Genomic DNA, 121896 nt, shown 5'->3' on the forward strand with positions numbered 1-121896 from the left:
TTTTACCTAATCTGAAACAATTTCAGTTTGCAACAGACTCCTGTAAGTGTTCAAATGGTTTAATTTGCCATACTGACTTCAGAAAATGCGTGATTTCATAAAAAAACCATGAACATGCCAAAATGTCAGTTTACAAATCAATAGCATGTGTGTCCACCTCTGGCTGCAATGCAAGCAACACATCTTAGTCACATGGAATGGACCAGGCGTCGCACATAGTCCTGTGGGATATCTGTCCATAACTGCTGGAGCATGTTTCGAGTTCCTGGAGTGTCTGTGAAACACGTGGTTGACGTCGAATGCGCCGATCCATCTCATCCCACATGTGCTCGATTGGTGAGAGATCAGGGGAGCGAGCCGGCCAGGGGATGACATTCACGTTGTTTTAAATCCTGAACAAGCCGAGCAATATGAGGCCGGGCGTTGTCATGTTGAAAGGTAATCCCTGGACCATGATGACGCAAAAACGGTAGAACAAGAGGGCCGATGATCTCGTCGAGGTAGCGTTTTCCATTGAGATTTCCCTCTACCACTATCAAACGGGTCCTCTGTCTTGCTGTCATCCCCACCCATACCACAACGCTGCCGTTCCCGAACCGATCTTCTTCCATGACACAATGATTGACGTAACGTTCACCTCGACGTCCGTCAATCGCTTAGGCTGAGGTGAAAACGAGACTCTTGAATGAATATAAATTGTCCCCACTGCATGGCCGTACAGCATAGACGCTGTCTGCACCACTGTAGACATGCTTGACGGTGGATACCTGTCAATATTGGACGCCAGGCGGGTCTTCTGGCGACAATCCCTGCACATCCAGTTGCCATGTCGATTATTAGTTACGCGTGGCTGCCACTCCGAGGACGGTCTCTGACTGCATTCGTCTGTTGGCAACGTTGCCATAAACACCAAATGGTGTTTCTGTGGACGTTAAATTGTCTTGCAACATCACGTTGACTCGATCCTGCTTCAAGCATACCAATGGCTCGCAGACGCTCATTTTCGGGCAGGCGTGGCATTTCGTAATGTTGAATAATTGCGTAATTTTGTTGTTTTTCTGAGTGGTTGTTGTCAGCACGATGCTAAACAATGCATATGGAATCCCGTTAACGCACGTGTTTTTATACCTATTCTTCGGAAGTGAAATGCATGGGACTTGCATAAAAGTCATCTTTTCCTTGGAATGCATGCTTTTCTGGAGCAGTTGCGTTTTTGTGACTTGATTCCATACATGTACTACAATAGTGAAACCAAACTTTACTTGTTTGAAAAATACACTAAAATATTGGTGTCACAGGAACTTTTGTTGTTGAGTATAGTAACAAGTTGATTGGATTGCTTTTTCACATCAATAACACTATGATATTTATCACATATTACCTCAATAAAGAGAAAGGTGTCACGTTTAGCTTTCTCAATCGTTCTCAATGCTGTTCTTTGCTACCACCAAAGCAGTCTATTCAGATTAAGGCGTGTTGGTTGACTTATTCTGCCCTTGGTACACAGTAAGGTAGACTCGAGATGATTATCGTGGTCCCTCATAGCTGTAGATATCTTTTACATCAGAAACATGTACAGAAATGAGATCATACATAGCATATATATCTTCAAGAACATTCTATGGAGAGCGCAATCCTACAATTACAACACATTCCTGCTGAACTTGATATCAGTCATCAACGCTCCAGTTCCCAAGTGACAGTATGTCCACATGACCCTGTGTTAAACTGTGTAACCTGGCAGATTGTATGTTATCATGCCCCGACGGTGTGGATATTTAGACCAGGTGTTCCTGACTTAGACTATTTGAGGCTACCACGATATTGACGCATAAGATATCATCATCATCACCCACTCTTTCCATCATGGCAGCCGAGCGTTTTAGCATGTCTGAAGAAACTTATATTAGAAACAAAGGTCATTATCGACTACCCTAATTTGCATAAAAGGCTGAAAGACAATAATCGACTGAAGGGGTTGTGTTGTACATGTGTATATCTCTCCACCTTGGCAGCTGATCGTCTTCGAAACATCCGAGTCGAGGTGTACAATAACGACCCAACACTCGGAGGAACGCCTCAAGTCTGCACCACAATCGGCAGCACCGCCCCTGCCGCCAGTTCCAACACCACGTTCACCTGTTCGGCCATGGCATTCGGAAGGTACATCCGTTTTAACAAGTTCAGCATGGTCGACGCAAATGACATCCTTCAGTTTGTAGAGGTGGTCCTTGATGGCGTTCCGCTAAGTAAGTATATAACTGTATATATATATGATGGTAAGATGAGGCTAACAAAAATAGTATCACAAAAATAGTGTCACATTTACCTACTTTATCGGTGATATTTTCCATTCTGTTTAACTGTGAATGTTTCTAATGAATGAATAATTAGTTCTCATAAAAAGAATGCCGATGCATTGTTAAATGGCCACTCAATAGAAACATTGAAAGTATTCGTGTGTTCTAGTGGAAGCAAGCGCCATGCGATTATAAATACACTTGACGACACGGATGGCTCAGTGACTTCCAGTTTCCAGATCGATGTTCATGATGACAATCACTGGATTGTCTGGTCCAGACCCAATCATTTATAGACCACGGTCATATAACTTTTATGTTTCTGAGTGTTACATTAAACAACAAACAAACATAGCCTTGGATTCGAGCGAACGTTCAGAGGATCAGCTGGGGGTCGCAACTATCCACGGCGAACTCGGAGTTTGGAACATTGGGCCACCCAAGCGCTGTGTTTGGAGGAAAAGAGGAAACTATAGGTTTATATGTTTTGAGATGAGATTTACCTACAGCTATGATTGTTTGTCCCCCAGGTGCTGTGATCCCCGTCGGCGGGTCACAGGTCTCTTCCTCCTCAGTCTTCACCTTCGGCTCCACGAACTTCGGCCCACAGCTTGCCGTTGACGGCGGATTTGGCCCCGACTTCGTCGTTGACAACACTACATTTGGAACAGCTGTCGAAGACACTATGCCTTATATGGACATCGACTTGGGCAGCAACTTCCTTCTCCGCTCAGTCACCATCACCAACAGGGCTGACTGCTGTTGTAAGTAGAGTGAGATGGGTAGGTGGGTTTAACGCCGATTTGAACAGTGTCTTAAAAAGTATGTTAAAGACGGCGTTTCAGTTCAATGCAGGAGGAAAGACAATAGAGATCAAGCTTGCTTTTGCCACTTGAATGGATCCAAAAATAACAAACAAGGCGAATCTGTGATTCCAAGTCACGATCAGCAGATCGAGGTACGCCGAAGGTATGCAATTCTTGACGGATTGCAGGAAGCAGAAGTCCCCATGGTCCCTAGTATGGTGGCCTAACTTTAGTTGCTGGTGATCTGTAGCCCATTTTTATTATGTATTGTTTAGAATAGTCACATTGTTATGGTAACATACTAGTTTTAAATCTGTATCTGTGATATTCTAGTGCTTTTACTGTCCTTTGTCGACAGATTTTAATGTCTATATGAATGTAATATTACTGTATAACTTGATTTAGTCACTGTATGTCCGAAATATTGCCGACGTGACTAAAAATATTAACTCACTCACTCACTTATCACTTGATAGTAGTTCCTGCTAGATAACCTCATTTGAATATTTATCGTATCATGACAGGTTTGTCCGATTTCGCAAGTCACAATATGACTCCAGGACCCCGTGTTATACTGAATTGACTGGTAGATTGTTTCCCTGGCCCAGACTATTTGAGACTACCTCGTTGTTTTTGTTCAGTAAGACATTATCACTCAATCATCCGAAAATTCACAGCCGAGCGTCTTCGAAACATCATCATCGAGGTACATGACAACAACCCAACTCTTGGAGGAACGCCTCAAGTGTGCACCACAATCGGCAGCACCGCCCCCGCCGCCGGGTCGACCACGACCTTCAACTGCACAGGGACGCCAATCGGAAGGTACATCCGTCTTAAAAAGAGCTCCAAGGTCGACGCTTCTGATATCCTTCAGTTAGTAGAGGTGGTCCTAGAAGGCGTCCAGCTACGTAAGTATATGACTGTATTTATCTGATGGTAAGACAAATGAGGATAAAATAGCATCACATGGTAGTTTCATTTATCTACTTGTAATCCCTGGTTTTCCCGGTGTGTGATCCGATTTGGTTTCACCAAAGTGTACGCACCTACTAAGTGCAGTCATTGTTATAAAGAAGTTGTATATCCATTGAGTGAAATACTTGTTAAGACGGCGTTAAACCCATCTCACTCACTCCTCCACAGAATGTCCTTGCAACCACTTCCAGCTGGACGAGAACTGTTTCTACTTCTCTGGATTCCAAGCAAGCTATGCCGACGCCAAGGTAAACAACGACACCGCTTTCCTCCCACATTAAGCTGACACGCCGAGATATAACTGGAATACTGTTAAAAGCGGCCTTAAACCAAACTCACTCACTCACTCACTCACTCACTTAAGGGTGGTCGGAGGATACGTTTGGCCAAATGGGTAAGGGACCTTTATTCAAAGAAAGTTGCGTCCCATGGCCCAGCCAGAATTATGTAGTTTGGACTGAAATCTCAGATACCGAACCTTTCTCGTGGGTTGAACAAAATATGTCAACGACTAAACCCTGCGTCTGTCCTGGCTTGCCTCTCACGACCTGAACCAAACTCGCACAATCAGTCACTCAATCACTCACTCACACACTCACTCACTCACTCACCCACTTTCTCTCAATAACTGAGATAATGTTAAACAATGCGTTAAACCAGATTCACTCAATAACCTTTAGTGTATTCAGTACTGTAGGATTATACTTTGCGTGTTTGAAGTCTGAATGAATACTGAAGTACAGAGATTCTTGTTACAGGAATACTGTGACATCATCGGAAGCAATCTGGCCATGATCCGAACCCAGGCTCAGAGCGACTTTGTCAACGGTGTTCTCGCTGCAAATGCTAAAAAAGGTAATTCATAGCTCGCTTATACTGTTTCCTGGCTTTTCTATATCACGATCAACAGATCAACAAAGGTTTCCACTTGGACCTGTGGCAGTGTTAGATAACAGTATGAGTTCCACCCAAGAAAGCGTTTTTGTCAACGGGGTCTATGATAAAAGTTTATGTTAAAGACCAAATCAATTTCAATTTCAATTTCAGCAGTTCACACATGGTACAGGTAAGGCTCGTCTTTACCTGGACGAGACATTGGCCAAGACATCAGCTCCCTGTTTAGGCTAAGCTATGCATCATCTAACTGCATCTTTTTCTCTTGTCCTCATCTGCAGGACTTCACGAAATAAACATTAGCGACGATTAATTGGATCTGGAGGTCAGTCTCGGAGAACTTGTTGGTTGTCAATGTACCCTGACGGCGCGAGATGTTGCCGATAACATCAACCACTCGTTGGTCTGGCTACGAGTGGATTATTTACCGCCCACCATGTAATGGCTTAAGAGTTACACACTTCATATTTTCTGTCACTCAGGTCAAGAATACTGGATTGGGGTGACCAATCTTTTGGACCGGTTCCAGTGGCGATATCTGCTTGGTGACATTGTTCCCCTGAATGGCTTCACCTCCCCACTCGTGAACGGCACGGGCACTTGCAGCACCTCTACCTCTGAGACGCACCCACATAACTGTGCCGTCCTGGAGAAGAACGACGCCGGCCAATTGGAGTGGGAGGAAGAACGGTGTTACAGGAAGGAGAACTTCATCTGTCTGGCAACCCTGCCAATACCTGCGCCCTAGGTTCTTTAATGATACACGTATTGGTAATTTAGTTTACAGTCGTCATGATTAAGGTATCTTGTCTAAAATAGGTTGTAATAAATTCATCTGTCTACAAAAGTAGTGTCCAACCTAAGATGATTTGAAAAGTAATCAAATCAATCGTACAAAGGCACCTCTAAATACAATCGTTGTGTTAAACACACCTACTATTATACCAATGTACTCGTAAATAAAGAATTAGCAATATCATTGTGTTGTGTTATGGTCGAACACTGGTTGTATTATGATATATTTTAGTGAAATAACAAATTGACATGTGTTACTTAAAAGAAAGTTAAAGAACACCCGATTCTTTCATCATAGTTAATCGTGTTTCCTTTAACTTCTTTTGAGAAGGATATAATACCAATACAACACACAGAAGCTTTGTTAGCGTGTGACGTAAACTCTCAACAAAACTGAATGATGAAAGGGATGAACTTTCATTTTGTGCCGAGCAATATTCCAGCAGCTCCATTGTTTGGTGTCTACATTTCACTTTAGTTGTTTGATCAAGATTACAACATTCAAATCTTAAGCAACGCTTTCAAAATGGTTTATGGAAGAAATGTGGAGGATATTTCCATATTTGATGTATCAGTGACAAAAATATGACAGGTTTCCTGTTGTGACTTGTGTCATATGTTTCCGTGTTTTTAGGAACCAATTGACTTGCCTTTGCGTGTGTTGTGATTGGTGGAGCAGGAAACGCTCACTTTTTCGCAAACACCTAATGTCATCACTAATTGATATTGATTCATCAACATAAACATGCTGATGATACAATCTGAATCGTAAAATCTATTCCACATTTGGCCGAGATTGGAGTGTATCTGTGTCGGAAGGTCGATCCCGATCCCAGGCCTCATCATACCAAAAGATATGTCTGGTTAAGATAAGTATGTGTTGTTACCTTGCCTGGCGCTCGGCATTAATTTATATCGGGCGAAAACAAGGACGGTTTGGCTACTCTGTCTGAGTTGGGTATTCATGTTAAATTGCGGCATGATATTTCAGTGGGCTGGCATTATATAGTCGTCAATGATCCGGATTCACACACACACACACACAAACACACACACACACACACACACACAGCCACACACACAACCACACACACAGAGTCTCACACACACACACACACACACACACACACACACACACACACACACACACACACACACACACACACACACACAAACAGAGTCTCACACACACACACACACACACACACACACACACGCTCACACAAACAGAGTCTCTCACACACACACACAAAAACAACAACACATAAACACAAACACTCACTCATTCACTCACTCACTCTCACACATTGCGTACATACGCAAAGTCAAATTTCCTTTTGTGCCTTTGGCGTCTACATTTCACTTTTGAGGTACACTCTAAGAAGATTTCAAAGAGCGACATACGACTCTCCCTCCTTTACTTGTTTCATCAAGGTTACAACATTGAAAATGGTTTACACATGGAGGACATTCCCTAAACTGATATATCAGATGCAAATGAGAAGTAATTCCCTATTTTGACTTGTACCGTATGTTCCCGAGGTTTTAGCTGAAAAAAATTGACTTGCCTTTGTTTGTGTTTGATATGGGTGGAGCAGGATATCTAATCTTTTCGCTAACACCTTGTGTCATCACTTATTAATAATGATTTATAACTAATGCTTTTTATATATTCGGAATCGCACAATCGAGTCTGCTTTTGGCTGAGATTTCTTATGAATACGGAAAGCGTTTTGTCGCATATATAAAGGATATAAACATATTACGTTTTCGATGAACAGCTAGGTTACCTGTAGATTTAACCGCGCTAAATTGAATTTCGAGCCGAACGCACAGCGGTTAAATCTAAACGTAACCTAGCTCTACATTGAAAACACGGTGTGTTTATCTCCATTTTACCATGACTAAATAAAACGCAATCTGTTTGGTGGTAGCAATTATATTGAGTAAAGTGTCATGGGTTAGTTTATTGTCTTGAGTGTGTTGTTGATCTGAATTACGGAATCACAGACAACAGCCTATAAACAAAATATAGCCCTGTTTATTCTCAAGCAGTTTATTCACTCCGTAATAAGTCACTCGAACATATGATAGGCAGTGAAAGCGTATAAGCACAGCAACTTGGTCAACTTACATGAGGTGGGCACGCCTAAAGAAAATTAAGCAAGCTTTCCAAAGTTTCCGTTCTACACTGCACGTCACCATTATGACGTCATGTCGCTCATTGTGACGCAAACGATATGATGTGACAGTTGTATATAGAGAAACGCCAAATTCCAAGTTCTCTGTTGTCCCCAAAACTTAAAATATATTCTCTTTGAAGATTTCTGTCGTGTTTTCTGCTCGAAATGTATTGCCACACATCCTTTGAATATTGTTATTACCTCAACTTTGCAATTTGTAAAATAATTATTTAAATATGCCTACCGACAATAACTGAAAAAAGGACTATTCTATGAATATTAGCTTCTGCAGTTTTGCGGCCGTCAAACCAGCTTTTTCGATCAGAGTGGGCTTATTGTAATTTAATAGCCTCTGATTGACCAGACAAAATCGAGTAATTTCAATATGCATGTTAGAATTATCATTATGAATATGGACAGTTTTTTGTCCCTTTTATATCAATATTCAAGACGGTATAGATAAATACAGCTAATCTGTCAATACCAACGTGTTAAGAAAGACCTTGCTTACCGCCTATTAGTAACTTTAGTTTGTTTGTTTGTTGTTTAACGCCGCACTCTGTAATTATCCAGTTATGTGACGGCAGTCTGTAAATAATAGTGTCTGGACCAGACAATATAGTGATTGACATCATAAGCATCGATCCACGCAATCGGGATACGATGACAAGCATCAACAAAGTAAGCGAGCCTGACCACCCGATCCCGTTAGTCGCCTCTTCCGACAAACATTGTCGCCTTTTACGGCAAGGCCTCTTCTACCTCGGATCTTCACTGATCTGAAAATCACGGTACAAGGGCAATAACTCTGTAAAAAAATTACGGTAACAATTTTGACAAGTCTTGACAAGAATCTTTTAGATAAGCATGTACACTTTCATGTAGTTTCTGAGAAAACATGTTACCATTTCACACAGCATGCACTAAGTTCAAAAGCACGAAGCAAGGGCAATAATACCATTTACCAAACTCTTTTAAGATCATGACAAGTAAGGTGAGTGTGTTAAATTTCATTTGTCCAACTTCAATAGTCTATAAGAAAAATGTCCCCATTGTGAAGTGGGCATACATACAAATGACACATATATTGTTCTTCGTGGCGGGGATAAAACATTATTAGTTTGTTGTAACTGAACCTTAGGGAACCTGCATTTAGGTATAAAACGTCATTGCCAGAGAATAACCAGTCATACGAAAGAGAAAGGCAAAATAGTGTTGAAAATATTTGACTGCATCGCTGAAAATCAGTGATGACGCCAGGCATTTGCGAAATGGGTTAGCATGTTCTACCCAAGACTTGTTAAGACGGAGGTGTAAGCCTCTCTTGACTACCGAAATAATGGCCATTCCGAAACATCCTCAGTAATATCAACCTATCCTAATCTTTGCCTGATTCGGGCTTTAGGGCTGCTTTGAAAACAACAGGAGAGCTGCAATAGCACACCCATAATGAACTGAGGACCCTCCAAACTATAAGTCGATCAGGGTTGCTTGGTCGTTTGTTGTTTAACGCAGCCCTCAATAATATGCCACCTATAAATTGAGTTCGGACAAGACAATCCAGTGAGTGACATTAACACCAATCCATAGTTTGGAATATGACACTGGATCAACCATGGCCGCGATCATATCAATAAATATGATATATTCTACTCAAGGGGAGTTAAAAGGGGATGTTTTTCATTTGACAGATTAAACAGATTTAACAACTTTTTGTGGGAGGTTTTGCACATAAAAGGCTGGAGTAGAGACACACCATTGGTCATATCCAACTTATCGGTAACTCATCTTGGACAAATGGTTATTTAAACTCACTAGCTTTGGCGAAAAAACAAAAAGCCAGACTACATTTTCACTAGCTTCGGACTCACGGACAACTGGCCGTGCCTGTCCCTTAAAGGGTGGAATATGATTAAGTTGAAGTCAGTTCTCATTGGCACAACTCAAATTGATTGTTCGATTTTGATAGGAAAGCGACATTTTGTCACTGGAGAAGAGGCCAATTAAATTGTTGCACCCTCAGTTAATTGTAGAGATAGGAGAGCAAAGTGATAGCAAATTAACTTAGTTGATGCATGTCATTATATCCCATTTGCGTGGATCGATGCCCATGATTCAATCACTGGATTGTCTGGTCCAGACTCTATTATTCACAGACCGCAGTCATTAATTTAGCTGGACTATTGCTGAGTGCGGCGTTAAAAAAACAGCAACAATGGAATAGTGCTGACTGCTGTGTTAAGCAACAAACACACATTCGAAACCCATACCTGTCGAATTGATCATACCAATGAGACCCGTGAAGATCCGGGGTAGAATAGGTCTTCACCATGCTAGCTGTAAAAGGCGACTATGCTTGTCGTAAAAGGCGACTAACGGGATCGGGGGGTCAGGCTCGCTGACTTGGTTGATGCATGTCATCGATCCCAATTGCGTGGATCGATGCTCATGATATCAATCACTGGAGTGTCTGATGCAGACTCGATTATTTACAGACCGACGTCATATAGCTGTAATATTGTTGAGTGCGGCGTTAAACAACAAACCACCACCAAACCACCACACCTATGGTTGAAACAAATGATACCATGGAAACGAGACTGGAGGTGGGATGACACTGTTCGTTGAAGCTTTGTATCAGATATTAATCCTTTTCCAGGTTGACACTTTTTTTCTTTTCTTTTGTGAAAGGATCGGGGGAAAAGCTTGCCACAAATAAATAAATAATTTAAACTGATATTTATTTTCAAGTAAATAGAATTAGCAAAATGAAACTGATATGAAATAATAATTGGCCAAATACATTGTATATAGTCCCTGACCACTACAAAAACTTCATAATGAGTAAATAGCCTTCTCTAGCAGAAGTAAACATACATGTATATACATGTTACGGTTTAAATATCCGTAGGAGTTCCGGATTGAATTGGTCCCTTGGGCCGCTGGCTAAATATCTAACATCATCATAAACCCTATAGCAACCTATAGCAGCTAAACAGATCGGGTGGTCAGACTCAGTGACTTGGTCAGTGTCGTGTCTTTGTCATGCTGAGAAGGCTTTAGGCAACAGACACAACAATAATTACGTTGAAATATCAAACACCCTGCATCTGTTTCCACTAAATCGAGCGACTACATTACTTAATGTGTGCAACATCTTACAAGGCAATAAGTGAACACAGCTCATTATAATACTCCCACATTGAACATATTTCTAAGTTCGTGAACCGTAAAATTAAACAAGATTGATATAATCCTATGACGAGTTTGCATTTAGATTGCTTGTGTAGAACAACATGGTGCCACAGTCATTGAATTGATTAAAAAGATAAAGGATATTTGGCTAATGTCGACAAATAAGATGTTGATCTCATCAGCGCCATAAGGGATGAGGTTATTTCATCAAAAGTCTTAATTTCCTGGTAAAAAGGGGCCGCGCGGTGTCAAAACTGTCTAGAAGACTTAAATACTTTTTTATGAATTAAACTGTGTTTCATACTTATGTTGAAGTACGCAATAGCTCAAAATAAAGTGACAGGTAAATAAATATGAACAAGGGATATAAATATAAAACATCCCTGTATGATTAATTAGCAGGGGTACAGATAGGTTGATGTTTTGGGACATTTATTGATTGTTATTTAAAATGTTCTGAAGATATATCTTTTTTTAATTTGAAAGGATATATATATGGCTGAAAAAACAGTGACAGGTAAATAAATATGTACAACGGACATAATTATATAACGTCCCTGTATCGATATAGCTTATAAAAGCGAAAGACACTTAACATATTATTAATTACGACTATATCGTGAGGATGTGAGGAATCTCTAATAAATATCTTAATACCATTAGTCTGTAGAAAAAAATAGTGCTCTATTCTCCTTCACAAAAACGCACAAACAAACATTCAAGAAATATTCATTCGCTTATGATAAATACCCTGAGTATTCGTCCTCAAAGCAATGTTAGCGCATATATAGTTACGGCCTTTGATCCATGTAATGTTTTAAATATTAGTGCATATTGTCAGCAATGGGGAAAGTAAAATCAGATAATCTCATTACACAAAGCCACCCGAATGCCTGTCTCTTCTAAGGGATATTTATTTGCTTGTTGCTTATCGCTGCTCTCAGCACTGTTCCCTCTGTAATGTAGGATGGGTATACAGCCATATAGTACTTTGTATCTGAAGTCCGTTCAGCATCATTCGAACAATGTGAACTTTATTATCAAATTGCATCACATATGTCATGTGACCGAAACTAATCAGAATGAACACCTGTTTAATTAAACTTTATTAAACGTAGTTAATAGCTTAATCTCTGCACCGTAAAGCATATCAAACTGTTAGGTAAATAGAAATTACACATGGTCCACTATTGTTAATTCTGCCCCGTCGAGAAGATTACAATATTTAGTATAAATATAGAGACACCAACCCTATCTGACAAATCATCCCGATTTTCTACAATGCTGCTCATCTCTCTGTTCGTGGTTGTGTTGGGGGTTGCTGAGACACATGGTAAGTATTTCAACCGAATTTTCGGCCATACTTTTCCAAATCTTTTTAGGAAAGGTTCGGTGTGGACATGATGCTGCAGGTTAAGTCATAATTGTGTATCCCAGTTATACTTATATTATATACAGGTAGAGACGGATGATGCTAAAAGTTGCTTTGCTCGGACATAATACACAATGTTTATGTTTCATGATCATGTATGAAAGGTGACTTTAGAAGTATATTCTCGTCAACAGGCATATAACCATACATATACATACGTATGTATCAGTTTTACTGTGTAGCTGGAGTGTGTAAACTGTCGGGCACAAGACTTGTTTGATGGTTTGATGGTGACTAAACACGCTGTATTTGATATGGGTATCATAGTTGTGTTTCGGATCTCAAGTTATTTTTCGGATCTACATATATAATTTTAAGGTATGACTAAGATACCACAAGCATGGTATAAGAACACTGTATACGTTTCCCCAGAATCCAGGGTCGCAGATAATGCAGGGTTTTGCAACATTGGCGCTAATGGAGTTTTAACCATTGAGGCCACCCTTGCTCTGTGTTTGAAGGTATAGAGGAAAATATAGGTTTTTAGCTTTGGGATTTAATTTACCTACAGCTGTGATTGTTTGTCCCCCAGGTGCTGTGATCCCCGTCGTCGGGTCACAGGTCTCTTCCTCCTCAGTCTTCACCTTCGGCTCCACGAACTTCGTTCCACAGCTTGCTGTTGACGGCGGATTTGGCACCGACTTCATCGCTGACAACACTACGTTTGCAACGGCTGTTGGAGACACAACGCCCTACATGGACATTGATCTGGGCAGCAACTTCCTCCTCGTCTCCGTCACCATCACCAACAGGGGTGACTGCTGTTGTAAGTAGAGTGAGATGGTTAGGTGTATTTATCACCGATTTGAACACTATTTCTGTTAAAAGACAGATTACATACTGTCAAATGATCTGATTGTCTACAGATTCGTCCTCATATCATGAAACCCCTATCGTCACTTATTGGGCATTACGATATATAGAGCTTGAAATTAGTTCCTGCTCGATGACCTTATTTGAATGTTTATCGGATTGTGAAAACAAGTTGATCGGATTTCTTTTTCACATCAATAACACTATGAAATATATGAAAACTTAGTTGTAGACTGAACATTACTATATGCTTTTATATTTATCACATATTACCTTAATAAATAGAAAAAAATCGTCCGGTGTCACGTTTAGCTTTGTCTGTCGTTCTCAACGCTGGTCTTTGTTACCACGAAAGCAGTCCATTCCGATTTAGGCATGTTGGTTGACTAATTCTGCGCTTGGTACGCGAAGTTATCTTTGCTCTGACACAGCGAGGTAGACTTGAGTTGATTATCGTGGTCCCTCATAGCTGTAGATATCTTTTACATCAGAAACATGTACAGAATCGAAATCATATATGGCGTATATATCTTCAAAAACATTCTATGGAGAGCGTAGACATTGAATTACAACACATTCCTGCTAAACTTGATATCAGTCATCAACGCTCCAGTTCCCAAGTCACAGTATGTCCACAGGACCCTGTGTTAAACTGTGTAACCTGGCAGATTGTATGTTATCATCCCCCGACGGCGTGGATATTTGCTTGTGCAGTCGACCACAAGAGTATCTGACTTAGACTATTTGAGCCTACCTCGATATATCCGAAACAGATATCATCATCATCACCCACTCTTTTCATTTTGGCAGCCGAGCGTCTTATCAGGTCTGAAGAATCTTATATTAGGAACAAGGGTCATTTTCGACATCCCAAATTTACATTTAAGTCTGAAAGATAATAATCGACTGAAGGGGTGATGTTGTACATGTGTATATCTCTATACCTTGGCAGCCGAGCGTCTTCGAAACATCCGAGTCGAGGTGTACAATAACGATCCAACACTCGGAGGAACGCCTCAAGTCTGCACCACAATCGGCAGCACCGCCCCTGCCGCCAGTTCCAACACCACGTTCACCTGTTCGGCCATGGCGTTCGGAAGGTACATCCGTTTTAACAAGTTCAGCATGGTCGACGCAAATGACATCCTTCAGTTTGTAGAGGTGGTCCTTGATGGCGTTCCGCTAAGTAAGAATATAACTGTATAATTATATATATATATATGATGATGATAGTTTCATTTACCTACTTTATATATGATATTTTCCATTCTGTTTAACTGTGAATGCTTCTAATGAATGTATAATAAGTTCTCGTAATAAGAATGCTGATGCAACGTTAAATGGCCACTCAATCGAAACATTGAAAGTATTAGTGTGTTCTTGAGGAAGCAAGCGCCATGCGATTATAAATACACTTGACGACACGAATGGCTCAGTGACTTCCAGTTTCCAGATCGATGTTTATGATGTCAATCACTGGATTGTCTGGTCCAGACCCAGTCATGTATAGACCACCGTCATATAACTTTGATATTGCTGAGTGTTACATTAAACAACAAACAAACATGTCCATGGGTTCGAGCGAACGTTCAGACGATCAGCAAAGGGTCGCAACTCTCGACGGCGAACTCGGAGTTTGGACCATTGGGGCCACCCAAGCGCTGTGTTTGGAGGATAAGAGAAAACTATAGGTTTATATGTTTTGAGATGAGATTTACCTACAGCTGTGATTGTTTGTCCCCAGGTGCTGTGATCCCCGTCGTCGGGTCCCAGGTCTCTTCCTCCTCAGTCTTCACCTTCGGCTCCACGAACTTCGTTCCACAGCTTGCCGTTGACGGCGGATTTGGCCCCGACTTCGTCGTTGACAACACTACGTTTGGAACAGCTGTCGAAGACACTATGCCTTATATGGACATCGACTTGGGCAGCAACTTCCTTCTCCGCTCAGTCACCATCACCAACAGAGCTGACTGCTGTTGTAAGTAGAGTGAGATGGTTAGGTGTATTTATCACCGATTTGAACACTATTTCTGTTAAAAGACAGATTACATACTGTCAAATGATCTGATTGTCTACAGATTCGTCCTCACATCATGAAAACCCTATCGTCACTTATTGGGCATTACGATATATAGAGCTTGAAATTAGTTCCTGCTCGATGACGAATTGTGGCATTCATTTGAAGTAACCCTATAATGTAGTGTTGGCCCTGTTAGATAGTCATCAATGTAAAGCAAATATTCACCAATGGGCTTCAACGATTCTTAGTCGAAGAACCAGAAGCATATATTTGGGAAGAGCTTGAAATCAGACATAAATAAAGGCAAACATACACAATTGATTACTTTTGGCCAGGGTTGATACCCATGTAGTGTGTAAAATATCACGGTGGGAGATGTAAACTGCGCATGAATACAATTATTGAGTGAACCGCCTCATTAATCATATGGTGCCAAGTGATCAAACAGACATAATGACACTCCCATCGTAACTTAATGGCCATTATATCGGTGTATAGCACTTAATAGTAGTTCCTGCTAGATAACCTCATTTGAATATTTATCGTATCATGACAAGTTTGTCCGATTTCGCAAGTCACAATATGACTCCAGGACCCCGTGTTATACTGAATTGACTGGTAGATTGTTTCCCTGGCCCAGACTATTTGAGACTACCTCGTTGTTTTTGTTCAGTAAGACATTATCACTCAATCATCCGAAAATTCACAGCCGAGCGTCTTCGAAACATCATCATCGAGGTATATGACAACAACCCAACTCTTGGAGGAACGCCTCAAGTGTGCACCACAATCGGCAGCACCGCCCCCGCCGCCGGGTCGACCACGACCTTCAACTGCACAGGGACGCCAATCGGAAGGTACATCCGTCTTAAAAAGAGCTCCAAGGTCGACGCTTCTGATATCCTTCAGTTAGTAGAGGTGGTCCTAGAAGGCGTCCAGCTACGTAAGTATATGACTGTATTTATCTGATGGTAAGACAAATGAGGATAAAATAGCATCACATGGTAGTTTTATTTATCTTCTTGTAATCCCTGGTTTTTCCCGGTGTGTGATCCGATTTGGTTTCACCAAAGTGTACGCACCTACTAAGTGCAGTCATTGTTATAAAGAAGTTGTATATCCATTGAGTGAAATACTTGTTAAGACGGCGTTAAACCCATCTCACTCACTCCTCCACAGAATGTCCTTGCAACCACTTCCAGCTGGACGAGAACTGTTTCTACTTCTCTGGATTCCAAGCAAGCTATGCCGACGCGAAGGTAAACAACGACACCGCTTTCCTCCCACATTAAGCTGACACGCCGAGATATAACTGGAATACTGTTAAAAGCGGCGTAAACCAAACTCACTCACTCACTCACTTAAGGGTGGTCGGAGGATACATTCAAAGGAAGTCGTGTCCAATGGCCAAGCCCGCATTATGTATTTTGGACTGAAATCTCAGATACCGAACCTTTCTCGTGGGTTGAACAAAATATGTCCACGACTACACCCTGCGTCTGTCCTGGCTTGCCTCTCACGACCTAAACCAAACTCACACAATCAGTTACTCAATCACTCACTCACACACTCAGTCATTCACTCACTCACTCTCCCTCAATAACTGAGATAATGTTAAACTATGTGTTAAACCAGATTCACTCAATAACCTTTAGTGTATTCAGTACTGTAGGATGATACTTTGCGTGTTTGAAGTCTGAATGAATACTGAAGTACAGAGATTCTTGTTACAGGAATACTGTGACATCATCGGAAGCAATCTGGCCATGATCCGAACCCAGGCTCAGAGCGACTTTGTCAACGGTGTTCTCGCTGCAAATGCTAAAAAAGGTAATTCATAGCTCGTCTGTTTCGTGGCAATTCTATATCAACAAAGGTTTCCACTTGGACCTGTGGCAGTGTTAGATAACAGTATGAGTTCCACCCAAGAAAGCGTTTACGTCAACGGGGTCTATGATAAAAGTTTATGTTTAAGATCAAATCAATTTCAATTTCAATTTCAGCAGTTCACACATGGTACAGGTAAGGCTCGTCTTTACCTGGACGAGACATAGGCCCAGACATCAGCTCCCTGTTTAGGCTAAGCTATGCATCATCTAACTGCATCTTTTTCTCTTGTCCTCATTTGCAGGACTTCACGAAATAAACATTAGCGACGATTAATTGGATCTGGAGGTCAGTCTCGGAGAACTTGTTGCTTGTCAATGTACCCTGACGGCGCGAGATGTTACTGATAACATCAACCACTCGTTGGTCTGGCTACGAGTGGATTATTTACCGCCCACCATGTAATGGCTTAAGAGTTACACACTTCATATTTTCTGTCACTCAGGTCAAGAATACTGGATTGGGGTGACCAATCTTTTGGACCGGTTCCAATGGCGATATCTGCTTGGCGACATTGTTCCCCTGAATGGCTTCACCTCCCCACTCGTGAACGGCACGGGCACTTGCAGCACCTCTACCCCTGGGACGCACCCACAAAACTGTGCCGTCCTGGAGAATAACGACGCCGGCCAATGGGAGTGGGAGGAAGAACGGTGTTACAGGAAGGAGAACTTTATCTGTCTGGCAACCCTGCCCATACCTGCGCCCTAGGTTCTTTAATTATGCACGTATTGGTAATTTAGTTTACAGTCGTCATGATTAAGGTATCTTGTCTAAAATAGGTTGTAATAAATGCATCTGTCTACAAAAGTAGTGTCCAGCCTACGATGATTTGAAAAGTAATCAAATCAATCGTACAAAGGCACCTCTAAATACAATCGTTGTGTTAAACACACCTACTATTATACCAATGTACTCGTAAATAAAGAATTAGCAATATCATTGTGTTGTGTTATGGTCGAACACTGGTTGTATTATGATATATTTTAGTGAAATAATAAATGACGTGTTATTTTAGTCAAAAGAAAGTTAAAGAACGCCCGATTCTTTCATCATAGTTAATCGTGTTTTCTTTAACTTCTTTTGAGAAGGATATAATACCAATACAACACACATAAGCTTTGTTAGCGTGCGACGTAAACTCTATACAAGACTGAATTATGAAAGGGATGAACTTTCATTTTGTGCCGAACAATATTCCAGCAGCTCCAGCGTTTGGTGTCTACATTTCACTTTAGTTGTTTGATCAAGATTACAAAATTCAAATCTTAAGCAACGGTTTCAAAATGGTTTATGGAAGAAATGTGGAGGATATTTCCATATTTGATGTATCAGTGACAAAAATATGACAGGTTTCCTATTGTGACTTGTGTCATATGTTTCCGTGTTTTTAGGGACCAATTGACTTGCCTTTGCGTGTGTTGTGACTGGTGGAGCAGGAAACGCTCACTTTTTCGCAAACACCTAATGTCGTCACTCATTAATAGTGATTCATCAACATAAACATGCTGATGATACAATCTGAATCGTAAAATCTATTCAGCATTTGGTCGAGATTGGAGTGTTTCTGTGTCAGGAGTTCGATCCCGAACCCAGGCCGCATCATACCAAAAGATATGTATTGTTAAGATAAGTATGTATTGTTACCTTGCCTGGCGCTCGGCATTAACGGGCGAAAACAAGGACGGTTTGGCTACTCTGTCTGAGTTGGGTATTCATGTTAAATTGCGGCACACCCACACCCACACACACACACACACACACACAGAGTCTCACACTCACACACACACACACACACACACACACACACACACACACACACACACACAAACAGAGTCTCTCACACACACACACACAAACACACACACACACAAAAACAACAACACACAAACACAAACACACTCACTCACTCACTCACTCACTCTCACACATTGCGTACATACGCGTACGTGTGATAAAAGTCTCCACAAGACTGTATGATACAAGGGATGACTTCAACTTTCTAAAAGTCAAATTTCCTTTTTTTCAAGTTACGTTCCAGCATCTCCAGCCTTTGGTGTCTACATTTCACTTTTGAGGTACACTCTAAGAAGATTTCAAAGAGCGACATACGACTCTCCCTCCTTTACTTGTTTCATCAAGGTTACAACATTGAAAATGGTTTACAAATGGGGGACATTTCCTAAACTAATGTATCAGATGCAAATAAGAAGCAATTCCCTATTTTGACTTGTACCGTATGTTCCCGAGCTGAAAAATTGACTTGCCTTTGTGACGAGTGGAGCAGGATACCTCATCTTTTCGCTAACACCTTGTGTCATCACTAATTGATAATGATTCATAACCCATGCTTTTGATATATTCGGAATCGCACAATCGAGTCTCCTTTTGGCTGAGATTTCTTATGAATATGGAAAGCGTTTTGTCGCATATGTAAAGGAGATAAACATACTACGTTTTCGATGAAGAGCTAGGTTTCCTGTAGATTTAACTGCGCTAAATTGAATTTGGAACCGAACGCACAGCGGTTAAATCTAAAGGTAACCTAGCTCTACATTGAAAACACGGTATGTTTATCTCCATTTTACCATGACTAAATAAAACGCGAACTCTTTGGTGTTAGCAATTATATTGAGTAAAGTGGCGTGGGTTCATTTCATTGTCATTGTCTTGAGTGTGTTGTTGATCTGAATTACGGAATCACAGACAACAGCCTATAAACAAAATATAGCCCTGTTTATTCTCAAGCAGGTTATACACTCCGTAATAAGTCACTCGAACATATGATAGGCAGTGAAAGCGTATAAGCACGGCAACTTTGTCAACTAACATGAGGTGGGCACGCCTAAAGAAAATTAAGCAAGTTTTCAAAAGTTTCCGTTCTACACTGCACGTCACCATTATGACGTCATGTCGCTCATTGTGACGCAAACGATATGATGTGACAGTTGTATATAGAGAAACGCCAAATTCCAAGTTCTCTGTTGTCCCCAAAACTTAAAATATATTCTCTTTGAAGATTTTTATCGTGTTTTCTGCACGAAATGTATTGCCACACATCCTTTGAATATTGTAATTACTGCAACTTTGCATTTTGTAAAATAATTATTTAAATATGCCTACCGACAATGACTGAAAAAAGGACTATTCTATGAATATTAGCTTCTGCAGTTATGCGGCCGTCAAACCAGCTGTTTCGATCAGAGGGGGTTTATTGTAATTTAATAGCCTCTGATTGACCAGTCAATTTCCATATGCATGTTAGAATTATCATTATGAATATAGAAAGATTTTTGTCACTTTTATATTCAAGACAGTATAGATAAAAACAGCTAATCTGTCAATACCAACGTGTTAAAAAAAGACCTTGCAAACCGCCTATTAGTAACTTTGGTTTGTTTGTTGTTTAACGCCGCTCTCAGTAATTTTCCAGTTATGTGACGGTGGTCTGTATATAATCAAGTCTGGACCAGACAATACAGTGATTGACATCATAAGTATCGATCCACGCAATTGGGATACCATGACTAGCATCAACCAAGTAAGCAGCCTGGCCACCCGATCCCGTTAGTCGCCTCTTCCGACAAGCATTGTCGCCTTTTACGGCAAGTGTGCGTTGCAGAAGACCTATTCTACCTCGGATCTTCACTGGTCTGAAAATCACGGAACAAGGGCAATAACTCTGTAAAACAATTACGGTACCCATTTTCGAACTCAGTCTTGATAAGAATCTCTTAGATAAGCATGAACACTTTCATTCATGTAACTGTAGTAGTTTCGGAGAAAACTTGTTACCACTTGTTATGCACTAAGTTTAAAAGCACTGAGCAAGGACAATAACAACATTATCAAACTCTTTAAAGATCATGACCAATAAGGTGAGTGTGTTTAATTTCATTTGTCCAACTTCAATAGTCAGTAAGAACATATGCTGTTCTTCGTGGCGGGGATAAAACATTATTAGTTTGTTGTAACTGAACCCCAGGGAACCTGCATTTAGGTATAGAACGTCAATGCCAGAGAATAACCAGTCCTACGAAAGAGAAAGGCAAAATAGTGGTGAAAATATTTGACTGCATCACTGAAAATCGGTAATGTCGCCAGGCATTTGCGAAATTGGTTAGCATGTACTACCCAAGACTTGCTAAGATGAAGTATGAGCCTCTCTTGACTACTGAAATAATGGCCATTCCGAAACGTCCTCAGTAATATCAACCTATCCTAATCTTTGCCTGATTCGGGCTTTACGGCTGCTTTTTGTATAAGAAAATCTCACACCTCCAGTAGCCTTTCAGTGGGCTGTTTGAAAACAGCAGGAAAGCTGAAATAGAACACCAATAATGAACTGAGGACCCTCCAAACCACAAGTCGATCAGGGTTGCTTGGTCGTTTATTGTTTAACACAGCACTCAATAATATGCCAACTATAAATAGGGGTCTGTCAAATGATTGAGCTCAGACAAGTCAATCCAGTCAATTCATAGTTTGGAATATGACATTGGATCAACCATGTCCCCGATCATATGAATAAATAGGATATATACTACTCAAAGGGAGTTAAAGAACACACATTGTTTTCATATGACAGATTAAACAGATTTATTATTTTTTTTGGGAGGTTTTGTACATAAAGGCTGGGGTAGAGACACACCATTGGTCATATCCAACTTATCGGTAACTCATTTTGGAAAATGGTTATTTTTTAACTCACTAACTTTGGCGAAAAAACAAAAAGCCAGACTACATTTTCACTTGTCTCGGACTAACGGACTTCTGACCGTGCCTGTCCCTTAAAGGGTGGAATATGATTAAGTTGAAGTCAGTTCTCATTGGCACAACTCAAAGCGATGGTTTGATTTTGATAGGAAAGCGACATCTTGCCACTGAAGAAGAGGCCAATTAAATTGTTCAACCCTAAGTTAATTGTAGTGATAGGAGGGCAAAGTGATAACAAACTTACTCAGTTGATGCATGTCATTTAATCCCAGTTGCTTGGATCGATGCCCATGATGTCAATCACTGGCTTGTCTCCAGACTCTATTATTCACAGACCGCCGTCATAAAGCTGTGCGGCGTTAAACAACAAAAAACACAAACATACAATGGAATAGTGCTGACTGCTGTGTTAAGCAACAAACACACATTCAAAACCCATACCTGTCGAGTTGTTCATACCCATGATACACACCTATGGTTGAAACAAATGATACCATGGAAACGAGACCGGAGGTGGGATGACACCATTCCACTTACGATGTGTGAAGCTTTGTATCAGAAATTAATCCTTTGCCAGGTTGACACTTTTTTCTTTTCATTTGTGAACGGATCGGGGCAAAAGCTTGCCACAAATAAATAAATAATTTAAACTGATATTTATTATCAAGTAAATATAATTAGCAAAATGAAACTGATATGTAATATTAATTGGCCAAATGCATTGTATAAAGTCTCTGACCACTAAAAAACTTCATAATGAGAAAATAGCCTTCTCTGGCAGAAGTGAACATATATGATCCTATGACGAGTTTGCATTTAGATTGCTTCTGAAGAACAACATGGTGCCACAGTCATTGAATCGATTAAAAAGATAAAGGATACTGGGATAATGTTTCCAAATAAGATGTTGATCTCATCAGCGCCATAATGGATGAGGTAATTTCACCTAACGTCTAAATTTCCTGTCCAAAGGGGTCAGGTGGTGTCGTAACGGACAAGAAAACTTAATTACCTTTTTTTGTAAATTAAACAGAAAGTGTTATATGTTACTTATGTTGAAGTACGCAATGGCTGATAATACAGTGACAGGTAAATAACTATATACAAGGGACATAATTATATAACATCCCTGTATGGATATAGGTTATAAAAGCGAAACACACTTAACATATATCAGTAAGACATGTCCACTGTACGATAACGACTATATCGTGAGGATATGAAGAATCTCCAAAAAACATCTTAATACCATTAGTCGTTTGAAAAAGGAGTGCCTTATTCTCCTTCACAAAAACGGTTTATAAAATGAATAAACAAACATTCAAGAAATATTCATTCGGTTATGATAAAAACCCTGAGTATTCGTCCTCAAAGCAATGTTAGCGCATATATAGTTACGTCCTTTGATCCATGTAATGTTTTAAATATTAGTGCATATTGTCAGCAATGGGGAAAGTAAAATCAGATATTCTCATTATACAAAGCCAACTGGTGCCTATCTATTCTAAGGAATATTTATTTGTTTGTTGCTTAACGATGCTCTCAGCACTTTTCCCACTGTAATGGTGGGTAGGTATACAGCCATATAATACTGTGTACCTGAAATCCGTTCAGCATCCTAAGAACAATGTGGACTTAGTTATCAAACTGCATTCTCATATGTCATATCACTGAATCTAATCAGAATGAACACCTGTTTAATTAAACCTTATTAAACTTAGTTAATAGCTTGATTTCTGCACCGAATGGTATATCAAACTGTTAGGTAAATAGAAATTACACCCGGTCCACTGTGGTTAATTCTGCCCCGTCGAGAAGATTACAATATTTGGTATAAATATAGAGACACCAACCCTATCTCTTAGAATCATCCCGACTGTCTACAATGCTGCTCATCTCTCTGTTCGTGGTTGTGTTGGGGGTTGCTGAGACACATGGTAAGTAATTCAACCGAATTTTCGGCCATACTTTTCGAAATCTTATTAGCAAAGGTTCGGTGTAGACATGATACTGCAGGTAAAGTCTTAATTGTGTATCCCAGTTATACAGATATTATATACAGGTAGAGACGGATGATGCTAAAAGTTGCTTTGCTCAGACATAATACACAATGTTTATGTTTCATGATCATGTATGAAAGGTGACTTTAGAAGTATATTCTCGCCAACAGGCATATAACCATACATATAGATACATGTACTTATGTATCAGTTTTACTGTGTAGCTGGAATGTGTATAAACTGTCGGGGACAAGACTTGTTCGGTGGTTTGATGGTGACTAAACACGCTGTATTTGATATGGGTATCATAGTTGTGTTTAGGATCTCAAGTTATTTTTCGGATCTACATATATAATTTTATGGTATGACTAAGATACCACAAGCATGGTATAGGGAACACTGTATACGTTTCCCCAGAATCCAGGGTCGCAGATAATGCAGGGTTTTTGCAACATTGGCGCTAATGGAGTTTTAACCATTGAGGCCACCCTTGCTCTGTGTTTGAAGGTATAGAGGAAAATATAGGTTTTAGCTTTGGGATTTAATTTACCAACAGCTGTGATTGTTTGTCCCCAGGTGCTATGATCCCTGTCCTTGGGTCACAGGTCTCTTCCTCCTCAGTCTTCACCTTCGGCTCCACGAACTTCGTTCCACAGCTTGCCGTTGACGGCGGATTTGGCACCGACTTCATCGCTGACAACACTACGTTTGCAACGGCTGTTGGAGACACAATGCCCTACATGGACATTGATCTGGGCAGCAACTTCCTCCTCGTCTCCGTCACCATCACCAACAGGGGTGACTGCTGTGGTAAGTAGAGTGAGATGGTTAGGTGTATTTATCACCGATTTGAACACTATTTCTGTTAAAGACAGTAAATAGAATTACATACTGTCAAATGATCTGATTGTCCACAGATCCGTCCTCACATCATGAAACCCATATCGTCACTTTTGGGGGCATTTCATCGATGTTTTCAGCTTGAAAGTAGTTCTTGCTCGATGACCTCATATGAATATTTATTGGGTCAAATACTGAACAACAAAAGTTCCTTTGACATTGAAAAAGATTTAATCCAAAGTTATATTTTTACACCAAATGGTGTTTCTGTGGACGTTAAATTGTCTTGCAACATCACGTTGACTCGATCCTGCTTCAAGTATACCAATGGTTCGCAGACGCTCATTTTCGGGCAGGCGTGGCATTTCGTAATGTTGAATAATTGCGTAATTTTGTTGTTTTTCTGAGTGGTTGTTGTCAGCACGATGCTAAACAATGCATATGGAATCCCGTTAACGCACGTGTTTTTATACCTATTCTTCGGAAGTGAAATGCATGGGACTTGCATAAAAGTCATCTTTTGCTTGGAATGCATGCTTTTCTGGAGCAGTTGCGTTTTTGTGACTTGATTCCATACATGTACTACAATAGTGAAACAAAACTTTACTTGTTTGAAAAATACACTAAAATATTGGTGTCACAGGAACTTTTGTTGTTGAGTATAGTAACAAGTTGATTGGATTGCTTTTTCACATCAATAACACTATGATATTTATCACATATTACCTCAATAAAGAGAAAGGTGTCACGTTTAGCTTTCTCTATCGTTCTCAATGCTGCTCTTTGCTACCACCAAAGCAGTCTATTCAGATTAAGGCGTGTTGGTTGACTTATTCTGCGCTTGGTACACAGTAAGGTAGACTCGAGATGATTATCGTGGTCCCTCATAGCTGTAGATATCTTTTACATCAGAAACATGTACAGAAATGAGATCATACATAGCATATATATCTTCAAGAACATTCTATGGTGAGCGTTATCCTAGAATTACAACACATTCCTGCTGAACTTGATATCAGTCATCAACGCTCCAGTTCCAAAGTCACAGTATGTCCACAGGACCCTGTGTTAAACTGTGTAACCTTGCAGATTGTATGTTATCATGCCCCGACGGCGTGGATATTTGGACCAGGTGTTCATGACTTAGACTATTTGAGGCTACCACGATATTGCCGCAGAAGATATCATCATCATCAACCACTCTTTCTACTTCGCAGCCGAGCGTTTTAGCATGTCTGAAGAAACTTATATTAGAAACAAAGGTCATTATCGACTACCCAAATTTGCATAAAAGGCTGAAAGACAATAATCGACTGAAGGGGTTGTGTTGTACATGTGTATATCTCTCCACCTTGGCAGCTGATCGTCTTCGAAACATCCGAGTCGAGGTGTACAATAACGATCCAACACTCGGAGGAACGCCTCAAGTCTGCACCACAATCGGCAGCACCGCCCCCGCCGCCAGTTCCAACACCACGTTCACCTGTTCGGCCATGGCGTTCGGAAGGTACATCCGTTTTAACAAGTTCAGCATGGTCGACGCAAATGACATCCTTCAGTTTGTAGAGGTGGTCCTTGATGGCGTTCCGCTAAGTAAGTATATAACTGTATATATATGATGGTAAGATGAGGCTAACAAAAATAGTATCACAAAAATAGTGTCACATTTACCTACTTTATCGGTGATATTTTCCATTCTGTTTAACTGTGAATGCTTCTAATGAATGAATAATTAGTTCTCGTAAAAAGAATGCCGATGCAATGTTAAATGGCCACTCAATAGAAACATTGAAAGTATTTGTGTGTTCTAGTGGAAGCAAGCGCCATGCGATTATAAATACACTTGACGACACGGATGGCTCAATGACTTCCAGTTTCCAGATCGATGTTCATGATGTCAATCACTGGATTGTCTGGTCCAGACCCAATCATTTATAGACCACGGTCATATAACTTGGATATTTCTGAGTGTTACATTAAACAACAAACAAACATAGCCTTGGATTCGAGCGAACGTTCAGAGGATCAGCAAGGGGTCGCAACTATCCACGGCGAACTTGGAGTTTGGACCATTGGGCCATCCCAGCGCTGTGTTTGGAGGAAAAGAGGAAACTATAGGTTTATATGTTTTGAGATGAGATTTACCTACAGCTGTGATTGTTTGTCCCCCAGGTGCTGTGATCCCCGTCGTCGGGTCACAGGTCTCTTCGTCCTCAGTCTTCACCTTCGGCTCCACGAACTTCGGTCCACAGCTTGCCGTTGACGGCGGATTTGGCCCCGACTTCGTCGTTGACAACACTACGTTTGGAACAGCTGTCGAAGACACTATGCCTTATATGGACATCGACTTGGGCAGCAACTTCCTTCTCCGCTCAGTCACCATCACCAACAGGGCTGACTGCTGTTGTAAGTAGAGTGAGATGGGGAGATGGGTTTAACGCCGATTTGAACAGTGTCTTAAAAAGTATGTTAAAGACGGCGTTTCAGTTCAATGCAGGAGGAAAGCCAATAGAGATCAAGCTTGGTTTTGCCACATGAATGGATCAAAAATAACAAACAAGGCGAATCTGTGATTCCAAGTCAAGATCAGCAGATCGAGGTACGCCGAAGGTATGCAATTCTTGACGGATTGCAGGAAGCAGAAGTCCCCATGGTCCCTAGTATGGTGGCCTAACTTTAGTTGCTGGTGATCTGTAGCCCATTTTTATTATGTATTGTTTAGAATAGTCACATTTTTATGGTAACATACTAGTTTTAAATCTATATCTGTGATATTCTAGTGCTTTTACTGTCCTTTGTCGACCGATTTTAGTGTCTATGTGAATGTATTATTACTTTATAACTTCATTTAGTCACTATATGGCCGAAATATTGCCGACGTCACTATAAATGTTAACTCACTCACTCACTTATCACTTGATAGTAGTTCCTCCTAGATAACCTCATTTGAATATTTATCGTATCATGACAAGTTTGTCCGATTCAAGAGAAGAATTCAAGACCCCGTGTTATACTGAATTGACTGGTAGATTGTTTCCCTGGCCCAGACTATTTGAGACTACCTCGTTGTTTTTGTTTAGTAAGACATTATCACTAAATCATCCGAAAATTCACAGCCGAGCGTCTTCGAAACATCATCATCGAGGTACATGACAACAACCCAACTCTTGGAGGAACGCCTCAAGTGTGCACCACAATCGGCAGCACCGCCCCCGCCGCCGGGTCGACCACGACCTTCAACTGCACAGGGACGCCAATCGGAAGGTACATCCGTCTTAAAAAGAGCTCCAAGGTCGACGCTTCTGATATCCTTCAGTTAGTAGAGGTGGTCCTAGAAGGCGTCCAGCTACGTAAGTATATGACTGTATTTATCGGATGGTAAGACAAATGAAGATAAAATAGCATCACATGGTAGTTTCATTTATCTACTTGTAATCCCTGGTTTTTCCCGGTGTGTGATCCGACTTGGTTGCACCAAAGTGTACGCACCTACTAAGTGCAGTCATTGTTATAAAGAAGTTGTATATCCATTGAGTGAAATACTTGTTAAGACGGCGTTAAACCCATCTCACTCACTCCTCCATAGAATGTCCTTGCAACCACTTCCAGTTGGACGAGAACTGTTTCTACTTCTCTGGATTCCAAGCAAGCTATGCCGACGCGAAGGTAAACAACGACACCGCTTTCCTCCCATATTAAGCTGACAGGCCGAGATATAACTGGAATACTGTTAAAAGCGGCCTTAAACCAAACTCACTCACTCACTCACTTAAGGGTGGTCGGAGGATACGTTTGGCCCAATGGGTAAGGGACCTTTATTCAAAGAAAGTTGCGTCCCATGGCCCAGCCAGCATTATGTAGTTTGGACTGAAATCTCAGATACCGAACCTTTCTCGTGGGTTAAACAAAATGTGTCAACGACTAAACCCTGCGTCTGTACTGGCTTGCCTCTCACGACCTGAACCAAACTCACACAATCACTCACTCACACACTCACTCACTCACTCACTCACTCACTCACTCACTCACTCACTCACTCACTCACTCACTCACTCACTCACTCACTCACTTTCTCTCAATAACTGAGATAATGTTAAACTATGCGTTAAACCAGATTCACTCAATAACCTTTAGTGTATTCAGTGGTCTAGGATGATACTTTGCGTGTTTGAAGTCGGAATGAATACTGAAGTACAGAGATTCTTGTTACAGGAATACTGTGACATCATCGGAAGCAATCTGGCCATGATCCGAACCCAGGCTCAGAGCGACTTTGTCAACGGTGTTCTCGCTGCAAATGCTAAAAAAGGTAATTCATAGCTCGCTTTTACTGTTTCGTGGCTATTCTATATCACGATTAACAGATCAACAAAGGTTTCCACTTGGACCTGTGGCAGTGTTAGATAACAGTATGAGTTCCACCCAAGAAAGCGTTTTTGTCAACGGGGTCTATGATAAAAGTTTATGTTTAAGACCAAATCAATTTCAATTTCAATTTCAGCAGTTCACACATGGTACAGGTAAGGCTCGTCTTTACCTGGACGAGACATAGGCCCAGACATCAGCTCCCTGTTTAGGCTAAGCTATGCATCATCCAACTGCATCTTTTTCTCTTGTCCTCATCTGCAGGACTTCACGAAATAAACATTAGCGACGATTAATTGGATCTGGAGGTCAGTCTCGGAGAACTTGTTGCTTGTCAATGTACCCTGACGGCGCGAGATGTTGCCGATAACATCAACCACTCGTTGGTCTGGCTACGAGTGGATTATTTACCGCCCACCATGTAATGGCTTAAGAGTTACACACTTCATATTTTCTGTCACTCAGGTCAAGAATACTGGATTGGGGTGACCAATCTTTTGGACCGGTTCCAGTGGCGATATCTGCTTGGTGACATTGTTCCCCTAAATGGCTTCACCTCCCCACTCGTGAACGGCACGGGCACTTGCAGCACCTCTACCTCTGAGAAGCACCCACATAACTGTGCCGTCCTGGAGAAGAACGACGCCGGCCAATGGGAGTGGGAGGAAGAACGGTGTTACAGGAAGGAGAACTTCATCTGTCTGGCAACCCTGCCAATACCTGCGCCCTAGGTTCTTTAAGGATACACGTATTGGTAATTTAGTTTACAGTCGTCATGATTAAGGTATCTTGTCTAAAATAGGTTGTAATAAATTCATCTGTCTACAAAAGTAGTGTCCAACCTGAGTGTCAAGTGTCATTTGAAAAGTAATCAAATCAATCGTACAAAGGCACCTCTAAATACAATCATTGTGTTAAACACACCTACTATTATACCAATGTACTCGTAAATAAAGAATTAGCAATATCATTGTGTTGTGTTATGGTCGAACACTGGTTGTATTATGATATATTTTAGTGAAATAACAAACTGACATGTGTTAGTCAAAAAAAAGTTAAAGAACACCCGATTCTTTCATCATAGTTAATCGTGTTTCCTTTACCTTCTTTTGAGAAGGATATAATACTAATACAACACACATAAGCTTTGTTAGCGTGTGACGTAAACTCTCAACAAAACTGAATGATGAAAGAGATGAACTTTCATTTTGTGCCGAGCAATATTCCAGCAGCTCCAGTGTTTGGTGTCTACATTTTACTTTAGTTGTTTGATCAAGATTACAAAATTCAAATCTTAAGCAACGCTTTCAAAATGGTTTATGGAAGAAATGTGGAGGATATTTCCATATTTGATGTATCAGTGACAAAAATATGGCCGGTTTCCTATTGTGACTTGTGTCATATGTTTCCGTGTTTTAAGGGACCAATTGACTTGCCTTTGCGTGTGTTGTGATTGGTGGAGCAGGAAACGCTCACTTTTTCGCAAACACCTAATGTCGTCACTTATTGATATTGATTCATCAACATAAACATGCTGATGATACAATCTGAATCGTAAAATCTATTCAGCATTTGGTCGAGATTGGAGTGTTTCTGTGTCGGGAGGTCGATCCCGACCCCAGGCCTCATCATACCAAAAGATATGTATTGTTAAGATAAGTATGTGTTGTTACCTTGCCTGGCGCTCGGCATTAACGGGCGAAAACAAGGACTGTTTGGCTACTCTGTCTTAGTTGGGTATTCATGTTAAATTGCGGCATGATATTTCAGTGGGCTGGCATTATATAATCGTCAATGATCCGGATTCACACACAGACACACACAGACACAGACACACACAGACACAGACACACACACACACACACACACACACACACACAGAATCTCACACAGAATCTCACACACACACACACACAGAGTCTCTCTCTCTCTCACACACACACACACACACACAAACAAAAAACAACAACACATACACACACAAACACAAACACTCACTCATTCACTCTACATTGAAAACACGGTATGTTTATCTCCATTTTACCATGACTAAATAAAACGCAAACTCTTTGGTGGTAGCAATTGTACACACATGAGGTGGGCACGCCTAAAGAAAATTAAGGAAGCTTTCCAAAGTTTCCGTTCTACACTGCACGTCACAATTATGACGTCATGTCGCTCATTGTGACGCAAACGATATGATGTGACAGTTGTATATAGAGAAACGCCAAATTCCAAGTTATCTGTTGTCCCCAAAACTTAAAATATATTCTCTTTGAAGATTTCTATCGTGTTTTCTGCACGAAATGTATTGCCAAACATCCTTTGAATATTGTTATGACCTCAACTTTGCAATTTGTAAAATAATTATTTAAATATGCCTACCGACAATGACTGAAAAAAGGACTATTCTATGAATATTAGCTTCTGCAGTTTTGCGGCCGTCAAATCAGCTGTTTCAATCAGAGGGGGCTTATAGTAATTTAATAGCCTCTGATTGACCAGACAAAATCGAGTAATTTCAATATGCATGTTAGAATTATCATTATGAATATGGACAGTTTTTTGTCACTTTTATATTAATATTCAAGACGGTATAGATAAAAACAGCTAATCTGTCAATACCAACGTGCTGAGAAAGACCTTGCTTACCGCCTATTAGTAACTTTAGTTTGTTTGTTTGTTGTTTAACGCCGCACTCTGTAATTATCCAGTTATGTGACGGCAGTCTGTAAATCAGACAATATAGTGATTGACATCATAAGCATTGATCCACGCAATCGGGATACGATGACAAGCATCAACCAAGTAAGCGAGCCTGACAACCCGATCCCGTTAGTCGCCTCTTCCAACAAACATTGTCGCCTTTTACGGCAAGGCCTCTTCTACCTCGGATCTTCACTGATCTGAAAATCACGGTACAAGAGCAATAACTCTGTAAAAAAATTACGGTACCAATTTTGACAAGTCTTGACAAGAATCTTTTAGATAAGCATGTACACTTTCATTCATGTAACTGTTGTAAGAGAAAACATGTTACCATTTCACACAGCATGCACTAAGTTCAAAAGCACGAAGCAAGGGCAATAATACCATTTACCAAACTCTTTTAAGATCATAACAAGTAAGGTGAGTGTGTTAAATTTCATTTGTCCAACTTCAATAGTCTATAAGAAAAATGTCCCCATTGTGAAGTGGGCATGCATACAAATGACACATATATTGTTCTTCGTGGCGGGGATAAAACATTATTAGTTTGTTGTAACTGAACCTTAGGGAACCTGCATTTAGGTATAAAACGTCATTGCCAGACAATAACCAGTCATACGAAAGAGAAAGGCAAAATAGTGTTGAAAATATTTGACTGCATCGCTGAAAATCAGTGATGACGCCAGGCATTTGCGAAATGGGTTAGCATGTTCTACCCACGACTTGTTAAGACGGAGGTGTAATCCTCTCTTGACTACCGAAATAATGGCCATTCCGAAACATCCTCAGTAATATCAACCTATCCTAATCTTTGCCTGATTCGAGCTTTAGGGCTGCTTTGAAAACAACAGGAGAGCTGCAATAGCACACCCATAATGAACTGAGGACCCTCCAAACTATAAGTCGATCAGGGTTGCTTGGTCGTTTGTTGTTTAACGCAGCCCTCAATAATATGCCACCTATAAATTGAGTTCGGACAAGACAATCCAGTGAGTGACATTAACACCAATCCATAGTTTGGAATATGACACTGGATCAACCATGGCCCCGATCATATCAATGAATATGATATATACTACTCAAGGCGAGTTAAAAGGGGATGTTTTTCATTTGACAGATTAAACAGATTTAACAACTTTTTGTGGGAGGTTTAGCACATAAAAGGCTGGAGTAGAGACACACCATTGGTCATATCCAACTTATCGGTAACTCATTTTGGACAAGTGGTTATTTTAACTCACTAGCTTTGGCGAAAAAACAAAAAGCCAGACTACATTTTCACTAGCTTCGGACTCACGGACAACTGGCCGTGCCTGTCCCTTAAAGGGTGGAATATGATTAAGTTGAAGTCATTTTTCATTGGCACAACTCAAATTGATTGTTCGATTTTGATAGGAAAGCGACATTTTGTCACTGGAGAAGAGGCCAATTAAATTGTTGAACCCTAAGTTAATTGTAGAGATAGGAGAGCAAAGTGATAGCAAATTAACTTGGTTGATGCATGTCATTATATCCCAGTTGCGTGGATCGATGCCCATGATTCAATCACTGGATTGTCTGGTCCAGACTCTATTATTCACAGACCGCCGTCATAAATTTAGCTGGACTATTGCTGAGTGCGGCGTTAAAAAAACAGCAACAATGGAATATTGCTGACTGATGTGTTAAGCAACAAACACACATTCGAAACCCATACCTGTCGAGTTGATCATACCAATGAGACCTGTGAAGATCCGGGGTAGAATAGGTCTTCACCATGCTTGCTGTAAAAGGCGACTATGCTTGTCGTAAAAGGCGACTAACGGGATCGGGTGGTCAGGCTCGCTGACTTGGTTGATGCATGTCATCGATCCCAATTGCGTGGATCGATGCTCATGATATCAATCACTGGATTGTCTGGTCCAGACTCGATTATTTACAGACCACCATCATATAGCTGGAATATTGCTGAGTGCGGCGTTAAACAACAAACCACCACCAAATCACCACACCTATGGTTGAAACAAATGATACCATGGGATGACACTGTTCCACTTCCTTTGTGGGAAGCTTTGTATCAGATATTAATCCTTTGCCAGGTTGACACTTTTTTCTTTTCTTTTGTGAAAGGATCGGGGGAAAAGCTTGCCACAAATAAATAAATAATTTAAACTGATATTTATTTTCAAGTTAATAGAATTAGCAAAATGAAACTGATCTGAAATATTAATTGGCCAAATACATTGTATATAGTCCCTGACCACTACAAAAACTTCATAATGAGTAAATATCCTTCTCTAGCAGAAGTAAACATACATGTATATACATGTTATGGTTTAAATATCCTTAGGGATTCCGGATTGAATTGGTCCCTTGGGCCGTTGGCTAAATATCTAACATCATCATAAACCCTATAGCAACCTATAGAAGCTAAATAGATCGGGTGGTCAGACTCAGTGACTTGGTCAGTGTCGTGTCTTTGTCGTGCTGCGACGGCGTGGATCGTTGCTCAAAATACCAATCACTGGATTGTCTGGTCTAGATTCGATTATTTACAGGCTGCCATCATATAGGTTGAACACTGATGGGTGTGGCTTTAGGCAACAGACACATGTAACACAACACAAGAAGGCGGTTTGAGGATTACGTAGTTTTAATCACAATGGCATATGTACAAGTCAAAGGAAGTGTGCCGTCCTTCCTTCCTCCCTCTAGATACTCACCTGTACCTTAGGGTGCTGAGACCAAGTCTGCCGGTATTTGGAAGTCGCCCGGTAAATATATAGTAATGACGGAATGCCAAGCATTTTGTTTTGCACAGGTACTAAAATTTGGTGTGGTCAACTTGAGATTAAATTGACCATCAAGTGGTGTCCATGACGAGGCACTTAAAATTGTTCCCCTTAAGGTGACATGAAACCACCACTCACTGGTCCACTTGATATGTACTTGACATATCCACGGGGTCAGTCGTATTTGGCAAACACTGATAGTGTTACATTAGTCGTATTTGGCAAACACTGATAGTGTTACATCCGCCCCTTTCTACTTGGAAATATTGTTGATATTTCCAGGCCTCATAAGTCGATCTTAAAAATACACACAGTTCCATATATACATAAACAAAAAAAAGAGTGTAAATATTTTACAACGATCATGCTGTCCGTGACCGGACTTAATCGCTTTTAAAATGTCACTTCGTCACAATCTTGGCCCTCGACCGGCTACAGACACACCATTTTGGTCATCTGTGATCGTCAGTTCTGCGTTGTGTTCTTCTTTTCAATATATGTATTATGTTCAACTATTGATAGTCACGATATGGCTGAAATATTGCCGATGTGACTTAAAATTTAACTCACTCACTCACTCTTCTTTTCAACTTAGTTCAACTTTATGGTCGTCACCACAAGTTCCAATATGGCCGCCGTCCATCTTCGTCACCAGCCTGTTCATCTTAGTTCATGCAGCAACAATATCGCAACACTGTACTGTTTAGTAGTGGGCATCCAGGCCAGGGTACAGGCGTCGTATGGATGACGTTGTTGGAGGCGCCGAAGTCTGATCCCCCGTCATCAGTGGTGCAGGTCGCTAAGCCGCTCCTGGAGTCGGTACTCGCGACCTGGATCACATCAGATCCCATCAACTCGAATTCGGGTGTTTCCCGGGTGTGCTTTCCCCAAGTGAGCATTTTGGATAGCCAAAATTTTCTATATCTTAAAACCATTATCAATATTATTATGACTAGTAACATGATACCCCCAACTAACCACTTTTTCCAGTTAATTTTCTTATCCCAACTAATTTCAGTGTTTACACTATGTAATTCATCAATTAAATGACTCATGGATACCGTATCTATATTCTGGAGGTGGCTTGGAACTTTCGATATCGTCACATTTCTTAATTTTTCCTTAAAGGGTTTCCATAACAGCATATCTAAAACGTTTGGCATATGAGGTAGCTGAGCCCAGATCTCATTTAATTCAAACCTGCTTTCATTACGATAAAATGGTAGTAATGTCAAATGATTGTTTGAAGCTGTACAAGAGACGTTTACTCGTAACATACCTATTGGTGGGTAAATAGTTATTATCTGTGGATATACTTTTTAACATACTATAGTAAAGTCTAGTTGTTCAGCGGTCGCAATGACCCATTGGCCTTCCCAAATATTATCTGCCCTAGGCAGTATCATGTGCATGGTAACTTCCCGTTTACACAAGCTCTTGACTTTATCTAAATCTTTCATGAAGAGCGCGATCATGAACATCTGACTAAGATTTAGGGGATAAGTCGGGCTGCTTATCATGCGTGATTCTAATTTATATGTGGCAACCATGCCAGCTACTTTAGTAAATTCATGCGTTTTATCTGAGAGGAGAGGTAGTGGTAAATTATGAATTTTATAAATTTCGTATTGCCCATTATAATCTAATAGTGGAAGTGATATTATTATCAAAATCTTTTCCTCATAAACTAAGGTCGAGCATGTTAATGTTCGATAATAATTCCATAATTCCTTTTTCTGGATCTTTTGCCAGTTTATAGCCACTTGGTAAATGAATATTTATTTCACGTAATAATACTAATAATTCACTTGGAGTGACAGTGCCTGGCGACAAGTGTCCGAGTGATAGAGCATTAAATTGTAATTGGAGGTGATTGATATAAGACATCAATGTTTGTATTGTTTGTCTTACGTCTTCAATTACTAAATCTATCTTGAGATAATTGTTAGTAGCCCATTCAAGTTTATCTATACGCCCCGCAAGAATTCGGGAGATGTTTGCTACATTTACCTCTACTTCCTTGAGATTATCAATAACTGCATTAATTGTTTGTCGGTTCTTCTGAACTTGAATCCTTGTTACATTCAAAATAGTGAGTTCTTCATGAACTACATGCGATATGGTTTCTTGGTTCTTAGCAATTTTGTTGATATTGTTTTTGATTGAATTTAAATCAGACTCGGATACTGTTCCAAATAGATAACTTAAAGCATCGCCAATAAATGGGATTAATGATCGCTTTGGTCTTATCAACTTCCTGTATTCTAGAAAACTAACTTCTAGCGAACTTAGTGTATTATTTAGACCCGTAATTTCCTTGTCTAACCTGTAGAAGGTTCCTTCTACTTTGTTAACATCAGTGCTGCTATGGTAGCGACTGATCAGTCTACGCAAAACTAATGCAACTTCTTCGATATCCTTCCTACATCTTTGAATATAGTCAATATAAGGTTTCATGTCTATTACTAGTGCTACAAGCCATTTTGAACAAGTTGTAGAAATATCATTGACCTTTTGAAAAAACACGTTTTCAGAAACTAATAGACTAATAAACCACCAAAACACAACACTGTTAATATGGTAAACACACCCATTTCCTGCAAATATACAGAATAAAAAAACTATATAAAACTGTGACTAACCAAGACTACATACAACTATAATCATCAGTTGTACTCAAACATGAATACCATATATGCTCAATACCATATATACAAAACAAACAAGATATGCATGCAGTGCCCGATTATACTACGAAGCCTTATAGTAACCCGGCTACTGCCTCAAACAACTTCTTAACCTTATCATCAGGGGTTAATTGACGTGTCTCTTTAACTTCATTTACGGATACATTATCATTATCTGATGATTCACTTGATCCGTTGTCCTCCGTCGAATTGTCAATAGAGTCACGTCGCCTAGCACTCAAGCGTTTGGCAAGTTGGGCTAACGGAACGTCATTCTCTGAGTCTGAGTCTGAACGTTCCTGTCTATACCGCTTTGTGATCCTTGACATGGGATCCTTTGATCCTTGTACCTCCTCGTCCGAGGTTGATTCTGAGGATAGTGATATAACATTATGTTGTTTTCTTCGAGGTCTACCTTCTGTGTCCTTGGGAATTTCCCAATCATCTAGATTAGCAATCCTAAGATGTTCTGCATGAGCTCGTGTAGTTGATCCATCAAGCTGATTTCGTATGATGTAAGTTACTGGCGATGTTTGTTCAATAACCCTGTAGAACGGCTTCCACCTGTTCTGTAGCTTACTCTTCCTTTGATGAAATCTATAGTAGACAGGGTCGCCAACCTTGATTTTGTTTACTGCTCCTGTCGGCATATCGGGCCTGTCTTTCTTTGCTTTCTTCATGTTCTTGTGTACTAGAACGAATGCCTTGTGCTGCTGTTGCAGTGCTGTTTTATGTTCTTCGTCACCTGCATACTTACGTCTCGGTCGTAGCAGGTTGTCAACAGGAAGAACGACGTCACGATTGTACAACAAGAAGTATGGCGAAAACTTGGATGATTCACAGATGTAGAAACGAATTGCAGCCAAGGTTTGATTTAGGTATAAGTCCCATGTTGTTACGTTGTCATTCAGCTTTTTCGCAAGGACATCATGTAATGTACGATGAAATCGCTCAACTCTTGCATTGGACTGGGGGTGATAAAATGACGTCCTGACGTGGTTGATCCCTAATGCTGACAATGTTTCACTGACAACCTTGTTAATATTCTCTGTCCCGTTATCTGTGACAATCTGTAGTGGACAGCCAAACCTCGGGAATATCTCCTCTAGTATCAGATGGGCAACTGTCTCTGCTGATTTATCAGGTACTGCATACGCCTCAGGCCAACCGCTGAAGTGGTCAACGAAGCCGATGATATATTTATTCCCAGATAATGTTGTCGGATAGGGTCCTGAGAGATCCATACTTACCTTCGCAAATGGGTAGGGCGGAATCTCAGTTTCCTGCAAAGCTGGTTTCTGGGCCTTCATGGTTCTAGATTGACAAGTGATACATTTGCCGATACACTCAGTTATCTCCCTGTAGAGGTTGGGCCAATAATATTTCAGTTTTATTGCCTCAAATGTCTTGTCAATCCCCATGTATCCGTTTGCATCATGATATTGCGTGACCACGATCTGTTTGAACTTTTCGGGTACATATAACCTGGGCGATGGATCATCCTCAATTGCACTGACATAGTACAATAGATCATTTATGACTAAGTACCTTTTTAAGTGTGACTTGTCACCGTGACCTTTTTCCAGTTGTTCTTTGATGCTCGTGATGTTTTCATCCCTATCCTGCTCTTTCTGCATGTCTATATCCATTTCCATTCTGCGTGGCAATGAAGATGCCTCGGGAATTGGCAAATCGCAGCTAGCAAAATTCTTAGGGTTGAATTTGGTGGGGTTCAATGCCTCAATCCTCAGACTGTTGTCGGGTCGATCAATCTCAATGTCTTCCTCATTAGGCCCGCAGCCGTTATCTGTGTTTGATTTGCCCCGAGATAGTAGATCTGCACAAGTGTTGTTCTTTCCTGCCATATACCCGATCTTACAGGTATAGCCCGCGATTCCCAGTGCCCATAGTTTTTCTACCTGTTCACCCTCACTTTCATGTGTCTGAACCAGACACGCCCCTATACAGCTGTTACTGGCGTCCGTGTACAGAGTGTATGGCCTATTCGGGTCGGGATAGGTCAGTAATGGTACAACCGTCAGACTGTCTTTCAAGAAATCAAAAGACTTTTGACATTCTTCAGACCACGAGAATCTCGCAAATCTCTTGGTAAGTTTTACCATGGGTTCAGCAATATTTGAGAAATTGGGGATAAATCGGCGGTAATAACTGCACATCCCTATGAACCCTCGTACTTCTTTTACTGACCTTGGGGCTTCCATTGACCTAATGGCCTCTACCTTTTGGTTGTCAGGTTTTATTCCATCTTGATTGATGACAAAACCTAAGTACTGAGTTTCCTCCTTGGCAAAGCTACATTTTGACAACTTGAGTTTTAGTGAATGTTGGCGGAGTCGTTCATAAACTGTCTCGATATGAAGTAAATGTTGTTCTTCCGACTTTGAGAATATCAAAATATCGTCTAGGTAGGCTATTGCAAATGCATCGAGACCCTGTAAAACTTCATTCATAAGTTCCATAAAAACTGCTGGAGCATTACAAAGTCCAAAAGGCATCACGTTAAATTCAAAAAGACCTCTATGACAAGCAAAAGCAGTTTTTTCTTTATCTTCATCATCCATTTGAGGGGTAAAGTCGTTGAAATAGGACGGCTAATTTTGTTCAAAACCCTAAAGTCTACACAAAAACGCTTCGATCCCTATTTTTTGTCAACGTCGACAATGGGGAAACTCCATGGTGACCTAGAACGTCGAATGATCTGAGCATCTAACATGTCATCGATCGCCTTATCTACAACTTTGCGTTTGTTAAGAGGAGTTCGATATGGCTTCATCTTGATCGGAACATTGTCACCTGTGTCTATCTTCATACGTACAGTTTCTGTCTGCCCTAAGTCTAAATCACTCTTTGCAAATAAACCCTTGTTTTGAGACACTAAATCAGTTAACCTTGATTTCAAATTAACTGGAGCGTCAATGTCAACATTGAGATCACAGGATATGTCCCTATCAGCTAATTCATCGCTACGCTCCTTAGCGTCCCTAGTACGCAACCTCTCTTCAACCTAAATGTACGGTTGGTATTGTTGACTAGCAGTAATGGGACATTCCTATGTTTGTCAATCTTAACAATAGAATTTCCTATGAGTAGACCTGGTTCATTTGCTGGGTAACTCTTTTCAATTGTGGAGATTTCATACGTGCTTGATGTTTCAAAATATGGTCTATTTTTAATCTTTGCCCTTAAGATATTTCTACACTGAGGTTTTACTGTTGTATCCGCTGCTAACCTGACTAGAGAAGATATATGGATATCTTCCTCTAGCGGTACATAAGTTTTCCCTACTGTTAAGCTACCCAAGTCGAAATACACCCTAACACCTGCCTGTGTCAACCAATCGTGTCCTAATATAAGATTTCTGTTCATGTTTCCTACAACATAGAAGGTATAGGAAAGATTGACGCCTCTCATCCTAAAGTGAACTTTCACATTCCCATCTACCTGTAACGAATTCCCATTAACCCCTTGTAAAGCGACTTTCTTTTTGTTTAACGGAAATCTATCTTTTATTGAATCGTACACCCTACGATGCATTATCGACACTTCAGCGCCAGAATCAATTAAACACCTCCATTGTTTTTTTCCTATTTTGATACTACACGAATTTGGTCTCCCCACTTCATTTATTGAATGTACTGGGCCATTTGTCGCCTTCTCTCCCTCATCGGCTTCTGGGCCATTTGTCGCCTTCTCTCCCTCATCGGCTTCTGGGCCATTTGTCGCCTTCTCTCCCTCATCGGCTTCTGGGCCATTTGTCGCCTTCTCTCCCTCATCGGCTTCTTTATGAGGAAGAGAATTTAGTTTCCCTGGTTTTGTTTTCTTGGTGGTCTGTTTGGACAATTTCGTTTAAAGTGGCCCGATTGATTGCATAGCCAATATACCCTGATCTCTTGCTCTCTCTCATTAACCGCATAAACACGTTTTGATCTGCAATCCTAAGCCCGGTGACCTGGCTTCCCGCATGAGAAACAATTACGACGCTGTCTAGCATGATCAACGTCCATAGGCACTTCTCGCCTCCCGCTATTCGAATCGTGCCCTCTACTATTAAAATCATGCCCTCGGCTACTCGGTTTTCCCAACCTGAGTTCGAATCTAGCCCTAATGTTTTGTTCACGCGTGGCCGAGGCCACTGCTTCTTTGAGGGATGTGGGGTTTTCCCTCATAAGTTTTTTTCTGCATGTACTCATGACTCAAGCCATCTCTGAAAAAACCTATCAATTGTCTTTGGATGGCGGGATTATCTTCACCGTCCTGCCCTAATCCTTCATAAGCCTCTTCGGCCAAGTTTAGTAGTCTTTCAGCATAAATCTGAACACCCTCACTATGTTTTTGTTTGACCGCCCTTAAAAACATAAATGCGTGTTGTGGGTCGCTTATTTCAGCAAACCTGCTCGTTAGCTCTGCCCTTAACTCCTTCCATGTTTTGGCAGGATTATCATCCATATAGCATTGCACGAAGTCGCTTACAGCGCCATCACAACTCTGAAAAGCAATTAGCTTTTTACTGGCGTCTTGATTTGCGCCAGTTAGCAATGCATACTTTTCTACAGATTTGATCCATTTTTTTAAATCTTTCGGGTTCCCCACAAATGTTTTATAGCTTGATTCACGCCCTGTGCGCTTAGCGTTGTATTTACAGCAGCTAGCCTCCCGTTTATTTCATTTCCCTGTGCCCCTAATGTTGAAGTTACTGTTGATAACTGCCCCGTTATTTCTCCCGCTAACCCTTGTAAGAATTGTGCATATTCTGCCATTTTGCTCACTTAAGTACTTGCAAAAACCCAAAGAATCACCTTTTTGCGAGTCCCGGGACCAATTCCCTCGATCCTAGTCGTTTCCTGGGATCCCTCTCCTTCTCTCCTTAAGGTGATCCTGGTCTCGGCACCAGTTTACGTAACCCCGCCCCTTCTTGTAACACAACACAAGAAGGCGGTTTGAGGATTACGTAGTTTTAATCACAATGGCATATGTACAAGTCAAAGGAAGTGTGGCGTCCTTCCTTCCTCCCTCTAGATACTCGCCTGTACTTTAGGGTGCTGAGACCAAGTCTGCCGGTATTTGGAAGTCGCCCGGTATATATAGTAATGATGGAATGCGAAGCATTTTGTTTTGCACAGGTACTAAAATTTGGTGTGGTCAACTTGAGATTAAATTGTCCATCAAGTGGTGTCCATGACGAGGCACTTAAAAATGTTCCCCTTAAGGTGACATGAAACCACCACTCACTGGTCCACTTGATATGTACTTGACATATCCATGGGGTCTTCACGGGGTCAGTCGTATTTGGCAAACACTGATAGTGTTACATCAGTCGTATCTGGCAAACACTGATAGTGTTATGATATGTACTTGACATATCCACGGTGTCAGTCGTATCTGGCAAACACTGATAGTGTTACACACAACAATAATTACGTTGAAATATCAAACAACCTGCAGCTGTTTCCACTAAATCGAGCGACTACATTACTTAATGTGTGCAACATCTTACAAGGCAATAAGTGAACAGAGCTCACAATAATACTCCCACATTGAACATATTTCTAAGTTCGTGAACCGTAAAAACGAAGAGGATTGATATAATCCTATGGCGATTTTGCATTTAGATTGGTTGTGTAGAACAGCGTGGTCCCACAGTCATTGAATTGATTAAAAAGATAAAGGATATTTGGATAATGTTGCCAAATAAGATGTTGATCTCATCGGCGCCATAATGGGTGAGGTTATTTCATCAAACGTCTGAATTTCCTGGTCAAAAGGCGTCGAAACTGTTTTTTTATAAATTAAACTGTGTTTCATACTTATGTTGAAGTACACAATGGCTGAATATACAGTGCCAGGTAAATAAATATGTACAAAGGACATAAATATAAAACACCCCTCTATGATTAATTAGCAGGGGTACAGATAAGTTGATGTTTTGAGACATTTTTGTAATGTTATTTAAATTTTTCTGAATATATAATTTATTTTTAATTTGAAAGAATATAGGTAATAAAAGCGAAAAAACACTTTACATTTTAGTAAGACATGTCCATTGTAAGATTACGACTCTATCGTGAGGATGTGAAGAATCTCCAAAAAATATCCTAATACCATTTTTCTGTAGAAAAAATAGTGCTCTATTCTTCTTCACAAATACGGCTTATAAAACGATTAAACAAACATTCAAGAAATATTCATTCGGTTATGATAAATACCCTGAGTATCCTTCCTCAAAGCAAAGTTAGCGCATATATAGTTACGTCCTTTGATCCATGTAATCTTTTAAATTTTAGTGCATATTGTCTGCAATGGGGAAAGTAAAATCAGATATTCTCATGACACCAAACCACCCTAGTGCCTGTCTCTTCTAAGGGAGATTTATTTGCTTGTTGCTTATCGCTGCTCTCAACACTGTTCCTTTTGTAATGGAGGATTGGTATACAGCCATATAGTACTTTGTATCTGAAGTCCGTTCAGCATCATTCGAACAATGTGAACTTTATTATCAAATTGTATCACATATGTCATGTGACTGACACCAATCAGAATGAACACCTGTTTAATTAAACTTAATTAAACGTAGTTAATAGCTTAATTTCTGCACCGTAAATCATATCAAACTGTCAGGTAAATAGAAATTACACATGGCCCACTGTGGTTAATTCTGCCTCGTCGAGATGATTAAAATCTTTGGTATAAATATAGAGACACCAACCCTATCTGACAAATCATCCCGATTGTCTACAATGCTGCTCATCTCTCTGTTCGTGGTTGTGTTGGGGGTTGCTGAGACACATGGTAAGTATTTCAACCGAATTTTCTACCATAATTTTCCAACTCTTATTAGGAATAGTTCGGTGTTGACATGAAACTGCAGGTTAAGTCATAATTGTGTATCCCAGTTATACATATATTATATACAGGTAGAGACGGATCATGCTAAAAGTTGCTTTGCTCGGACAAATACACAATGTTTATGTTCATGATCATGTATGAAAGGTTACTTTAGAACTATATACTCGCCAACAGGCATATAACCATGCATATACATACGTATGTATCAGTTTTACTGTGTAGCTAGAATGTGTGTAAACTGTCGGGCACAAGACTTGTTTGATGGTTTGATGGTGACTAAACATGCTGTAATTGATATGGGTATCATAGTTGTGTTTCGGATCTCAAGTAATGTTTCGGATCTACATATATAATTTTAAGGTATGACTAAGATACCACAAGCATGGTATAAGAACACTGTATACGTTTCCCCAGAATCCAGGGTCGCAGATAATGCAGGGTTTTGCAACATTGGCGCTAATGGAGTTTTAACCATTGAGGCCACCCTTGCTCTGTGTTTGAAGGTATAGAGGAAAATATAGGTTTTTAGCTTTGGGATTTAATTTACCTACAGCTGTGATTGTTTGTCCCCAGGTGCTATGATCCCTGTCCTTGGGTCACAGGTCACTTCCTCCTCAGTCTTCACCTTCGGCTCCACGAACTTCGTTCCACAGTTTGCCGTTGACGGCGGATTTGGCACCGACTTCATCGCTGACAACACTACGTTTGCAACGGCTGTTGGAGACACAATGCCCTACATGGACATTGATCTGGGCAGCAACTTCCTTCTCGTCTCCGTCACCATCACCAACAGGGGTGACTGCTGTGGTAAGTAGAGTGAGATGGTTAGGTGTATTTATTTCTTTTAAAGACAGATAAATAGAATTACATACTGTCAAATGATCTGATTGTCCACAGATTCGTCCTCACATCATGAAACCCATATCGCCACTTTTTGGGCATTTCATCGATGTTTTGAGCTTGAAAGTAGTTCTTGCTCGATGACCTTATTTGAATATTTATTGGGTCAAATACTGAACAACAAAAGTTTTTTATCTAATCTGAAACAATTTCAGTTTGCAACAGACTCCTGTAAGTGTTCAAATGGTTTAATTTGCCATACTGACTTCAGAAAATGCGTGATTTCATAAAAATAACATGAACATGCCAAAATGTCAGTTTACAAATCAATAGCATGTGTGTCCACCTCTGGTTGCAAAGCAAGCAACACATCTTCGTCACATGGAATGGACCAGGCGTCGCACATAGTCCTGTGGGATATCTGTCCATAACTGCTGGAGCATGTTTCGAAGTTCCTGGAGTGTCTGTGGAACACGTGGTTGACGTCGAAGGCGCCGATCCATCTCATCCCACATGTGCTCGATTGGTGAGAGATCAGGGGAGCGAGCCGGCCAGGGGATGACATTCACGTTGTTTTAAATCCTGAACAAGCCGAGCAATATGAGGCCGGGCGTTGTCATGTTGAAAGGTAATGCCTGGACCATGATGACGCAAAAACGGTAGAACAAAAGGGCCGATGATCTCGTCGAGGTAGCGTTTTCCATTGAGATTTCCCTCTACCACTATCAAACGGGTCCTCTGTCTTGCTGTCATCCCACCCCATACCACAACGCTGCCGTTCCCGAACCGATCTTCTTCCATGCCACAATGATTAACGTAACGTTCACCTCGACGTCCGTCAATCGCTTAGGCTGAGGTGAAAACGAGAATCTTCAATGAATAGAACTTGTCCCCACTGCATGGCCGTCCAGCGTAGACGCTGTCTGCACCACTGTAGACATGCTTTACAGTGGATTTCTGTCAAAATTGGACGCCTGGCGGGTCTTCTGGCGACAATCCCTGCACATCCAGTTGTCTTGTCGATTATTAGTTACGCGTGACTGCCACTCCGAGGACGGTCTCTGACTGCATTCGTCTGTAGGCAACGTTACCATAAACACCAAATGTTGTTTCTGTGGACGTTAAATTGTCTTGCAACATCACTTTGACTCGATCCTGCTTCAAGCATACCAATGGCTCGCAGACGCTCATTTTCGGGCAGGCGTGGCATTTCGTAATGTTGAATAATTGCGTAATTTTGTTGTTTTTCTGAGTGGTTGTTGTCAGCACGATGCTAAACAATGCATATGGAATCCCGTTAACGCACGTGTTTTTATACCTATTCTTCGGAAGTGAAATGCATGGGACTTGCATAAAAGTCATCTTTTGCTTGGAATGCATGCTTTTCTGGAGCAGTTGCGTTTTTGTGACTTGATTCCATACATGTACTACAATAGTGAAACCAAACTTTACTTGTTTGAAATATACACTAAAATATTGGTGTCACAGGAACTTTTGTTTTTGAGTATAGTAACAAGTTGATTGGATTGCTTTTTCACATCAATAACACTATGATATTTATCACATATTACCTAAATAAATAGAACGGTGTCACGTTTAACTTTCTCTATCGTTCTCAATGCTGTTCTTTGCTACCACCAAAGCAGTCTATTCAGATTAAGGCGTGTTGGTTGACTTATTCTGCCCTTGGTAAACAGTAAGGTAGACTCGGGATGATTATCGTGGTCCCTCATAGCTGTAGATTTCTTTTACATCAGAAACATGTACAGAACTGAGATCATACAAAGCATATATATCTTCAAGAACATTCTATGGAGAGCGTAGACCTAGAATTACAACACATTCCTGCTGAACTTGATATCAGTCATCAACGCTCCAGTTCCCAAGTCACAGTATGTCCACAGGACCCTGTGTTAAACTGTGTAACCTGGCAGATTGTATGGTATGGTGTCATGCCCCGACGGCGTGGATATTTGGACCAAGTGTTCCTGACTTATACTATTTGAGGCTACCACGATATTGCTGCATAAGATATCATCATCATCACCCACTCTTTCCATCTTCGCAGCCGAGCGTTTTAGCATGTCTGAAGAAACTTATATTAGAAACAAAGGTCATTATCGACTACCCAAATTTGCATAAAAGGCTGAAAGACAATAATCGACTGAAGGGGTTGTGTTGTACATGTGTATATCTCTCCACCTTGGCAGCTGATCGTCTTCGAAACATCCGAATCGAGGTGTACAATAACGATCCAACACTCGGAGGAACGCCTCAAGTCTGCACCACAATCGGCAGCACCGCCCCTGCCGCCAGTTCCAACACCACGTTCACCTGTTCGGCCATGGCATTCGGAAGGTACATCCGTTTTAACAAGTTCAGCATGGTCGACGCAAATGACATCCTTCAGTTTGTAGAGGTGGTCCTTGATGGCGTTCCGCTAAGTAAGTATATAACTGTATATATATGATGGTAAGATGAGGCTAACAAAAATAGTATCACAAAAATAGTGCCACATTTACCTACTTTATCGGTGATATTTTCCATTCTGTTTAACTGTGAATGCTTCTAATGAATGAAAAATTAGTTCTCGTAAAAAGAATGCCGATGCAATGTTAAAAAATGGCCACTCAATAGAAACATTGAAAGTATTCGTGTGTTCTAGTGGAAGCAAGCGCCATGCGATTATAAATACACTTGACGACACGGATGGCTCAGTGACTTCCAGTTTTCAGATCGATGTTCATGATGTCAATCACTGGATTGTCTGGTCCAGACCCAATCATTTATAGACCGAGGTCATATAACTTGAATATTTCTGAGTGTTACATTAAACAACAAACAAATGGCCTTGGATTCGAGCGAACGTTCAGAGGATCAGCAAGGGGTCGCAACTATCGACGGTGAACTCGGAGTTTTTGACCATTGGGCCACCCAAGCGCTGTGTTTGGAGGAAAAGAGGAAACTATAGGTTTATATGTTTTGAAATGAGATTTACCTACAGCTGTGATTGTTTGTCCCCCAGGTGCTGTGATCCCCGTCGGCGGGTCACAGGTCTCTTCCTCCTCAGTCTTCACCTTCGGCTCCACGGACTTCGTTCCACAGCTTGCCGTTGACGGCGGATTTGGCCCCGACTTCGTCGTTGACAACACTACATTTGGAACAGCTGTCGAAGACACTATGCCTTATATGGACATCGATTTGGGCAGCAACTTCCTTCTCCGCTCAGTCACCATCACCAACAGGGCTGACTGCTGTTGTAAGTAGAGTGAGATGGGGAGGTTGGTTTAACGCCGATTTGAACAGTATCTTAAAAAGTATGTTAAAGACGGCGTTTCAGTTCAATGCAGGAGGAAAGCCAATAGAGATCAAGCCTGGTTTTGCCACTTGAATGGATCCAAAAATAACAAACAAGGCGAATCTGTCATACCAAGTCACGATCAGCAGATCGAGGTACGCCGAAGGGATGCAATTCTTGGCGGATTGCAGGAAGCAGAAGTCCCCATGGTCCCTAGTATGGTTGCCTAACTTTAGTTGCTGGTGATCTCTAGCCCATTTTTATTATGTATTGTTTAGAATAGTCACATTTTTATGGTAACATACTAATTTTAAATCTATATCTGTGATATTCTAGTGCTTTTACTGTCCTTTGTCGACAGATTTCAATGTCTATATCAATGTATTATTACTGTATAATTTGATTTAGTCACTATATGGCTGAAATATTGCCAACGTGACTATAAATGTTAACTCACTCACTTGACGAATTGTGGCATTCATTTGAAGTAACCCTATGATGTAGCGTTGGCCCTGTTAGATATTCATCAATGTAAAGCAAATATTCACCAATAGGCTTCAACGATTCTCAGTCGAAGAACCAGAAGCATATATTTTGGAAGAGCTTGAAATCAGACATAAATAAATGCAAACATACACAATTGATTCCTTTTGGCCAGGGTTGATACCCATGTAGTGTGTAAAATATCACGGTGGGAGATGTAAACTGCGCATGAATACAATGCTTGAGTGAACCGCCCTATTAATCATACATTAACAGACATAATGACACTCCTATCGTAACTAAATGGCCATTATATCGGTGTAAAGCACTTGATAGTAGTTCCTGCTAGATAACCTCATTTGAATATTTATTGCATCATGACAAGTTTGTCCGATTTCGCAAGTCACAATATGACTCCAGGACCCCGTGTTATACGGAATTGACTGGTAGATTGTTGCCCTGGCCCAGACTAATTGAGACTACCTCGTTGTTTTTGTTCAGTAAGACATTATCACTAAATCATCCGAAAATTCACAGCCGAGCGTCTTCGAAACATCATCATCGAGGTATATGACAACAACGCAACTCTTGGAGGAACGCCTCAAGTGTGCACCACAATCGGCAGCACCGCCCCCGCCGCCGGGTCGACCACGACCTTCAACTGCACAGGGACGCCAATCGGAAGGTACATCCGTCTTAAAAAGAGCTCCAAGGTCGACGCTACTGATATCCTTCAGTTAGTAGAGGTGGTCCTAGAAGGCGTCCAGCTACGTAAGTATATGACTGTATTTATCTGATGGTAAGACAAATGAGGATAAAATAGCATCACATGGTAGTTTCATTTATCTACTTGTAATCCCTGGTTTTCCAGGTGTGTGATCCGACTTGGTTGCACCAAAGTGTACGCACCTACTTAGTGCAGTCATTGTTATAAAGAAGTTGTATATCCATTGAGTGAAATACTTGTTAGGACGGCGTTAAACCCATCTCACTCACTCCTCCACAGAATGTCCTTGCAACCACTTCCAGCTGGACGAGAACTGTTTCTACTTCTCTGGATTCCAAGCAAGCTATGCCGACGCGAAGGTAAACAACGACACCGCTTTCCTCCCATATTAAGCTGACACGCCGAGATATAACTGGAATACTGTTAAAAGCGGCCTTAAACCAAACTCACTCACTCACTCACTTAAGGGTGGTCGGAGGATACGTTTGGCCCAATGGGTAAGGGACCTTTATTCAAAGAAAGTTGCGTCCCATGGCCAAGCCAGCATTATGTAGTTTGGACTGAAATCTCAGATACCGAACCTTTCTCGTGGGTTGAACAAAATATGTCAACGACTAAACCCTGCGTCTGTCCTGGCTTGCCTCTCACGACCTGAACCAAACTCACACAATCAGTCACTCAATCACTCACTCACACACTCAGTCATTCACTCACTCACTCTCTCTCAATAACTGAGATAATGTTAAACTATGCGTTAAACCAGATTCACTCAATAACCTTTAGTGTATTCAGTACTCTAGGATGATACTTTGCGTGTTTGAAGTCTGAATGAATACTGAAGTACAGAGATTCTTGTTACAGGAATACTGTGACATCATCGGAAGCAATCTGGCCATGATCCGAACCCAGGCTCAGAGCGACTTTGTCAACGGTGTTCTCGCTGCAAATGCTAAAAAAGGTAATTCATAGCTCGCTTATACTGTTTCGTGGCCATTCTATATCCAATTAACAGAACAACAAAGGTTTCCACTTGGACCTGTGGCAGTGTTAGATAACAGTATGAGTTCCACCCAAGAAAGCGTTTTTATCAACGGGGTCTATGATAAAAGGTTATGTTTCAGATCAAATCAATTTCAATTTCGATTTCAGCGGTTCACACACGGTACAGGTAAGGCTCGTCTTTACCTGGACGAGACATAGGCCCAGACATCAGCTCCCTCTTTAGGCTAAGCTATGCATCATCTAACTGCATCTTTTTCTCTTGTCCTCATTTGCAGGACTTCACGAAATAAACATTAGCGACGATTAATTGGATCTGGAGGTCAGTCTCGGAGAACTTGTTGCTTGTCAATGTACCCTGACGTCGCGAGATGTTACTGATAACATCAACCACTCGTTGGTCTGGCTACGAGTGGATTATTTACCGCCCACCATGTAATGGCTTAAGAGTTACACACTTCATATTTTCTGTCACTCAGGTCAAGAATACTGGATTGGGGTGACCAATCTTTTGGACCGGTTCCAGTGGCGATATCTGCTTGGTGACATTGTTCCCCTAAATGGCTTCACCTCCCCACTCGTGAACGGCACGGGCACTTGCAGCACCTCTACCTCTGAGAAGCACCCACATAACTGTGCCGTCCTGGAGAAGAACGACGCCGGCCAATGGGAGTGGGAGGAAGAACGGTGTTACAGGAAGGAGAACTTCATCTGTCTGGCAACCCTGCCAATACCTGCGCCCTAGGTTCTTTAAGGATACACGTATTGGTAATTTAGTTTACAGTCGTCATGATTAAGGTATCTTGTCTAAAATAGGTTGTAATAAATTCATCTGTCTACAAAAGTAGTGTCCAACCTAAGATCATTTGAAAAGTAATCAAATCAATCGTACAAAGGCACCTCTAAATACAATCATTGTGTTAAACACACCTACTATTATACCAATGTACTCGTAAATAAAGAATTACCAATATCATTGTGTTGTGTTATGGTCGAACACTGGTTGTATTATGATATATTTTAGTGAAATAACAAATTGACATGTGTTAGTCAAAAAAAAGTTAAAGAACACCCGATTCTTTCATCATAGTTAATCGTGTTTCCTTTACCTTCTTTTGAGAAGGATATAATACTAATACAACACACATAAGCTTTGTTAGCGTGTGACGTAAACTCTCAACAAAACTGAATGATGAAAGGGATGAACTTTCATTTTGTGCCGAGCAATATTCCAGCAGCTCCAGTGTTTGGTGTCTACTTTTTACTTTAGTTGTTTGATCAAGATTACAACATTCAAATCTTAAGCAACGCTTTCAAAATGGTTTATGGAAGAAATGTGGAGGATATTTCCATATTTGATGTATCAGTGACAAAAATATGGCCGGTTTCCTATTGTGACTTGTGTCATATGTTTCCGTGTTTTTAGGGACCAATTGACTTGCCTTTGCGTGTGTTGTGATTGGTGGAGCAGGAAACGCTCACTTTTTCGCAAACACCTAATGTCGTCACTAATTGATATTGATTCATCAACATAAACATGCTGATGATACAATCTGAATCGTAAAATCTATTCAGCATTTGGTCGAGATTGGAGTGTTTCTGTGTCGGGAGGTCGATCCCGACCCCAGGCCTCATCATACCAAAAGATATGTATTGTTAAGATAAGTATGTGTTGTTACCTTGCCTGGCGCTCGGAATTAACAGGCGAAAACAAGGACTGTTTGGCTACTCTGTCTGAGTTGGGTATTCATGTTAAATTGCGGCATGATATTTCAGTGGGCTGGCATTATATAATCGTCAATGATCCGGATTCACACACAGACACACACAGACACACACACACACACAAACACACACACACACACACACACACACACACACAGAATCTCACACACACAGAATCTCACACACACACACAGAGTCTCTCTCACACACACACACACACACAAACAAAAAACAACAACACATACACACACAAACACAAACACTCACTCATTCACTCTACATTGAAAACACGGTATGTTTATCTCCATTTTACCATGACTAAATAAAACGCAAACTCTTTGGTGGTAGCAATTGTACACACATGAGGTGGGCACGCCTAAAGAAAATTAAGCAAGCTTTCCAAAGTTTCCGTTCTACACTGCACGTCACAATTATGACGTCATGTCGCTCATTGTGACGCAAACGATATGATGTGACAGTTGTATATAGAGAAACGCCAAATTCCAAGTTATCTGTTGTCCCCAAAACTTAAAATATATTCTCTTTGAAGATTTCTGTCGTGTTTTCTGCACGAAATGTATTGCCACACATCCTTTGAATATTGTTATTACCTCAACTATGCAATTTGTAAAATAATTATTTAAATATGCCTACCGACAATGACTGAAAAAAGGACTATTCTATGAATATTAGCTTCTGCAGTTTTGCGGCCGTCAAATCAGCTGTTTCAATCAGAGGGGGCTTATAGTAATTTAATAGCCTCTGATTGACCAGACAAAATCGAGTAATTTCAATATGCATGTTAGAATTATCATTATGAATATGGACAGTTTTTTGTCACTTTTATATTAATATTCAAGACGGTATAGATAAAAACAGCTAATCTGTCAATACCAACGTGCTAAGAAAGACCTTGCTTACCGCCTATTAGTAACTTTAGTTTGTTTGTTTGTTGTTTAACGCCGCACTCTGTAATTATCCAGTTATGTGACGGCAGTCTGTAAATCAGACAATATAGTGATTGACATCATAAGCATTGATCCACGCAATCGGGATACGATGACAAGCATCAACCAAGTAAGCGAGCCTGACCACCCGATCCCGTTAGTCGCCTCTTCCAACAAACATTGTCGCCTTTTACGGCAAGGCCTCTTCTACCTCGGATCTTCACTGATCTGAAAATCACGGTACAAGAGCAATAACTCTGTAAAAAAATTACGGTACCAATTTTGACAAGTCTTGACAAGAATCTTTTAGATAAGCATGTACACTTTCATTCATGTAACTGTTGTAAGAGAAAACATGTTACCATTTCACACAGCATGCACTAAGTTCAAAAGCACGAAGCAAGGGCAATAATACCATTTACCAAACTCTTTTAAGATCATAACAAGTAAGGTGAGTGTGTTAAATTTCATTTGTCCAACTTCAATAGTCTATAAGAAAAATGTCCCCATTGTGAAGTGGGCATGCATACAAATGACACATATATTGTTCTTCGTGGCGGGGATAAAACATTATTAGTTTGTTGTAACTGAACCTTAGGGAACCTGCATTTAGGTATAAAACGTCATTGCCAGAGAATAACCAGTCATACGAAAGAGAAAGGCAAAATAGTGGTGAAAATATTTGACTGCATCGCTGAAAATCAGTGATGACGCCAGGCATTTGCGAAATGGGTTAGCATGTTCTACCCAAGACTTGTTAAGACGGAGGTGTAAGCCTCTCTTGACTACCGAAATAATGGCCATTCCGAAACATCCTCAGTAATATCAACCTATCCTAATCTTTGCCTGATTCGAGCTTTAGCGCAGCTTTGAAAACAACAGGAGAGCTGCAATAGCACACCCATAATGAACTGAGAACCCTCCAAACTATAAGTCGATCAGGGTTGCTTGGTCGTTTGTTGTTTAATGCAGCCCTCAATAATATGCCACCTATAAATTGAGTTCGGACAAGACAATCCAGTGAGTGACATTAGCACCAATCCATAGTTTGGAATATGACACTGGATCAACCATGGCCCCGATCATATCAATGAATATGATATATACTACTCAAGGCGAGTTAAAAGGGGATGTTTTTCATTTGACAGATTAAACAGATTTAATAACTTTTTGTGGGAGGTTTAGCACATAAAAGGCTGGAGTAGAGACACACCATTGGTCATATCCAACTTATCGGTAACTCATTTTGGACAAGTGGTTATTTTAACTCACTAGCTTTGGCGAAAAAACAAAAAGCCAGACTACATTTTCACTAGCTTCGGACTCACGGACAACTGGCCGTGCCTGTCCCTTAAAGGGTGGAATATGATTAAGTTGAAGTCAGTTCTCATTGGCACAACTCAAATTGATTGTTCGATTTTGATAGGAAAGCGACATTTTGTCACTGGAGAAGAGGTCAATTAAATTGTTGAACCCTAAGTTAATTGTAGAGATAGGAGAGCAAAGTGATAGCAAATTAACTTGGTTGATGCATGTCATTATATCCCAGTTGCGTGGATCGATGCCCATGATTCAATCACTGGATTGTCTGGTCCAGACTCTATTATTCACAGACCGCCGTCATAAATTTAGCTGGACTATTGCTGAGTGCGGCGTTAAAAAAACAGCAACAATGGAATAGTGCTGACTGCTGTGTTAAGCAACAAACACACATTCGAAACCCATACCTGTCGAGTTGATCATACCAATGAGACCTGTGAAGATCCGGGGTAGAATAGGTCTTCACCATGCTTGCTGTAAAAGGCGACTATGCTTGTCGTAAAAGGCGACTAACGGGATCGGGTGGTCAGGCTCGCTGACTTGGTTGATGCATGTCATCGATCCCAATTGCGTGGATCGATGCTCATGATATCAATCACTGGATTGTCTGGTCCAGACTCGATTATTTACAGACCACCATCATATAGCTGGAATATTGCTGAGTGCGGCGTTAAACAACAAACCACCACCAAACCACCACACCTATGGTTGAAACAAATGATACCATGGGATGACACTGTTCCACTTCCTTTGTGGGAAGCTTTGTATCAGATATTAATCCTTTGCCAGGTTGACCCTTTTTTCTTTTCTTTTGTGAAAGGATCGGGGGAAAAGCTTGCCACAAATAAATAAATAATTTAAACTGATATTTATTTTCAAGTTAATAGAATTAGCAAAATGAAACTGATATGAAATATTAATTGGCCAAATACATTGTATATAGTCCCTGACCACTACAAAAACTTCATAATGAGTAAAAATCCTTCTCTAGCAGAAGTAAACATACATGTATATACATGTTACGGTTTAAATATCCTTAGGGATTCCGGATTGAATTGGTCCCTTGGGCCGTTGGCTAAATATCTAACATCATCATAAACCCTATAGCAACCTATAGCAGCTAAATAGATCGGGTGGTCAGACTCAGTGACTCGGTCAGTGTCGTGTCTTTGTCGTGCTGAGACGGCGTGGATCGTTGCTCAAAATACCAATCACTGGATTGTCTGGTCTAGATTCGATTATTTACAGGCTGCCATCATATAGGTGGAACACTGATGAGTGTGGCTTTAGGCAACAGACACAACAATAATAATCAAACACCCTGCATCTGTTTCCACTAAATCGAGCGACTACATTACTTAATGTGTGCAACATCTTACAAGGCAATAAGTGATTATTTACAGGCTTCCATCGTATAGGTGGAACATTGATGAGTGTGGCTTTAGGCAACAGACACATGTAACACAACACAAGAAGGCGGTTTGAGGATTACGTAGTTTTAATCACAATGGCATATGTACAAGTCAAAGGAAGTGTGCCGTCCTTCCTTCCTCCCTCTAGATACTCACCTGTACCTTCGGGTGCTGAGACCAAGTCTGCCGGTATTTGGAAGTCGCCCGGTAAATATATAGTAATGATGGAATGCGAAGCATTTTGTTTTGCACAGGTACTAAAATTTGGTGTGGTCAACTTGAGATTAAATTGACCATCAAGTGGTGTCCATGACGAGGCACTTAAAATTGTTCCCCTTAAGGTGACATGAAACCACCACTCACTGGTCCACTTGATATGTACTTGACATATCCACGGGGTCAGTCGTATTTGGCAAACACTGATAGTGTTACATTAGTCGTATTTGGCAAACACTGATAGTGTTACATCCGCCCCTTTCTACTTGGAAATATTGTTGATATTTCCAGGCCTCATAAGTCGATCTTAAAAATACACACAGTTCCATATATATATATACAAAAAAAAGAGTGTAAATATTTTACAACGATCATGCTGTCCGTGACCGGACTTAATCGCTTTTAAAATGTCACTTCGTCACAATCTTGGCCCTCGACCGGCTACAGACACACCATTATGGTCATCTGTGATCGTCAGTTCTGCGTCGTGTTCTTCTTTTCAATATATGTATTATGTTCAACTATTGTTAGTCACGATATGGCTGAAATATTGCCGATGTGACTTAAAATTTAACTCACTCACTCACTCTTCTTTTCAACTTAGTTCAACTTTATGGTCGTCACCACAAGTTCCAATATGGCCGCCGTCCATCTTCGTCACCAGCCTGTTCATCTTAGTTCATGCAGCAACAATATCGCAACACTGTACTGTTTAGTAGTGGGCATCCAGGCCAGGGTACAGGCGTCGTATGGATGACGTTGTTGGAGGCGCCGAAGTCTGATCCCCCGTCATCAGTGGTGCAGGTCGCTAAGCCGCTCCTGGAGTCGGTACTCGCGACCTGGATCACATCAGATCCCATCAACTCGAATTCGGGTGTTTCCCGGGTGTGCTTTCCCCAAGTGAGCATTTTGGATAGCCAAAATTTTCTATATCTTAAAACCATTATCAATATTATTATGACTAGTAACATGATACCCCCAACTAACCACTTTTTCCAGTTAATTTTCTTATCCCAACTAATTTCAGTGTTTACACTATGTAATTCATCAATTAAATGACTCATGGATACCGTATCTATATTCTGGAGGTGGCTTGGAACTTTCGATATCGTCACATTTCTTAATTTTTCCTTAAAGGGTTTCCATAACAGCATATCTAAAACGTTTGGCATATGAGGTAGCTGAGCCCAGATCTCATTTAATTCAAACCTGCTTTCATTACGATAAAATGGTAGTAATGTCAAATGATTGTTTGAAGCTGTACAAGAGACGTTTACTCGTAACATACCTATTGGTGGGTAAATAGTTATTATCTGTGGATATACTTTTTAACATACTATAGTAAAGTCTAGTTGTTCAGCGGTCGCAATGACCCATTGGCCTTCCCAAATATTATCTGCCCTAGGCAGTATCATGTGCATGGTAACTTCCCGTTTACACAAGCTCTTGACTTTATCTAAATCTTTCATGAAGAGCGCGATCATGAACATCTGACTAAGATTTAGGGGATAAGTCGGGCTGCTTATCATGCGTGATTCTAATTTATATGTGGCAACCATGCCAGCTACTTTAGTAAATTCATGCGTTTTATCTGAGAGGAGAGGTAGTGGTAAATTATGAATTTTATAAATTTCGTATTGCCCATTATAATCTAATAGTGGAAGTGATATTATTATCAAAATCTTTTCCTCATAAACTAAGGTCGAGCATGTTAATGTTCGATAATAATTCCATAATTCCTTTTTCTGGATAATTGTTAGTAGCCCATTCAAGTTTATCTATACGCCCCGCAAGAATTCGGGAGATGTTTGCTACATTTACCTCTACTTCCTTGAGATTATCAATAACTGCATTAATTGTTTGTCGGTTCTTCTGAACTTGAATCCTTGTTACATTCAAAATAGTGAGTTCTTCATGAACTACATGCGATATGGTTTCTTGGTTCTTAGCAATTTTGTTGATATTGTTTTTGATTGAATTTAAATCAGACTCGGATACTGTTCCAAATAGATAACTTAAAGCATCGCCAATAAATGGGATTAATGATCGCTTTGGTCTTATCAACTTCCTGTATTCTAGAAAACTAACTTCTAGCGAACTTAGTGTATTATTTAGACCCGTAATTTCCTTGTCTAACCTGTAGAAGGTTCCTTCTACTTTGTTAACATCAGTGCTGCTATGGTAGCGACTCATCAGTCTACGCAAAACTAATGCAACTTCTTCGATATCCTTCCTACATCTTTGAATATAGTCAATATAAGGTTTCATGTCTATTACTAGTGCTACAAGCCATTTTGAACAAGTTGTAGAAATATCATTGACCTTTTGAAAAAACACGTTTTCAGAAACTAATAGACTAATAAACCACCAAAACACAACACTGTTAATATGGTAAACACACCCATTTCCTGCAAATATACAGAATAAAAAAACTATATAAAACTGTGACTAACCAAGACTACATACAACTATAATCATCAGTTGTACTCAAACATGAATACCATATATGCTCAATACCATATATACAAAACAAACAAGATATGCATGCAGTGCCCGATTATACTACGAAGCCTTATAGTAACCCGGCTACTGCCTCAAACAACTTCTTAACCTTATCATCAGGGGTTAATTGACGTGTCTCTTTAACTTCATTTACGGATACATTATCATTATCTGATGATTCACTTGATCCGTTGTCCTCCGTCGAATTGTCAATAGAGTCACGTCGCCTAGCACTCAAGCGTTTGGCAAGTTGGGCTAACGGAACGTCATTCTCTGAGTCTGAGTCTGAACGTTCCTGTCTATACCGCTTTGTGATCCTTGACATGGGATCCTTTGATCCTTGTACCTCCTCGTCCGAGGTTGATTCTGAGGATAGTGATATAACATAATGTTGTTTTCTTCGAGGTCTACCTTCTGTGTCCTTGGGAATTTCCCAATCATCTAGATTAGCAATCCTAAGATGTTCTGCATGAGCTCGTGTAGTTGATCCATCAAGCTGATTTCGTATGATGTAAGTTACTGGCGATGTTTGTTCAATAACCCTGTAGAACGGCTTCCACCTGTTCTGTAGCTTACTCTTCCTTTGATGAAATCTATAGTAGACAGGGTCGCCAACCTTGATTTTGTTTACTGCTCCTGTCGGCATATCGGGCCTGTCTTTCTTTGCTTTCTTCATGTTCTTGTGTACTAGAACGAATGCCTTGTGCTGCTGTTGCAGTGCTGTTTTATGTTCTTCGTCACCTGCATACTTACGTCTCGGTCGTAGCAGGTTGTCAACAGGAAGAACGACGTCACGATTGTACAACAAGAAGTATGGCGAAAACTTGGATGATTCACAGATGTAGAAACGAATTGCAGCCAAGGTTTGATTTAGGTATAAGTCCCATGTTGTTACGTTGTCATTCAGCTTTTTCGCAAGGACATCATGTAATGTACGATGAAATCGCTCAACTCTTGCATTGGACTGGGGGTGATAAAATGACGTCCTGACGTGGTTGATCCCTAATGCTGACAATGTTTCACTGACAACCTTGTTAATATTCTCTGTCCCGTTATCTGTGACAATCTGTAGTGGACAGCCAAACCTCGGGAATATCTCCTCTAGTATCAGATGGGCAACTGTCTCTGCTGATTTATCAGGTACTGCAAACGCCTCAGGCCAACCGCTGAAGTGGTCAACGAAGCCGATGATATATTTATTCCCAGATAATGTTGTCGGATAGGGTCCTGAGAGATCCATACTTACCTTCGCAAATGGGTAGGGCGGAATCTCAGTTTCCTGCAAAGCTGGTTTCTGGGCCTTCATGGTTCTAGATTGACAAGTGATACATTTGCCGATACACTCAGTTATCTCCCTGTAGAGGTTGGGCCAATAATATTTCAGTTTTATTGCCTCAAATGTCTTGTCAATCCCCATGTATCCGTTTGCATCATGATATTGCGTGACCACGATCTGTTTGAACTTTTCGGGTACATATAACCTGGGCGATGGATCATCCTCAATTGCACTGACATAGTACAATAGATCATTTATGACTAAGTACCTTTTTAAGTGTGACTTGTCACCGTGACCTTTTTCCAGTTGTTCTTTGATGCTCGTGATGTTTTCATCCCTATCCTGCTCTTTCTGCATGTCTATATCCATTTCCATTCTGCGTGGCAATGAAGATGCCTCGGGAATTGGCAAATCGCAGCTAGCAAAATCCTTAGGGTTGAATTTGGTGGGGTTCAATGCCTCAATCCTCAGACTGTTGTCGGGTCGATCAATCTCAATGTCTTCCTCATTAGGCCCGCAGCCGTTATCTGTGTTTGATTTGCCCCGAGATAGTAGATCTGCACAAGTGTTGTTCTTTCCTGCCATATACCCGATCTTACAGGTATAGCCCGCGATTCCCAGTGCCCATAGTTTTTCTACCTGTTCACCCTCACTTTCATGTGTCTGAACCAGACACGCCCCTATACAGCTGTTACTGGCGTCCGTGTACAGAGTGTATGGCCTATTCGGGTCGGGATAGGTCAGTAATGGTACAACCGTCAGACTGTCTTTCAAGAAATCAAAAGACTTTTGACATTCTTCAGACCACGAGAATCTCGCAAATCTCTTGGTAAGTTTTACCATGGGTTCAGCAATATTTGAGAAATTGGGGATAAATCGGCGGTAATAACTGCACATCCCTATGAACCCTCGTACTTCTTTTACTGACCTTGGGGCTTCCATTGACCTAATGGCCTCTACCTTTTGGTTGTCAGGTTTTATTCCATCTTGATTGATGACAAAACCTAAGTACTGAGTTTCCTCCTTGGCAAAGCTACATTTTGACAACTTGAGTTTTAGTGAATGTTGGCGGAGTCGTTCATAAACTGTCTCGATATGAAGTAAATGTTGTTCTTCCGACTTTGAGAATATCAAAATATCGTCTAGGTAGGCTATTGCAAATGCATCGAGACCCTGTAAAACTTCATTCATAAGTTCCATAAAAACTGCTGGAGCATTACAAAGTCCAAAAGGCATCACGTTAAATTCAAAAAGACCTCTATGACAAGCAAAAGCAGTTTTTTCTTTATCTTCATCATCCATTTGAGGGGTAAAGTCGTTGAAATAGGACGGCTAATTTTGTTCAAAACCCTAAAGTCTACACAAAAACGCTTCGATCCCTATTTTTTGTCAACGTCGACAATGGGGAAACTCCATGGTGACCTAGAACGTCGAATGATCTGAGCATCTAACATGTCATCGATCGCCTTATCTACAACTTTGCGTTTGTTAAGAGGAGTTCGATATGGCTTCATCTTGATCGGAACATTGTCACCTGTGTCTATCTTCATACGTACAGTTTCTGTCTGCCCTAAGTCTAAATCACTCTTTGCAAATAAACCCTTGTTTTGAGACACTAAATCAGTTAACCTTGATTTCAAATTAACTGGAGCGTCAATGTCAACATTGAGATCACAGGATATGTCCCTATCAGCTAATTCATCGCTACGCTCCTTAGCGTCCCTAGTACGCAACCTCTCTTCAACCTAAATGTACGGTTGGTATTGTTGACTAGCAGTAATGGGACATTCCTATGTTTGTCAATCTTAACAATAGAATTTCCTATGAGTAGACCTGGTTCATTTGCTGGGTAACTCTTTTCAATTGTGGAGATTTCATACGTGCTTGATGTTTCAAAATATGGTCTATTTTTAATCTTTGCCCTTAAGATATTTCTACACTGAGGTTTTACTGTTGTATCCGCTGCTAACCTGACTAGAGAAGATATATGGATATCTTCCTCTAGCGGTACATAAGTTTTCCCTACTGTTAAGCTACCCAAGTCGAAATACACCCTAACACCTGCCTGTGTCAACCAATCGTGTCCTAATATAAGATTTCTGTTCATGTTTCCTACAACATAGAAGGTATAGGAAAGATTGACGCCTCTCATCCTAAAGTGAACTTTCACATTCCCATCTACCTGTAACGAATTCCCATTAACCCCTTGTAAAGCGACTTTCTTTTTGTTTAACGGAAATCTATCTTTTATTGAATCGTACACCCTACGATGCATTATCGACACTTCAGCGCCAGAATCAATTAAACACCTCCATTGTTTTTTTCCTATTTTGATACTACACGAATTTGGTCTCCCCACTTCATTTATTGAATGTACTGGGCCATTTGTCGCCTTCTCTCCCTCATCGGCTTCTGGGCCATTTGTCGCCTTCTCTCCCTCATCGGCTTCTGGGCCATTTGTCGCCTTCTCTCCCTCATCGGCTTCTGGGCCATTTGTCGCCTTCTCTCCCTCATCGGCTTCTTTATGAGGAAGAGAATTTAGTTTCCCTGGTTTTGTTTTCTTGGTGGTCTGTTTGGACAATTTCGTTTAAAGTGGCCCGATTGATTGCATAGCCAATATACCCTGATCTCTTGCTCTCTCTCATTAACCGCATAAACACGTTTTGATCTGCAATCCTAAGCCCGGTGACCTGGCTTCCCGCATGAGAAACAATTACGATGCTGTCTAGCATGATCAACGTCCATAGGCACTTCTCGCCTCCCGCTATTCGAATCGTGCCCTCTACTATTAAAATCATGCCCTCGGCTACTCGGTTTTCCCAACCTGAGTTCGAATCTAGCCCTAATGTTTTGTTCACGCGTGGCCGAGGCCACTGCTTCTTTGAGGGATGTGGGGTTTTCCCTCATAAGTTTTTTTCTGCATGTACTCATGACTCAAGCCATCTATGAAAAAACCTATCAATTGTCTTTGGATGGCGGGATTATCTTCACCGTCCTGCCCTAATCCTTCATAAGCCTCTTCGGCCAAGTTTAGTAGTCTTTCAGCATAAATCTGAACACCCTCACTATGTTTTTGTTTGACCGCCCTTAAAAACATAAATGCGTGTTGTGGGTCGCTTATTTCAGCAAACCTGCTCGTTAGCTCTGCCCTTAACTCCTTCCATGTTTTGGCAGGATTATCATCCATATAGCATTGCACGAAGTCGCTTACAGCGCCATCACAACTCTGAAAAGCAATTAGCTTTTTACTGGCGTCTTGATTTGCGCCAGTTAGCAATGCATACTTTTCTACAGATTTGATCCATTTTTTTAAATCTTTCGGGTTCCCCACAAATGTTTTATAGCTTGATTCACGCCCTGTGCGCTTAGCGTTGTATTTACAGCAGCTAGCCTCCCGTTTATTTCATTTCCCTGTGCCCCTAATGTTGAAGTTACTGTTGATAACTGCCCCGTTATTTCTCCCGCTAACCCTTGTAAGAATTGTGCATATTCTGCCATTTTGCTCACTTAAGTACTTGCAAAAACCCAAAGAATCACCTTTTTGCGAGTCCCGGGACCAATTCCCTCGATCCTAGTCGTTTCCTGGGATCCCTCTCCTTCTCTCCTTAAGGTGATCCTGGTCTCGGCACCAGTTTACGTAACCCCGCCCCTTCTTGTAACACAACACAAGAAGGCGGTTTGAGGATTACGTAGTTTTAATCACAATGGCATATGTACAAGTCAAAGGAAGTGTGGCGTCCTTCCTTCCTCCCTCTAGATACTCGCCTGTACTTTAGGGTGCTGAGACCAAGTCTGCCGGTATTTGGAAGTCGCCCGGTATATATAGTAATGATGGAATGCGAAGCATTTTGTTTTGCACAGGTACTAAAATTTGGTGTGGTCAACTTGAGATTAAATTGTCCATCAAGTGGTGTCCATGACGAGGCACTTAAAAATGTTCCCCTTAAGGTGACATGAAACCACCACTCACTGGTCCACTTGATATGTACTTGACATATCCATGGGGTCTTCACGGGGTCAGTCGTATTTGGCAAACACTGATAGTGTTACATCAGTCGTATCTGGCAAACACTGATAGTGTTATGATATGTACTTGACATATCCACGGTGTCAGTCGTATCTGGCAAACACTGATAGTGTTACACACAACAATAATTACGTTGAAATATCAAACAACCTGCAGCTGTTTCCACTAAATCGAGCGACTACATTACTTAATGTGTGCAACATCTTACAAGGCAATAAGTGAACAGAGCTCACAATAATACTCCCACATTGAACATATTTCTAAGTTCGTGAACCGTAAAAACGAAGAGGATTGATATAATCCTATGACGATTTTGCATTTAGATTGGTTGTGTAGAACAGCGTGGTCCCACAGTCATTGAATTGATTAAAAAGATAAAGGATATTTGGATAATGTTGCCAAATAAGATGTTGATCTCATCGGCGCCATAATGGGTGAGGTTATTTCATCAAACGTCTGAATTTCCTGGTCAAAAGGCGTCGAAACTGTTTTTTTATAAATTAAACTGTGTTTCATACTTATGTTGAAGTACACAATGGCTGAATATACAGTGCCAGGTAAATAAATATGTACAAAGGACATAAATATAAAACACCCCTCTATGATTAATTAGCAGGGGTACAGATAAGTTGATGTTTTGAGACATTTTTGTAATGTTATTTAAATTTTTCTGAATATATAATTTATTTTTAATTTGAAAGAATATAGGTAATAAAAGCGAAAAAACACTTTACATTTTAGTAAGACATGTCCATTGTAAGATTACGACTCTATCGTGAGGATGTGAAGAATCTCCAAAAAATATCCTAATACCATTTTTCTGTAGAAAAAATAGTGCTCTATTCTTCTTCACAAATACGGCTTATAAAACGATTAAACAAACATTCAAGAAATATTCATTCGGTTATGATAAATACCCTGAGTATCCTTCCTCAAAGCAAAGTTAGCGCATATATAGTTACGTCCTTTGATCCATGTAATCTTTTAAATTTTAGTGCATATTGTCTGCAATGGGGAAAGTAAAATCAGATATTCTCATGACACCAAACCACCCTAGTGCCTGTCTCTTCTAAGGGAGATTTATTTGCTTGTTGCTTATCGCTGCTCTCAACACTGTTCCTTTTGTAATGGAGGATTGGTATACAGCCATATAGTACTTTGTATCTGAAGTCCGTTCAGCATCATTCGAACAATGTGAACTTTATTATCAAATTGTATCACATATGTCATGTGACTGACACCAATCAGAATGAACACCTGTTTAATTAAACTTAATTAAACGTAGTTAATAGCTTAATTTCTGCACCGTAAATCATATCAAACTGTCAGGTAAATAGAAATTACACATGGCCCACTGTGGTTAATTCTGCCTCGTCGAGATGATTAAAATCTTTGGTATAAATATAGAGACACCAACCCTATCTGACAAATCATCCCGATTGTCTACAATGCTGCTCATCTCTCTGTTCGTGGTTGTGTTGGGGGTTGCTGAGACACATGGTAAGTATTTCAACCGAATTTTCTACCATAATTTTCCAACTCTTATTAGGAATAGTTCGGTGTTGACATGAAACTGCAGGTTAAGTCATAATTGTGTATCCCAGTTATACATATATTATATACAGGTAGAGACGGATCATGCTAAAAGTTGCTTTGCTCGGACAAATACACGATGTTTATGTTCATGATCATGTATGAAAGGTTACTTTAGAACTATATACTCGCCAACAGGCATATAACCATGCATATACATACGTATGTATCAGTTTTACTGTGTAGCTAGAATGTGTGTAAACTGTCGGGCACAAGACTTGTTTGATGGTTTGATGGTGACTAAACATGCTGTAATTGATATGGGTATCATAGTTGTGTTTCGGATCTCAAGTAATGTTTCGGATCTACATATATAATTTTAAGGTATGACTAAGATACCACAAGCATGGTATAAGAACACTGTATACGTTTCCCCAGAATCCAGGGTCGCAGATAATGCAGGGTTTTGCAACATTGGCGCTAATGGAGTTTTAACCATTGAGGCCACCCTTGCTCTGTGTTTGAAGGTATAGAGGAAAATATAGGTTTTTAGCTTTGGGATTTAATTTACCTACAGCTGTGATTGTTTGTCCCCAGGTGCTATGATCCCTGTCCTTGGGTCACAGGTCACTTCCTCCTCAGTCTTCACCTTCGGCTCCACGAACTTTGTTCCACAGTTTGCCGTTGACGGCGGATTTGGCACCGACTTCATCGCTGACAACACTACGTTTGCAACGGCTGTTGGAGACACAATGCCCTACATGGACATTGATCTGGGCAGCAACTTCCTTCTCGTCTCCGTCACCATCACCAACAGGGGTGACTGCTGTGGTAAGTAGAGTGAGATGGTTAGGTGTATTTATTTCTTTTAAAGACAGATAAATAGAATTACATACTGTCAAATGATCTGATTGTCCACAGATTCGTCCTCACATCATGAAACCCATATCGCCACTTTTTGGGCATTTCATCGATGTTTTGAGCTTGAAAGTAGTTCTTGCTCGATGACCTTATTTGAATATTTATTGGGTCAAATACTGAACAACAAAAGTTTTTTATCTAATCTGAAACAATTTCAGTTTGCAACAGACTCCTGTAAGTGTTCAAATGGTTTAATTTGCCATACTGACTTCAGAAAATGCGTGATTTCATAAAAATAACATGAACATGCCAAAATGTCAGTTTACAAATCAATAGCATGTGTGTCCACCTCTGGTTGCAAAGCAAGCAACACATCTTCGTCACATGGAATGGACCAGGCGTCGCACATAGTCCTGTGGGATATCTGTCCATAACTGCTGGAGCATGTTTCGAAGTTCCTGGAGTGTCTGTGGAACACGTGGTTGACGTCGAAGGCGCCGATCCATCTCATCCCACATGTGCTCGATTGGTGAGAGATCAGGGGAGCGAGCCGGCCAGGGGATGACATTCACGTTGTTTTAAATCCTGAACAAGCCGAGCAATATGAGGCCGGGCGTTGTCATGTTGAAAGGTAATGCCTGGACCATGATGACGCAAAAACGGTAGAACAAAAGGGCCGATGATCTCGTCGAGGTAGCGTTTTCCATTGAGATTTCCCTCTACCACTATCAAACGGGTCCTCTGTCTTGCTGTCATCCCACCCCATACCACAACGCTGCCGTTCCCGAACCGATCTTCTTCCATGCCACAATGATTAACGTAACGTTCACCTCGACGTCCGTCAATCGCTTAGGCTGAGGTGAAAACGAGAATCTTCAATGAATAGAACTTGTCCCCACTGCATGGCCGTCCAGCGTAGACGCTGTCTGCACCACTGTAGACATGCTTTACAGTGGATTTCTGTCAAAATTGGACGCCTGGCGGGTCTTCTGGCGACAATCCCTGCACATCCAGTTGTCTTGTCGATTATTAGTTACGCGTGACTGCCACTCCGAGGACGGTCTCTGACTGCATTCGTCTGTAGGCAACGTTACCATAAACACCAAATGTTGTTTCTGTGGACGTTAAATTGTCTTGCAACATCACTTTGACTCGATCCTGCTTCAAGCATACCAATGGCTCGCAGACGCTCATTTTCGGGCAGGCGTGGCATTTCGTAATGTTGAATAATTGCGTAATTTTGTTGTTTTTCTGAGTGGTTGTTTTCAGCACGATGCTAAACAATGCATATGGAATCCCGTTAACGCACGTGTTTTTATACCTATTCTTCGGAAGTGAAATGCATGGGACTTGCATAAAAGTCATCTTTTGCTTGGAATGCATGCTTTTCTGGAGCAGTTGCGTTTTTGTGACTTGATTCCATACATGTACTACAATAGTGAAACCAAACTTTACTTGTTTGAAATATACACTAAAATATTGGTGTCACAGGAACTTTTGTTTTTGAGTATAGTAACAAGTTGATTGGATTGCTTTTTCACATCAATAACACTATGATATTTATCACATATTACCTAAATAAATAGAACGGTGTCACGTTTAACTTTCTCTATCGTTCTCAATGCTGTTCTTTGCTACCACCAAAGCAGTCTATTCAGATTAAGGCGTGTTGGTTGACTTATTCTGCCCTTGGTAAACAGTAAGGTAGACTCGGGATGATTATCGTGGTCCCTCATAGCTGTAGATTTCTTTTACATCAGAAACATGTACAGAACTGAGATCATACAAAGCATATATATCTTCAAGAACATTCTATGGAGAGCGTAGACCTAGAATTACAACACATTCCTGCTGAACTTGATATCAGTCATCAACGCTCCAGTTCCCAAGTCACAGTATGTCCACAGGACCCTGTGTTAAACTGTGTAACCTGGCAGATTGTATGGTATGGTGTCATGCCCCGACGGCGTGGATATTTGGACCAAGTGTTCCTGACTTATACTATTTGAGGCTACCACGATATTGCTGCATAAGATATCATCATCATCACCCACTCTTTCCATCTTCGCAGCCGAGCGTTTTAGCATGTCTGAAGAAACTTATATTAGAAACAAAGGTCATTATCGACTACCCAAATTTGCATAAAAGGCTGAAAGACAATAATCGACTGAAGGGGTTGTGTTGTACATGTGTATATCTCTCCACCTTGGCAGCTGATCGTCTTCGAAACATCCGAATCGAGGTGTACAATAACGATCCAACACTCGGAGGAACGCCTCAAGTCTGCACCACAATCGGCAGCACCGCCCCTGCCGCCAGTTCCAACACCACGTTCACCTGTTCGGCCATGGCATTCGGAAGGTACATCCGTTTTAACAAGTTCAGCATGGTCGACGCAAATGACATCCTTCAGTTTGTAGAGGTGGTCCTTGATGGCGTTCCGCTAAGTAAGTATATAACTGTATATATATGATGGTAAGATGAGGCTAACAAAAATAGTATCACAAAAATAGTGCCACATTTACCTACTTTATCGGTGATATTTTCCATTCTGTTTAACTGTGAATGCTTCTAATGAATGAAAAATTAGTTCTCGTAAAAAGAATGCCGATGCAATGTTAAAAAATGGCCACTCAATAGAAACATTGAAAGTATTCGTGTGTTCTAGTGGAAGCAAGCGCCATGCGATTATAAATACACTTGACGACACGGATGGCTCAGTGACTTCCAGTTTTCAGATCGATGTTCATGATGTCAATCACTGGATTGTCTGGTCCAGACCCAATCATTTATAGACCGAGGTCATATAACTTGAATATTTCTGAGTGTTACATTAAACAACAAACAAATGGCCTTGGATTCGAGCGAACGTTCAGAGGATCAGCAAGGGGTCGCAACTATCGACGGCGAACTCGGAGTTTTTGACCATTGGGCCACCCAAGCGCTGTGTTTGGAGGAAAAGAGGAAACTATAGGTTTATATGTTTTGAAATGAGATTTACCTACAGCTGTGATTGTTTGTCCCCCAGGTGCTGTGATCCCCGTCGGCGGGTCACAGGTCTCTTCCTCCTCAGTCTTCACCTTCGGCTCCACGGACTTCGTTCCACAGCTTGCCGTTGACGGCGGATTTGGCCCCGACTTCGTCGTTGACAACACTACATTTGGAACAGCTGTCGAAGACACTATGCCTTATATGGACATCGATTTGGGCAGCAACTTCCTTCTCCGCTCAGTCACCATCACCAACAGGGCTGACTGCTGTTGTAAGTAGAGTGAGATGGGGAGGTTGGTTTAACGCCGATTTGAACAGTATCTTAAAAAGTATGTTAAAGACGGCGTTTCAGTTCAATGCAGGAGGAAAGCCAATAGAGATCAAGCCTGGTTTTGCCACTTGAATGGATCCAAAAATAACAAACAAGGCGAATCTGTCATACCAAGTCACGATCAGCAGATCGAGGTACGCCGAAGGGATGCAATTCTTGGCGGATTGCAGGAAGCAGAAGTCCCCATGGTCTCTAGTATGGTGGCCTAACTTTAGTTGCTGGTGATCTCTAGCCCATTTTTATTATGTATTGTTTAGAATAGTCACATTTTTATGGTAACATACTAATTTTAAATCTATATCTGTGATATTCTAGTGCTTTTACTGTCCTTTGTCGACAGATTTCAATGTCTATATCAATGTATTATTACTGTATAATTTGATTTAGTCACTATATGGCTGAAATATTGCCAACGTGACTATAAATGTTAACTCACTCACTTGACGAATTGTGGCATTCATTTGAAGTAACCCTATGATGTAGCGTTGGCCCTGTTAGATATTCATCAATGTAAAGCAAATATTCACCAATAGGCTTCAACGATTCTCAGTCGAAGAACCAGAAGCATATATTTTGGAAGAGCTTGAAATCAGACATAAATAAATGCAAACATACACAATTGATTCCTTTTGGCCAGGGTTGATACCCATGTAGTGTGTAAAATATCACGGTGGGAGATGTAAACTGCGCATGAATACAATGCTTGAGTGAACCGCCCTATTAATCATACATTAACAGACATAATGACACTCCTATCGTAACTAAATGGCCATTATATCGGTGTAAAGCACTTGATAGTAGTTCCTGCTAGATAACCTCATTTGAATATTTATTGCATCATGACAAGTTTGTCCGATTTCGCAAGTCACAATATGACTCCAGGACCCCGTGTTATACGGAATTGACTGGTAGATTGTTGCCCTGGCCCAGACTAATTGAGACTACCTCGTTGTTTTTGTTCAGTAAGACATTATCACTAAATCATCCGAAAATTCACAGCCGAGCGTCTTCGAAACATCATCATCGAGGTATATGACAACAACGCAACTCTTGGAGGAACGCCTCAAGTGTGCACCACAATCGGCAGCACCGCCCCCGCCGCCGGGTCGACCACGTCCTTCAACTGCACAGGGACGCCAATCGGAAGGTACATCCGTCTTAAAAAGAGCTCCAAGGTCGACGCTACTGATATCCTTCAGTTAGTAGAGGTGGTCCTAGAAGGCGTCCAGCTACGTAAGTATATGACTGTATTTATCTGATGGTAAGACAAATGAGGATAAAATAGCATCACATGGTAGTTTCATTTATCTACTTGTAATCCCTGGTTTTCCAGGTGTGTGATCCGACTTGGTTGCACCAAAGTGTACGCACCTACTTAGTGCAGTCATTGTTATAAAGAAGTTGTATATCCATTGAGTGAAATACTTGTTAGGACGGCGTTAAACCCATCTCACTCACTCCTCCACAGAATGTCCTTGCAACCACTACCAGCTGGACGAGAACTGTTTCTACTTCTCTGGATTCCAAGCAAGCTATGCCGACGCGAAGGTAAACAACGACACCGCTTTCCTCCCATATTAAGCTGACACGCCGAGATATAACTGGAATACTGTTAAAAGCGGCCTTAAACCAAACTCACTCACTCACTCACTTAAGGGTGGTCGGAGGATACGTTTGGCCCAATGGGTAAGGGACCTTTATTCAAAGAAAGTTGCGTCCCATGGCCAAGCCAGCATTATGTAGTTTGGACTGAAATCTCAGATACCGAACCTTTCTCGTGGGTTGAACAAAATATGTCAACGACTAAACCCTGCGTCTGTCCTGGCTTGCCTCTCACGACCTGAACCAAACTCACACAATCAGTCACTCAATCACTCACTCACACACTCAGTCATTCACTCACTCACTCTCTCTCAATAACTGAGATAATGTTAAACTATGCGTTAAACCAGATTCACTCAATAACCTTTAGTGTAGTCAGTACTCTAGGATGATACTTTGCGTGTTTGAAGTCTGAATGAATACTGAAGTACAGAGATTCTTGTTACAGGAATACTGTGACATCATCGGAAGCAATCTGGCCATGATCCGAACCCAGGCTCAGAGCGACTTTGTCAACGGTGTTCTCGCTGCAAATGCTAAAAAAGGTAATTCATAGCTCGCTTATACTGTTTCGTGGCCATTCTATATCCAATTAACAGAACAACAAAGGTTTCCACTTGGACCTGTGGCAGTGTTAGATAACAGTATGAGTTCCACCCAAGAAAGCGTTTTTATCAACGGGGTCTATGATAAAAGGTTATGTTTCAGATCAAATCAATTTCAATTTCGATTTCAGCGGTTCACACACGGTACAGGTAAGGCTCGTCTTTACCTGGACGAGACATAGGCCCAGACATCAGCTCCCTCTTTAGGCTAAGCTATGCATCATCTAACTGCATCTTTTTCTCTTGTCCTCATTTGCAGGACTTCACGAAATAAACATTAGCGACGATTAATTGGATCTGGAGGTCAGTCTCGGAGAACTTGTTGCTTGTCAATGTACCCTGACGTCGCGAGATGTTACTGATAACATCAACCACTCGTTGGTCTGGCTACGAGTGGATTATTTACCGCCCACCATGTAATGGCTTAAGAGTTACACACTTCATATTTTCTGTCACTCAGGTCAAGAATACTGGATTGGGGTGACCAATCTTTTGGACCGGTTCCAGTGGCGATATCTGCTTGGTGACATTGTTCCCCTAAATGGCTTCACCTCCCCACTCGTGAACGGCACGGGCACTTGCAGCACCTCTACCTCTGAGAAGCACCCACATAACTGTGCCGTCCTGGAGAAGAACGACGCCGGCCAATGGGAGTGGGAGGAAGAACGGTGTTACAGGAAGGAGAACTTCATCTGTCTGGCAACCCTGCCAATACCTGCGCCCTAGGTTCTTTAAGGATACACGTATTGGTAATTTAGTTTACAGTCGTCATGATTAAGGTATCTTGTCTAAAATAGGTTGTAATAAATTCATCTGTCTACAAAAGTAGTGTCCAACCTAAGATCATTTGAAAAGTAATCAAATCAATCGTACAAAGGCACCTCTAAATACAATCATTGTGTTAAACACACCTACTATTATACCAATGTACTCGTAAATAAAGAATTACCAATATCATTGTGTTGTGTTATGGTCGAACACTGGTTGTATTATGATATATTTTAGTGAAATAACAAATTGACATGTGTTAGTCAAAAAAAAGTTAAAGAACACCCGATTCTTTCATCATAGTTAATCGTGTTTCCTTTACCTTCTTTTGAGAAGGATATAATACTAATACAACACACATAAGCTTTGTTAGCGTGTGACGTAAACTCTCAACAAAACTGAATGATGAAAGGGATGAACTTTCATTTTGTGCCGAGCAATATTCCAGCAGCTCCAGTGTTTGGTGTCTACATTTTACTTTAGTTGTTTGATCAAGATTACAACATTCAAATCTTAAGCAACGCTTTCAAAATGGTTTATGGAAGAAATGTGGAGGATATTTCCATATTTGATGTATCAGTGACAAAAATATGGCCGGTTTCCTATTGTGACTTGTGTCATATGTTTCCGTGTTTTTAGGGACCAATTGACTTGCCTTTGCGTGTGTTGTGATTGGTGGAGCAGGAAACGCTCACTTTTTCGCAAACACCTAATGTCGTCACTAATTGATATTGATTCATCAACATAAACATGCTGATGATACAATCTGAATCGTAAAATCTATTCAGCATTTGGTCGAGATTGGAGTGTTTCTGTGTCGGGAGGTCGATCCCGACCCCAGGCCTCATTATACCAAAAGATATGTATTGTTAAGATAAGTATGTGTTGTTACCTTGCCTGGCGCTCGGAATTAACAGGCGAAAACAAGGACTGTTTGGCTACTCTGTCTGAGTTGGGTATTCATGTTAAATTGCGGCATGATATTTCAGTGGGCTGGCATTATATAATCGTCAATGATCCGGATTCACACACAGACACACACAGACACACACACACACAAACACACACACACACACACACACACACACACACACACACACACACACACACACACACACACACACACACAGAATCTCACACACACACACAGAGTCTCTCTCACACACACACACACACACAAACAAAAAACAACAACACATACACACACAAACACAAACACTCACTCATTCACTCTACATTGAAAACACGGTATGTTTATCTCCATTTTACCATGACTAAATAAAACGCAAACTCTTTGGTGGTAGCAATTGTACACACATGAGGTGGGCACGCCTAAAGAAAATTAAGCAAGCTTTCCAAAGTTTCCGTTCTACACTGCACGTCACAATTGTGACGTCATGTCGCTCATTGTGACGCAAACGATATGATGTGACAGTTGTATATAGAGAAACGCCAAATTCCAAGTTATCTGTTGTCCCCAAAACTTAAAATATATTCTCTTTGAAGATTTCTGTCGTGTTTTCTGCACGAAATGTATTGCCACACATCCTTTGAATATTGTTATTACCTCAACTTTGCAATTTGTAAAATAATTATTTAAATATGCCTACCGACAATGACTGAAAAAAGGACTATTCTATGAATATTAGCTTCTGCAGTTTTGCGGCCGTCAAATCAGCTGTTTCAATCAGAGGGGGCTTATAGTAATTTAATAGCCTCTGATTGACCAGACAAAATCGAGTAATTTCAATATGCATGTTAGAATTATCATTATGAATATGGACAGTTTTTTGTCACTTTTATATTAATATTCAAGACGGTATAGATAAAAACAGCTAATCTGTCAATACCAACGTGCTAAGAAAGACCTTGCTTACCGCCTATTAGTAACTTTAGTTTGTTTGTTTGTTGTTTAACGCCGCACTCTGTAATTATCCAGTTATGTGTCGGCAGTCTGTAAATCAGACAATATAGTGATTGACATCATAAGCATTGATCCACGCAATCGGGATACGATGACAAGCATCAACCAAGTAAGCGAGCCTGACCACCCGATCCCGTTAGTCGCCTCTTCCAACAAACATTGTCGCCTTTTACGGCAAGGCCTCTTCTACCTCGGATCTTCACTGATCTGAAAATCACGGTACAAGAGCAATAACTCTGTAAAAAAATTACGGTACCAATTTTGACAAGTCTTGACAAGAATCTTTTAGATAAGCATGTACACTTTCATTCATGTAACTGTTGTAAGAGAAAACATGTTACCATTTCACACAGCATGCACTAAGTTCAAAAGCACGAAGCAAGGGCAATAATACCATTTACCAAACTCTTTTAAGATCATAACAAGTAAGGTGAGTGTGTTAAATTTCATTTGTCCAACTTCAATAGTCTATAAGAAAAATGTCCCCATTGTGAAGTGGGCATGCATACAAATGACACATATATTGTTCTTCGTGGCGGGGATAAAACATTATTAGTTTGTTGTAACTGAACCTTAGGGAACCTGCATTTAGGTATAAAACGTCATTGCCAGAGAATAACCAGTCATACGAAAGAGAAAGGCAAAATAGTGGTGAAAATATTTGACTGCATCGCTGAAAATCAGTGATGACGCCAGGCATTTGCGAAATGGGTTAGCATGTTCTACCCAAGACTTGTTAAGACGGAGGTGTAAGCCTCTCTTGACTACCGAAATAATGGCCATTCCGAAACATCCTCAGTAATATCAACCTATCCTAATCTTTGCCTGATTCGAGCTTTAGCGCAGCTTTGAAAACAACAGGAGAGCTGCAATAGCACACCCATAATGAACTGAGAACCCTCCAAACTATAAGTCGATCAGGGTTGCTTGGTCGTTTGTTGTTTAATGCAGCCCTCAATAATATGCCACCTATAAATTGAGTTCGGACAAGACAATCCAGTGAGTGACATTAGCACCAATCCATAGTTTGGAATATGACACTGGATCAACCATGGCCCCGATCATATCAATGAATATGATATATACTACTCAAGGCGAGTTAAAAGGGGATGTTTTTCATTTGACAGATTAAACAGATTTAATAACTTTTTGTGGGAGGTTTAGCACATAAAAGGCTGGAGTAGAGACACACCATTGGTCATATCCAACTTATCGGTAACTCATTTTGGACAAGTGGTTATTTTAACTCACTAGCTTTGGCGAAAAAACAAAAAGCCAGACTACATTTTCACTAGCTTCGGACTCACGGACAACTGGCCGTGCCTGTCCCTTAAAGGGTGGAATATGATTAAGTTGAAGTCAGTTCTCATTGGCACAACTCAAATTGATTGTTCGATTTTGATAGGAAAGCGACATTTTGTCACTGGAGAAGAGGTCAATTAAATTGTTGAACCCTAAGTTAATTGTAGAGATAGGAGAGCAAAGTGATAGCAAATTAACTTGGTTGATGCATGTCATTATATCCCAGTTGCGTGGATCGATGCCCATGATTCAATCACTGGATTGTCTGGTCCAGACTCTATTATTCACAGACCGCCGTCATAAATTTAGCTGGACTATTGCTGAGTGCGGCGTTAAAAAAACAGCAACAATGGAATAGTGCTGACTGCTGTGTTAAGCAACAAACACACATTCGAAACCCATACCTGTCGAGTTGATCATACCAATGAGACCTGTGAAGATCCGGGGTAGAATAGGTCTTCACCATGCTTGCTGTAAAAGGCGACTATGCTTGTCGTAAAAGGCGACTAACGGGATCGGGTGGTCAGGCTCGCTGACTTGGTTGATGCATGTCATCGATCCCAATTGCGTGGATCGATGCTCATGATATCAATCACTGGATTGTCTGGTCCAGACTCGATTATTTACAGACCACCATCATATAGCTGGAATATTGCTGAGTGCGGCGTTAAACAACAAACCACCACCAAACCACCACACCTATGGTTGAAACAAATGATACCATGGGATGACACTGTTCCACTTCCTTTGTGGGAAGCTTTGTATCAGATATTAATCCTTTGCCAGGTTGACCCTTTTTTCTTTTCTTTTGTGAAAGGATCGGGGGAAAAGCTTGCCACAAATAAATAAATAATTTAAACTGATATTTATTTTCAAGTTAATAGAATTAGCAAAATGAAACTGATATGAAATATTAATTGGCCAAATACATTGTATATAGTCCCTGACCACTACAAAAACTTCATAATGAGTAAAAATCCTTCTCTAGCAGAAGTAAACATACATGTATATACATGTTACGGTTTAAATATCCTTAGGGATTCCGGATTGAATTGGTCCCTTGGGCCGTTGGCTAAATATCTAACATCATCATAAACCCTATAGCAACCTATAGCAGCTAAATAGATCGGGTGGTCAGACTCAGTGACTCGGTCAGTGTCGTGTCTTTGTCGTGCTGAGACGGCGTGGATCGTTGCTCAAAATACCAATCACTGGATTGTCTGGTCTAGATTCGATTATTTACAGGCTGCCATCATATAGGTGGAACACTGATGAGTGTGGCTTTAGGCAACAGACACAACAATAATAATCAAACACCCTGCATCTGTTTCCACTAAATCGAGCGACTACATTACTTAATGTGTGCAACATCTTACAAGGCAATAAGTGATTATTTACAGGCTTCCATCGTATAGGTGGAACATTGATGAGTGTGGCTTTAGGCAACAGACACATGTAACACAACACAAGAAGGCGGTTTGAGGATTACGTAGTTTTAATCACAATGGCATATGTACAAGTCAAAGGAAGTGTGCCGTCCTTCCTTCCTCCCTCTAGATACTCACCTGTACCTTCGGGTGCTGAGACCAAGTCTGCCGGTATTTGGAAGTCGCCCGGTAAATATATAGTAATGATGGAATGCGAAGCATTTTGTTTTGCACAGGTACTAAAATTTGGTGTGGTCAACTTGAGATTAAATTGACCATCAAGTGGTGTCCATGACGAGGCACTTAAAATTGTTCCCCTTAAGGTGACATGAAACCACCACTCACTGGTCCACTTGATATGTACTTGACATATCCACGGGGTCAGTCGTATTTGGCAAACACTGATAGTGTTACATTAGTCGTATTTGGCAAACACTGATAGTGTTACATCCGCCCCTTTCTACTTGGAAATATTGTTGATATTTCCAGGCCTCATAAGTCGATCTTAAAAATACACACAGTTCCATATATATATATACAAAAAAAAGAGTGTAAATATTTTACAACGATCATGCTGTCCGTGACCGGACTTAATCGCTTTTAAAATGTCACTTCGTCACAATCTTGGCCCTCGACCGGCTACAGACACACCATTATGGTCATCTGTGATCGTCAGTTCTGCGTCGTGTTCTTCTTTTCAATATATGTATTATGTTCAACTATTGTTAGTCACGATATGGCTGAAATATTGCCGATGTGACTTAAAATTTAACTCACTCACTCACTCTTCTTTTCAACTTAGTTCAACTTTATGGTCGTCACCACAAGTTCCAATATGGCCGCCGTCCATCTTCGTCACCAGCCTGTTCATCTTAGTTCATGCAGCAACAATATCGCAACACTGTACTGTTTAGTAGTGGGCATCCAGGCCAGGGTACAGGCGTCGTATGGATGACGTTGTTGGAGGCGCCGAAGTCTGATCCCCCGTCATCAGTGGTGCAGGTCGCTAAGCCGCTCCTGGAGTCGGTACTCGCGACCTGGATCACATCAGATCCCATCAACTCGAATTCGGGTGTTTCCCGGGTGTGCTTTCCCCAAGTGAGCATTTTGGATAGCCAAAATTTTCTATATCTTAAAACCATTATCAATATTATTATGACTAGTAACATGATACCCCCAACTAACCACTTTTTCCAGTTAATTTTCTTATCCCAACTAATTTCAGTGTTTACACTATGTAATTCATCAATTAAATGACTCATGGATACCGTATCTATATTCTGGAGGTGGCTTGGAACTTTCGATATCGTCACATTTCTTAATTTTTCCTTAAAGGGTTTCCATAACAGCATATCTAAAACGTTTGGCATATGAGGTAGCTGAGCCCAGATCTCATTTAATTCAAACCTGCTTTCATTACGATAAAATGGTAGTAATGTCAAATGATTGTTTGAAGCTGTACAAGAGACGTTTACTCGTAACATACCTATTGGTGGGTAAATAGTTATTATCTGTGGATATACTTTTTAACATACTATAGTAAAGTCTAGTTGTTCAGCGGTCGCAATGACCCATTGGCCTTCCCAAATATTATCTGCCCTAGGCAGTATCATGTGCATGGTAACTTCCCGTTTACACAAGCTCTTGACTTTATCTAAATCTTTCATGAAGAGCGCGATCATGAACATCTGACTAAGATTTAGGGGATAAGTCGGGCTGCTTATCATGCGTGATTCTAATTTATATGTGGCAACCATGCCAGCTACTTTAGTAAATTCATGCGTTTTATCTGAGAGGAGAGGTAGTGGTAAATTATGAATTTTATAAATTTCGTATTGCCCATTATAATCTAATAGTGGAAGTGATATTATTATCAAAATCTTTTCCTCATAAACTAAGGTCGAGCATGTTAATGTTCGATAATAATTCCATAATTCCTTTTTCTGGATAATTGTTAGTAGCCCATTCAAGTTTATCTATACGCCCCGCAAGAATTCGGGAGATGTTTGCTACATTTACCTCTACTTCCTTGAGATTATCAATAACTGCATTAATTGTTTGTCGGTTCTTCTGAACTTGAATCCTTGTTACATTCAAAATAGTGAGTTCTTCATGAACTACATGCGATATGGTTTCTTGGTTCTTAGCAATTTTGTTGATATTGTTTTTGATTGAATTTAAATCAGACTCGGATACTGTTCCAAATAGATAACTTAAAGCATCGCCAATAAATGGGATTAATGATCGCTTTGGTCTTATCAACTTCCTGTATTCTAGAAAACTAACTTCTAGCGAACTTAGTGTATTATTTAGACCCGTAATTTCCTTGTCTAACCTGTAGAAGGTTCCTTCTACTTTGTTAACATCAGTGCTGCTATGGTAGCGACTCATCAGTCTACGCAAAACTAATGCAACTTCTTCGATATCCTTCCTACATCTTTGAATATAGTCAATATAAGGTTTCATGTCTATTACTAGTGCTACAAGCCATTTTGAACAAGTTGTAGAAATATCATTGACCTTTTGAAAAAACACGTTTTCAGAAACTAATAGACTAATAAACCACCAAAACACAACACTGTTAATATGGTAAACACACCCATTTCCTGCAAATATACAGAATAAAAAAACTATATAAAACTGTGACTAACCAAGACTACATACAACTATAATCATCAGTTGTACTCAAACATGAATACCATATATGCTCAATACCATATATACAAAACAAACAAGATATGCATGCAGTGCCCGATTATACTACGAAGCCTTATAGTAACCCGGCTACTGCCTCAAACAACTTCTTAACCTTATCATCAGGGGTTAATTGACGTGTCTCTTTAACTTCATTTACGGATACATTATCATTATCTGATGATTCACTTGATCCGTTGTCCTCCGTCGAATTGTCAATAGAGTCACGTCGCCTAGCACTCAAGCGTTTGGCAAGTTGGGCTAACGGAACGTCATTCTCTGAGTCTGAGTCTGAACGTTCCTGTCTATACCGCTTTGTGATCCTTGACATGGGATCCTTTGATCCTTGTACCTCCTCGTCCGAGGTTGATTCTGAGGATAGTGATATAACATAATGTTGTTTTCTTCGAGGTCTACCTTCTGTGTCCTTGGGAATTTCCCAATCATCTAGATTAGCAATCCTAAGATGTTCTGCATGAGCTCGTGTAGTTGATCCATCAAGCTGATTTCGTATGATGTAAGTTACTGGCGATGTTTGTTCAATAACCCTGTAGAACGGCTTCCACCTGTTCTGTAGCTTACTCTTCCTTTGATGAAATCTATAGTAGACAGGGTCGCCAACCTTGATTTTGTTTACTGCTCCTGTCGGCATATCGGGCCTGTCTTTCTTTGCTTTCTTCATGTTCTTGTGTACTAGAACGAATGCCTTGTGCTGCTGTTGCAGTGCTGTTTTATGTTCTTCGTCACCTGCATACTTACGTCTCGGTCGTAGCAGGTTGTCAACAGGAAGAACGACGTCACGATTGTACAACAAGAAGTATGGCGAAAACTTGGATGATTCACAGATGTAGAAACGAATGGCAGCCAAGGTTTGATTTAGGTATAAGTCCCATGTTGTTACGTTGTCATTCAGCTTTTTCGCAAGGACATCATGTAATGTACGATGAAATCGCTCAACTCTTGCATTGGACTGGGGGTGATAAAATGACGTCCTGACGTGGTTGATCCCTAATGCTGACAATGTTTCACTGACAACCTTGTTAATATTCTCTGTCCCGTTATCTGTGACAATCTGTAGTGGACAGCCAAACCTCGGGAATATCTCCTCTAGTATCAGATGGGCAACTGTCTCTGCTGATTTATCAGGTACTGCAAACGCCTCAGGCCAACCGCTGAAGTGGTCAACGAAGCCGATGATATATTTATTCCCAGATAATGTTGTCGGATAGGGTCCTGAGAGATCCATACTTACCTTCGCAAATGGGTAGGGCGGAATCTCAGTTTCCTGCAAAGCTGGTTTCTGGGCCTTCATGGTTCTAGATTGACAAGTGATACATTTGCCGATACACTCAGTTATCTCCCTGTAGAGGTTGGGCCAATAATATTTCAGTTTTATTGCCTCAAATGTCTTGTCAATCCCCATGTATCCGTTTGCATCATGATATTGCGTGACCACGATCTGTTTGAACTTTTCGGGTACATATAACCTGGGCGATGGATCATCCTCAATTGCACTGACATAGTACAATAGATCATTTATGACTAAGTACCTTTTTAAGTGTGACTTGTCACCGTGACCTTTTTCCAGTTGTTCTTTGATGCTCGTGATGTTTTCATCCCTATCCTGCTCTTTCTGCATGTCTATATCCATTTCCATTCTGCGTGGCAATGAAGATGCCTCGGGAATTGGCAAATCGCAGCTAGCAAAATCCTTAGGGTTGAATTTGGTGGGGTTCAATGCCTCAATCCTCAGACTGTTGTCGGGTCGATCAATCTCAATGTCTTCCTCATTAGGCCCGCAGCCGTTATCTGTGTTTGATTTGCCCCGAGATAGTAGATCTGCACAAGTGTTGTTCTTTCCTGCCATATACCCGATCTTACAGGTATAGCCCGCGATTCCCAGTGCCCATAGTTTTTCTACCTGTTCACCCTCACTTTCATGTGTCTGAACCAGACACGCCCCTATACAGCTGTTACTGGCGTCCGTGTACAGAGTGTATGGCCTATTCGGGTCGGGATAGGTCAGTAATGGTACAACCGTCAGACTGTCTTTCAAGAAATCAAAAGACTTTTGACATTCTTCAGACCACGAGAATCTCGCAAATCTCTTGGTAAGTTTTACCATGGGTTCAGCAATATTTGAGAAATTGGGGATAAATCGGCGGTAATAACTGCACATCCCTATGAACCCTCGTACTTCTTTTACTGACCTTGGGGCTTCCATTGACCTAATGGCCTCTACCTTTTGGTTGTCAGGTTTTATTCCATCTTGATTGATGACAAAACCTAAGTACTGAGTTTCCTCCTTGGCAAAGCTACATTTTGACAACTTGAGTTTTAGTGAATGTTGGCGGAGTCGTTCATAAACTGTCTCGATATGAAGTAAATGTTGTTCTTCCGACTTTGAGAATATCAAAATATCGTCTAGGTAGGCTATTGCAAATGCATCGAGACCCTGTAAAACTTCATTCATAAGTTCCATAAAAACTGCTGGAGCATTACAAAGTCCAAAAGGCATCACGTTAAATTCAAAAAGACCTCTATGACAAGCAAAAGCAGTTTTTTCTTTATCTTCATCATCCATTTGAGGGGTAAAGTCGTTGAAATAGGACGGCTAATTTTGTTCAAAACCCTAAAGTCTACACAAAAACGCTTCGATCCCTATTTTTTGTCAACGTCGACAATGGGGAAACTCCATGGTGACCTAGAACGTCGAATGATCTGAGCATCTAACATGTCATCGATCGCCTTATCTACAACTTTGCGTTTGTTAAGAGGAGTTCGATATGGTTTCATCTTGATCGGAACATTGTCACCTGTGTCTATCTTCATACGTACAGTTTCTGTCTGCCCTAAGTCTAAATCACTCTTTGCAAATAAACCCTTGTTTTGAGACACTAAATCAGTTAACCTTGATTTCAAATTAACTGGAGCGTCAATGTCAACATTGAGATCACAGGATATGTCCCTATCAGCTAATTCATCGCTACGCTCCTTAGCGTCCCTAGTACGCAACCTCTCTTCAACCTAAATGTACGGTTGGTATTGTTGACTAGCAGTAATGGGACATTCCTATGTTTGTCAATCTTAACAATAGAATTTCCTATGAGTAGACCTGGTTCATTTGCTGGGTAACTCTTTTCAATTGTGGAGATTTCATACGTGCTTGATGTTTCAAAATATGGTCTATTTTTAATCTTTGCCCTTAAGATATTTCTACACTGAGGTTTTACTGTTGTATCCGCTGCTAACCTGACTAGAGAAGATATATGGATATCTTCCTCTAGCGGTACATAAGTTTTCCCTACTGTTAAGCTACCCAAGTCGAAATACACCCTAACACCTGCCTGTGTCAACCAATCGTGTCCTAATATAAGATTTCTGTTCATGTTTCCTACAACATAGAAGGTATAGGAAAGATTGACGCCTCTCATCCTAAAGTGAACTTTCACATTCCCATCTACCTGTAACGAATTCCCATTAACCCCTTGTAAAGCGACTTTCTTTTTGTTTAACGGAAATCTATCTTTTATTGAATCGTACACCCTACGATGCATTATCGACACTTCAGCGCCAGAATCAATTAAACACCTCCATTGTTTTTTTCCTATTTTGATACTACACGAATTTGGTCTCCCCACTTCATTTATTGAATGTACTGGGCCATTTGTCGCCTTCTCTCCCTCATCGGCTTCTGGGCCATTTGTCGCCTTCTCTCCCTCATCGGCTTCTGGGCCATTTGTCGCCTTCTCTCCCTCATCGGCTTCTGGGCCATTTGTCGCCTTCTCTCCCTCATCGGCTTCTTTATGAGGAAGAGAATTTAGTTTCCCTGGTTTTGTTTTCTTGGTGGTCTGTTTGGACAATTTCGTTTAAAGTGGCCCGATTGATTGCATAGCCAATATACCCTGATCTCTTGCTCTCTCTCATTAACCGCATAAACACGTTTTGATCTGCAATCCTAAGCCCGGTGACCTGGCTTCCCGCATGAGAAACAATTACGACGCTGTCTAGCATGATCAACGTCCATAGGCACTTCTCGCCTCCCGCTATTCGAATCGTGCCCTCTACTATTAAAATCATGCCCTCGGCTACTCGGTTTTCCCAACCTGAGTTCGAATCTAGCCCTAATGTTTTGTTCACGCGTGGCCGAGGCCACTGCTTCTTTGAGGGATGTGGGGTTTTCCCTCATAAGTTTTTTTCTGCATGTACTCATGACTCAAGCCATCTATGAAAAAACCTATCAATTGTCTTTGGATGGCGGGATTATCTTCACCGTCCTGCCCTAATCCTTCATAAGCCTCTTCGGCCAAGTTTAGTAGTCTTTCAGCATAAATCTGAACACCCTCACTATGTTTTTGTTTGACCGCCCTTAAAAACATAAATGCGTGTTGTGGGTCGCTTATTTCAGCAAACCTGCTCGTTAGCTCTGCCCTTAACTCCTTCCATGTTTTGGCAGGATTATCATCCATATAGCATTGCACGAAGTCGCTTACAGCGCCATCACAACTCTGAAAAGCAATTAGCTTTTTACTGGCGTCTTGATTTGCGCCAGTTAGCAATGCATACTTTTCTACAGATTTGATCCATTTTTTTAAATCTTTCGGGTTCCCCACAAATGTTTTATAGCTTGATTCACGCCCTGTGCGCTTAGCGTTGTATTTACAGCAGCTAGCCTCCCGTTTATTTCATTTCCCTGTGCCCCTAATGTTGAAGTTACTGTTGATAACTGCCCCGTTATTTCTCCCGCTAACCCTTGTAAGAATTGTGCATATTCTGCCATTTTGCTCACTTAAGTACTTGCAAAAACCCAAAGAATCACCTTTTTGCGAGTCCCGGGACCAATTCCCTCGATCCTAGTCGTTTCCTTTGGATCCCTCTCCTTCTCTCCTTAAGGTGATCCTGGTCTCGGCACCAGTTTACGTAACCCCGCCCCTTCTTGTAACACAACACAAGAAGGCGGTTTGAGGATTACGTAGTTTTAATCACAATGGCATATGTACAAGTCAAAGGAAGTGTGGCGTCCTTCCTTCCTCCCTCTAGATACTCGCCTGTACTTTAGGGTGCTGAGACCAAGTCTGCCGGTATTTGGAAGTCGCCCGGTATATATAGTAATGATGGAATGCGAAGCATTTTGTTTTGCACAGGTACTAAAATTTGGTGTGGTCAACTTGAGATTAAATTGTCCATCAAGTGGTGTCCATGACGAGGCACTTAAAAATGTTCCCCTTAAGGTGACATGAAACCACCACTCACTGGTCCACTTGATATGTACTTGACATATCCATGGGGTCTTCACGGGGTCAGTCGTATTTGGCAAACACTGATAGTGTTACATCAGTCGTATCTGGCAAACACTGATAGTGTTATGATATGTACTTGACATATCCACGGTGTCAGTCGTATCTGGCAAACACTGATAGTGTTACACACAACAATAATTACGTTGAAATATCAAACAACCTGCATCTGTTTCCACTAAATCGAGCGACTACATTACTTAATGTGTGCAACATCTTACAAGGCAATAAGTGAACAGAGCTCACAATAATACTCCCACATTGAACATATTTCTAAGTTCGTGAACCGTAAAAACGAAGAGGATTGATATAATCCTATGACGATTTTGCATTTAGATTGGTTGTGTAGAACAGCGTGGTCCCACAGTCATTGAATTGATTAAAAAGATAAAGGATATTTGGATAATGTTGCCAAATAAGATGTTGATCTCATCGGCGCCATAATGGGTGAGGTTATTTCATCAAACGTCTGAATTTCCTGGTCAAAAGGCGTCGAAACTGTTTTTTTATAAATTAAACTGTGTTTCATACTTATGTTGAAGTACACAATGGCTGAATATACAGTGCCAGGTAAATAAATATGTACAAAGGACATAAATATAAAACACCCCTCTATGATTAATTAGCAGGGGTACAGATAAGTTGATGTTTTGAGACATTTTTGTAATGTTATTTAAATTTTTCTGAATATATAATTTATTTTTAATTTGAAAGAATATAGGTAATAAAAGCGAAAAAACACTTTACATTTTAGTAAGACATGTCCATTGTAAGATTACGACTCTATCGTGAGGATGTGAAGAATCTCCAAAAAATATCCTAATACCATTTTTCTGTAGAAAAAATAGTGCTCTATTCTTCTTCACAAATACGGCTTATAAAACGATTAAACAAACATTCAAGAAATATTCATTCGGTTATGATAAATACCCTGAGTATCCTTCCTCAAAGCAAAGTTAGCGCATATATAGTTACGTCCTTTGATCCATGTAATCTTTTAAATTTGAGTGCATATTGTCTGCAATGGGGAAAGTAAAATCAGATATTCTCATGACACCAAACCACCCTAGTGCCTGTCTCTTCTAAGGGAGATTTATTTGCTTGTTGCTTATCGCTGCTCTCAACACTGTTCCTTTTGTAATGGAGGATTGGTATACAGCCATATAGTACTTTGTATCTGAAGTCCGTTCAGCATCATTCGAACAATGTGAACTTTATTATCAAATTGTATCACATATGTCATGTGACTGACACCAATCAGAATGAACACCTGTTTAATTAAACTTAATTAAACGTAGTTAATAGCTTAATTTCTGCACCGTAAATCATATCAAACTGTCAGGTAAATAGAAATTACACATGGCCCACTGTGGTTAATTCTGCCTCGTCGAGATGATTAAAATCTTTGGTATAAATATAGAGACACCAACCCTATCTGACAAATCATCCCGATTGTCTACAATGCTGCTCATCTCTCTGTTCGTGGTTGTGTTGGGGGTTGCTGAGACACATGGTAAGTATTTCAACCGAATTTTCTACCATAATTTTCCAACTCTTATTAGGAATAGTTCGGTGTTGACATGAAACTGCAGGTTAAGTCATAATTGTGTATCCCAGTTATACATATATTATATACAGGTAGAGACGGATCATGCTAAAAGTTGCTTTGCTCGGACAAATACACGATGTTTATGTTCATGATCATGTATGAAAGGTTACTTTAGAACTATATACTCGCCAACAGGCATATAACCATGCATATACATACGTATGTATCAGTTTTACTGTGTAGCTAGAATGTGTGTAAACTGTCGGGCACAAGACTTGTTTGATGGTTTGATGGTGACTAAACATGCTGTAATTGATATGGGTATCATAGTTGTGTTTCGGATCTCAAGTAATGTTTCGGATCTACATATATAATTTTAAGGTATGACTAAGATACCACAAGCATGGTATAAGAACACTGTATACGTTTCCCCAGAATCCAGGGTCGCAGATAATGCAGGGTTTTGCAACATTGGCGCTAATGGAGTTTTAACCATTGAGGCCACCCTTGCTCTGTGTTTGAAGGTATAGAGGAAAATATAGGTTTTTAGCTTTGGGATTTAATTTACCTACAGCTGTGATTGTTTGTCCCCAGGTGCTATGATCCCTGTCCTTGGGTCACAGGTCACTTCCTCCTCAGTCTTCACCTTCGGCTCCACGAACTTTGTTCCACAGTTTGCCGTTGACGGCGGATTTGGCACCGACTTCATCGCTGACAACACTACGTTTGCAACGGCTGTTGGAGACACAATGCCCTACATGGACATTGATCTGGGCAGCAACTTCCTTCTCGTCTCCGTCACCATCACCAACAGGGGTGACTGCTGTGGTAAGTAGAGTGAGATGGTTAGGTGTATTTATTTCTTTTAAAGACAGATAAATAGAATTACATACTGTCAAATGATCTGATTGTCCACAGATTCGTCCTCACATCATGAAACCCATATCGCCACTTTTTGGGCATTTCATCGATGTTTTGAGCTTGAAAGTAGTTCTTGCTCGATGACCTTATTTGAATATTTATTGGGTCAAATACTGAACAACAAAAGTTTTTTATCTAATCTGAAACAATTTCAGTTTGCAACAGACTCCTGTAAGTGTTCAAATGGTTTAATTTGCCATACTGACTTCAGAAAATGCGTGATTTCATAAAAATAACATGAACATGCCAAAATGTCAGTTTACAAATCAATAGCATGTGTGTCCACCTCTGGTTGCAAAGCAAGCAACACATCTTCGTCACATGGAATGGACCAGGCGTCGCACATAGTCCTGTGGGATATCTGTCCATAACTGCTGGAGCATGTTTCGAAGTTCCTGGAGTGTCTGTGGAACACGTGGTTGACGTCGAAGGCGCCGATCCATCTCATCCCACATGTGCTCGATTGGTGAGAGATCAGGGGAGCGAGCCGGCCAGGGGATGACATTCACGTTGTTTTAAATCCTGAACAAGCCGAGCAATATGAGGCCGGGCGTTGTCATGTTGAAAGGTAATGCCTGGACCATGATGACGCAAAAACGGTAGAACAAAAGGGCCGATGATCTCGTCGAGGTAGCGTTTTCCATTGAGATTTCCCTCTACCACTATCAAACGGGTCCTCTGTCTTGCTGTCATCCCACCCCATACCACAACGCTGCCGTTCCCGAACCGATCTTCTTCCATGCCACAATGATTAACGTAACGTTCACCTCGACGTCCGTCAATCGCTTAGGCTGAGGTGAAAACGAGAATCTTCAATGAATAGAACTTGTCCCCACTGCATGGCCGTCCAGCGTAGACGCTGTCTGCACCACTGTAGACATGCTTTACAGTGGATTTCTGTCAAAATTGGACGCCTGGCGGGTCTTCTGGCGACAATCCCTGCACATCCAGTTGTCTTGTCGATTATTAGTTACGCGTGACTGCCACTCCGAGGACGGTCTCTGACTGCATTCGTCTGTAGGCAACGTTACCATAAACACCAAATGTTGTTTCTGTGGACGTTAAATTGTCTTGCAACATCACTTTGACTCGATCCTGCTTCAAGCATACCAATGGCTCGCAGACGCTCATTTTCGGGCAGGCGTGGCATTTCGTAATGTTGAATAATTGCGTAATTTTGTTGTTTTTCTGAGTGGTTGTTTTCAGCACGATGCTAAACAATGCATATGGAATCCCGTTAACGCACGTGTTTTTATACCTATTCTTCGGAAGTGAAATGCATGGGACTTGCATAAAAGTCATCTTTTGCTTGGAATGCATGCTTTTCTGGAGCAGTTGCGTTTTTGTGACTTGATTCCATACATGTACTACAATAGTGAAACCAAACTTTACTTGTTTGAAATATACACTAAAATATTGGTGTCACAGGAACTTTTGTTTTTGAGTATAGTAACAAGTTGATTGGATTGCTTTTTCACATCAATAACACTATGATATTTATCACATATTACCTAAATAAATAGAACGGTGTCACGTTTAACTTTCTCTATCGTTCTCAATGCTGTTCTTTGCTACCACCAAAGCAGTCTATTCAGATTAAGGCGTGTTGGTTGACTTATTCTGCCCTTGGTAAACAGTAAGGTAGACTCGAGATGATTATCGTGGTCCCTCATAGCTGTAGATTTCTTTTACATCAGAAACATGTACAGAACTGAGATCATACAAAGCATATATATCTTCAAGAACATTCTATGGAGAGCGTAGACCTAGAATTACAACACATTCCTGCTGAACTTGATATCAGTCATCAACGCTCCAGTTCCCAAGTCACAGTATGTCCACAGGACCCTGTGTTAAACTGTGTAACCTGGCAGATTGTATGGTATGGTGTCATGCCCCGACGGCGTGGATATTTGGACCAAGTGTTCCTGACTTATACTATTTGAGGCTACCACGATATTGCTGCATAAGATATCATCATCATCACCCACTCTTTCCATCTTCGCAGCCGAGCGTTTTAGCATGTCTGAAGAAACTTATATTAGAAACAAAGGTCATTATCGACTACCCAAATTTGCATAAAAGGCTGAAAGACAATAATCGACTGAAGGGGTTGTGTTGTACATGTGTATATCTCTCCACCTTGGCAGCTGATCGTCTTCGAAACATCCGAATCGAGGTGTACAATAACGATCCAACACTCGGAGGAACGCCTCAAGTCTGCACCACAATCGGCAGCACCGCCCCTGCCGCCAGTTCCAACACCACGTTCACCTGTTCGGCCATGGCATTCGGAAGGTACATCCGTTTTAACAAGTTCAGCATGGTCGACGCAAATGACATCCTTCAGTTTGTAGAGGTGGTCCTTGATGGCGTTCCGCTAAGTAAGTATATAACTGTATATATATGATGGTAAGATGAGGCTAACAAAAATAGTATCACAAAAATAGTGCCACATTTACCTACTTTATCGGTGATATTTTCCATTCTGTTTAACTGTGAATGCTTCTAATGAATGAAAAATTAGTTCTCGTAAAAAGAATGCCGATGCAATGTTAAAAAATGGCCACTCAATAGAAACATTGAAAGTATTCGTGTGTTCTAGTGGAAGCAAGCGCCATGCGATTATAAATACACTTGACGACACGGATGGCTCAGTGACTTCCAGTTTTCAGATCGATGTTCATGATGTCAATCACTGGATTGTCTGGTCCAGACCCAATCATTTATAGACCGAGGTCATATAACTTGAATATTTCTGAGTGTTACATTAAACAACAAACAAATGGCCTTGGATTCGAGCGAACGTTCAGAGGATCAGCAAGGGGTCGCAACTATCGACGGCGAACTCGGAGTTTTTGACCATTGGGCCACCCAAGCGCTGTGTTTGGAGGAAAAGAGGAAACTATAGGTTTATATGTTTTGAAATGAGATTTACCTACAGCTGTGATTGTTTGTCCCCCAGGTGCTGTGATCCCCGTCGGCGGGTCACAGGTCTCTTCCTCCTCAGTCTTCACCTTCGGCTCCACGGACTTCGTTCCACAGCTTGCCGTTGACGGCGGATTTGGCCCCGACTTCGTCGTTGACAACACTACATTTGGAACAGCTGTCGAAGACACTATGCCTTATATGGACATCGATTTGGGCAGCAACTTCCTTCTCCGCTCAGTCACCATCACCAACAGGGCTGACTGCTGTTGTAAGTAGAGTGAGATGGGGAGGTTGGTTTAACGCCGATTTGAACAGTATCTTAAAAAGTATGTTAAAGACGGCGTTTCAGTTCAATGCAGGAGGAAAGCCAATAGAGATCAAGCCTGGTTTTGCCACTTGAATGGATCCAAAAATAACAAACAAGGCGAATCTGTCATACCAAGTCACGATCAGCAGATCGAGGTACGCCGAAGGGATGCAATTCTTGGCGGATTGCAGGAAGCAGAAGTCCCCATGGTCCCTAGTATGGTTGCCTAACTTTAGTTGCTGGTGATCTCTAGCCCATTTTTATTATGTATTGTTTAGAATAGTCACATTTTTATGGTAACATACTAATTTTAAATCTATATCTGTGATATTCTAGTGCTTTTACTGTCCTTTATCGACAGATTTCAATGTCTATATCAATGTATTATTACTGTATAATTTGATTTAGTCACTATATGGCTGAAATATTGCCAACGTGACTATAAATGTTAACTCACTCACTTGACGAATTGTGGCATTCATTTGAAGTAACCCTATGATGTAGCGTTGGCCCTGTTAGATATTCATCAATGTAAAGCAAATATTCACCAATAGGCTTCAACGATTCTCAGTCGAAGAACCAGAAGCATATATTTTGGAAGAGCTTGAAATCAGACATAAATAAATGCAAACATACACAATTGATTCCTTTTGGCCAGGGTTGATACCCATGTAGTGTGTAAAATATCACGGTGGGAGATGTAAACTGCGCATGAATACAATGCTTGAGTGAACCGCCCTATTAATCATACATTAACAGACATAATGACACTCCTATCGTAACTAAATGGCCATTATATCGGTGTAAAGCACTTGATAGTAGTTCCTGCTAGATAACCTCATTTGAATATTTATTGCATCATGACAAGTTTGTCCGATTTCGCAAGTCACAATATGACTCCAGGACCCCGTGTTATACGGAATTGACTGGTAGATTGTTGCCCTGGCCCAGACTAATTGAGACTACCTCGTTGTTTTTGTTCAGTAAGACATTATCACTAAATCATCCGAAAATTCACAGCCGAGCGTCTTCGAAACATCATCATCGAGGTATATGACAACAACGCAACTCTTGGAGGAACGCCTCAAGTGTGCACCACAATCGGCAGCACCGCCCCCGCCGCCGGGTCGACCACGACCTTCAACTGCACAGGGACGCCAATCGGAAGGTACATCCGTCTTAAAAAGAGCTCCAAGGTCGACGCTACTGATATCCTTCAGTTAGTAGAGGTGGTCCTAGAAGGCGTCCAGCTACGTAAGTATATGACTGTATTTATCTGATGGTAAGACAAATGAGGATAAAATAGCATCACATGGTAGTTTCATTTATCTACTTGTAATCCCTGGTTTTCCAGGTGTGTGATCCGACTTGGTTGCACCAAAGTGTACGCACCTACTTAGTGCAGTCATTGTTATAAAGAAGTTGTATATCCATTGAGTGAAATACTTGTTAGGACGGCGTTAAACCCATCTCACTCACTCCTCCACAGAATGTCCTTGCAACCACTACCAGCTGGACGAGAACTGTTTCTACTTCTCTGGATTCCAAGCAAGCTATGCCGACGCGAAGGTAAACAACGACACCGCTTTCCTCCCATATTAAGCTGACACGCCGAGATATAACTGGAATACTGTTAAAAGCGGCCTTAAACCAAACTCACTCACTCACTCACTTAAGGGTGGTCGGAGGATACGTTTGGCCCAATGGGTAAGGGACCTTTATTCAAAGAAAGTTGCGTCCCATGGCCAAGCCAGCATTATGTAGTTTGGACTGAAATCTCAGATACCGAACCTTTCTCGTGGGTTGAACAAAATATGTCAACGACTAAACCCTGCGTCTGTCCTGGCTTGCCTCTCACGACCTGAACCAAACTCACACAATCAGTCACTCAATCACTCACTCACACACTCAGTCATTCACTCACTCACTCTCTCTCAATAACTGAGATAATGTTAAACTATGCGTTAAACCAGATTCACTCAATAACCTTTAGTGTAGTCAGTACTCTAGGATGATACTTTGCGTGTTTGAAGTCTGAATGAATACTGAAGTACAGAGATTCTTGTTACAGGAATACTGTGACATCATCGGAAGCAATCTGGCCATGATCCGAACCCAGGCTCAGAGCGACTTTGTCAACGGTGTTCTCGCTGCAAATGCTAAAAAAGGTAATTCATAGCTCGCTTATACTGTTTCGTGGCCATTCTATATCCAATTAACAGAACAACAAAGGTTTCCACTTGGACCTGTGGCAGTGTTAGATAACAGTATGAGTTCCACCCAAGAAAGCGTTTTTATCAACGGGGTCTATGATAAAAGGTTATGTTTCAGATCAAATCAATTTCAATTTCGATTTCAGCGGTTCACACACGGTACAGGTAAGGCTCGTCTTTACCTGGACGAGACATAGGCCCAGACATCAGCTCCCTCTTTAGGCTAAGCTATGCATCATCTAACTGCATCTTTTTCTCTTGTCCTCATTTGCAGGACTTCACGAAATAAACATTAGCGACGATTAATTGGATCTGGAGGTCAGTCTCGGAGAACTTGTTGCTTGTCAATGTACCCTGACGTCGCGAGATGTTACTGATAACATCAACCACTCGTTGGTCTGGCTACGAGTGGATTATTTACCGCCCACCATGTAATGGCTTAAGAGTTACACACTTCATATTTTCTGTCACTCAGGTCAAGAATACTGGATTGGGGTGACCAATCTTTTGGACCGGTTCCAGTGGCGATATCTGCTTGGTGACATTGTTCCCCTGAATGGCTTCACCTCCCCACTCGTGAACGGCACGGGCACTTGCAGCACCTCTACCTCTCAGAAGCACCCACAAAACTGTGCCGTCCTGGAGAAGAACGACGCCGGCCAATGGGAGTGGGAGGAAGAACGGTGTTACAGGAAGGAGAACTTCATCTGTCTGGCAACCCTGCCCATACCTGCGCCCTAGGTTCTTTAATGATATATGTATTGGTAATTTTTACAGTCGTCATGATTAGGGTATCTTGTCTAAAATAGGTTGTAATATATGCATCTGTCTACAAAAGTAGTGTCCAACCTAAGATGATTTGAAAAGTAATCAAATGAATCGTACAATGGCACCTCTAAATACAATCGTTGTGTTAAAAACACCTACTATTATACCAATGTACTCGTAAATAAAGAATTACCAATATCATTGTGTTGTGTTATGGTCGAACACTGGTTGTATTATGATATATTTTAGTGAAATAACAAATTGACATGTGTTACTCAAAAGAAAGTTAAAGAACACCCGATTCTTTCATCATAGTTAATCGTGTTTTCCTTTAACTTCTTTTGAGCAGGATATAATACCAATACAACACACATAAGCTTTGTTAGCGTGTGACATAAACTCTCAACAAGACTGAATGATGAAAGGGATGAACTTTCATTTTGTGCCGAGCAATATTCCAGCAGCTCCAGGGTGTGGTGTCTACCTTCATTTAAGTTGTTTGATCAAGATTACAACATTCAAATCTTAAGCAACGCTTTCAAAATGGTTTATGGAAGAAATGTGGAGGATATTTCCATATTTGATGTAGTAGTGACAAAGATATGTCCGGTTTCCTATTCTGACTTGTGTCATATGTTTCCGTGTTTTTAGGGACCAATTGACTTGCCTTTGCGTGTGTTGTGATTGGTGGAGCAGCAAACGCTCACTTTTTCGCAAACACCTAATGTCGTCACTCATTGATAGTGAATCATCAACATAAACATGCTAATGATACAATCTGAATCGTAAAATCTATTCAGCATTTGGTCGAGACTGGAGTGTTTCTGTGTCGGGAGCTTGATCCCGATCCCAGGCCGCATCACACACACACACACACACACACACACACACACACACACACACACACACACACACACACTCACTCATTCACTAACTCTCACACATTGCGTACATACGCAAAGTCAAATTTCTTTTTGTGCCTTTGGCGTCTACATTTCACTTTTGAGGTACACTCTAAGAAGATTTCAAAGAGCGACATACGACTCTCCTTTCTTTACTTGTTTCATTAAGGTTACAACATTGAAACTGGTTTACACATGGAGGACATTCCTTAAACTGATATATCAGATGCAAATAAGAAGCAATTCCCTATTTTGACTTGTACCGTATGTTCCCGAGGTTTTAGCTGAAAAATTGACTTGCCTTTGTATGTGTTTGTGACGGGTGGAGCAGCGGTTAAATCTAAAGGTAACCTAGCTCTACATTGAAAACACAGTATGTTTATCTCCATTTTACCATGACTAAATAAAACGCGAAGTCTTTGGTGGTAGCAATTATATTGTGTAAAGTGTCGTGGGTTAGTTCATTGTCTTGAGTGGGTTGTTGATCTGAATTACGGAATCACAGACAACAGCCTATAAACAAAATATGGCGCTGTTTATTCTCAAGCAGTTAATTCACTCCGTAATAAGTCACTCGAACATATGCTAGGCAGTGAAAGGGTATAAGCACAGCAACTTGATCAACTAACACGAGGTGGGCACGCCTAAAGAAAATTTAACAAGCTTTCCAAAGTTTCCGTTCTACACTGCACGTCACCATCATGACGTCATGTCGCTCATTGTGACGCAAACGATATGATGTGACAGTTGTATATAGAGAAACGCCAAATTCCAAGTTCTCTGTTGTCCCCAAAACTTAAAATATATTCTCTTTGAAGATTTCTATCGTGTTTTCTGCACGAAATGTATTGCCAAACATCCTTTGAATATTGTTATGACCTCAACTTTGCAATTTGTAAAATAATTATTTAAATATGCCTACAGACAATGACTAAAAAAAGGACTATTCTATGAATATTAGCTTCTGCAGTTATGCGGCAGTCAGACCAGCTGTTTCAATCAGAGGGTTTATTGTAATTTAATAGCCTCTGATTGACCAGTCAAAATCGAGTAATTTCAATATGCATGTTAGAATTATCATTATGAATATGGAATTTTTTTTGTCATTTTGATTTTAATATGCAAGACGGTATAGATAAAAACAGCTAATCTGTCAATACCAACGTGTTAAGAAAGACCTTGCTTACCACGTATTATTAACTTTAGTTTGTTTGTTTGTTTGTTGTTTAACGCCGCACTCTGTAATTATCCAGTTATGTGACGGCAGTCTGTAAATAATAGTGTCTGGACCAGACAATATAGTGATTGACATCATAAGCATCGATCCACGCAATCGGGATACGGTGACAAGCATCAACCAAGTAAGCGAGCCTGACCACCCGATCCCGTAAGTCGCCTCTTCCGAAAAGCATTGTCGCCTTTTACGGCAAGGCCTCTTCTACCTCGGATCTTCACTGATCTGAAAATCACGGAACAAGGGCAATAACTCTGTGAAAACATTACGGTACCAATTTTGACAAGTCTTGCAAGAATCTTTTAGATAAGCATGTACACTTTCATTCATGTAACTGTTGTAGTTTCTGAGAAAACCTGTTACCATTTCACACAGCATGCACTAAGTTCAAAAGCACGAAGCAAGGGCAATAATACCATTTACCAAACTATTTTAAGATCATGACAAGTATGGTGAGTGTGTTAAATTTCATTTGTCCAACTTCAATAGTCTATAAGAAAAATGTCCCCATTGTGAAGCGGGCATGCATACAAATGACACATATATTGTTCTTCGTGGCGGGGATATAACATTATTAGTTTGTTGTAACTGAACCTTAGGGAACCTGCATTGAGGTATAAAACGTCATTGCCAGAGAATAACCAGTCATACGAAAGAGAAAGGCAAAATAGTGTTGAAAATATTTGACTGCATCGCTGAAAATCAGTGATGACGCCAGGCATTTGCGAAATGGGTTAGCATGTTCTACACACGACTAGTTAAGACGGAGGTGTAATCCTCTCTTGACTACCGAAATAATGGCCATTCCGAAACATCCTCAGTAATATCAACCTATCCTAATCTTTGCCTGATTCGGGCTTTAGGGCTGCTTTGAAAACAACAGGAGAGCTGCAATAGCACACCCATAATGAACTGAGGACCCTCCAAACTATAAGTCGATCAGGGTTGCTTGGTCGTTTGTTGTTTAATGCAGCCCTCAATAATATGCCACCTATAAATTGAGTTCGGACAAGACAATCCAGTGAGTGACATAAACACCAATCCATAGCTTGGAATATGACTCCAACTTATCGGTAACTCATTTTGGACAAGTGGTTATTTAAACTCACTAGCTTTGGCGAAAAAACAAAAAGCCAGACTACATTTTCACTAGCTTCGGACTCACCGACAACTGGCCGTGCCTGTCCCTTAAAGGGTGGAATATGATTAAGTTGAAGTCAGTTCTCATTGGCACAACTCAAATTGATTGTTCAATCACTGGATTGTCTGGTCCAGACTCTATTATTCACAGACCGCAGTCATAAATTCAGCTGGACTATTGCTGAGTGCGGCGTTAAAAAAACAACAACAATGGAATAGTGCTGACTGCTGTGTTAAGCAACAAACACACATTCGAAACCCATACCTGTCGAGTTGATCATACCAATGAGACCTATGAAGATCCGGGGTAGAATAGGTCTTCACCGTGCTTGCCGTAAAAGGCGACTATTCTTGTCGTAAAAGGCGAATAACGAGATCGGGTGGTCAGGCTCGCTTACTTGGTTGATGCATGTCATTGATCCCAATTGCGTGGATCGATGCTCATAATATCAATCCCTTGATTGTCTGGTCCAGACTCAATTATTTACAGACCGACGTCATATAGCTGGAATATTGCTGAGTGCGGCGTTAAACAACAAACCACCACCAAACCACCACACCTATGGTTGAAACAAATGATACCATGGGAACGCGACTGGAGGTGGGATGACACTGTTCCACTTCCTTTGTGGGAAGCTTTGTATCAGATATTAATCCTTTGCCAGGTTGACACTTTTTTCTTTTCTTTTGTGAAAGGATCGGGGGTAAAGCTTGCCACAAATAAATAAATAATTTAAACTGATATTTATTTTCAAGTAAAAGGAATTAGCAAAATGAAACTGATATGAAATTTTAATTGGCCAAATACATTGTATATAGTCCCTGACCACTACAAAAACTTCATAATGAGTTAATAGCCTTCTCTAGCAGAAGTAAACATACATCTATGTACATGTTATGGTTTAAATATCTGTAGGAGTTCCGGATTGAATTGGTCCTTTGGGCGCTGTCTAAATATCTAACATCATCATAAACCCTATAGCAACCTATAGCAGCTAAATAGATCGGGTGGTCAGACTCAGTGACTTGGTCAGTGTCGTGTCTTTGTCGTGCTGCGACGGCGTGGATCGTTTCTCAAAATACCAATCAATGGATTGTCTGGTCTAGATTCGATTATTTACAGGCTGCCATCATATAGGTGGAACACTGATGAGTGTGGCTTTAGGCAACAGACACAACAATAATAATCAAACACCCTGCATCTGTTTCCACTAAATCGAGCGACTACATTACTTAATGTGTGCAACATCTTACAAGGGAATAAGTGAACAGAGCTCACAATAATACTCCCACATTGAACATATTTCTTAGTTCGTGAACCATAAAATAAAACAAGATTGATATAATCCTATGACGAGTTTGCATTTAGAATGCTTGTGAAGAACAGCGTGGTCCCACAGTCATTGAATTGATTAAAAAGATAAAGGATATTTGGATAATGTTGCCAAATAAGATATTGATCTCATCGGCGCCATTATGGGTGAGGTTATTTCATCAAACGTCTGAATTTCCTGGTCAAAAGGGGCCTCCCGGTGTCAAAACTGTCTAGAAGATGTAATTACTTTTTTTATAAATTAAATTGTGTTTCATACTTATGTTGAAGTACACAATGGCTGAAAAAACAGTGCCAGGTAAATAAATATGTACAAAGGATTTAATTATAAAACATCCCTCTATGATTAATTAGCAGGGGTACAGAAAGGTTGATGTTTTGAGACATTTTTGTAATGTTATTTAATTTTTTCTGAATATATAATTTATTTTTAATTTGAAAGAATATAGGTAATAAAAGCGAAACAACACTTTACATTTTAGTAAGACATGTCCATTGTAAGATTACGACTCTATCGTAAGGATGTGAAGAATCTCCAAAATAATATCCTAATACCATTTTTCTGTAGAAAAAATAGTGCTCTATTCTTCTTCACAAATACGGCTTATAAAACTATTAAACGAACATTCAAGAAATATTCATTCGGTTATGATAAATACCCTGAGTATCCTTCCTCAAAGCAATGTTAGCGCATATATAGTTACGTTCTTTGATCCATGTAATGTTTTAAATTTGAGTGCATATTGTCTGCAATGGGGAAAGTAAAATCAGATATTCTCATGACACCAAACCACCCTAGTGCCTGTCTCTTCTAAGGGATATTTATTTGTTTGTTGCTTATCGATGCTCTCAGCACTGTTCCTTCTGTAATGTAGGATGGGTATACAGCCATATAGTACTTTGTATCTGAAGTCCGTTCAGCATCATTCGAACAATGTGAACTTTATTATCAAATTGCATCACATGTGTCATGTAACCGAAACTAATCAGAATGAACACCTGTTTAATTAAACTTTATTAAACGTAGTTAATAGCTTAATCTCTGCACCGTAAAGCATATCAAACTGTTAGGTAAATAGAAATTACACATGGTCCACTGTGGTTAATTCTGCCCCGTCGAGAAGATTACAATATTTAGTATAAATATAGAGACACCAACCCTATCTGACAAATCATCCCGATTGTCTACAATGCTGCTCATCTCTCTGTTCGTTGTTGTGTTGGGGGTTGCTGAAACACATGGTAAGTATTTCAACCGAATTTTCGACCATAATGTTCCAACTCTGACTAGGAAAGGTTCGGTGTAGACATGATACTGCAGGTTAAGTCATAATTGTGTATCCCAGTTATACATATATTATATACAGGTAGAGACGGATGATGCTAAAAGTTGCTTTGCTCAGACATAATACACAATGTTTATGTTTCATGATCATGTATGAAAGGTGACTTTAGAAGTATATTGTCGGCAACAGGCATATAACCATGCATATACATACGTATGTATCAGTTTTACTGTGTAGCTGGAGTGTGTAAACTGTCGGGCACAAGACTTGTTTGATGGTTTGATGGTGACTAAACACGCTGTAATTGATATGGGTATCATAGTTGTGTTTCGGATCTCAAGTTATTTTTCGGATCTACATATATAATTTTAAGGTATGACTAAGATACCACAAGCATGGTATAAGAACACTGTATACGTTTCCCTAGAATCGAGGGTCGCAGATAATGCAGGGTTTTGCAACATTGGCGCAAATGGAGTTTTAACCATTGAGGCCACCCTTGCTCTGTGTTTGAAGGTATAAAGGAAAATATAGGTTTTTAGCTTTGGGATTTAATTTACCTACAGCTGTGATTGTTTGTCCCCAGGTGCTATGATCCCTGTCCTTGGGTCACAGGTCTCTTCCTCCTCAGTCTTCACCTTCGGCTCCACGAACTTCGTTCCACAGCTTGCCGTTGACGGCGGATTTGGCACCGACTTCATCGCTGACAACACTACGTTTGCAACGGCTGTTGGAGACACAACGCCCTACATGGACATTGATCTGGGCAGCAACTTCCTCCTCGTCTCCGTCACCATCACCAACAGGGGTGACTGCTGTGGTAAGTAGAGTGAGATGGTGAGGTGTATTTATCACCGATGTGGACACTCTTTCTGTTAAAAGACAGATTACATACTGTCAAATGGTCTGATTGTCTACAGATTCGTCCTCACATCATGAAACCCCTATCGTCACTTATTGGGCATTACGATATATAGAGCTTGAAATTAGTTCCTGCTCGATGACCTTATTTGAATGTTTATCGGATTGTGAAAACAAGTTGATCGGATTTCTTTTTCACATCAATAACACTATGAAATATATGAAAACTTAGTTGTAGACTGAACATTACTATATGCTTTTATATTTATCACATATTACCTTAATAAATAGAAAACAATCGTCCGGTGTCACGTTTAGCTTTGTCTGTCGTTCTCAACACTGGTCTTTGCTACCACCAAAGCAGTCCATTCCGATTAAGGCATGTTGGTTGACTAATTCTGCGCTTGGTACGCGAAGTTATCTTTTCTCTGACACAGCGAGGTAGACTTGAGTTGATTATCGTGGTCCCTCATAGCTGTAGATATCTTTTACATCAGAAACATGTACAGAATCGAAATCATATATGGCGTATATATCTTCAAAAACATTCTATGGAGAGCGTAGACCTTGAATTGCAACACATTCCTGCTAAACTTGATATCAGTCATCAACGCTCCAGTTCCCAAGGGACAGTATGTCCACAGGACCCTGTGTTAAACTGTGTAACCTGGCAGATTGTATGTTATCATCCCCCGACGGCGTGGATATTTGCTTATGCAGTCGACCACAAGTGTTCCTGACTTAGACTATTTAAGGCTACCTCCATATATCCGAATAAGATATCATCATCATCACCCACTCTTTCCATTTTGGCAGCCGAGCGTTTTATCAGGTCTGAAGAATCTTATATTAGGAACAAAAGGTCATTATCGACATCCCAAAATTTGCATTAAAGTCTGAAAGATAATAATCAACTGAAGGGGTTATGTTGTACATGTGTATATCTCTATACCTTGGCAGCCGAGCGTCTTCGAAACATCAGAGTCGAGGTGTACAATAACGATCCAACACTCGGAGGAACGCCTCAAGTCTGCACCACAATCGGCAGCACCGCCCCCGCCGCCAGTTCCAACACCACGTTCACCTGTTCGGCCATGGCATTCGGAAGGTACATCCGTTTTAACAAGTTCAGCATGGTCGACGCAAATGACATCCTTCAGTTTGTAGAGGTGGTCCTTGATGGCGTTCCGCTAAGTAAGTATATAACTGTATAATTATATATGTGTATATATATATATATATATATGATGATAGTTCATTTACCTACTTTATATATGATATTTTCCATTCTGTTTAACTGTGAATGCTTCTAATGAATGTAAAATAAGTTCTCATAACAAGAATGCTGATGCAACGTAAAATGGCCACTCAATCGAAACATTGAAAGTATTAGTGTGTTCTTGGGGAAGCAAGCGCCATGCGATTATAAATACACTTGACGACACGAATGGCTCAGTGACTTCCAGTTTCCAGATCGATGTTCATGATGTCAATCACTGGATTGTCTGGTCCAGACCCAGTCATTTATAGACCACCGTCATATAACTTTGATATTGCTGAGTGTTACATTAAACAACAAACAAACATGGCCTTGGGTTCGAGCGAACGTTCAGAGGATCAGCAAAGGGTCGCAACTATCCACGGCGAACTCGGAGTTTGGACCATTCGGGCCACCCAAGCGCTGTGTTTGGAGGAAAAGAGGAAACTATAGGTTTATATGTTTTGAGATGAGATTTACCTACAGCTGTGATTGTTTGTCCCCAGGTGCTGTGATCCCCGTCGTCGGGTCACAGGTCTCTTCCTCCTCAGTCTTCACCTTCGGCTCCACGAACTTCGGCCCACAGCTTGCCGTTGACGGCGGATTTGGCCCCGACTTCGTCGTTGACAACACTACGTTTGGAACAGCTGTCGAAGACACTATGCCTTATATGGACATCGACTTGGGCAGCAACTTCCTTCTCCGCTCAGTCACCATCACCAACAGGGCTGACTGCTGTTGTAAGTAGAGTGAGATGGTTGGTGTATTTATCACCGATTTGAACACTATTTCTGTTAAAAGACAGATTACATACTGTCAAATGATCTGATTGTCTACAGATTCGTCCTCACATCATGAAAACCCCTGTCGTCACTTATTGGGCATTACGATATATAGAGCTTGAAATTAGTTCCTGCTCGATGACTTTATTTGAATATTTATCGGATCGTGAAAACAAGTATCCTTAAAAGTATGTTTAAGACGGCGTTTCAGTTTAATGCAGGAGGAAAGCAGATAGAGATCAAGCTTGGTTTTGCCACTTGAATGGATCAAAAATAACAAACAAGGCGAATCTGTTATTCCAAGTCACGATCAGTATATCGAGGCACGCCGAAAGGACGCAATTCTTGACGGATTGCAGGAAGCAGAAGTCCCCATGGTCACCTAACTTTAGTTGCTGGTGATCTCCAGCTCATGTTTTGTAATGTATTGTTCAGAATAGTCACATTTTTATAGAAACATGCTAGTTTGCAATCTATATCTGTGATAGTCTATTGCTTTTACTGTTTATTATTACTGTATAACTTGATTTAGTCACCATATGGCTGAAATATTGCCGATGTGACTTTAAATCTTAACTCACTCACTTGACGAATTGTGGCATTCATTTGAAGTAACCCTATAATGTAGCGTTGGCCCTGTTAGATATTCATCAATGTAAAGCAAATATTCACCAATAGGCTTCAACGATTCTTAGTCGAAGAACCAGAAGCATATGTTTTGGAAGAGCTTGAAATCAGACATAAATAAATGCAAACATACACAATTGATTACTTTTGGTCAGGGTTGATACCCATGTAGTGTGTAAAATATCACGGTGGGATGTAAACTGCGCATGAATACAATGCTTGAGTGAACCGCCTCATTAATCATATGGTGCCAAGTGATCAAACAGACATAATGACACTCCTATCGTAACTTAATGGTCATTATATCGGTGTATAGCACTTAATAGTAGTTCCTCCTAGATAACCTCATTTGAATATTTATTGTATCATGACAAGTTTGTCCGATTTCGCAAGTCACAATATGACTCCAGGACCCCGTGTTATACTGAATTGACTGGTAGATTGTTTCCCTGGCCCAGACTATTTGAGACTACCTCGTTGTTTTTGTTCAGTAAGACATTATTACTAAATCATCCGAAAATTCACAGCCGAGCGTCTTCGAAACATCATCATCGAGGTATATGACAACAACCCAACTCTTGGAGGAACGCCTCAAGTGTGCACCACAATCGGCAGCACCGCCCCCGCCGCCGGGTCGACCACGACCTTCAACTGCACAGGGACGCCAATCGGAAGGTACATCCGTCTTAAAAAGAGCTCCAAGGTCGACGCTTCTGATATCCTTCAGTTAGTAGAGGTGGTCCTAGAAGGCGTCCAGCTACGTAAGTATATGACTGTATTTATCTGATGGTAAGACAAATGAGGATAAAATAGCATCACATGGTAGTTTCATTTATCTACTTGTAATCCCTGGTTTTCCCGGTGTGTGATCCGACTTGGTTGCACCAAAGTGTACGCACCTACTAAGTGCAGTCATTGTTATTAAGAAGTTGTATATCCATTGAGTGTAATACTTGGTAAGACGGCGTTAAACCCATCTCACTCACTCCTCCACAGAATGTCCTTGCAACCACTTCCAGCTGGACGAGAACTGTTTCTACTTCTCTGGATTCCAAGCAAGCTATGCCGACGCGAAGGTAAACAACGACACCGCTTTCCTCCCACATTAAGCTCACACGCCGAGATATAACTGGAATACTGTTAAAAGCGGCCTTAAACCAAACTCACTCACTCACTCACTCACTTAAGGTTTGTCGGAGGATACGTTTGGCCCAATGGGTAAGGGACCTTCATTCAAAGAAAGTTGCGTCCCATGGCCAAGCCAGCATTATGTAGTTTGGACTGAAATCTCAGATACCGAACCTTTCTCGTGGGTTGAACAAAATATGTCAACGACTACACCCTGCGTCTGTCCTGGCTTGCCTCTCACGACATGAACCAAACTCACACGATCAGTCATTCAGTCACTCACTCAGTCACTCACTCACTCACTCACTCACTCACTCACTCACTCACTCACTCGCTCTCAATAACTGAGATAATGTTAAACTATGCGTTAAACCAGATTCACTCAATAACATTTAGTGTATCCAGTGCGCTCGGATGATACTTTCCGTGTTTGAAGTCGGAATGAATACTGAAGTACAGAGATTCTTGTTACAGGAATACTGTGACATCATCGGAAGCAATCTGGCCATGATCCGAACCCAGGCTCAGAGCGACTTTGTCAACGGTGTTCTCGCTGCAAATGCTAAAAAAGGTAATTCATAGCTCATCTGTTTCGTTGCCATTCTATATCAACAAAGGTTTCCACTTGGACCTGTGGCAGTGTTAGATAACAGTATGAGTTCAACCCAACGGGGTCTATGATAAAAGTTTATGTTTCAGATCAAATCAATTTCAATTTCAATTTCAGCAGTTCACACATGGTACAGGTAAGGCACGTCTTTACCTGGACGAGACATAGGCCCAGACATCAGCTCCCTGTTTAGGCTAAGCTATGCATCATCTAACTGCATATTTTTTCTCTTGCCCTCATCTACAGGACTTCACGAAATAAACATTAGCGACTATTAATTGGATCTGGAGGTCAGTCTCGGAGAACTTGTTGCTTGTCAATGTACCCTGACGGCTCGAGATGTTGCTGATAACATCAACAACTCGTTGGTCTGGCTACGAGTGGATGATTTACCGCCCACCATGTAATGGCTTAAGAGTTACACACTTCATATTTTCTGTCACTCAGGTCAAGAATACTGGATTGGGGTAACCAATCTTTTGGACCGGTTCCAGTGGCGATATCTGCTTGGTGACATTGTTCCCCTGAATGGCTTCACCTCCCCACTCGTGAACGGCACGGGCACTTGCAGCACCTCTACCTCTGAGACGCACCCACAAAACTGTGCCGTCCTGGAGAAGAACGACGCCGGCCAATGGGAGTGGGAGGAAGAACGGTGTTACAGGAAGGAGAACTTCATCTGTCTGGCAACCCTGCCCATACCTGCGCCCTAGGTTCTTTAATGATACACGTATTGGTAATTTAGTTTACAGTCGTCATGATTAAGGTATCTTGTCTAAAATAGGTTGTAATAAATGCATCTGTCTACAAAAGTAGTGTCCAACCTACGATGATTTGAAAAGTTATCAAATCAATCGTACAATGGCACCTCTAAATACAATCGTTGTGTTAAACACACCTACTATTATACCAATGTACTCGTAAATAAAGAATTAGCAATATCATTGTGTTGTGTTATGGTCGAACACTGGTTGTATTATGATATATTTTAGTGAAAAAGGAAATTGACATGTGTTACTCAAAAGAAAGTTAAAGAACACCCGATTCTTTCATCATAGTTAATCGTGTTTTCCTTTAACTTCTTTTGAGCAGGATATAATACCAATACAACACACATAAGCTTTGTTAGCGTGTGACGTAAACTCTCAACAAGACTGAATGATGAAAGGGATGAACTTTCATTTTGTGCCGAACAATATTCCAGCAGCTCCAGCGTTTGGTGTCTACATTTCACTTTAGTTGTTTGATCAAGATTACAACATTCAAATCTTAAGCAACGCATTCAAAATGGTTTATGGAAGAAATGTGGAGGATATTTCCATATTTGATGTATCAGTGACAAAAATATGTCCGGTTTCCTATTGTGACTTGTGTCATATGTTTCCGTGTATTTAGGGACCAATTGACTTGCCTTTGCGTGTGTTGTGATTGGTGGAGCAGGAAACGCTCACTTTTTCGCAAAACACCTAATGTCGTCACTCATTGATAGTGATTCATCAACATAAACATGCTAATGATACAATCTGAATCGTAAAATCTATTCAGCATTTGGTCGAGACTGGAGTGTTTCTGTGTCGGGAGGTCGATCCCGATCCCAGGCCGCATCATACCAAAAGATATGTATTGTTAAGATAAGTATGTGTTGTTACCTTCCCTGGCGTTGGCATTAACGGGCGATAACAAGGACGGTTTGGCTACTCGGGTATTCATGTTAAATTGCGGCATGATATTTCAGTGGGCTGGCATTATATAATCGTCAATGATTCGGATTCACACACACACACACACACACACACACACACACACACACTCACACTCACTCACTCACTCACTCATTCACTAACTCTCACACATTGCGTACATAAGCAAAGTCAAATTTCCTTTTATGCCTTTGGCGTCTGCATTTCACTTTTGAGGTACACTCTAAGAAGATTTCAAAGAGCGACATACGGCCACCCCTTCCTTTACTTGTTTCATCAAGGTTACGACATTGAAAATGGTTTACACATGGAGGATATTCCCTAAACTGATATATCAGATGCAAATAAGAAGCAATTCCCTATTTTGACTTGTACCGTATGTTCCCGAGGTTTTAGCTGAAAAATTGACTTGCCTTTGTATGTGTTTGTGACGGGTGGAGCAGGATACCTCATCTTTTCGCTAACACCTTGTGTCATTACTAATTAATAATGATTCATAACTCATGCTTTTTATATATTCGGAATCGCACAATCGAGTCTGCTTTTGGCTGAGATTTCTTATGAATATGGAAAGCGTTTTGTCGCATATGTAAAGGGGATAAACATGCTACATTTTCGATGAAGATCTAGGTTACCTGTAGATTTAACCACGCTTAATTGAATTTGGAGCCGAACGCGCAGCGGTTAAATCTAAAGGTAACCTAGCTCTTCATTGAAAACACAGTATGTTTATCTCCATTTCACCATGACTAAATAAAACGCGAACTCTTTGGTGGTAGCAATTATATTGAGTAAAGTGTCATGTACACTCTAAGAAGATTTCAAAGAGCGACATACGACTCTCCTTTCTTTACTTGTTTCATTAAGGTTACAACATTGAAAATGGTTTACACATGGAGGACATTCCCTAAACTGATATATCAGATGCAAATAAGAAGCAATTCCCTATTTTGACTTGTACCGTATGTTCCCGAGGTTTTAGCTGAAAAATTGACTTGCCTTTGTATGTGTTTGTGACGGGTGGAGCAGCGGTTAAATCTAAAGGTAACCTAGCTCTACATTGAAAACACAGTATGTTTATCTCCATTTTACCATGACTAAATAAAACGCGAACTCTTTGGTGGTAGCAATTATATTGAGTAAAGTGTCGTGGGTTAGTTCATTGTCTTGAGTGGGTTGTTGATCTGAATTACGGAATCACAGACAACAGCCTATAAACAAAATATGGCGCTGTTTATTCTCAAGCAGTTTATTCACTCCGTAATAAGTCATTCGAAAATATGCTAGGCAGTGAAAGCGTATAAGCACGGCATTTGGTCAACTAACATGAGGTGGGCACGCCTAAAGAAAATTAAACAAGCTTTCCAAAGTTTCCGTTCTACACTGCACGTCACCATCATGACGCCATGTCGCTCATTGTGACGCAAACGATATGATGTGACAGTTGTATATAGAGAAACGCCAAATTCCAAATTCTCTGTTGTCTCCAAAACTTAAAATATATTCTCTTTGAAGATTTCTATCGTGTTTTCTGCACGAAATGTATTGCCAAACATCCTTTGAATATTGTTATTACCTCAACTTTGCAATTTGTAAAATAGTTATTTAAACATGCCTACCGACAATGACTAAAAAAAGGACTATTCTATGAATATTAGCTTCTGCAGTTATGCGGCAGTCAGACCAGCTGTTTCAATCAGAGGGGGTTTATTGTAATTTAATAACCTCTGATTGACCAGTCAAAATCGAGTAATTTCAATATGCATGTTAGAATTATCATTATGAATATGGAAAGTTTTTTGTCACTTTGATATTAATATTCAAGACGGTATAGATAAAAACAGCTAATCTGTCAATACCAACGTGTTAAGAAAGACCTTGCTTACCGCCTATTAGTAACTTTAGTTTGTTAGTTTGTTGTTTAACGCCGCACTCTGTAATCATCCAGTTATGTGACGGCAGTCTGTAAATCAAACAATATAGTGATTGACATCATAAGCATCGATCCACGCAATCGGGATACGATGACAAGCATCAACCAAGTAAGCGAGCCTGACCACCCGATGCCGTTAGTCGCCTCTTCCGACAAGCATTGTCGCCTTTTACGGCAAGGCCTCTTCTACCTCGGATCTTCACTGATCTGAAAATCACGGAACAAGGGCAATAACCCTGTAAAAAAATTACGGTACCAATTTTCGAACTCAGTCTTGATAAGAATCTCTTAGATAAGCATGAACACTTTCATTCATGTAACTGTAGTAGTTTCGGAGAAAACCTGTTACCATTTCACACAGCATGCACTTAGTTTAAAAGCACGAAGCAAGGGCAATAATACCATTTACCAAACTCTTTTAAGATCATGATAAGTAAGGTGAGTGTGTTAAATTTCATTTGTCCAACTTCAATAGTCTATAAGAAAAATGTCCCCATTTTGAAGTGGGCATACATACAAATGACACATATTTTGTTCTTCGTGGCGGGGATATTACATTATTAGTTTGTTGTAACTGAACCTTAGGGAACCTGCATTGAGGTATAAAACGTCATTGCCAGAGAATAACCAGTCATACGAAAGAGAAAGGCAAAATAGTGTTGAAAATATTTGACTGCATCGCTGAAAATCAGTGATGACGCCAGGCATTTGCGAAATGGGTTAGCATGTTCTACCCAGGACTTGTTAAGACGGAGGTGTAAGCCTCTCTTGACTACCGAAATAATGGCCATTCCGAAACATCCTCAGTTATATCAACCTATCCTAATCTTTGCCTGATTCGGGCTTAAGGGCTGCTTTGAAAACAACAGGAGAGCTGCAATAGCACACCCATAATGAACTGAGGACCCTCCAAACTATAAGTCGATCAGGGTTGCTTGGTCGTTTGTTGTTTAACGCAGCCCTCAATAATATGCCACCTATAAATTGAGGTCGGACAAGACAATCCAGTGTGTGACATCAACACCAATCAATAGCTTGGAATATGACACTGGATCAACCATGGCCCCGATCATATCAATAAATATGATATATACTACTCAAGGGGAGTTAAAAGGGGATGTTTTTCATATGACAGATTAAACAGATTTAACAACTTTTTGTGGGAGGTTTGGCACATAAAAGGCTGGGGTAGAGACACACCATTGGTCATATCCAACTTATCGGTAACTCATTTTGGACAAGTGGTTATTTAAACTCACTAGCTTTGGCGAAAAAAACAAAAGCCAGACTACATTTTCACTAGTTTCGGACTCACGGACAACTGGCCGTGCCTGTCCCTTAAAGGGTGGAATATGATTGAGTTGAAGTCAGTTCTCATTGGCACAACTCAAATTGATTGTTCGATTTTGATAGGAAAGCGACATCTTGCCACTGGAGAAGAGGCCAATTAAATTGTTCAACTCTAAGTTAATTGTAGAGATAGGAGAGCAAAGTGATAGCAAATTAACTTAGTTGAGGAATGTCATTATATCCCAGTTGCGTGGATCGATGCCCATGATTCAATCACTGGATTGTCTGGTCCAGACTCTATTATTCACAGACCGCAGTCATAAATTCAGCTGGACTATTGCTGAGTGCGGCGTTAAAAAAACAACAACAATGGAATAGTGCTGACTGCTGTGTTAAGCAACAAACACAAATTCGAAACCCATACCTGTCGAGTTGATCATACCAATGAGACCCGTGAAGATCCGTGGTAGAATAGGTCTTCACCATGCTTGCTGTAAAAGGCGACTATGCTTGTCGTAAAAGGCGAATAACGGGATCGGGTGGTCAGGCTCGCTTACTTGGTTGATGCATGTCATCGATCCCAATTGCGTGGATCGATGCTCATGATATCAATCACTGGATTGTCTGGTCCAGACTCGATTATTTACAGACCGACGTCATATAGCTGGAATATTGTTGAGTGCGGCGTTAAACAACAAACCACCACCAAACCACCACACCTATGGTTGAAACAAATGATACCATGGAAACGAGACTGGAGGTGGGATGACACTGTTCCACTTCCTTTGTGGGAAGCTTTGTATCAGATATTAATCCTTTGCCAGGTTGACACTTTTTTCTTTTCTTTTGTGAAAGGATCGGGAGAAAAGCTTGCCACAAATAAATAAATAATTTAAACTGATATTCATTTTCAAGTAAAAAGAATTAGCAAAATGAAACTGATATGAAATTTTAATTGGCCAAATACATTGTATATAGTCCCTGACCACTACAAAAACTTCAAAATGAGTAAATAGCCTTCTCTAGCAGAAGTAAACATACATGTATATACATGTTATGGTTTAAATATCCGTAGGAGTTCCGGATTGAATTGGCCCCTTGGGCCGCTGGCTAAATATCTAACATCATCATAAACCCTATAGCAACCTATAGCAGCTAAATAGATCGGGTGGTCAGACTCAGTGACTTGGTCAGTGTCGTGTCTTTGTCATGCTGAGACGGCATGGATCGTTGCTCAAAATACCAATCACTGGATTGTCTGGTCTAGATTCGGTTATTTACAGGCTGCCATCATATAGGTGAAACACTGATGAGTGTGGCTTTAGGCAACAGACACAACAATAATTACGTTGAAATATCAAACACCCTGCATCTGTTTCCACTAAATCGAGCGACTACATTACTTAATGTGTGCAACATCTTACAAGGCAATAAGTGAACACAGCTCATAATAATACTCCCACATTGAACATATTTCTAAGTTCGTGAACCGTAAAAAAAAGAAGAAGATTGATATAATCCTATGACGAGTATGCATTTAGATTGCTTGTGTAGAACAGCGTGGTCCCACAGTCATTGAATTGATTAAAAAGATAAAGGATATTTGGATAATGTTGCCAAATAAGATGTTGATCTCTTCGGCGCCATAATGGGTGAGGTTATTTCATCAAACGTGAAAATTTCCTGGTCAAAAGGGGCCGCGCGGTGTCAAAACTGTGTTTTTATAAATTAAACTGTCTTTCATACTTATGTTGAAGTACACAATGGCTGAAAATACAGTGCCAGGTAAATAAATATGTACAAAGGACATAATTATAAAACATCACTCTATGATTAATTAGCAGGGGTACAGATAAGTTGATGTTTTGAGATATTTTTGTAATGTTATTTAAATTTTTTCGAATATATAATTTATTTTTGATTTGAAAGAATATAGGTAATAAAAGCGAAAAAACACTTTACATTTTAGTAAGACATGTCCATTGTAAGATTACGACTCTATCGTGAGGATGTGAAGAATCTCCAAAAAATATCCTAATACCATTTTTCTGTAGAAAAAATAGTGCTCTATTCTTCTTCACAAATACGGCTTATAAAACGATTAAACAAACATTCAAGAAATATTCATTCGGTTATGATAAATACCCTGAGTATCCTTCCTCAAAGCAATGTTAGCGCATATATAGTTACGTCCTTTGATCCATGTAATGTTTTAAATTTGAGTGCATATTGTCTGCAATGGGGAAAGTAAAATCAGATATTCTCATGACACCAAACCACCCTAGTGCCTCTCTCTTCTAAGGGGGATTTATTTGTTTGTTGCTTATCGCTGCTCTCAGCACTGTTCCTTCTGTAATGTAGGATGGGTATACAGCCATATAGTACTTTGTATCTGAAGTCCGTTCAGCATCATTCGAACAATGTGAACTTTATTATCAAATTGCATCACATATGTCATGTGACTGACACCAATCAGAATGAACACCTGTTTAATTAAACTTAATTAAACGTAGTTAATAGCTTTATTTCTGCACCGTAAATCATATCAAACTGTTAGGTAAATAGAAATTACACCTGGCCCATTATGGTTAATTCTGCCCCGTCGAGAAGATTACAATCTTTGGTATAAATATAGACACCAACCCTATCTGACAAATCATCCCGATTGTCTACAATGCTGCTCATCTCTCTGTTCGTGGTTGTGTTGGGGGTTGCTGAGACACATGGTAAGTATTTCAACCGAATTTTCGACCATACTTTTCCAACTCTTATTAGGATAGGTTCGGTGTAGACATGATACTGCAGGTAAAGTCTTCATTGTGTATCCCAGTTATACAGATATTATCTACAGGTAGGGACGGATGATGCTAAAAGTTGCTTTGCTCGGACATAATACACGATGTTCATGTTTCATGATCAGGTATGAAAGTTTTTTGAGAAGTATATTCTCGCCAACAGGCATATAACCATGCATATACATACGTATGTATCAGTTTTACTGTGTAGCTGGAATGTGTATAAACTGTCGGGTTCGAGACTTGTTTGATGATTTGATGGTGACTAAACACGGTGTATTTGATATTGGTATGATAGTTGTGTTTCGGATAATGCAGTAAAATGAGAAAACCTTTCATCAATGGATACCGATCCTTTCGTACATTACCAGATGTGACCCTCTTCTTTGGTATAATTGACATTCTTAAGCAACTTATGCTTGATTAATGTGTTTTACCCCGTAGCAGATTGTTATATTTATTCCTGCTCTCAATATAAGACTGTAATGAAAAACTATCTTTTCTTCTTCTGAATATGTGTAACAATTGTGTGGTTTCTTGTCGCAAATATCGACATTCTTTGTCAAACCAAGGCTGGTCATCTTTAACACCCATAGTCTTTACCTTTCTCTAAGTAAAATCTGCAACTCGACGTTAAGTATCTATTCCTTTATCTACACCCAACAAGCCCAAACTAACACATTTGTCTAACATATCAGTTATTGTACGAGAGAGAATATTCTCCCGGAAATGGCTTGCACATTCGTTGTCCCCACTGAACTTGAAGCTGTCATTAGCAAAGGGTGTATCTCATGCAGCATTGTTCTTGTTTGTGGAACACGTGATTCGAATGAACATGTAATTGGCAGGAATCACAGCAGCCGTTAAAAATATTAAGTGAGTGAGTGAGTGAGTATGGTTTTACGCCGCTTTTAGCAATATTCCAGCAATATCACGGCGGGGGACACCAGAAATGGGCTTCACACATTGTACCCATGTCGGGAATCGAACCCGGGTCTTCGGCGTGACGAGCGAACGCTTTAACCACCAGGCTACCCGACCGCTCTAAAAATATTAAGATTAAAAGATGAACATGAATTAATCACCTTCTTGCAATATCTGTTACAAGAAAGTTCTATTACTATAATCACACTAATCTATACTCAGTGCTGACACGGGGGTAGTTCCTCACCCCACGGGGGCGGTCGGGTAGCCTAGTGGTTAAAGCGTTCGCTCGTCACGCCGAAGACCCGGGTTCGATTCCCGACATGGGTACAATGTGTGAAGCCCATTTCTGGTATCCCCCGCCGTGATATTGCTGGAATATTGCTAAAAGCGGCGTAAAACCATACTCACTAACTCGGAAACAGACCATAAGGTGGCCTCGTGGCCAAAACCTTCGCTCTTGACACCTAAGGACCGGTTCTTTTTCCAGATGGGTACAATATGTAAAGTCTATTTCCGGTGTCAACAAATGTTTGCTTGTAAACGTTTATTATGTGTAAAAACATTGTCCTCAAACAATGTACTTAGAGGTGAACGTGGACGAAAGCCTATGTATATAGTCACATATAAAAGGGCAGTTAAATACTGGTGTAAAATAATGAATATGCCTGACACCAGATATGTGAAGAAATGTTACAATAGTCCGGTCAAAATAAGGATAGACCCACCACAAATTGCAACAGAAATGTTTTTAGTTGATTCATATTTAACAAGCCCTCCTTAGCATCGTATCAAAAATCTAGAAAAATCTAAATGGGGGAACATTTCCAAATTCAGTCATCTTTACTACAGCGATTACCTAGCATTTTCATAGAAAAAATTAAAATTTTCAATTTTTGAAATTTACTCCAAGTTAACTATGTTACATAACAAATGGAAGCTACTAATACAGGCTTCATTATGTTATTCCTTTCCATATTCTGTCTTGTTTTGGTTCAGAGAACTCAGCAAAAATCTATTTTCAGCTTTCAACAAGTGCAAAAGTGAGCGTGGCCGCCTAGTGTGTCAGTAGTTACAAATTAAATAGCTAGAATAGGGTTAGGCTTCTAACAAATTCATTAAAAAAATGGAAAATTAACAAAAATCATTTGTTTCTTTTGACTGCACCCCTCCATATGACACAGATAATATGTACTAAGTTTGAGATGAATCCACTGAATAGTTTAAGAGAAATCGCGTGGACAAAGTTTTCGGACGGACGTAAGGGTTTGAAAAATTCATTAAAATGGAAAAGTAATAACAACATTTGTTTTCTTTTAACTGCACCCCTTCATATGACACAGATTATATGTACTAAGGTTGAGATGAATCCACTGAATAGTTTAAGAGAAATCGCGCGGACAAAGTTTTCGGACGGACGTTAGGGTTTGAAAAATTCATTTAAAAAATTGAAAATTAATAAAAACAATTTTTTTTTTTGACTGCACCCCTTCATATAACACAGATTATATGTACTAAGGTTGAGATGAATCCACTGAATAGTTTAAGAGAAATCGCGAGGACAAAGTTTTCCGACGGACGTTAGGGTTTGAAAAATTCATTTAAAAAATTCAAAATGAATAAAAACATTTTTTTTCTTTTGACTGTACCCCTTCATATGACACAGATTATATGTACTAAGTTTGAAATGAATCCCCTGAATAGTTTAAGAGAAATCGCGCGGACAAAGTTTTCGGACGGACGGACGGACGGACGGACGTACGGACGGAACCTTGGTATAACTATATACAGTAATCTATAATAATAATAATATAATAATAATAATAGTAATCTATCGTGTTCCAAACAGCATTAAATGGTCATATGCTGACCGAAACAACCCATAAAGTTATCAATGCAGCACACACATGCATAGTAACTGGTATGCACATCATAGTTCACTTCAAATGCCTCAGGCTGTTGGCAGTTCAAACAAGACATGCCACGACATTCGTCACACAGTGAAGAACACTGCAATCTGTGACGCCTACAGCTGCATTTGTTTGAATCACACATGCTCGTTTTATAGTAGCATTGTATTATTGCGAGTGGTTCTTTAGGAGCTGCTGGCATACCTGTTAACTGTGGAATTTGTTCACCAATAACTCTCCAACACCATTCTTCTGCTGCAATTTCATCCACCGCTTTCCATTGCTGCACCTGATGATAGACCCGCATGCTGTGAAATTTTGCAGCAGCTGATGTTGGGGGTCAGCATTGCAGGGTGACGTAAGTCACACTTGATGTGACCTTCTCACGAAACTGACGGTATCTTAGATAATTTAGGTCTTCTCCTGGTAAACTGTTGTAAAGGCACAAGAGAGCCTATTCTCCAGATATTATTATCTGTTCTCTGGTTATATCCTGCAACGGCTTGTCAAACACCTTAGCATGTTCCCTGAAGTCAGAACTTGACTGGAATATTTTCAAAGATACTGCTTTCCCTATACTGTCTTTGCTTATTTTTGGCGTTCGCAAGGAATTGTTCCTTCCCGGACTAAATGATCATGTCACCGTCAAACTTTGCAGTTGCTCCAACTACACCCTCGGTTCTCCTCAGATGTGTCATATCCTTTGTTGATGGGTTCTCGTTGTAGCCAACAAAGACAATTGTTGGCATGCCATAATGACTGGTGACATAATTGCAGTACATGCCACATACATCATTGTAAGTGATTCCACGAGGCCATGGTAAACGCTGCAGTAGTGATCCACCATCAAGCATATACTGAACTTCTTTTGGAATCAGAAGCGAGTTCCTGACATCAAACATTTCCCATGTGGCATTAGAGAGAAGTGGTTAGCTTGCTTCAGTAGAATAGTGGAGTCAAACAAAGAAGTTGGATATGTACATAGTTCATACAAGGTTCCTTCAAGGTGTCTGATGTATCACTAGCTGCTGTAACTAGTCTCTGGAACAAGAGTAGAGGGTTAACAGGTTCTGCAATTTCCTCACCTTAAATATGTTCTGCAATATGATGTCACAGCTTGATTGGATTTCTTGAATGAAAAGTCAGATACAATTTTGCCAGACATTGAATTCAAGATTATCGATCCAACACGTTTTGCTTCATCTGCGTTATTAGTTGTGATGCCATTTGCAATATTTCTGAGGACAGGGTCTCGATCAGCGAGGTAGTCTACCAGCTTTTTCACATCTGATGTATTTCTGTGAATCCTTGCCATGGTCATATCCGTATGCTGTTCGCTGCTTCTGTTTTCAACCTGAGTCAACTCTTGCATTGTATTGTTTATCTCCGTTCAGACAGGCACGGGCATCAGCCATTCAAGACGTTGTGTCTCGTTCATTCCAGTTCCCCTTGTTAGTCCACCATTTTTTTTTAAACTTCACATAAGGACTTGTTCGATAACTAGATCAGAGAATAGACTTCCCCAGAAGCGATCAGATTGTCGAACGGGGTGACCATCCTCAAACATCTTGTGAACTTCTGGATGCATTTCTGGCAGTTGTGCCATCATGGAGTATGGGAGCATATGATATAAGGATTTGAGATGGAGATTCCAATTGCCAGTTCTCTCACCTCGAATGAAACTCCTTAGGATATCCACCATCTCCATGTATTGCATCCAGAGCTTTGCTGTTCTCAAGTTCTTCATGGAGTCCATCATTGTTTGAGGTTTGTCGAGAACTCTCGACAAGGCATTGGATGAGCTAACATCATCAGTAGAAATAGTTCCACTAATCAAATCATCACCATAGAGTACATACATGTATGTCTGTGAGATCTTCATTGTCAGGTGAACAATCTGGGTGTTCTTCTGTCACTTCCTCCACTAGTTCCTTTGTCGCTTCACTACTGGTTCCTCTGTCACTTCCTCCATTGGTTCTCTCATGAGTGAGTGAGTGTGTGAGTTTGGTTTAACGCCGCTTTTAACAGTATTCCAGTTATATCAGCTTAATGTAGGAGGAAAGGCTGAAGCGATGCAGCTCTTAGACGTTTACCACTTCGGTGAAACCCATGGGCACCGCTATGGTGCTGACAAACCTAGAAACATAATCGGGGCGAACCGGGATTCGAACCCACAACCATAGGTTTCTGGCATGCCCAAGGGACCCTGCACAGCGAATCGCAGCGCCTTAGACGTCTAGGCCCCCCATGCCCCCCGGTTCTCTCATGATCTCTTGGACTTGTCCTTCAAACTTCTGTTCAGACTTGTTTGCTGAAACTTAAAAACCTTCGCTACCAGCAAAGTCTTCACACTGGTATCTACAAAGATATTTATTGATGATCTCTCTTGACATATAAGATTTAAAAAGGAATTGTTTTAAAATGAAGGTTTTCAAACAAATAAACAATTATTAAGATTACCAAATAAATATAGTTAAGACTAACAAAAACTATGTAGATGAATAAATATGGATATATGTGTTTTCCCCCCAATTTTGTTTTTTGTTTTGTTTCAAAGGCCGATAATTTTACTTTTATGCAAAATAGATACAAACTATAGATACAAAAGGACTGCATGTGAAGCCAGCTTTCATTTGATATCTAACTTGATATGGTAAAAGGGAAAAGGAAACATAAAGCCTTTCGGGCTTTTTTTGTATTTTACATTGATTTACCGCCAAAAGATTATACCCAAACTAAACAATTTTTCCCATCTTAGATTTTCCTAAATTTTAAATATGTTGTGAGGGGATGCCTTCTGAACATGAAACAGGAGAAATCATTTCTGTTGCAATTTGTGGTGGGTTTGGTAGGCTTTGGCACCATATTGACCGGACTACAACTTATTAGTTCTATATTGCATGAATAGAAAGGCCAAATGGGCTTCGAAAATTAAAGATATTTTATATAGGTTTTTTATACTTCTATATAATGTATCTAGTTTTATATCTGAGTTTGTATACAAACTTAAATCATCCAACAAGCAAGATTGGTATGCAACACTTTTTCCAGTTCAAGATTCAAGATTCAAGATTCAAGATTCTTTATTCAGTATTTTGGGCCATGTGGCCTAGAGTACAATTACAATTACAATAATTGCTGCGTCACGTGATGTCAGAAAAATAAATACAAGTAGTCTTATTTCACATTAAATACATGATTTAAGTATAAGGCCAAAGCCTTTACAATGTTGATATTTTTGTAGTTGAGTAGATTACATAAACTGTGATTATCATGATGGACATTGGATAACCAAGGCAAATAGTGGTTTCTGACAGAAGAATATTTTGAACATATAAACAAAACATGAAATTCATCTTCTAATTGCCTCCCTGTACAGTGGGTACATAGATATAAACTCAAGTCTTCATTTGTATGTTTTGACTTTCGTAGCATGTTAATCTTAAAACCGTGTAGCGATATTCTGAATTTACAATATGCTCTCCTGAGTGATTTATTCGTGAGATTACTGATGTAAAATTCTGGCTGTAAAAGTGATTTCAAATTTGCATAATGTGACACATATTTTGATGAAGAAATAGAGTCATGCCACTCTTGAGAATACATATCACTCAGCCTTTGTTTTATTTTTAGCAAAAAGAGATTTTCATCGCCAATATGTTGAGAGATCCATACAAATGAAAAGCCTGAAGAAAACAAAATAAATCTTACATCAGACACCCAGGTGTGTTTATCATTGTCAACTAACTGTTTAAGTAGATTGTAACATTGTTTTGGATATCGACATTGATTCATACGTAGCAATCTCAACCAGTATTTTAATCGTCCAGTTTCACCAAGAATAGCTTTATTAGAGGCATATTTTCCGATACAAAGATAATTTTTAAAATAGGACGTATGTACTTTTTCTATACATTCATAATATTTTGCCCCCCAGATTTCAGCCCCATAAAGTAATATAGGAGCAATCTTACAATCAAACATTGTACAAGCTGTTTCGAATGTTATATAGCTATTTCTTTTGAAAACATGATAAATGGCTCTAGTGGCTTTAGAAGCCTGTGATGCTAGGCTTTTACAGGCCATTGACCAGATTAGCCTTGAGGAGAAAAATACTCCAAGATACTTGTAGTAAGTGACAAGTTTTACATTTATGGAACCATAGAACCATTTTTCATTTTTTCGTATAATGCCACCGTTTCGGAAAACAATTGTTTTTGTTTTATCAAGATTCACACTTAGGCCCCAGGTAATGCAAAATTTTCTTAAGATATCTAATTGTCTTTGTAGACCAATAACTGTATATGAGAACATAGTCACATCGTCGGCAAAAAGTAGTAGCATAATATCTTCAATACTTTCTGAAACAAACACACCATGACAGGACGTTTTATAAATGTCAGTTACAAGCTCATTAATAAAGAAGATAAACAGAAGCGGGCTTAACATACAGCCTTGTCTTACACCGGAGCTAGTTGTAAACAAATCTGTTCTGCCTTTGTCTGTTTTTACACAAGCCTTAACAGCAGAATACATACTAGCTAAGACATTATACAACTTGCCATGGCAACCTTTTTGAAAGAGCATATATAATATTTGTTTCCTTTCCACAAAGTCAAAGGCTTTCTTGAAATCAATGAAAGCACAATAAAATCGCCCCCCTCGCTTTGATAAATATTTAGTACAAAGAGCCTGGAGTGTGAAAATGTTGTCTGTTACTGAATAGTTGGATCTGAATCCAGCTTGTGCTTCATGTATTAAATCGTTTATATCCATCCATGATCGTAGTCTTTTTTCAAGTATTGACGTGAATAATTTCCCAGTTGCATTTAGCAGGGATATTCCTCTATAATTGTTGGGGTCAGAGGTAACACCAGATTTATGTATAGGTATTATAAGTCCAATGTTCCATGCTTCAGGGATTATACCGGTATCTAATATTTTATTAAATAAAGGTCTCAAGTATTTAATAAGAATTGTTTCTGAAAGTTTAAAAAATTCTGGAGGGATTCCATCTTCACCAGGAGATTTCCCGAGTTTTAATCTTTTTAACGCTTCAGCTACTTCTTCATCAGTAATAATATCTGATAACAACTCATCTGTAATGGGTAAGCTATCACAATTATCACAAGAGTGACTGTCAATGAATCCATTTACAAGTACATTAAAATCTTCATTCACTTCTGTTTTGTTAGAGTTTAACAAATCTTTAAAATATAACTGAAGAGCATCAGGAGATATTGCACATTTAGAGTGTTTGCTACATAAAACACGTTTAAGGGTGTTCCAAAATGTTTTACAAAAAAAAAATACCATGTTTTGCAGCATCTTTCAAATCTTCAACTATTTTACCATCAAATTGTTTCTTTTTCTGACCACAGCATATTTTGAATTTTCTTTTGGCTGCAACATATTTTTGCAAATTTTCATTACATTTGAACTGCTTAAATAAATTAAGATACCTATATTTTTCCTTTTTCAGTTGAGTACATTCATGGTCAAACCAAATTGGTTGATTTCTGGATTTATTGTTGAATAGTGTACAAAAACCTCCAGAAGAACAAGCAATGTGGATCAGTATATCTCCCAAAGTCTTGACTGCAGTATTTACATCTGTTTGTAAAGCTGTGTAATTCTTCAAATATATCAGTAGACTGTAGTAATTGTTTATATTTCAGAGCATGTTGATCGGTTAATTTATATCTAGGAATGGGTGATACTGTTGTTATATGGTCAGTATTAGTAATCACATTATCAAATATGTGAGATATAGTACATATTAGAGGCATGTGGTCTGATTCTGTTCTTGAACACACTTTGAGATCTACTAGTTTGGGGAATATGTCTGTTGACACAAGGAAATAGTCTACAACACTTGTGCCTAGATGCGAGACAAACGTGAAATTGCTTGGAATGTCAGACTTCATTCTACCATTAACAATATGAATACCAAATAACTTGCATAATTCAATTAGACAGATTCCATAAGCATTTACATGTTTATCACAAACATCCCTTGAAAGGTTAAATGAGTCGCTAGTATAATCTTCAGGAAGAGGGAGGTAATTTGTACTGTCATCTCGAATAAAATCCTCTCCATGTCCTACTCTCGCATTGAAGTCCCCACATAAT

The 121896-nt window shown here is 40.3% G+C and overlaps 9 protein-coding genes across 10 annotated transcripts in view; 7 read left to right on the forward strand and 2 right to left on the reverse strand.

Moving 5' to 3' along the window:
* LOC124143504 overlaps nt 1-5937 on the forward strand; it is a 7124-nt gene extending 1187 nt beyond the window's left edge. Inside the window, exons 3-8 of the mRNA XM_046512505.2 lie at nt 2016-2249; nt 2831-3064; nt 3784-4017; nt 4253-4332; nt 4843-4939; nt 5461-5937. Coding sequence (XP_046368461.1) covers nt 2016-2249; nt 2831-3064; nt 3784-4017; nt 4253-4332; nt 4843-4939; nt 5461-5726 — 1145 coding nt within the window. The 3' untranslated portion in view covers nt 5727-5937. The remainder of the gene's footprint in view (nt 1-2015; nt 2250-2830; nt 3065-3783; nt 4018-4252; nt 4333-4842; nt 4940-5460) is intronic.
* A 7342-nt stretch (nt 5938-13279) lies between these two features.
* LOC124143527 lies at nt 13280-18303 on the forward strand. Its single transcript, XM_048389761.1, has 7 exons — nt 13280-13349; nt 14349-14582; nt 15141-15374; nt 16090-16359; nt 16596-16675; nt 17150-17246; nt 17749-18303. The coding sequence occupies exons 1-7, from the start codon at nt 13280-13282 to the stop codon at nt 18012-18014; spliced, it is 1251 nt and encodes a 416-aa protein (XP_048245718.1). The 3' UTR covers nt 18015-18303.
* A 5586-nt stretch (nt 18304-23889) lies between these two features.
* LOC124143505 lies at nt 23890-30179 on the forward strand. Its single transcript, XM_046512506.1, has 8 exons — nt 23890-23956; nt 24596-24829; nt 26219-26452; nt 27032-27265; nt 27976-28209; nt 28446-28525; nt 29072-29168; nt 29690-30179. Exons 1-8 carry the CDS (start codon nt 23905-23907, stop codon nt 29953-29955), a joined length of 1431 nt encoding a protein of 476 aa, XP_046368462.1. The 5' UTR covers nt 23890-23904; the 3' UTR covers nt 29956-30179.
* Nucleotides 30180-37465: 7286 nt separating this feature from the next.
* LOC124143528 (uncharacterized protein K02A2.6-like) lies at nt 37466-39256 on the reverse strand. Its single transcript, XM_046512528.2, has one exon. It carries the CDS (start codon nt 39254-39256, stop codon nt 37466-37468), a length of 1791 nt encoding a protein of 596 aa, XP_046368484.2.
* Nucleotides 39257-44082: 4826 nt separating this feature from the next.
* LOC125376929 lies at nt 44083-51571 on the forward strand. The gene is made up of 8 exons (XM_048389524.1): nt 44083-44198; nt 44829-45062; nt 47306-47539; nt 48121-48354; nt 49414-49647; nt 49883-49962; nt 50465-50561; nt 51082-51571. Exons 1-8 carry the CDS (start codon nt 44147-44149, stop codon nt 51345-51347), a joined length of 1431 nt encoding a protein of 476 aa, XP_048245481.1. The 5' UTR covers nt 44083-44146; the 3' UTR covers nt 51348-51571.
* Nucleotides 51572-65414: 13843 nt separating this feature from the next.
* On the forward strand, nt 65415-72900 carry LOC125376939. 2 transcript variants are annotated; one of them, XM_048389534.1, is made up of 8 exons: nt 65415-65527; nt 66158-66391; nt 68635-68868; nt 69450-69683; nt 70743-70976; nt 71212-71291; nt 71794-71890; nt 72411-72900. In XM_048389534.1, exons 1-8 carry the CDS (start codon nt 65476-65478, stop codon nt 72674-72676), a joined length of 1431 nt encoding a protein of 476 aa, XP_048245491.1. In that variant the 5' UTR covers nt 65415-65475; the 3' UTR covers nt 72677-72900. The 2 variants fall into 2 exon arrangements, with proteins under 2 accessions (XP_048245491.1, XP_048245492.1); XM_048389535.1 differs by lacking the exon at nt 65415-65527 and adding an exon at nt 65930-65944.
* A 7241-nt stretch (nt 72901-80141) lies between these two features.
* Nucleotides 80142-81932, reverse strand: LOC125376997 (uncharacterized protein K02A2.6-like). The gene has a single exon (XM_048389762.1). It carries the CDS (start codon nt 81930-81932, stop codon nt 80142-80144), a length of 1791 nt encoding a protein of 596 aa, XP_048245719.1.
* Nucleotides 81933-86764: 4832 nt separating this feature from the next.
* On the forward strand, nt 86765-94188 carry LOC124143506. Its single transcript, XM_046512507.2, has 8 exons — nt 86765-86875; nt 87506-87739; nt 89983-90216; nt 90798-91031; nt 92091-92324; nt 92560-92639; nt 93142-93238; nt 93759-94188. Exons 1-8 carry the CDS (start codon nt 86824-86826, stop codon nt 94022-94024), a joined length of 1431 nt encoding a protein of 476 aa, XP_046368463.1. The 5' UTR covers nt 86765-86823; the 3' UTR covers nt 94025-94188.
* A 4748-nt stretch (nt 94189-98936) lies between these two features.
* Nucleotides 98937-106237, forward strand: LOC124143529. The gene is made up of 8 exons (XM_046512529.2): nt 98937-98958; nt 100533-100766; nt 101768-102001; nt 102572-102805; nt 104002-104235; nt 104471-104550; nt 105077-105173; nt 105660-106237. Exons 1-8 carry the CDS (start codon nt 98937-98939, stop codon nt 105923-105925), a joined length of 1401 nt encoding a protein of 466 aa, XP_046368485.1. The 3' UTR covers nt 105926-106237.
* Nucleotides 106238-121896: the final 15659 nt, after the last annotated feature.

Source organism: Haliotis rufescens, unplaced genomic scaffold (genome assembly GCF_023055435.1).
Source record: "Haliotis rufescens isolate VD_foot unplaced genomic scaffold, xgHalRufe1.0.p SCAF_8, whole genome shotgun sequence".
Taxonomy (NCBI): Eukaryota; Metazoa; Mollusca; class Gastropoda; order Lepetellida; family Haliotidae; genus Haliotis; species Haliotis rufescens.

Excerpts from the sequence above, each read along its gene's own strand:
- LOC124143527 (XM_048389761.1), top strand. The coding sequence starts at position 13,280 with ATGGACATTGATCTGGGCAGCAACTTCCTCCTCGTCTCCGTCACCATC. Across the intron at positions 14,583-15,140 it reads CCTTGATGGCGTTCCGCTAA|GTGCTGTGATCCCCGTCGTC; the intron begins GTAAGAATATAA and ends GTTTGTCCCCAG. Across the intron at positions 15,375-16,089 it reads CAACAGAGCTGACTGCTGTT|TAAGACATTATCACTCAATC; the intron begins GTAAGTAGAGTG and ends GTTTTTGTTCAG.
- LOC124143505 (XM_046512506.1), top strand. The coding sequence starts at position 23,905 with ATGCTGCTCATCTCTCTGTTCGTGGTTGTGTTGGGGGTTGCTGAGACA. Across the intron at positions 26,453-27,031 it reads CCTTGATGGCGTTCCGCTAA|GTGCTGTGATCCCCGTCGTC; the intron begins GTAAGTATATAA and ends TTTGTCCCCCAG. Across the intron at positions 27,266-27,975 it reads CAACAGGGCTGACTGCTGTT|CCGAGCGTCTTCGAAACATC; the intron begins GTAAGTAGAGTG and ends GAAAATTCACAG.
- LOC124143528 (XM_046512528.2), bottom strand. The coding sequence starts at position 39,256 with ATGGCAGGAAAGAACAACACTTGTGCAGATCTACTATCTCGGGGCAAA.
- LOC125376929 (XM_048389524.1), top strand. The coding sequence starts at position 44,147 with ATGCTGCTCATCTCTCTGTTCGTGGTTGTGTTGGGGGTTGCTGAGACA. Across the intron at positions 48,355-49,413 it reads CAACAGGGCTGACTGCTGTT|CCGAGCGTCTTCGAAACATC; the intron begins GTAAGTAGAGTG and ends GAAAATTCACAG. Across the intron at positions 49,963-50,464 it reads CAAGCTATGCCGACGCGAAG|GAATACTGTGACATCATCGG; the intron begins GTAAACAACGAC and ends TTCTTGTTACAG.
- LOC125376939 (XM_048389534.1), top strand. The coding sequence starts at position 65,476 with ATGCTGCTCATCTCTCTGTTCGTGGTTGTGTTGGGGGTTGCTGAGACA. Across the intron at positions 66,392-68,634 it reads CAACAGGGGTGACTGCTGTG|CTGATCGTCTTCGAAACATC; the intron begins GTAAGTAGAGTG and ends CCACCTTGGCAG. Across the intron at positions 70,977-71,211 it reads CCTAGAAGGCGTCCAGCTAC|AATGTCCTTGCAACCACTAC; the intron begins GTAAGTATATGA and ends ACTCCTCCACAG.
- LOC125376997 (XM_048389762.1), bottom strand. The coding sequence starts at position 81,932 with ATGGCAGGAAAGAACAACACTTGTGCAGATCTACTATCTCGGGGCAAA.
- LOC124143506 (XM_046512507.2), top strand. The coding sequence starts at position 86,824 with ATGCTGCTCATCTCTCTGTTCGTGGTTGTGTTGGGGGTTGCTGAGACA. Across the intron at positions 86,876-87,505 it reads GGGGGTTGCTGAGACACATG|GTGCTATGATCCCTGTCCTT; the intron begins GTAAGTATTTCA and ends GTTTGTCCCCAG. Across the intron at positions 91,032-92,090 it reads CAACAGGGCTGACTGCTGTT|CCGAGCGTCTTCGAAACATC; the intron begins GTAAGTAGAGTG and ends GAAAATTCACAG.
- LOC124143529 (XM_046512529.2), top strand. The coding sequence starts at position 98,937 with ATGGCTGAAAAAACAGTGCCAG. Across the intron at positions 98,959-100,532 it reads GGCTGAAAAAACAGTGCCAG|GTGCTATGATCCCTGTCCTT; the intron begins GTAAATAAATAT and ends GTTTGTCCCCAG. Across the intron at positions 104,551-105,076 it reads CAAGCTATGCCGACGCGAAG|GAATACTGTGACATCATCGG; the intron begins GTAAACAACGAC and ends TTCTTGTTACAG.